The 144,179-nt window shown below is 38.5% G+C and overlaps 1 protein-coding gene across 1 annotated transcript; it reads right to left on the bottom strand.

Annotated features, from left to right (window-relative positions):
- Positions 1 to 10,071: 10,071 nt before the first annotated feature.
- SNX2 (sorting nexin 2) lies at positions 10,072 to 89,643 on the bottom strand. Its single transcript, XM_010590414.3, has 15 exons — positions 89,490 to 89,643; positions 57,695 to 57,809; positions 52,980 to 53,143; positions 50,406 to 50,472; positions 50,220 to 50,263; positions 49,046 to 49,187; positions 39,073 to 39,151; positions 25,020 to 25,095; positions 24,003 to 24,116; positions 23,654 to 23,747; positions 22,096 to 22,301; positions 13,077 to 13,220; positions 11,753 to 11,833; positions 11,556 to 11,627; positions 10,072 to 10,237 (listed from the first exon to the last, which is right to left on the bottom strand). Exons 1-15 carry the CDS (start codon positions 89,595 to 89,597, stop codon positions 10,187 to 10,189), a joined length of 1,557 nt encoding a protein of 518 aa, XP_010588716.1. The 5' UTR covers positions 89,598 to 89,643; the 3' UTR covers positions 10,072 to 10,186.
- Between the last annotated feature and the right edge of the window lie 54,536 nt (positions 89,644 to 144,179).

The following is a 144,179-nucleotide window of genomic DNA, read 5'->3' on the forward strand; positions in this document are numbered from 1 at the left end:
AATCTTAGGCCAGCAGTGGCAAAGCTGGAAACCAATGTGATGTACTCTGTACAACACTCAGTAGGCTCAGCAACAGGAAAAATGTACCTTTAGAATGAATGTAAAACAAAACCAAACCTATTGCCATTGAGTCAATTCCAACTCATAGCCACCCTATAGGACAGAGTAGAACTGCCCCATGGAGTTTCCAAGGAGTGCCTGGTGGATTCAAACTGTCAACTCTTTGGTTAGCAGCTGTAGCACTTAATCACTACACCACCAGGGTTTCCAGAATGAAGGTAGTTAGCCAAAATAAAGAGGATTGGGTGAAAACTGGGGAGGAGGAAGTTCCCCTAATCCTCTACCCCTGCAGAATTCTGGACGTTTCCTCTGGATTGAGAGTTGACTGGCCCAGCTGAAGGCATGGATACTTTTACCAAAAATAGTTGGGGGCAGGGGATAGAGGACTATATACACACTGAATGATGAATGCGGAAACCCACAGCAAATTCCCAGAGACTCCCAGGCAGGAAACAGGAAAAGTACTCTCTGGGGAATCTGACCAGCTGAAGAGGACAAACCTAAAGATTCCAAAATTGGAAGTCCTCTATACACAGTATATACACAGTGAGATCACTCTTTGGTGAAGCTCAAATTTGACTTCATTCAGAGCTTCCATTCAGCTTTCAATTCTGATTGCTAATCATAAGCAGACATCCAAGGATTAACATATCTGAAGAAAGGATCTAAAGAGAGCTCAAAATAGAAAAAGATCTTTGGAGGAAACAGAAACAAGAAAGAAAGAGAGGGCTCTAAGGAAAACAATTGGAATGGCTCCTGACATGAATGGCCTTGTGGAAAAACGCACTGAGAAACTACAGGAAGACATGGGGAATATTAGAAATAGATTAAAAAAAAAAAAACCACCAGATGAAAGATCGAGGTATGTTTTATCCCGGGGGAGCAGGGGGAGCAGGGGAGGAGGAAGAGCCGTCTAGTAAGGTTACTGAAAACAAGGAAAGTCTGAGAAACTGTCACAGCCAAGCGAAGCCTAAGATAACATGATTTATAAATATAATGTGGTTCTCTGGATGGGATCCTGGAACAGAAAAAGGACATTAGGTAAAAACTAAGGAAATCTGAGTGAAGTATGGGCTTCAGTTAATAATAATGTGTCAGTATCAGTTCATTAATTGTAACAAATGTACTATACTAATATAAGATTTAATATAGGGGAAATTGGGTGCAGGGTATATGAGAATTCTATAAGCACTACCTTTGCAATTTTTCTGTAAATCTAAAACTAGCATTTAGAAATTGGGAACAGGTGGGGCATAAATATGTTAGCCTTTTCAATGCTAGTTGAGTTTCTTCAACTATGTGTACATATTAATTTGATGAAATAAACATTAATTAAAAAATCAGAAGATTGAGGTAAATTTTTATGTACTGACATGCAAAAAAGGAGCCCAGGAGATGCAGTGGTTAAGCACTCATCTGCTAACCAAAAGGTCCAGCAGCAACTTCGAGGGAGAAACATGTGGCAGTTCGTTTCCATGAAGATTACAGTCTTACAAACCCTCTAAGGCAGTTCTGTCCTGTAAGGGTTGCTATAAGTCGCAATTGACTCTATGGCAATGGGTAGAAAATGCTAGGCAGTTGTTTGCCGTGTTGGTTATTCTTTAAAAAAAAAAAAAGGGGTGCCAAGATGACAAATTAGTGTCATCACCTCTGAGTCTTAGGTTCCCTACTCTGGCCACTTAATCCTTTCTCTCTTATGCCCTCATTGCCAGAAAATCTGTTATTACACCTCATCATCATGTCTGAATCTCCTGATTTGTGCCTGTTACTTTTCTCGTCTTTATTTCTCCCAATCCAAACTTACTCTTTGAATCTTTATTTCAACACCTCTTCCTCCTTGACCTTCTCTCACACCCATCAACAATCCCCAATCCTGAATGAATCCAACAATCTGTTTCAGGTCCTGCTTGAGAAAAAAAAAAAAAAATTTGTTTTCTCAAGGCTATAAACACTTCCTTTGGTTGACTTCATTATAAATTTATGGTTTCCAAACTCATTTGAAAATCGGTATTCATCAGTAGCCCTCTTACTCATCTCAATTTCTTTTTTCTAAACTTGTTAGCCTTTTTTGGCCTTCCTGCTGACATCACTCCCTGACAATAGCTTAATTTCCTACTTCACCAACAAAGTAAAAGCTTTCAGAATTGAACTCAATACAACTTTTCTTTTTCATCTCCAAATATACACAACCTCCCCTTTCCTTTTGTTCAAGGGAAGAAACATCACCATTTCTAAGGCTCTTGCCATCTACCTGACTTCTTTCCTCCATTAGGTGAGTCACTGATTTTACCCAGGATTTTGTCCTCAACATTCTGATCTCATTCCATTTGTTCTCTGAGAATGCCTTCATTAATAACCATAGTTTTAATCACCATTTTTAGGTTGATAATGCCCCAATTTCAATATCCACTCCTAAATTCACCTGTTTCATATATGCCTGTGTTGGATGCCCCCAAGAATTCTTCATTTTCCCTCAAGCCTACACCTCCTCTAGCATCCCAGTTAATTGTAGCAGCAGTGTTCTAAGCCATCAAAGTCAGAAATCTGAACATCGCCCTAGACAACTTTCTTGTCCTTTCCTGATACCCAGTTGCTTCAGTGCCTGACACATAGTCAAGGCTGAACAAATACTTATTGAATGAATAAATGAAAGATTGAAATGTACCCATTTTTATCTCCTTTTCTCTAAGCTGTCTCCTCTCTTACTTTCATGGCAGTGGTTCAGGTCCTCGCTATCTCTTGGCTGGATTATTGCCATCATGGTCAATTGTTCTCATGATGTTTTTATTCTCCAACTTTTCTCTTCACCTCTAGTTCCCCTTACTCTGCAACACGCGTGGGTCACTTACTCGTGTTGGTGCATGAAAAGAATACTCTTTTCATAAGAAACTGCCACATTTCTATCTCACCCTTCATTCCTTCATCCCCAGGCTTCAAAGTCTCCAGCTTATTTCCTGACTACACCCATCTAACTTCAGTAAACTTGTCTACCTTGGTACTGGGGTTAGTTCTAACTTTCCACTTCTGATTCCCAGCTCCAACTCCAGCCCCAGGGCTCCAAGAACAAGGTCTCAGGGGCAGACTCTGTTCTGGGAGGAACACTTCAAGTAAGCGCATTTAGATCTTAGTTAAGTAAACACCTATTGTTTTGAAGATCCAAAAACTGGTAAAATAATCAAAATGTAGGTGCTTTGTTCAGGCTGAGATGTTAAATATTCAGTAAAAATTTATTTGGTGTATAACTAAAACAAAGTACAAAAACAAAAAACTAAACCTGTTGCCATTAAGTGGGTTATGACTCATGGCGACCCCATGTGTTCCAGAGTAGAACTGCTCCATAGGGTTTTCTTGGGTGTAATCTTTACGGAAGCAGATCACCAGGCCTTTCTCCTGATGGGTGGGTTCAAATAACTAACCCTTAGGTTAGCAGCTGAGCACAAACTGGTAGCTAGTATTTATTAAACACTTGCTATTGCTAGGGAATTCACATCTGTTATCTTCATCCTCTTAAAGAACACATGAACAGGTGCTATTATCACTTTCCATTTTACAGATATGGAAATAAGCTTTAGAGAAGTTGCTCAAGTTAAATAAGTTGTAGGTTCTTGAGCCAGGATTCAGGCTGCATAACTCTGTTCTTAATTGTTCCATTACGCTCCTTCTTGGCTGAACCATCCTAGGTTCTAAAAGAAATTCAAGGGCAAAATAATTCCTCAAGAAGCATACAGACTAGTTAAGGCAGTAAGCCCAGGCAACTATAATGCAAGATTGACATCCCAAAGTACAATGTGAAAGATGCAAACTACAAGGGTAAATCAAAAAGTATTGCCACAAAATCATATAAACCTTTATTAAACAAAAATATCGAAATGGGAAGCTGTTGTTTCTCAACATATGCTCCATCCAGGTCTACACTTCTGAAGGTAGTGTTTCCATCCTTTCAAACCTTCCCCAGGAAATCCTGGTGGTGTAGTCGTTAAGAGCTACAGCTTCTAACCAAAAGCTTGGCAGTTCAATTCCTCCAGGCACTCCTTGGAAACCGTATGGGACGGTTCCACTCTGGCTTATAGGTTGCTGTGAGTCAATCAACTTGATAGCAACGAGTTAAGCCTTCCCTGAAGAATTCTGCACTCTTCTATTTACATCACGTCAAAGAGTTTTGGCATCCTCCAGGGACTCAAATGGTCTTTTTTGAGCTTTGGGAACAAAAAGAAGTCTGAAGGGACTAGACCAAAGCTGTAAGGTGGATGGGGTAAGGTTTCCCAACGAAATTCTTGTAGGACAGTCCTGCTATCCTGAAAGAACGAGCAGGTGCATTGTCATGATGGGAAAAAATTCCTCGGCACAACTTACCTCGACTTTTTCTAATGAGGTTTCAATTTTCTTAAAACTTCTTCATGATAAGGCCCTGTGATCATCCTGTATCCTTTGAGAAAACCTATCAAGATTACCCCTTTGAAATCCCCAAAACAATCGCCATAACCTTCTGAGCGGTCTTCTCTCTCTTGGCTCATCTTTGAGGTCTTCCCAACTTCCTTAAAATGCTTGATTCATCTAAAAACTGTTTTATGTGGGGCAGCATTTCCATAAACTTGTTGCAAAGCTTCAACGATTTGGGAAGATGTTCTCTTGAACTTTGTTAAAAATTTAGTTATTAACCCTGACCTCAAAATCGTTTTATTCCATGGCACAAGGAGTATCCTTTCTTTTGAAAGCATCCTAATAAGATTAAGTGTATTACTGAGTTTGTATACAGCCATCCACTGATCGCAGAGACATGTTTTACACATTTTGTTTGAAATAAACCTGTCCATGTATGAACTGGAACCCTAGCAGCAATACTTTCTGATTTAACGTCATATTAATAAGGCCCTATTGAGAGATCGAGAGATTTCTTCCTTTCTCCTGGCTAGGGTAACTAAAGTGATATGTTGACTTTAAATTTGACATGAGTTTAGAGGATGGGTAGAATTTGAAAATTTGCTGTTAAAGGGAAATATAGCTCAAAGGGCATCACCAATAAAAACACTGAGTCAGGAAGGCACAGAGCATGTTCAGGGAAGGGTCTCATCTGATTAAAGCAAAAGGTTGGTGAAGGCGAGGGGTAAGAATTAAGATAGGAAAAGTAGTTCGAGACCAGATTCTGGAGCATCTTGACCTTATTTGTACTCTGTAGGGAACCTATTAAGATTTCTGCACAGGGTTAGACTATGATAAGAGTTCTTTAGGAAGATTAATTTAGCAGTAGGTTGTAGGGCTAACAGAGTAAGAAGAAACTGTATATTTCATAGCAGACAAATGGTTCTGTTAGTCACAAGGGAAATGAGAAAAAAGATTTCAAACTTTCAGTAGAATCAGTTACCAAGATATTAGCAATGTTAGCTGTGAAACATAAGCATTTGGCTTTATGTCTCAGTTACACAAGGCTGGGAAACACTTCAAAATGAAATTTAGAAACTTGAGTTTGGTTAAAAAACCTACTGTCATGCATGCACACACACAAGTACACACCCATACATACATATATAGTGAGAACATTAGAAATAAGGATACAGAAAATAAGGTACAGGTTAAAATCAAGGTAACTCGAGACGAGTACAGAGCAATCAGCAATTTATTATTTACTGAAATTTTGTCTGATTTTAGTTTCTATTAAACAGTTACATAGAAATTTAAAACAGAACCCTTCCCCCTGCCCCAGGTATTCCCTTAAAACTGCTTACTCCATTACCTGGCCTTGTTAAAAAAGATAATTTTTTGTATATTAACAAGTGGGCAGCTTCACCTTGATTAGCTTTTATTACAAAGTTTCAATTTGACCCAATTAAGAAAAATTATTAATCTTTAGAGAATTAAAGACAAGAAAAAAGAAAATGATCATTTTTAATTTCTTCATATGCATCAAAAAATTAGACTGGAAGCCACAACTTCCCTTTTTCCACAATCTTCTAATCTTAGTAGCTCCTGAAGCAAGAGTTTCAACAAATACATTCTCTTTATCACAAAGTACTTCCTATATGTTGATTAGAACAAGAATCTTGAAAAGCTTCTTATACCAATCACGCATTTTCAGTGAAGAATATTCACACACAGTATCACAGATTTGAGGAAAAATCTGTCATGATGATTTAAGTTCTGGATCTGCTTATTTATCTGTAAAATGTAGAGGTGTTGCTACAGTCTCTAAGTTTCCTTCTGACAATACAGTGCTATAATTCTATCTGTAGTGTTGAGCACCTACTACTTGCAAAGTGCTATGCTACAAAGTCTTGCACCTAAACTGTAACTGTCCTTCAGGGCAACATCTAGAAGTTTCTTACTCAGCTTCTAACTTTTCATTGGGCTCTGCGCAGCAAATAACGAACGAGCTGTTTGACTTACTCTGCATTCCCATTTCCACGGTCCAATTTTTATCTGCTAGCAACATGTGAAGATTGAGTATATGAAATATGATCAGCCGGAACTGTGATGAGAGTGTAAAATACACACTGGATTTTGAAGACTCAGTATGAAAAATATAAAATATCTCAGTATTTTGGATCGACTGGATTAATTTCATATTTTTACTTTTGAAATTTTGGCTATAAAAGATTTAAAATTGTATATGTGGTTCATGTTATATTTCCATTGGTCTAAATTCTAAGTACCTCATCCACAGATTAACCATGACCTCTCCTATTGGTGACCACAAAGGCAAAATAATCAGCAATTGTTCACATCACTCTTCTTTTATTCCTTTTCTTGCTATTTCAGTGTCTAGCCAACCATTTGTCTTCATTATTACTTCACTAGGAGGATTAGGAATGATACTTATTTTATTCTGCATTTTAGATAAGGATGATGATGATTCCACTCGTCTTTTTTCAGAACTTTGAGACAGAGACCATGTTACCCACAGAGATATCCTAACACCCATTTCCTGACTAGTGAATACAGAAATGCCTCCGAAGTTCCAAGTCAGTGCTTGACCCTCCTTTTCTCAGATGTTGCCTTCCCTCTTCACTACCAGTGATGCCCCTTCCTTTAAAATACAGCAACTTTTGATCATTTTATCTATAGTTACTGTGATTGAATTTCTGCTGTCTCCCTGACTCAGGTTAATCACATGACTGACCACAAGGGGAGCTACACAAGTGATGCAGCCATTAGCTTTACTAACTAGTCACATGCTTTATTTAAGACAGAAAAATGGAAGCCTTTATAATTTCCTTAGACAGCAAGAAGCATTTTTTGAAGGAATATAACCTCCCTTCCCTAGGTACTCATCCAACTTCTTCCCTTAAATAAACCTGATTTTGACTCGTGAAAAGGTTTATGTTTAAAAACCATTTATGCAACTATATAGGATTTGGAAACCTTTACTAAATCTGAATAATAATAAAAGTTTAAGGAATAGCAACAGTGAAACAAATATTTTGAGACTAGTATAAACATATATGTATAAAACAAGCTGAATATTTGAAAATAGTTAAGCAAAAAAAAAAAAAATACAACCAAGAAAACTTACTCTTGTATGTGTAAGAAATTGTATTTTTACATACCTTTTGCTCTAGCCTTATTTTACTTTAATAGGCCTTTGATTAGAATTCTAATTCCCCATTACCCCACTGCCATCGAGTCGATTCTGACTCATAGTGATCCTATACAGTACAGTATTAATAAGATATTTATATTGAAGTTTGACATTTTAAATAAAATATTTTAAAGTAGAAAGGCACTTTAGGAGTATTATGCCCTTGTTTTATGAAGACATTAAAGTGGTATGCCCAAACTCACACAGCTACTAAGTGATAGAACCAAGACTTGAACACATGAATACTGGCCAAGTTTAGCTTATTCCACTATATTATGCTCTTTTATTCCTTTAACTTTCACCTGGTTAAATAAAAGAACTATTTATATCCTGACCTATAGAACTGAAAGATTATGTTAGCAGCACTATTAATGAGTTTGTTGTTCTATTTATTTGGAATGAAAGCATTTTAGTAATATAAACAAAAAAAATCCGCTGCCATCGAGTCGATTCCAACTCATAGCGACCCTATAGGACAGAGCAGAACTGCCCCATAGGGTTTCCAAGGAGTGCCTGGTGGATTCAAACTGCCAACCTTTTGGTTAGCAGCTGTAGCTCTTAACTGGCACGACACCAGCGTTTCTAAATATGAACAGGAGACGTAAGACTGATGGGTGAATTTATTCATCTCTAGGGGAGAATGCTGAAATAATTAAATCTTGTTAATGTTCACAGGTAACATATTTCGTATAATTTACTTGAAATTTCTCTCTTTAATAGAGGTGGGTAAGAGGAATGGGGTCTGGTCAGTTACTTTTGTTAAGCTTGATCGAAACAGGAAATATTTATTACTCTATCTGGAGATACTGAATGTGTCAAATGAATATACCACAGCTGAATGGAAGATTTGGGTTTGAATATTAACTTATTAACTATACCTTTGGAAGTAATATAACTATGGGTATACTATGGATATAATACTAGGGCATCATTCTAACTGAACTTTATCCCTGGTAAGTCTATTTTTTGCTCAATATTAATGGGGCAATAAGATAGCATCTGATATATATTGGTATGAACTACTCATTTCTGAAAAGTGTTTAAGTTATTCAAGTAGAAGCAACAATAGAACACTGTGCTATTTTTGCTTCAGTTTCTTCTTTGCAAAAGAGCAAACATTGTTCTGCATCTTCCTGGGTTGTTTTCCTTTTCAATTCATCAAGTCTTTATTATTAATCTATTATGTGTCAGAGACTCTGCTAGGCGCTAGGAGTATAAATACAAGTAACATCTATAGTAGACTTAAAATTTCAATTGAAATCAGTGGAAGTAACCACATGGTTAAGATACTCTTAAGATATTAACTGTAGCCAATAAATTGCTAGAGAAGACTCAGTTACACATATTATCTTATTCCTCTGGAAGGGACATATGGTTGTCATGCTTGAGAAGAGGGGTACCTTTAAGAATAAGTTTTATAAAATGAAAATAACTCTGATGCCAGGCACAGCTTAAATTTTCATCAGCATTAAGGTTTAGATAACAGCCATCTAAACAAGACAGATAATGGGTGAGAATGTTGCCAAAAACAAATTTCATTTTACTTCCAATTTGTTTTGGGTTATCCTTGGTTATTTATCAAATCACGGTGCATTTTAGCATGGTACCATTCTTTGTCAATTATGGCCACAGAGAGTCTACTTTTACTTTCAAACAAAAGACAAAGTAAGAAAAGACAAAGAATGAACTGAGTAACTGAGTATATGTGAAGTCTTGGAGTCTGAAGATAACAACTGAAGATGAGCAAAATCCATGAGACTTGTAAAAAAAAAGCACAAAAATAATTTTTTTCCTTCTGAATTCTTAAATTGGGCACTTCTAATAACAGATAAAAATCAAGCAAAGATAATGACTCTCTTCTTTACCCAGGACAAGAGCATTCACAAGAGTTGAAACAAGAGATAAATGTTCTTTGGTTTATGATGGTTTCATAAGAAAATGTAAGCTTCATTTAGTCATTTAATCATTTAAAAGGTCAGCTCTTTCTGTCAATTAAAATAATCAGGGAATCACAGCATTACCTATATATATCTAGGAAAAATTCCTTATTATTAAAAATGCTTTAAAAAGGTTCCTAACGATTACATACCCAAATAATCTGTTACTAAAGCTTCATAAGGAATATCATTTTATTACTATAATCACAAAATCATAATTTCTGTACAGGAATGTATAAGTGAACATTAGTCAATGCACTGATAATTCACTTCATAAGGATCAGATAAACATACTACAGGAACATACTGTGAAGGAAAAAAAATATTGTAAAAGTTTCTGGCCTTGTAGTGCACTTTTTAGTGCAAGTATTTAAGACACAATAGTGTTCAATTCAGCAAACTATTGCAGAATGTCATGCCACAGTCCACTTAATTCAAAGAGGGTCAGGACATGCAGCTTGTAATAAAATGTCAGAGTATATATATATATAAAAAACCACATTTAATTCATAAAATATATAGTGGTTTATTTAGATGGTTTTAAATGATTTCATTGTGGAATTCAGCATAATTAGAACAAACATCCAAGGTCATCTTAACAGGAATCATCTTCTTGCTAGGCAATGGCTTTGGCTTCAGGTAGAAATGCCTCCCAGTATTTTATCAGCTGTGGATGACAATAAAAATATATCGTCATTACCTTTTTGTCACTCACATGTATGTATCCTGTATATTTTTAAAAATCTATACAAATAGCTAAAAATGATTAACATTTACTAATGTCTAGTTTTTAAGGGGATCACTTCAAGTTCTTTATCTGAAGTCAGTCAGTAAAATTTACTTAAGAATTATGACTCCTGGCTGGTATCAGTTTTTGATGTAAATTATAAGCACAAAAGAAATAAACTTTAGTTTTTTTTTTTAAATGCATAGTTGTATATATAGAGTCTGTCACCAAATAAGATTACCTGAAATAATACAACTGTGATCACCTACTCCAATATAAAGTGATATCATCTTCTAAGTCAGAAAATATTCACATTTTATGTTATTGCTGGCCTTGAATGGGGGAAAGTAGAAAATACTGGGCAAGAAAGGGAAAAGGAACTGGCAAGAATTAACTGCTAGTCTCCCGGACAGTCCAGAGAATAGATTAAAGCATAAACCAAGGTTATGTGTAAAACAAAACAACAGGCTCATATGACTTATTTTCATATTTAAAAAATCTAACTTTATGAACTGTTTAAACAAAAACTAAATATCATCTGAAGACATAAATGTCATCACCTAATTAAAAAATATAATCTATTATATTTTACATGAACGAGTTTTTTGATGCACTTATTTTAAAACTGGAAGACACTGAATGACTATTTAGGACATTAATTTGATAAATTATTCAAATTTATGTTAAAAAATACAGGTGAAAAAAATCCCAACTATTATATTGCTGCAGACTTTTATTTAATGTAACATTAGAACTCATGGTCTTCTCTAGTTAAGGAGACAAATGCCTCCTGTGGCTTGGCGAAAGCCCAAACACAACCACTACAAAAAAAAAAAAAAAAAATACAATTTTTTTTTTATACTTAAAAAACAAAACAAAACAAAATTTCATTTTAAGTTCTATCTATATGGAACAAAAGAACTTGCTATAAGAATTTACTCAAACAGGTCTGATCAACAAGGAAATAAAACTAGAAAAGTAGAGAAAGGTTAAAGTTGTCCAGAAGGTTTCTCACAGCTTGAACTTCGGAAAAATTTATCTGTCTAGTGTTTGGAAGTGGTAGAGGCAAAAAGGACCTGGGATAGTTTTCACTATGTTGACTATGTTTTCTTCTTTGCTGTCATTGGCTTTCTCTATTCCATTTCTTTTCCTTCTTAGAGTTTAAAATCCCGTTTCATTAATCATCTTCTTGAAAACAAAAAAGTATACCAAAAATGAATTCTAGAGGAAGTCTGTAAGTTACACAAAATTAGCTTACCTGTTGTTGTGTTTGTACTAATGATTCTAAGTACTTGATAATAACAGTTTTAAAATCTTTCACTCGTTCTTTCTGTTAAATAAAGTACAATATATGAAAACATGTCCATTAGTAGAAAACTAGATTCAATTTTATCCCCAAATTGCCACAAAATATGACCATGTTGTTAGGAAAAATGCAAAAACTATTATACATGCCTCAAATCTTCCCACTTCTTTTCGAATCGTTTTAGAGATCTGTTCAAAATCTCTTTCTCCTTGTTGCACTTTGGCCTCCCACTAATAAAAACAAACAAAAATGCACAAATATTTCATTCTTGTCTGAGAAAAAATTCTAGTACTAGCTGTCATGACCACTTATTTCTAGTAAAGTTTAACATAATGTCTGAAAACCCTGAGAAAGCCCAATGTCGGCAAAGTCCAACTTAGCATCACCCAAACTTGTACCTAACTTTCTGGTGGTAGAAATGGGTGTCAACTTGATAATTCATTCTTATTAATATTTCACTGCCATATTTACTCAAGATCAGAATATTTCATAACTTGATGAACCACAATGTCCACAGCTTAATTAAATGTAAATAAGATAGAGGAAAATATATTCGATATGAAACTCATTATCAAGTAATTTGGTAGAGTTACAGTGCGCAATTTCCTCATTTCTTTTTTCATCATTAATTATTTAAGACTATGTCAGCAATATCCTGTTAATTTCAAGAATACATGTTCATCACAATTTATATGCTCATGGAAACACTTTAAATTAGGAAAATTATATGACAAATATTTTAAAAACATTTTTGTAATGGTAAAATGATCAGATTTACTAAAAAAAAAAACAAAAAACGTGGAATTATGGTCTACTCCCATTGGTAAACATTAAATTCAGTACAGAAACAACAAAATATTGTGATTAGTGATCAATGGAAACAACTAAAATAAAATAACTGAAGATTTAAGCAATGAAAATGGTATTTTCCCACTATGTAACCAAAACACTGGTACATACTCTGCAAAGAGCAGGTACATTTATTTTTAGTAACATAAAGGTTAGCCTACCTCTTCAATTTCCTTATTGAAGCATGGCAAAAAAAGTGTATAAATTATAATAAACTTATACAAGTTTAAAATACCATATATAAGACATATATATGGGGGATAATGTTGCCTGGATGGCTAAATGTGGGATAAGGCTATCTCTAAAACTATTTTTAGACACAAAATAAGTAATTACTTGAAATCAAATTAACTATCTCAAAAGAAATGTGTACTTATTAAGACAAAGGTTTATTTTAGATCTTTTCCTTGTCTGCTTCTTTATGCATTACATAATCACGTGGAGGTCACAAAGGACTCTGGAAACTTCAATGATGATAAAAATGTTAAAGTAATTCTAACACAGTCATAAAAATATGGAAAAATAGCTAAGTGTTGAATGGTTCAGAAAAAAATCTATGAAAAATTATGCATATATGAATGACTCATGAAAAACTTAAGTGATCAAGTATTTAACATTAATCACCTCTCTTATTTCATTCTTAGCTTGCTGTATTTTATCTGGTTTGTTAGCAACCATCATTTTTGCCTCAGTTTCACGTTTTTTGAGCAAAGTAATTTGAGCATCTTCCCATTTCTGCCAGCACTTCATTCGATGATCAAACACACCCTGTAAGTGAATAATATAATGCTATTAAGTAAAAGTAACATGTGAAATGCTTTCATAAGGCTAGGAGTGCTGTAATATTGAAAACATAAAACCAACATTTAAATGCTATTCTAATATACATACCAACATACTGAATATAAACATGTCAATATAAAAAACAATTCCATATTCATTGCATAAAAACAAAAAACCTTGTATCTGGATGAAAATGAGAGTTCAGAGTCAAGAAAAAAAACTATTAACAAAATCCATTTCACTTGCCTTTAGAGTTTTAAATGTGGCTTGTAATAAGATTTCTAAGATATTTTTATACTTTGAAAAAAAGATTAACAGAAAAATGCTGGTAGCATATCTACGTTTGAAGATTTCCTATGGAACAACAGCAAAAGTAGATTTGAGTGTTAAAAATATGTTAGAGATGAGAAAGGAAAATGAGAAGACTCATAAGATAACAGAAGTAAAGTTAAGTAAAAAGTGTAATGGAAGAGAAGAAATTACCAATAGCAAATAAAGGAAAGGAGAAGGAATTAAAAAATAGAGGTATAACAAAATGAAAAATGAGACAGTCCTACGAGGAAAAGGGCAAGAACAATATGTAGATACGCACTATGCAGAACTAATGAAGAAACGGACAAACGACTCTAACAGAACAATTCACCAAGTCTACCATTTCTCTCAAGTGGTCTGGCGGAGCAAGTGAAAGGAGGCAGAAAATGAAATATAGGCATGAGAATAATTAGAAGTCTCAGGAAAGAACTGACAGATAAGATGGGAGAATCCAATGATAATTCCTGTCCTACCTTGACTTTGGGGATACATTAATACTATTTTAGTATTTACTAATCAAATAAATGAAACATGTTAATAAATCAGGTAGAACAGAAAACATTAAACCATAAAACGATTTTAATTTCTTCCAAATAAAACACTTTGAGGATCAAGAAGCAGTAAATACATGTTTCTATAAGGACCTTCTAAAGAGAAATATGTACGTAGTATATTGTAAGAAACAATGCAGGATTTGGAATAAATCAACTTTGGATTCTAATACTAGTTTTATCACTGTATGATATTGGGTAAACTTATTTCATTTCTCTAAGCCATAATTCCCCCATATGTAAACAGGGAGAAATGATACTTTGTAGATGAGAAATAACATGAAATGTATATAGCACAAATAATTTAATTTAGTGGATGCTGGATGACACAAATCTTTTGCAGCTGGCTGCTAACCTAAAGGCTGGAGGGTCGAACCCACCTAGTGGCTCAGTGGAAGAAAAGCCCTGGTGATTTGCTTCCTAAAGATTACAGCCAAGAAAACCCTATGGAGTAGTTCTCCTCTGTAACACATGGGGTTGCCATGAGTCAAGGGGCCGACTCAATGGCAGCTAATAACAAAAAACATTATGGATTATTTCTAAGTACCACATATATATAAATTTAGTTGATTAATTCTAGATTTCTATTAAAATGTAAATAATAATTTTGTTATATAAAAAAATAACAATTGAACCACACGTATACAATACACCATATTTCCAAAACATATGCAACAGCATTAAAAAACCCAATCAACCAGAAACCAAAGTATTTTTTTCCCAAAGAGGTTGTATACATCTTAAATTAAAAAATGCTCTCTTGATGAGTTCTATGAAATTTGAAAGAATATATAATTTATGACCTCTTCCATTTTTATACTGGTAATACTTTATATTGCTCTCTAAATCCTTTAAAACTCAATCTCTAGAGAAACAGGGCCATATTAGCTCTTAATTTGTAAACTCCTGTTTAGTAACAATTTGTTTACTTAAAACATATACCAATAAAGGGCAAAAGTTACCCAAAAGCCCTTTAATTTCAGTATTTAAGTTCTTCTTAATATGTATCAGCTGATTTTTCATTAATATGCTGAATCTAAACTAATTTGGTCCCTGCACAATTTATTATCTCACAATATTCCAGAACCATCTCATATTTATTGTATACAGATGTAGGAGGTATGGTAAGGGCCAGACTAAGTCAGGTTATTTAACAAAAAAAAAATCAACTCTATACGAATCAACTTTTTACTACCCTTGCAACACAAAAATAGAAAAAAAAAAAAGGAATCAGAACAGTATTTAAACTCCTAACAAGACTATTAAATCAAGTAAATCCAAAGTTCATGCTTCCCCTTATGTGAAGATGCTAATCCATACCAGTGAGAGGTTTACACTGCTCATCCACTTAGGTCCTTCATCCACTGCCTAAAATTTATGGTACACATTTGTATACAAGTTGCTCTAAGATGAAATTGCAGTTACGGAACAGTTTTCTGAGCCTGGCAGGAAATTTAACCCTGTATCTTTGATTTCATTAATACCATATTCTAATTCAATGAATCTGGAACTATGCTGCCCAGCTTCCTAGGATTTTGAAGGGAATGCTACAATAGTTAGAGCTAAGCAATGAAACCGGTAAACTCCTTGAGGAAACCATTTGTTGATTTTTTAAAAAATTGTTTGATATATTTTATAAATTGGGATTCCTGGTGAGAATTCTTGTATGAAAAGTTCTAGTGCTACTAACGGGAGCCCTGGCTGTGCAAAGATTAAACACTCAGCTGCTAACTGAAAGGCTGGTGGTTTGAACACACTCAGTGGCTCTGCAGGCGAAAGACCTGGCGATCTACCTCCATGAAGATTACAGCCTAGGAAGCCCTATGGGATAGTTCCTCTCTGTCCCACAGGGTCGCTATGAGTCAGAATAGAGGCACACGAAACAAGCGTTCAGAACACTGAATACCATTGTAGTCAATGACTGGCACTACTCCAGTGGTTCACAGAAGGCCATTACATAAGAAGGCATATAAAGGGTTGACCACCCAACAGATGTTAGCTTACAGCATTAGCCAAAACGTGGAGTCCTAGATAGATGTCAGATGACACGTACTGTAAAAAAGAGAAAACATGAGTTTTCTGGATATAAGCCCAGGTTTAGGCACTACTTTGAAATGGGTTAAATGTACCTCTTTCTTTCAGGCCCTAATTCCTGATGTTCTTAGGTCCCTACTTTGGCTCTATACTCTAACCCCCAAAGTACTACAAGTTCCAAAATTACCATCAGAAAAGTATTCTCAATATGAATAAAACAAAGGCTCATTAGTATTAAACAGCTATTAGAAATAGGTAAGATAAAAACACAGAAGAAAGCTGGGCAAAGGAGATAAAACAGTTCATTCATAGAAAGAGATGCAAATGGCTTATCATTTTAAAAGATGCCTGCTCCTTAAATCCACATTAAGGATATTAAAACTTATACACAACAATATCTTCATCATTGGTTGGGAGAAGAAGGAACTCATATGTCAGTGGAGCATAAAGAAATATGATCTCTTTACACAGTAATTTACCAATGTTCATTGAAATTTAAAATACATATACCCTTTGGCTAGCAATTCTACTTCTAGGACTTCTATACTCAAAGACTTATCAAGATACTGGATATTCTTTAAGATTAGACTGGTTAAATAATTCAAGGTATAAATACACATACATACACTATATGATGAAAGAAAATTAGTTTCATATACATGGATAATTCTGTAAAGAGCCACAAAGAAGCTAACTTGACTGACGAGAGAGAGACTAGAGGCCTTAAGCAGAAGGAAAATTTACTTTTTTGGGCTTTGGGCTGTTAAATTATTATGTACATGTATTACTTTTTCAAAAAACAAATAAATTAGCTTAAGACAAGGAGCCTGGGTAGCACAATGAATAAGTATTCAGACGCTAACTGAAAGCTTGGCAGTTCGAACTCACCCAGCGGCTCTTCGGGAGAAAGACCTGATGACCTGCTTCTGTAAAGATTACAGCCTGGCAAACCCTATGAGGCAGTTCTACTCTGTCACATGGGGTCACTGTAAGTTGAAAATTGACTTGATGTACCTAACAACAGTTTAAAACAAAAAACCTAACAAAAACCTCACAAAAATTACTTATCAGCCACTTCCATAATTTCTCGTTATGACTTGACCATAGCTCTTTAATCCTCTTTTAGTCACTGAATCACTAATTCAGCATTTCCCAAAGTGTGTCCCACAAATGTTAACAGACATTAGTGGAAAAGGATTCTGTTCATATGAATTTGGGAGCCTCTGAATTAAACAGTCAAATGACTTAATTTTTTTTTAAACCCTAGACAGTTCCGAGCATTCTCAATCTCTAAGACAGAGATATTATATATATTATTTCATAAACTTAGCTGCCTGTGGTACATCTTGGTGCCAGTATTCTATAGAGAAAAAAACACATGTCAGGAAATAGGGATATAACTGTAGTAGTAGGCAACATAAAAATACAGTGAAAAGATTTTGACAATACGAGGGAAGCTGTTTTTGAGGGACCCACACCCATTACACAGGCAGGCCATCCCTGCCAGGCAGTGTTCTCCCAGGTTAGCACTTCTTAGCAGAGACTCCTTCCCATAAACACTTCCCAGCTTCCCTTTTTAAACTTAACAGATTTTTAAAAAGTGTCATATATTTTTGGGGGTCATATTTTTAAGACATCTTTTACACTTGCAGGAGCTCTGGAATGAAGTAAGAGTAGGTGGGGTAGAAACAGGAATCACCACCCATGAGCTGGATTTCCAAATATCACAAGTTGCCTTACATAATGAACTATATTCTCGTACCTACTATCTTTACTACCATCTTTAAATTACTGAAAAGAAAAATTAGCCACCACAGAATATAAAAATTTAAAACGAATATAACAGTATATAAGAGTTGGTAAACTGGTAAATTTACCAAACCTAAGAAAGCACCATTCTTTGGTAATAACTGCCACCGTTAGCATGAGGACAGAATCTTCAATAAATATGCACTGTATTGATGTTCTAATTGTAGGTGAATACTAATTTGATCAAGACTTTAGCTGAAAATTTTGTATAAGAAGTCAAGGAACAAGCTCTCTAACTTTATGTTTGAATTCAAGGTAAAAGGTTAAATACTCAGTTCTCCTCCTACCCCATAATAATGAATATTCAAAAAATTATTTGAAAACACCGTAATATTTTAAAGAATATTCTGAAACGTGATAGATTAAATATACTCGGTTCAGTTTAACTGCCTGGCTATTGGTGATATCTGTAAAATACAAATTTTCATTAGTTAACAGAATTACTTTCTCAATTATTCAGAAACTGAAGACTACCTGGGGTTAAGTATTAGCATTGCTGTTGTTGTTAGGTGCCGTCCAGTCAGTTCTGACTCATAGCAACCCTATATGAAACAGAACGAAACACTGCCCGGTCCTGCGCCATCCTTACAATCGTTATGCTTGAGCTCATTGTTGCAGCCACTGCGTCAATCAACCTCATTAAGGGTCTTCCTCTTTTCTGCTGACCCTGTACTTTGCCAAGCATGATGTCTTTCTCCAGGGACTGATCCCTCCTGACAACATGTCCAAAGTATGTAAGACACAGTCTCGCCATCCTTGCCTAAGGAGCATTCTGGCCACACTTCTTCCAAGACAGATTTGTTCATTCTTTTATTCTATATTCTTCACCAACACCACAATTCAAGGCGTCAATCCTTCTTCGGTCTTCCTTATTCACTGTCGAGCTTTCACATGCATATGATGTGACTGAAAATACCATGGCTTGGGACAGGCGCACCTTAGTCTTCAGGGTGACATCTTAGCTCTTCAACACTTTAAAGAGGTCCTTTGCAGCAGATTTGCCCAATGCAATGTGTCTTTTGATTTCTTGACTGCTGCTTCCATGGCTTTGATTGTGGATCCAAGTAAAATCAAATCCTTGACAACTTCAATCTTTTCTCCGTTTATCATGATGTTGCTCATGGGTCCAGTTGTGAGGATTTTTGTTTTCTTTATGTGGAGGTGTAATCCATACTGAAGGCTCTGGTCTTTGATCTTCATTAGTAAGTGCTTCAAGTCCTCTTCACTTTCAGCAAGCAAGGTTGTGTCATCTGCATAACAGGTTGTTAATGAGTCTTCCTCCAACCTTGGTGCCCCATTCTTCTTCATATAGTCCAGCTTCTCGTATTGTATGTTCAGTATACAGATTAAATAGGTATGGTGAAAGAATACAACCCTGATGCACACCTTTCCTGACTTTAAACCAATCAGTATCCCCTTGTTCTGTCCGAACAACCGCCTCTTGATCTATGTAAATGCTCCTCATGAGCACAAGTGTTCTGGAATTCCCACTCTTCGCAGTGTTATCCACAATTTGTTATGATCCACACAGTCGAATGCCTTTGCATAGTCAATAAAACACAGGTAAACATCCTTCTGGTATTCTCTGCTTTCAGCCAGGGTCCATCTGACATTAGCAATGATATCCCTGGTTCCACGTCCTCTTCTGAAACCAGCCTGAATTTCTGGCAGTTCCCTGTCAGTATACTGCTGCAGCCGTTTTTGAATGATCTTCAGCAAAATTTTGCTTGTGTGTGATATTAATGATATTGTTCTATAATTTCCACATTCGGTTGGATCACCTGTCTTGGCAATAGACATAAATATGGATCTCTTCCAGTCAGCTGGCCAGGAAGCTGTCTTCCATATTTCTTGGCATAGACGAGTGAGCACCTCCAGCGCTGCATCTGTTTGTTGAAACACTTCAATTGATATTCCATCAGTTCCTGGAGCCTCGTTTTTCACCAATGCCTTCAGAGTAGTTTGGACTTCTTCCTTCAGTACCATCGGTTCTTGATCATATGCTACCTCTTGAAATGGTTGAATATCGACTAATTCTTTTTGGTATAATGACTCTGTGTATTCCTTCCATCTTCTTTTGATGCTTCCTGCGTCGTTTAAAATTTTCCCCATGGAATCCTTCACTATTACAACTCGAGGCCTGAAATTTTTCTTCAGTTCTTTCAGCTTAAGAAACGCCGAGCATGCTCTTCCCTTTTGGTTTTCCATCTCCAGCTCTTTGCACATGTCATTATAATACTTTACTTTGTCTTCTCGAGAGCCCTGAAATCTTCTGTTCAGTTCTTTTACGTCATCAATTCTTCCTTTTGCTTTAGCTGCTCGACGCTCAAGAGCAAGTTTCAGAGTCTTCTCTGACATCCATCTTGGTCTTTTCTTTCTTTCCTGTCTTTTCAGTGATCTCTTGCTTTCTTCATGGATGATGTCCTTGATGTCATTCCACAACTCGTCTGGTCTTCGGTCACTAGTGTTCAATGTGTCAAATCTGTTCTTGAGATGGCCTCTAAATTCAGATGGGGTATACTCAAGGTCATATTTTGGCTCTCGTGGACTTGCTCTGATTTTCTTCAGTTTCAGGTTGAACTTGCATATGAGCAATTGATGGTCTGTTCCACAGTCAGCCCCTGGCCTTGTTCTGACTGATGATATGGAGCTTTTCCATCGTCTCTTTCCACAGATGTAGTCAATTTGATTTCTGTGTGTTCCATCTGGCGAGGTCCATGTGTAGAGTCGCCATTTATGTTGGTGAAAGAAGGTATCTGTCAGTTTGTCATACTGTGGAGGCTTCTGTGCTGCTGTGATGCTGGAAGCTATGCCACTGGTATTCAGATACCAGCAGGGTCACCCACAGAGGAAAGGTTTCAGCTGAGCTTCCAGACTAAGACAGACTAGGAAGAAGGACCCGGCAGTCTACTTCTGAAAAACATTAGCCAGTGAACACCTTATGAATAGCCGCGGAACACTGTCAGATATAGTGCTGGAAGATGAGCCCCCCAGGTTGGAAGGCACTCAAAAGATGACTGGGGAAGAGTTGCCTCCTCAAAGTAGAGTCGACCTTAATGATGTGGATGGAGTAAGGCTTTCGGGACCTTCATTTGCTCATGTGGCATGACTCAAAATGAGAAGAAACAGCTGCAAACATCCATTAATAATCGGAACCTGGGATGTACGAAGTATGAATCTAGGAAAATTGGAAATCGACAAAAATGAAATGGAACGCATGAACATCGATATCCTAGGCATCAGTGAGCTGAAACAGACTGGTATTGGCCATTTTGAATCGGACAATCACATAGTCTACTATGCTGGGAATGACAACTTGAAGACGAATGGTGTTGCATTCATCATCAAAAAGAACGTTTCAAGATCTATCCTGAAGTACAACGCTGTCAGTGATAGGATAATATCCATACGCCTACAAGGAAGACCAGTTAATAAGACTATTATTCAAATTTACGCACCAACCACTAGGGCCAAAGATGAAGAAATAGAAGGTTTTTATCAGCTGCTGCAGTCTGAAATTGACCGAACATGCAATCAAGATGCATTGATAACGACTGGCGATTGGAATGGGAAAGTTGGAAACAAAGAAGAAGGATCAGTAGTTGGAAAACGTGGCCTTGGTGATAGAAACAATACCGGAGTATTAGCATTAGATACCCCAATTTATAATTTAATCTAGTCCCATCTTATCAATAAATACATTGTATGTACACATTAGAATATTTGATTATAGTCCAAATTCACGCTAAAGTCACCACTAAACATAGTCACTACAATAATTAGCTCTGGTTTTGTCCTGCTTCTTGTTACAGTCAGCATTATTAATGACAACATAGTCCAGTGGGTACTTTCAGTTGGTGCTACAATGAGTGAACAAATGCTGTTTGTTGCAAACTTTTATATGCAAGATTAAAAGTAAATGTTTAATATTTTTCATCTTATTTGGCATTCCTTAGACATCTTAATTTTGTCTATTGTATTGTCCAAGTCATAGGGGAAGAAATACTAAACTATTAATACTCATCTTGAAGCCAGTTTATATGTGGTAGCACAATATGGAATGTACACATTTAAATATGCGCCTAACAGGAAACCAAATTCTTCCTAATGCAAACCATTGTAGTGAAAAAGAAAGACTGCAAAATAGGGCTTACTTTCACTGCAGCAATAAGACGAATGTAGTCACTAAGTAGTTCTGAAAACATATAGAAGTCAGCAAAAGCTTGTTCTTGATGTAACTGGTCTATCTTCTCCTCAACCTCAGCAAGTTGTGACAAAGCTCTAGATAAAGCAGTATGATCCTCAGAATTACCTAACATGGCAGCACTTTTAGCAAAAGCAGCTGTGTTGGCTGAAAGTTCTGAAATAAAAAGTATTCATTTTTAGTGTTCATTAGTAAAGTAAAGTAAAAAAAAAAAAAAGCATTGATTTTCTACTTCTAAATTTTATCTATTCACAAATAATATTTTAAAATAATTAATAACCATAACTGTAAGCACTCAAAAAATTACCCAAAATTATGAAGAACCACTGCCCATATTTCCAGAGGCAGAATTATGCTTAAATAATTTAGAATAATAATCTGCCTCCCCTTTCTCTCCAAAAGTGCTCGCTCTTTTCTCTGTCCATTCGTAAAAAAGATAAGAAATGTATTTTTAATTATAGAGAGCACTGGGGACACTCAACAATTAATTTATACCACATACTTTGGTCTTTAAACATTTGTCAGTGAAGACAATGTCCATAGTTTTTAAGGACAAAACTAACAGGAGAAAGGAAAGGTAAAATTGTATAAACAATTCCAATAAATCTTATTCTTTTTTCTTTGTTGTACAACAATGCTCAGTAGAGTATTAAAATTTCAAAAACCATTTTTGGACATAACCATTACAGATATTCTAAACACAGAAAAACATATTTACAGACTAGCAATGGTCAATGACTAACAACCACATTGCCTGGGAGTTGCTCTGCATTATATAAAGTTCTTGAAAAGAACCATAAAGTCCATTCCCTAAGAGATATAACTCATATGCCAAAGCTGTTAAAAAATACAACAGTAAATGCACTAGTAGGTTTCTGTGATTATTTTAAGAAAATGCATTTCTTACAATGGCACATATCAAATTTATTTATTAAATATTTTAGAAAGCTGACATTAAAAGCCTAACTTGTATTCTTTGAAGAAAAAGAAAGGACGAAACCACTATGGTTTAATAAAATTACAACTCAAAATTTCTATGAACTTAGACAAACCCAGATTTTCAAATATCCCCATGTTGAAAAATAAATATTTCAAAGGATTTTCCATGAAATACAGGCAGATCAAATAGATATTTTCAACAAAATCTTCAAATACCAGTTTTAAAATCTCAAATTTTTAATTATAATCAAAGTTACTAATAAGATATCTTTATTCATTGAATTGTAAATACATTTAACAAAGAGTTAATCAAGTGAACAACAGTTTTAATTCAGAGTTCAAGACACGCTTTTATAAGCTCAGGATTTTTCTACTTCTAAACTGGAAGCTAGGTTAAAACAGAACAAAAAAATTTAAATAACAGTTCAAACAGAAAAACATTCCCTTTAGTTATTGTTTTCTGTCTTCCATAATAACCTCAGAATATTCATTTTAATACAACTTAAATGAAATATTTTAATTAGCTTTATGGTAAAAAAAAAAACACATAAATAACAAGGCAAACAAACCTTTTCGATGACAGACCAAGGCTTCAACGCTGGCATGAAGTTTCTTAAGTTGCTGATCCAGATTCTCAAATTGCTGCTGCTTTTCTTCAAACCACTAAGAAAAAAATGAAAAATGGAGCTAATTTAGCAAGAACAAACCACTGTAAATTAGGTTACCAATAGCAAGCTACATTCCTTGTTTTAAAACAACAAATTAACCGTGTATAACCATGGTAGTCAACTGATGTGGCTGAGAAAACTAAATTCAATAAGCAAATTAATATCCTATTTTCTACTTGTACAGCTTTAAAATGCAATTGTTGGGCTCATTAATTCATCTCATTATTCAAGTCGAAAAATCAGTTCTTACTGCATCCGATTCATTCATCTTGATTGTCATTTTGTTGACAGCGTCGGCGGCCTTGTTCACCATCCTCAATATTCCTGCTCCACTCAGGGCTTGTGTATTAACTGCTCTAGGCAGCTGGAATTGAATGACAAATAAGGGCAAACAAACCGGTTAAAAGCCTGGAGGTTTAACTAGGCACAAAAGGGACCCTCTTCCTCAGGTTAAAAAAAAAAAAGGGAAGAAAAGGAGGTTGTATTTTCTTCACTCTCATACATTTCAATAGTAGGACCTAATTTCTCAAATGTACTACTTGTACATTCTCAAAGGAAAACTTAAAAAATACACTTTCCATTTGCTTCTCTTCTGCACGTTTACATTTAGATGGAACAAACACCCTGTTTGTCAAAGTATATTAAGAAATCGTCAAGCACCTTAACACTGGCCACCTGTTTCCTAGCACAAATAAACTGTTCATAAGGAAAGAAAAAGGAATCTTGAGAAAAATCTCTTTATGCTGTTAGGATTATATGGTTGAGTACTTTTAAAATTCTAAGACTCAAATAAAAAATAAAATTAAATAAATAAATGCAAACAGTAGCAATTAGAAATCTATACGTGCCAAACATCCCAAATACAAAGAGTAGCACTATTATAAGTTAATTTAGGCTCTTTCAAGTAAAAAAACCTTAATAAGGATATTAGAAAATATATACAAAAATACATCCAACTACCTCTAAAATGAGATCTGAATAGCTTATTTCAACACAATGCCTAAGCAACAACTTAGGGTATTGAAAGTCTGACTACACATAAATCACTCTCTTAAATCTTCTTTTAAATTTTCAAGAAAGGGGCTGATCATTCTGCAAATATCAGTGCAAAGATATTTTGCTAGTAATTTAGTTAAGTTACTATAAGCCCTAAGTTAAAAAAAAAAGTTCATTAATTATTTGCTGAATATCTAAACTTATACAAATTATTATACTGATGAAAAGAATGAGAATATTTACATATAAACATTTAAAGTAGAAATAATACCTCAGAACTTTCCAAGAACTGCCTTAAATCAGGATCCTGTAGTAAAGTTGGATGCCTTACTGTTCGTTGAAGATACCTAGATTTAAGAATAAAATTGCTTCTTTATTTATCAGTAGCATTCTGTTAAATCTTATTGCAAAAGATTAAGAAGCTAGGTAAAAAAGGTATCTTAGTTTACCTCCTATCAGTCTGTCTTTGCTGTATTTAGAATTTTAGAGCAATTAAATATTAAAAAGCTTTGTGTCCATCTTTTGAAAATTGATGTTATCCCTCACTGCTTGTGTTTTTGGTTTCACAATTATATAAAAAAAGAGATGGTGGGGATGAAAGGATGGGAGTGGCTAAATAAATTTATCACTGCAAAGTGTTAGAGTTGTAAAAAGGTGTATGAGCTTGTCCAGTAATTTTATCTTTGAGTAATATCAAAATGTTTCCAGTTATTACTTCAGAGTCCTATGATGTATATCACTATACATTCCAGTTAACTTTTTTCAATCTTACTGTTACAAAAATGGGAGGAAACCTACCAATTTTTTTCCATGTTGGCAGATTTAAATTATCACCATCGGCTTTGGTCTTTATTAGACAAGGACTAAATTTTCTTCAATATTTTTGTTTTAAATAAATGTATTCCTTACTGAAATAATGCATCACATAAAATACAAATGAAAAAGTAAAGGAAAACGCCACTATTAAATCACTATTTGCCCAACTTCAGTCATTTTCCTTTACTAGAAAAGCTCACATTTCTGTTGTCCATAATAAATTATCAGTCACCCTTCCATAAAAGGGAAAAAAAGGCCAACTATTAGATGATTCTTGATTACTTATCTAATCCCAGTTTAAAAATGCTGTCTTTTCCTAGATTAATGATTACATACAGTAACATTTCAAATATGTTAGTTTACCTCACTGTTAATATTATCTTTATTCTCTTTCTCTAGAATAAATGTAGTAATTTCTTCTATCTTTTTACAAGGTAGGCTTTAAATATGCCTGAAATTTAAGCATATCAGATATGCCTAACATTAATAAAGTTTCTGAAAAACAGTGATAATCTTCTCTAAAGTCAAATTCTATGCACTGATCAAAATGACTATTTTATCGATGTTTAAACGTTAACTTCCGTTCTTCAGTATTTAAATAAAACACATACCATATTAAGCTTCATTTTAAATCAGTAGCCCATGTAAGACGCCATTATAATAGAAATAGATCGTTTAATAGGTACGGGCATACAGTCCACATTGTGGTTTAAAAAACATTTGCTATGGGCGGTGGTTATACACATGATTAATATAATTGATATCACTAAAGTGTATACCTGAAAAAATGCTGAATTGGCAAATGTGTTACACATGGTTTTAAAACGAAAAAATTAAAAAATAAATTACTGCCTATATTATCAAAGCAATAAAAGAGATGCAGCAGGAACACTACTCCTGCAAGTTTAAGAAATGCTGGTATTTTCCGAGTGGAATTTTACTTACAATTTTAACACTGAAATTCTCCCAATACTATTAGGTAAGTTACTGAGCTGCTTAGACTGCTACTGCTTGAAGACATTTTGTGGAACTTGTTCATCTCAGTGTTCACAATAGCTAGTAAATAGCAGGCACTCAGACATTTGTAAAATAAACAAGCAGGAAGGAATATGTAAATCCAACCTTCAAGAAACAGTCTAGTATTTCGAACTGAAATATCAGTTATAAAACAACTTTCCAAAGTGGGCTCTGCAGAATACTAGTCCTTACACTCAAAAAAGTTTGAAATACACTACATACACATCCTTTTCTTCAAGATTTATAATGCACAGCAGCATACCACATATTAATATCCTGAGGAATCAATTTTGGGAAATGACTGTTGAGAAAAACAAAGTAAAACTTTCCTTTCTCCTAAGAGTTACAGGGAAGTAAAAAGCAACCAACTATTTAAAAAAAAAAAAAAAAAAAGGTATTAAGCTTATATAATGTTAAAGTTAAGAACAGAAACATTAAATGGATCTTAGAATAATGAATATCTAATTTTTTTTTTTAATAAATATATACCGATTCAGAATTAGGGTCAGAGAAGTTTGTAGAAATATATAGAAAAGATACAGAACAAAAACAGGAAAAGAATATAGGAAGAAGAAAAGAGGTATGGGGAGAAACAGAAATACAGAAGGAAGACAGAAAGATACAATGAGATTGATGCAAAGTATTCTACCCAACAGGAGGTGGTCAACGGTTGTTCTTCAGCTTCACTCTAGAGAAAGGTTACTGATAGATTTAGTCATGTGGGGCTTTTAAGTTCCTATCTAAGTACCTAAAATACAACAAAATAAAGCAGGTTATATAAAATGATTAAGAGAACAAAGTTAAAAATAATTATCTTGCTTGGAACTCTGACACACATGATAACAATGACAGAATAAAAAAGCAGAAGGCCTGGGTCTTTGATATTAATTTGTTCATTTAACAAATATTTATTGAGCACTTACTAGGTTTCAGGTACTGTTCTGTGTACTTTGGAATGTATCAGTGGACAAAAATGACCAAGATCCCTTTTCTCTTGTGGGGAGCTTATATTTTAGTAACAGAAGGCAGACAATAAACTATAAAAATAATAAACATAAATTATATAGTATGTGACAAGCTGAGAAGTGCTGTGGAAAAGAAGGAAGGATAGAACAGTAGGATAAATGGGATCAAGTGTGTGAGATGTGCTTGGTGGTAATTCAAACAGATGGGTCAAAATAAAAACTCATTGCTGTCAAGTCGATTCCAACTCATAGTGACCCAATAGGACAGAGTAGAACTGCCCCACAGGTGTTTCCAAGGAGTGGCTGGTAGATTCAAACTACTGACCTTTTGGTTAGCAGCCAAGCTCTTAACCACTACGCCACCAAGTCAGAATAGGCACCACTGAAAAGGTGATATTTGAACATTTGAACTTGAAAGAGGTAAGGGAGTTAGCCAGGTAGGCATCAGGGAACAAAGAATTCTAGGCAGAGAGAAGAGACAATAAAAAGAATGTAAGGTAGGAAGGAACATGCCTGGGATATTTGAGGAGCAGGAAAAAGGTCAGTGTGGCTAGAGTAGAGTGATCGAGGATTAAAAAAAAAAAACTTTTTTTTTTATGATCAAGGATTATATGAGATCAAATAGGTATCAGAGGTGGGTGGTGCAAGGTCATGTAAGGTCTTGTAGGTCGTTATAAAGACTTCAGGCTTTTATTCTGAGTGAAATGGGGAGTGATGATCTGACTTAGGTTTTAAAAGGATCACTCTAGTTACTGTGTTAAAAACAGAGCAAAGGTGCATGGATGGAAGAAGGGCCACTTAGCAGGCTACTAGAGTTAAGGCATTTGGATCAGGAAAAAAAAAAAAAGCCAGACCTGTTGCCATCAAATCAATTCTGACTCATAGTGACCCTATAGGACAGAGCAGACTGCCCCATAGTTTCCAAGAAGTGCCTGGTTGATTCGAACTGCTGACCTTTTGGTTAGCAGCCATAGCAATTAACCACTACACCACCAGGTTTTCCATTTGGACTAGAGCAGTCAGCAAACCGAAAAAACCAAACCCACTGCTGTTGAGTCAATTCCGGCTCATACCGACCCCATAAGACAAGGTAAAGTTGCCCAGTAGAGTTTCCAAGGAGTGCCTGGTAGATTTGAACTGCTGACCTTTTGGCTAGCTGCCATAGCTCTTAACCTCTATGCTACCAGGGTAGTCAATAGATGGTGATAGGATTTCTTGATAATTAGATAATCCCAAAAGGCTGTTATCTACCTCCAAACTTCTTGAAAGAGTTGGTTAATTTATCTACATTATCTGCTTAGGCCTTGTCAGGTGGGCTTTTAGGTGCTTTAAATAAACATAATCTTAACAGATATACTTCAACTTTAGAGATAAGGAAGAATGCACTGAAGTTAAGTAACTTGGTGATGGTCACACAGATAGTGTGTAGTAAGAGTGAGGCTTGAACTGACAACTGATTCTAAATCTTGTATTCCTGTACACTGTTATTATCAGGCTATACTGAATTTCTCAGCTTATATTTACAGAAGAGTGTCCTCACACGTAAAATAAAGTCAACAGGACCTTAAGGTAAGACGTGAAACGCTCTCAAGAAAATCAAACGTGCCATCTTACATCTTAGGGATACTCAATAGGTAGTCTCTGCTTACTTTACTAAGTGTGGCACAGGAGAGCTCTTGAGTACGTTACCACTCCCTTTCTCTTTCTAGGTTTTAATACCAGGCGTTTATCCTTTCCCTTTAAGACGGTCATCTGGATTCTCTAAGTTGAACAAATCAATAAATATGTAAATGATTACCATAGTATTGATAAAGTAATACAAACAGAAACACTTTCCTGACCAGGCTAGGTACCCCAAAAGAACTGTATGTCTGCACTAATGTTTAAATTTTTAGAAATGTCATAGGAAAACCACTTTAGAAAAGTCTGTTATAGGAAAGGTTAAGGAAAATGCGATTTTAAAATCTTATACAGATTCAAAAATAAATGTGCAAAAGTGGCTGGGACAGGGGAATTAGGAGAATTAGGATTACGGTCAAATCATTCCAGTTCCTTTGCTTGTATGCTTTCACATATATACTTTCCTTTGTCATTTTTTCTAATGCAAAAATGAACATTTCCTCACACTGTTCTTTTTTTCACTACTGCAAATTTCACTGAGGTAGCATTTAACAAGTAACATTTTTCTGTAAAGAAATTATCTTCACACACTAGTCAAGTTTCAGCATTTCTGTAAAACTTTCTTCTATGTTTCATACTGCATAAAGGTATGGTTAAATAAACCCGTTGCTGTCCAGTCGATTTCAACCCATAGCGACCCTACAGGACAGAGTAGAACCGCCCCACAGGGCTTCCAAGAGCAGCTGGCGTTTTTGAACTGCCAACTTTTTGGTTAGCAGCCTAGCTCTTAACCACTGTGTCACCAGGGCTCCTTAGTACTATAAAATGCAGTTAAGTTAGATGAAAGGTGAATGAAGAATCAAATTATGTGCCTTTGGTACAATAAATCTTCATTAAGTTACTTATCAAGCGTGCCATCCGAAATAGTTCAAATTTACTCATAGAAAAATAGGACCTGAAAGGTCTCTCAAAGGATTATGTTTATACTTTGAGAAAGGACTAAGTAAAATCAAGGCACAGCATTATCTACCTTTACTCTTAAAAATATTATCTATGGCCTCTCTCACAACAGAATCAATTCTAATGCCTAACCTAAACTTCTTTTGATGTAATTTAAATTCTTCTCTAGAGTAATTGCTGATTCTCACATCCATAATCCCATCTCTTATGTCTTCTATAATTTTAGATTTTAAAATACATGCTCTTTTGCTTTTTATCTGCAAATTGTTCAAAACTAACTTTACTGTGGCATTTTCTTAAAAATTAAAAAATTTACTATCATAAACCAGAAATTAAGTTGTCTTAAAAATTGTTCTTAAAAATAATTTACACCCCAGAGATACATATACCATTCTCTAAAACCTGTCGTACCCATCTCAACCACCAATTTTAAGCCAAAAATCAAAACAAAACAAAATCTATGAAACTAGAAAGTATTTCAAGCCTAGGTAACACCCACTCTATGAACAGACTATGTTCTAAAAGTTGGGCTTTAAAATAGTTTCAAATTCTGTTTTCTCACATTTTTAGCTTAGCAAGGAAGAAGTAAACATTAAGATTCTTGGAATGGAATTCCTCCTACTTCCCTTCTAGTCTGCCGCAATGAAAGCAAGTCTTCAAAGGTATAGGAGACGTGTAAAGTCAAGTATTGTAAGATAAGTACAGCATACACATTAGCCTTTAAGTATACAGTTAGTCAACTGAAGCAAGGGCTAATACTTTTGTATACTTTGGTTAAAATCAATTATACAAAAACAGGGGAGGGGACAAACCCACATTCTTCATGGTATTTAACGATGTTCTTACCAAGTGATAACTCAAAAGGAAAAATTTAGATGAACTATAATTTTTTTTTATATATAATTAGTCAAATTATCCAACAGGATACACAGATATGGTATAACTTCCTAAGAACCTAATAATAACAAAGAGGTATTTTTATACCTAGTCCCTGGGTGGTACAAATGGTTAAGTGTTCAGCTGCTAACCAAAAGGCTAACTGAAAGATTGGTGGTTCAAGTCTACCCAGAGGTGCTCTGAAACAAAGGGCTGCAATCTACTTCCCAAAAATCTGCCATTAAAAACCCTATGGACGGCGAAGCCAAGATGGCGGACTAGGCAGACACTACCTCGGATCCCTCTTACAACAAAGACACAGAAAAACAAGTGAATCGATCACATACATAACAATCTACGAACCCTGAACAACAAACACAGATTTAGAGACGGAGAACGAACTAATATGGGGAAGCAGCGATTGTTTCCAGAGCCTGGAGCCAGTGTACCAGTCAGGTACGGCACAAGCACAGAGAGCGGCTGCACCCTCCTGAACTAACCCCGGGAGGGGGACCAGCCGGTTCCACGGACAAGTCCCCGGGAGGCAGTGACTGGTCTTGGAGCAGAAAGAGCAGCGTCCGAGCCGGGGAACCGTCCCGCAGGGATTTGGACTGGACGCAGGTACGGCATAAACACGGACAGTTGCTCCACCCCCCTGAACTAACCCCGGGAAGGGGACCAGCCGGGTCGCGTGGGTGGCGTGGGACTCAGCCGGTAGGAGAAGTCCCTGGGAGGGAGCGACTGGTATTGGAGCGGGGAGAACAGCGTCCCAGCCTGGACACTCAGTCACGGCACAAGCACGGGGACCTGCTCCGCCCATCTGAACTAACCCCGGGAGGAGGCCCAACTGGTTCTCGGGGGCGGCACGGCCACGCGACTGGAGGGACGAGGAGTCCCCGGGAGGCAGCAACTGATATTGGAGTTGAGAGTGCACCGTCCCAGTAGGGGAGCCTTGACGCTGGGCGTGGGGCTGGAAGCGGAGGATCTGACCGTGACTCCAGCGGGCCAGAGCCCCCGGGGGCAATCTCCACACAGCCAGCACACATAGGCGACGCGCCCCCCGGGAGTCTCAGATATGATACTCATTCCAAGCAAGACGAGCAACTCTGGCTATATTCTGAGGTGCTACTCTCCTATCTCTCTGTTCCCTCCCCCACCCTCCCCAGGCGGCTTCATTAACATCTGAATAGCCTGAGCCAGAGGGAGAACTCTGATAGGGATCTGACTGCATTTTTTTTTAGCGGATTTTCTGGAAAAACTAGTTTCCCAGTGATGGCTCGGAGACAACAATCCATATCAAACCACTTAAAGAAGCAGACCATGACAGCTTCTCCAACCCCCCAAACAAAAGAATCAAAATCTTTCCCAAATGAAGATACAATCTTGGAATTATCAGATACAGAATATAAAAAACTAATTTACAGAATGCTTAATGATATCACAAATGAAATTAGGATAACTGCAGAAAAAGCCAAGGAACACACTGATAAAACTGTTGAAGAACTCAAAAAGATTATTCAAGAACATACTGGAAAAATTAATAAGTTGCAAGAATCCATAGAGAGACAACATGTAGAAATCCAAAAGATTAACAATAAAATAACAGAATTAGACAACGCACTAGGAAGTCAGAGGAGCAGACTCAAGCAATTAGAATGCAGACTGGGACATCTGGAGGACCAGGGAATCGACACCAACATAGCTGAAAAAAAATCAGAGAAAAGAATTAAAAAAAACGAAGAAACCCTAAGAATTATGTGGGACTCTATCAAGAAGGATAACCTGCGGGTGATTGGAGTCCCAGAACAGGGAGGGGGGACAGAAAACACAGAGAAAATAGTTGAAGAACTCCTGACACAAAACTTCTCTGACATCATGAAAGACGAAAGGATAGCTATCCAAGATGCTCATCGAACCCCATTTAAGACTGATCCAAAAAGAAAAACACCAAGACATATTGTCATCAAACTCACCAAAACCAAAGATAAACAGAAAATTTTAAAAGCAGTCAGGGAGAAAAGAAAGGTTTCCTTCAAGGGAGAATCAATAAGAATATGTTCTGACTACTCAGCACAAACCATGCAGGCAAGAAGGGAATGGGACGACATATACAGAACACTGAAGGAGAAAAACTGCCAGCCAAGGATCATATATCCAGCAAAACTCTCTCTGAAATATGAAGGCGAAATTAAGATATTTACAGACAAACACAAGTTTAGAGAATTTGCAAAAACCAAACCAAAGCTACAAGAAATACTAAAGGATATTGTTTGGTCAGAAAACCAATAATATCAGATATCAGCACAACACAAGGTCACAAAACAGAACGTCCTGATATCAACTCAAATAGGGAAATCACAAAAACAAACAAATTAAGATTAATTAAAAAAAAAAAATACACATAACAGGGAATCATGGAAGGCAATAGGTAAAAGATCACAATAATCAAAAAGAGGGACTAAATACAGGAGGCATTGGACTGCCAGATGGAGAGTGATACAAGGCGATATAGAACAATACAAGTTAGGTTTTTACTTAGAAAAATAGGGGTAAATAATAAGGTAACCACAAAAAGGTATAACAACTCTGTAACTCAAGATAAAAACCAAGAAAAACGTAACGACTCAACTAACATAAAGTCAAGCACTATGAAAATGAGGATCTCACAATTTACTAAGAAAAACACCTCAGCACAAAAAAGTATGTGGAAAAATGAAATTGTCAACAACACACATAAAAAGGCATCAAAATGACAGCACTAAAAACTTATTTATCTATAATTACGCTGAATGTAAATGGACTAAATGCACCAATAAAGAGACAGAGAGTCACGGACTGGATAAAGAAACACGATCCATCTATATGCTGCCTACAAGAGACACACCTTAGACTTAGAGACACAAACAAACTAAAACTCAAAGGATGGAAAAAAATATATCAAGCAAACAATAAGCAAAAAAGAAGAGGAGTGGCAATATTAATTTCTGACAAAATAGACCTTAAACTTAAATCCACCACAAAGGATAAAGAAGGACACTATATAATGATAAAAGGGACAATTGATCAGGAAGACATAACCATATTAAATATTTATGCACCCAATGACAGGGCTGCAAGATACATAAATCAAATTTTAACAGAATTGAAAAGCGAGATAGATACCTCCACAATTATAGTAGGAGACTTCAGCACACCACTTTCGGAGAAGGACAGGACATCCAGTAAGAAGCTCAACAGAGACACGGAAGATCTAATTACAACAATCAACCAACTTGACCTCATTGACTTATACAGAACTCTCCACCCAACTGCTGCAAAATATACTTTTTTTTCTAGCGCACATGGAACATTCTCTAGAATAGACCACATATTAGGTCATAAAACAAACCTTTGCAGAGTCCAAAACATCGAAATATTACAAAGCATCTTCTCAGACCACAAGGCAATAAAACTAGAGATCAATAACAGAAAAACTAGGGAAAAGAAATCAAATACTTGGAAAATGAACAATACCCTCCTGAAAAAAGACTGGGTTATAGAAGACATCAAGGAGGGAATAAGGAAATTCATAAAAAGCAATGAGAATGAAAATACTTCCTATCAAAACCTCTGGGACACAGCAAAAGCAGTGCTCAGAGGCCAATTTATATCAATAAATGCACACATACAAAAAGAAGAAAGAGCCAAAATCAGAGAACTGTCCCGACAACTTGAACAAATAGAAACTGAGCAACAAAAGAATCCATCAGGCACCAGAAGAAAACAAATAATAAAAATTAGAGCTGAACTAAATGAATTAGAGAACAGAAAAACAATCGAAAGAATTAACAAAGCCAAAAGCTGGTTCTTTGAAAAAATTAACAAAATTGATAAACCATTGGCTAGACTGACTAAAGAAATACAGGAAAGGAAACAAATAACCCGAATAAGAAATGAGAAGGAACACATCACAACAGAACCAAATGAAATTAAAAGAATCATTTCAGATTATTATGAAAAATTGTACTCTAACAAATTTGAAAACCTAGAAGAAATGGATGAATTCCTGGAAAAACACTACCTACCTAAACTAACACATTCAGAAGTAGAACAACTAAATAGACCCATAACAAAAAAAGAGATTGAAACGGTAATCAAAAAACTCCCAACAAAAAAAAAGCCCTGGCCCGGATGGCTTCACTGCAGAGTTCTACCAAACTTTCAGAGAAGAGTTAACACCACTACTACTAAAGGTATTCCAAAGCATAGAAAATGACGGAATACTACCCAACTCATTCTATGAAGCCACCATCTCCCTGATACCAAAACCAGGTAAAGACATTACAAAAAAAGAAAATTATAGACCTATATCCCTCATGAACATGGATGCAAAAATCCTCAACAAAATTCTAGCCAATAGAATCCAACAACACATCAAAAAAATAATTCACCCTGATCAAGTGGGATTTATACCAGGTATGCAAGGCTGGTTTAATATCAGAAAAACCATTAATGTAATCCATCACATAAATAAAACAAAAGACAAAAACCACATGATCTTATCAATTGATGCAGAAAAGGCATTTGACAAAGTCCAACACCCATTTATGATAAAAACTCTTACCAAATAGGAACTGAAGGAAAATTCCTCAACATACTAAAGGGCATCTATGCAAAGCCAACAGCCAATATCACTCTAAATGGAGAGAACCTGAAAGCATTTCCCTTGAGAACGGGAACCAGGCAAGGATGCCCTTTATCACCGCTCTTATTCAACATCGTGTTGGAAGTCTTAGCCAGGGCAATTAGGCTAGACAAAGAAATAATAGGTATCCGGATTGGCAAGGAAGAAGTAAAGTTATCACTATTTGCAGATGACATGATTATATACACAGAAAACCCTAAGGAATCCTCCAGAAAACTACTGAAACTAATAGAAGAGTTTGGCAGAGTCTCAGGTTATAAAATAAACATACAAAAATCACTTGGATTCCTCTACATCAACAAAGAGAACACCGAAGAGGAAATAACCAAATCAATACCATTCACAGGAGCCCCCAAGAAGATAAGATACTTAGGAATAAATCTTACCAAGGATGTAAAAGACCTATACAAAGAAAACTACAAAGCTCTACTACAAGAAATTCAAAAGGACATACTTAAGTGGAAAAACATACCCTGCTCATGGATAGGAAGACTTAACATAGTAAAAATGTCTATTCTACCAAAAGCCATCTATACATTTAACGCACTTCCGATCCAAATTCCAATGTCATATTTTAAGGGGATAGAGAAACAAATCACCAATTTCATATGGAAGGGAAAGAACCCCCGGATAAGCAAAGCACTACTGAAAAAGAAGAAGAAAGTGGGAGGCCTCACCTTACCTGACTTCAGAACCTATTATACAGCCACAGTAGTCAAAACAGCCTGGTATTGGTACAACAACAGACACATAGACCAATGGAACAGAATTGAGAACCCAGACATAGATCCATCCACGTATGAGCAGCTGATATTTGACAAAGGACCAGTGTCAATTAACTGGGGAAAAGATAGCCTTTTTAACAAATGGTGCTGGCATAACTGGATATCCATTTGCAAAAAAATGAAACAGGACCCATACCTCACACCATGCACAAAAACTAACTCCAAGTGGATCAAAGACCTAAACATAAACACTAAAACGATAAAGATCATGGAAGAAAAAATTGGGACAACCCTAGGAGCCCTAATACAAGGTATAAACAGAATACAAAACATTACCAAAAATGATGAAGAGAAACCCGATAACTGGGAGCTCCTAAAAATCAAACACCTATGCTCATCTAAAGACTTCTCCAAAAGAGTAAAAAGACCACCTACAGACTGGGAAAGAATTTTCAGCTATGACATCTCCGACCAGCGCCTGATCTCTAAAATCTACATGATTCTGTCAAAACTCAACCACAAAAAGACAAACAACCCAATCAAGAAGTGGGCAAAGGATATGAACACACATTTCACTAAAGAAGATATTCAGGCAGCCAACAGATACATGAGAAAATGCTCTCGATCATTAGCCATTAGAGAAATGCAAATTAAAACTACGATGAGATTCCATCTCACACCAGCAAGGCTGGCATTAATCCAAAAAACACAAAATAATAAATGTTGGAGAGGCTGCGGAGAGATTGGAACTCTCATACACTGCTGGTGGGAATGTCAAATGGTACAACCACTTTGGAAATCTATCTGGCGTTATCTTGAACAGTTAGAAATAAAACTACCATACAACCCAGAAATCCCACTCCTAGGAATATACCCTAGAGATACAAGAGCCTTCACACAAACAGATATATGCACACCCATGTTTACTGCAGCTCTGTTTACAATAGCAAAAAGTTGGAAGCAACCAAGGTGTCCATCAACGGATGAATGGGTAAATAAATTGTGGTATATTCTCACAATGCAATACTATGCATCGATAAAGAACAGTGACGAATCTCTGAAACATTTCATAACATGGAGGAACCTGGAAGGCATTATGCTGAGCGAAATGAGTCAGAGGCAAAAGGACAAATATTGTATAAGACCACTATTATGAGATCTTGAGAAATAGTAAACCTGAGAAGAACACATACTTTTGTGGTTACGAGGCGGGGAGGGAGGGAGGGTGGGAGAGGGTTTTTTATTGATTAATCAGTAGATAAGAACTGCTTTAGGTGAAGGGAAAGACAACACTCAATACCTGGAAGGTCAGCTCAATTGGACTGGACCAAAAGCAAAGAAGTTTCCGGGATAAACTGAATACTTCAAAGGTCAGCAGAGGAAGTGCGGGGGTCTGGGGAACATGGTTTGCGGGGACTTCTAAGTCAATTGGCAAAATAATTCTATTATGAAATCATTCTGCATCCCACTTTGAAATGTGGCGTCTGGGGTCTTAAATGCTAACAAGCGGCCATCTAAGATGCATCCATTGGTCTCAACCCACCTGGAGCAAAGGAAAATGAAGAACACCAAGGTCACACGACAACTAAGAGCCCAAGAGACAGAAAGGGCCACATGAACCAGAGACCTACATCATCCTGAGACCAGAAGAACTAGTTGGTGCCCGGCCACAATTGATGACTGCCCTGACAGGGAGCACAGCAGAGGACCCCTGAGGGAGCAGGAGATCAGTGGGATACAGACCCCAAATTCTCATAAAAAGACCAAACCTAATGGTCTGACTGAGACTGGAGGAATCCGGGCGGCCATGCTCCCCAGACCTTCAGTTGACACAGGACAGGAACCATCCCCGAAGACAACTCATCAGACATGAAAGGGACTGGTCAGCGGGTGGGAGAGAGACGCTGATGAAGAGTGAGCTAATTATATCAGGTGGACACTTGAGATTGTGTTGGCAACTCTTGTCTGGAGGGGGGATGGGAGGATAGAGAGAGAGGGAAGCCGGCAAAATTGTCAAGAAAGGAGAGACTGAAAGGGCTGACTCAAGAGGCGGAGAGCAAGTGGGAGTAGGGAGTGAGATGTATGTAAACTTATATGTGACAGACTGATTGGATTTGTAAACGTTCACTTGAAGCTTAATAAAAGTTATTAAAAAAAAAAAAAAGAAAAAAACCCTATGGAGCAGAGTTTGACTCTGACTCATGTAGGGTCACCATGAGTTGGAACTGACTCAACAGCAACTGGTTATTATTGGTTATTTTTATCAAAATATTTTTATCAACCCTTTCCCCCTTTACAACATTTATGTTTTCCTTTTGCACATCTGGCAGTTTCTTACTTCTCTTGCTAACTACAGCTCTGATATAGCAACTCTATTCCCAAATAGTTCACAACCTTATATTCTTATTTGTACTACACGATACAAAACAGGTGTTATTTTGTTAGAGACATGACTAATGAGAATTAATAACAACAGAACAAGTACACAGCAGGGTGTTGCTGAAAGAAGCAAATTTCTTTATAAGTTTAAGGCATTCTCAGTAAGAGCTAACAAGTGATACTTTGAAAAAAAATTAATCACTGAAATTTAACTGTCATATAATTAGATTTATATTACTTAAGTAAAAACTAAGAGTAATAAAGTATATTGTCTAGAATTACCTTTCAAGAGCTGCTCTTCGTTTTTCTACGAATTCAGTAGACGATGAATCTTCTTTACCCACTTTGACCTTGGTCATGCCTTTGAAAAAATTCAATGATATTCATTATTCTATATTATTGTGAACCAGCCTTTTATAATTCTTTCTGCATAACTTAAAATAACTTTAAATTTAAACCTGACAAAAACAAAAGCTCCTAAATTGTAACTAGTATCTTAAGGGATTAAAACTTACATGATATACTAACATCTCTACTTGGTAAATGCTTAGGAAAGAACAGATAAAGCTGTGTTTATAGTTTTCTGACCCACAACGGTTCCTTTACGTAAAAGCATAAACCAAAACCAAATCTGTTGCTGCTGAATCAATTCCGACTCATTGTGACCCTGTAGGACAGAGTAGAACTGGCCCACAGGGTTTCCCAGGCTGAATTCTTTATGGAATCAGACTGCCACATTTTTCTCTCTCAAGCTGGTGGTAGATTCAAACTGACAACTTTTTGGTTACCTAGTGCTTAACCAATTCTCATCTATTGTAGATTTAACTCCTGGTAAATTAAAATGTGTTTGTATCGCAATATGCATACTATAATTTCAAATCAACATTTTTAAGCTCAACTAACATTTTTATTTCTTATGAGCAACAATTAAGGTTTTCTTTTACTACAGGGTCTAGATGAAATATAACCAGAATGCTCCCTAGAAGCAAGGATGGCAAGACTGCATCTTACATATTCTGGACATGTTGTCAGGAGGGATCAGTCCCTGGAGAAGGACATCATGCTTGGCAAAGTACAGGGTCAGTGGAAAAGAGGAAGACCTTCAACGAGGAGAAATGATACAGTGGCTGCAACAATGGGCTCAAGCATAACAACGATTTTAAGGATGGCACAGGACCGGGAAGTGTTTCGTTCTGTTGTACATGGGGTCGCTATGAGTCAGAACCAATTTGACAGCACCTAACAACAATGGGGTCTGGAAAAACAGAAATAAGTATAACTCATAGATTTGCTTAATGTTTTCCCTGCTGCAGATTTTAAGAACATGTTCTTTTTAACTTATCCTTACTGGTTTTATTATAGTTAAAATAACCAGCTCTTTCGCAGGCATTTAGAACATAATTTTAGAATTAAAAATATAAAAATCATGCTGATCATTTCTGTATTGGCAATTCCAATTTTAATACTAACATATGAATGAGATTGCAGATTGTTCTGTTCTTTTTTCTAGTTCTTCCTTTCAAAAATAAATTCTGAAGAAAGAAGTACTGATACATGCTACATCATGGAAGAACCCTGAAAACATTATGCTGAGTAAAAGAAGCCTGTCAGAAAGGATCACACATGATCCATGATATATGATTCTACTTACATGAAATGTCTAGAAAGTAAGAAAATGGCTGCCTAGGACTAGGAGGTATGGAGAGATTGTGGGGGAGGAGTGATGGCTAAGGGATTGTTATGGACTGAATTATGTCCCCCCAAAAAATGTGTATCAACTTGGCTAGGCCATGATTCCCAGTATTCTGTGGTTGTTCACCATTTTATGATCTGATTATCCTATGCGTTGTAAATCCTAACCTAACCCATGTTAACGAGGCAAGGTTAGGTTATGTTAAAGAGGATTAAAGCTGGACACCCTGACTCAGGTCACAGCCCTTATCCTAAGCAAAGTGAGTTTCCCAGGGGTGTGGCCTGCATCACCTTTTATCTTACAACAGATAAAAGGAGACAGAAACAAGCAGAGAGACACCTCATACCACCAAGAAAGAAAAGCCAGGACAGGAGCATGTCCTTTGGACCCCAGGTCCCTGTACTGAGAAGCTCCTAGACCAGGGGAAGATTGATGACAAAGAACTTCCCCCTAGAACTGACAGAGAGAAAGCATTCCCTAGAGCTGGCCCCCGAATTTGGACTTCTAGACTGTGAGAGAATAAATTTGTTTGTTAAAGCCATCCACTTGTGGTATTTCTACTGTAACAACAAAAAAAAACTCAAACCTGTTGCTGACTCATAGCCATCCTATAGGACAGATTAGAACTGCCCCATAGGGTTTCCAAGGAGCGGCTGATGGATTTGAACTGCCAACCTTTTGGTTAACAGGTGAGCTTTTAACCACTGTGCCACCTGGGCTCAGGACTAGATAACTGAGACGGGGTACTGGGTTTCTCTTGGGGGCAATGAAAGTGCTCTAAAATTGATTGTGGTGATGGATGCACAACTCTGTGAATACATTAAAAGCCGTTATACAATTTAAATGGAAAATTTTACAGCATATGAATTATATTTCAATAAAGCTGTTTTAAAAATGGATATGTAAAGCAAATGTAAAACCATGCAATTATTCTTCAGGTTGGTATATTTAGTGAGTAATTAACATATATCACCAATTAATGTTTTCGTCAACATAATTCCTTTGAAAATACAATGGTTTGAAAAGGAAAACCCAGACTCCTAAAATTACCTCCTCTGATTAGACTACTAGAATTGGAAATGTTATTCTATATATTCTGCTTCCCTGAAATCATCTTAATCACCATATAGCTCTTTCCTTATTCTGTCTTCACTGAAGTCAAGAGTCTTCTGGAAGTATTCATTATGGGCCGCTGTGGGGAAAAAAAAATAACTAACCCTAACCAATTAACTCTTATAAGTTTTCAACTCTGTTGTTGCTCTTTTCTAACAGTTTACAGCCATACCTCATTTAATTGCACTACACTTTACTGTGCTCTACAGACATGGCACTTTTTTTACAAATCAAAAGTCTGTGGCAACCTTGAGTCGAGCTAATCTATCAGCACCATTTTTCCAACAGCATGTGCTCACTTCCTGTCTCTATGTCACGTTTTGGTAATTCTTACAATATTTCAAACCTTTTCATTATTATTATATTTGTTATAGTGACCTGTGATCAGTGATCTTTGATGTTACCATTATAAATGTTTTAGGTGCCACGAACCACGTCCATATAAGATGGTGAAATTAATCAGTAAATGTTGCATGTGTTTTGACTGCTCCATCAACTGGCCATTTCTCCATCTCCTCAGGCCTCCCTATTTCCTGAGACGGGACAATATTGAAATTAGGACAAGTGTTCAGGTGAAAGGAAGTCACTAGTCTTTCCAAAACTAAAAATGATTAAGCTTAGCAAGGAAGGCATGTCAAAAGCCGAGATAGGCCAAAAGCTAGGCCTCCTGCACCAGTTTGCCAAGTTGTGAACGCAAAGGAAAAGTTCTTGAATGAAATTAAAAGTGTTACTCCAGTGAACACAGGAATGATAAGAAAGAGAAATGACCTTATTGCTGATATGGAGAAAAGTTTTAGTTGTCTGGAGAGATCAAACCAGCCAGAACATTCCCTTAAGCCAAAGCCTAATCTAGAGCAAGGCCCTAACTCTCTTCAATTCTGTGAGGCTGAGAGAAGTGAGGAAGCTGCAGAAGCAAAGTGTGAACTTAGCAGAGGTTGGTTCATGAGGTTTAAGGAAAGCAGCCGTCTCCATAACATAAAGTGCAAGGTGAAGCAGTAAGTGCTGATGCAGAAGCTGCAGCAAGTCATCCAGAAGATCTAGCTGAGATAACTGATGAGCGGGCTACACTAAGCAACAGATTTTCAATGCAGACAAACAGCCTTCCATTGGAAAAGCTGCCGCCTAGGACTTTTATAGCTAGAGAGGAGATATTAACGCCTGGCTTCAAAACAGCTTCAAAGGACAGGCTGACTCTCTTGTCAGGGGCTAGTGCAGTTGAAGCCAATGCACATTTACCATCCTGAAAACCCTAGGGTCCTTAAGAATTATGGTAAATCTACTCTGCCTGTGCTCTATAAATGGAACAACAAAGCCTGGATGACAGCACATCTGTTTACGACATGGTTTACTAAATATTTTAAGCCCATTATTGAGACCTACTGCTCAGAAAAAAAAGATTCCTATTAAAATATTACTGCTCATTGACAAGGCACCTGGTCACCCAAGAGTTCTGATGGAGAGGTACAAGGAGGTTAATATTGTTTTCATGCTGCTAACACAACATCCACTCTGCAGCCCATGGATTAAGGAGTAATTTTGACTTTCAAGTCTTATTCTTTAAGAGATACACTTCATAAAGCTATAGCTGCCAGAGATAGTGATTCTTTTGATGGTTATGGGCAAAGTAAATTGAAAATCTTCTGGAAAGGATTCGCCATTCTAGATGCCATTAAGGACATTCATAATTCATGGGAGGAGGTCAAAGTATCAACATTAACAGGAGTTTGGAAGAAGGTGATTCCAACCCTCATGGATGACTTTGAGGGGTTTAAGACTTCAGTGGAGGAAGTAACTGCAGAGGTAGTGGAAACAACAAGAAAACCAGAATTAAAAGTGGAGCCTGAAGATGTGAATGAATTGCTGCTATCTCATGATAAAATTTTAACAGACGAAGGGTTACTTCTTACCACTTTCTTGAGATGGAATCTACTCTGAGTGAAAATGCTGTGGGCGTTGCTGAAATGACACAAAGGACTTGGAATGTTATATAAACAGTCAATAAAGCAAGGCCAGGGTTTGAGAGGACTGACTCTAATTTTGAAAGAAGTTCTACTGTAGGTCAAATGCTATCAAACAGCATTGCATGCCACAAAGAAATCTTTCAGGAACAGAAGAATCCATCAATGGGGCAAAGTTCACTGTTATCTTATTTTAGGAAATTGCCACAGCCACCCCAATCTTCAGCAACCACCACCCTGATCAGTCAACAGCCATCAACATCCAGCCAAGGCCTTCCACCACTAAAAAGATTACAACTGGCTGATGGGTCACATGATGGTTAGTATGTTTTGGCAACAAAGTATTTTTTATTAAGGTATGTATGTTGTTTTTATAGACATAATGCTATTACATACTTAATAGACTACCAAAGCAAACCTGTTTCTGTCAAGTTGATTCTAACTCATAGCAACTACAGTATAGCATAAACCATAAATTTTATGTGGACTGGGAAACCAAAATATTTGTGAAAGTCACTTTATTGTGGTGGTCTGGAATCAAACCCCAAATATATCTGAGGTATGTCTGTACATGAAATAGTGTCTCTAAGTCAACCAAAGCCCTATAAAAGTGGCAACATTTATGTGCTTCTGAAAAGAGTCCTCTTCCTTTAGTGGGAAGTTACAGCTTCCCAGCAAAGGGAAAATGTTACTACTCTTATTCCACCACCCTGCTGTAAGTGTTCATTACTTGAAAAGCACTATGTCATTAAAACGGACTCTCACTTTTTAAATTTTTTGTAGAAATGTATCCATTTTTATTTAAAAATTTTTTTATGAACATAACTAAACAGCAAGTTAGGTCAAAAAGTGAAGAATGTCATCCTTGAACACTGTGCTCTTTAAAAAAATTATCTATATAAGACCAATGGACAACAGTTACTCTAAAGCACGGATGAGAAGGTGGGGTGGGGAGTAGGCAGTCAGACTAAGTTAATGGGAGTGAAACAACTAGAATAGAAATGAGAATGTTGACACAATGTGAAGAATGTAACCAATGACACAAACATTATGTGTAGAGACTGCTGCATGGGAACCTGTTTTGCTGTATTTTCACCAAAAATATTTCTTAAAAAATGTATAAATAATGTGTAATTTTTAAGTGATTGCTGTTGTCACTGGTTGGATACCAGGGGGTTCAGAAATCAATTTGTTACCCACTTTTAATAACTGTTCAAGATTTTATAGCGCATTAGAGAAATGCAAATCAAAACTACAATGAGATACCATCTCACCCCAACAAGGCCAGCATTAATTCAAAAAACACAAAATAATAATTGCTGGAGAGGTTGTGGAGAGACTGGAATACTTATATACTGCTGGTGGGAATGTAACATGGTACAACCACTTTGGAAATCGATTTGGCACTTCCTTAAAAAGCAAGAAATAGAATTACCATACGATCCAGCAATCCCACTCCTTGCAATATATCCTAGAGAAATAAGAGCTGTCGCACAAATATATATGCACACTCATGTTCATTGCAGCACTGTTCACGATAGCAAAAAGATGGAAACAACCTAGATGCCCATCAATGGATGAATGCATAAACAAATTATGGTATATTCACACAATGGAATACTACGCAATGATAAAGAACAATGATGAATCTGTGAAACATCTCATAACATGGATGAACCTGGAAGGCACCATGCTGAGTGAAATTAGTTGTAAAAGGACAAATATTGTATAAGACCACTATTATAAGGACTCAAGAAAAGGTTTAAACACAGAAGAAAACATTCTTTGATGGTTAGGAGGGTGGGGAGGGAGGTAAAGGGGTATTCACCAATTAGATAATAGATAAGAATTATCCTAGGTGAAGGAAAGGACAACACACAATACAGGGGAAGTCAGCACAATTGGACTAAACCAAAAGCTAGTAAGTTTCCTGAACACAACCAAACACTCTGAGGGACAGAGTAGCAGGGGCAGGGGTCTGGGAATCATGGTTTCAGGGGATATCTAGGTCAACTGGCATAACAAAGTTTATTAAGAAAATATTTTGCATCCCACTTTGGTAAGTGCATCTGGGGTCTTAAAAGTTAGCGAGCAGTCATCTAATATACATCAACTGGTTCCCACAGGGAGCAAAGGAGAATGAAGAACACCAAAGACACAAGGAAAATACTGGCCCAAGAGACAGAAAGGGCCACATAAACCAGAGACTCCAATAGCGTGAGACCAGAAGAACTAGATGATGCCTGGCTACCACTAATGACCACCCTGACAAGGAACACAACAGAGTTCCTAATGGAGCAGGAGAAAAGTAGGGTACAGAACTCAAATTCTAGTAAAAAAGACCAGACTTAATGGTCTGACTGAAACTGGAAGAACCCTGGAAGACATGGCCCCTGGACTTTCTGTTAGCCCAGAACTGAAACCATTCCCGAAGCCAACTCTTAGACAAAGATCAGACTGGACTATAGGACATAAAATGATATTTGTGAAGAGAGTGCTTCTTAGCTCAAGTAGATACACTAGACTAAATGGGCAGCTCCTGTCCAGAGGCGAAATGAGAAGGCAGAAAGGGGACAGGTGCTTGTTGAGTGGACACAGGAAACTCGGGGTGGAAAGGAGGAGTATGCTGTCACATTACAGGGAGAGCACCTAGGATTACGTAACAATGTGTGTATAAAGTTTTGTATAAGAAACTAACATGAACTGTAAACTTTCACTTAAAGCACAATAAAAAAGACAAAAAAAAAGGTTTTATGGCACATATTTTGAGGAACTTTGAGTTACTTCAAACTTCATCTTACTATTCTGATCACACTGTTTATATACATATGTACTTCTATATTATGTACATTTTTCCAATTGCCTCAATCCTTTTTGGAATGAAGTGGCATACAAATAATTTTAAAACAATTTAAATGTATATTGACAGATAATTCCACAAACATATACCATTATTTTTAAAGACTGAAATGTTTTCTATTTTATGTGAAAAATAAAAACAAACCATAATCATACTAAAAGGAGGCAGAATAGAATAATGGTAATAAGAGTGAGATAGCCTGCATTCAAAACTCAGCTCTGCCACTTAATAGCTGTAATACTTGGGGCATGTTATGTAACTTCGGTGAACCTTAGTTTCCTTCCCTATTAAGTAAGAACAATGATAAATTAATATCATAAAGTTGTTAGGAGGACTGAATGAGAGAATCCAGGTAAAGTACTCAGCACAGTAAGCACTCAATGAATGTTAGTTATGCCTATAATTTAACTGACAGTCTTATAATTGGCTACCCAGTCATGTATCTGGATAACAGGACTGTGCCACTGTCTCTTTTTAACCTGTGAAGGCTATAAGAATCAGTAAGAGGGAAGAACTCACTTAGGATTTAGTTTCTTATTTCTATTTTAAAATTATATGTGCTGTTTGCTATATGGAGACTCTGGTGGTATAGTGGTTAAGAGTTCTGCTGCTAACCAAAAGGCTGGCAGTGCAAACCTATCAGGTGCTCCTTGGAAACCCTACGGGGCAGTTCTACTCTGTCATATTGGGTCGCTATGAGTCGGAATCCACTTGATGGCAATGGGTTCGGATTTTTTTGGTTTTTATTTACTACGTTGCAATAATCTGTCAAAGGTTTAAGACTCAGACAAAAAATTAGATGGAAACACAATGAACTTGACCGTGAGAATATAGTTCTTATTAAATATTTTTTGGTTAATGTGTCAGGACTAGGCTAGCATGCGTCTAGCCACCAAAATGAGAATAATAATTGATTGCTTTTCCTCTTTCAGTATATAAAAACAGAGGTACGATATAAAGTCACAGAAAGAGGTAAACAGAAGGGTAAGGTCCCTATATAGACAGTAGAATGCCAAAAGATACCCACATAATTGTTTAGAAAAGAGAGAAATAAGATTACTAGCTAGACTGGCAGTTTTCCAAGTGTGGTCTGGGATACAGTGAGGAATACCCATTGCTGTTGAGTCAATTCCGACACACAGCAACCCTACAGGACCAGGTAGAACTGCCAACCTTTTGGTTAGCATCCATGCTCTTAACTACTACACCACCAGGGCTCCTTCATAACAATACTAAATATTATGTCTTTTTTTTTGTGTGTGTGCTTTAAGTGAAAGTTTACAAATCAAGTCAGTCTCTCATACAAAAACTTTATATACACCTTGCTACATCCTCCCAATTGCTCTCCCCCAATGAGACAGCCTGCTCCCTCCCTTCACTCTCTCTCTCTTTACGTGTCCATTTCGCCAGCTGTCTTTTTTTTTTTTTACTGTCATTCTCTCATGAGTGTTAAGTGGAATTTTAGAAAGGTTATATGATGTGTTATATCACAACAGACTGAGTGCTGAAGCAGATAAGAGAGCACAGCTATCTCCTATTAAGCCAGAAATTAAGAGATTTACAAAATTGTAAAGAAAAAAAAAAGCCACTTATCAAATTTTTTCACAAAAATTGTTTCCTTTTACAAAAATTATTTAAAGCATGTAAGGAATCCTTAGAACAAAAAGTTTGAGAACTACTCAACTAAATTTTGAATTAAGAATATAACAAATTTACCAATAAAATTGCTTTTTAAACCAAATGTTTAAAAAGTAAAAATTCATTTTAAACATATTTCCAGAATAATACTTTTAAGTAAAACGAAAAATAAAGGTTAAAAACCCATGGCTGAAAAAAAAAATTCTACAAAATTGTTAAGAGATGATATGTCTTTTAATGATTTTCTTCCTGTTTTGTAATTTCCTGCATTTTCTCAACTAAACTGTTATTACTTGTATGAGTAGAAAAATTTTTTTAATTTAAATTGAGTTAAGAAATAAACTGAGTTTAAAACAGTTCTTATATTAGTGAGGTTAGACCAAATCTTCTTTTTGGATGATGTGTAACCAAGGGCCAAACATCTCCATCCATCAGAAAAATGTGTTATATTAAGTATCCTCTAAGTAAGACTCAGGAGCCCAAGGGGTGCAATGGTTAAGCAACTGGCTGCTAGCAGAAAAGTTGATTTGAACCCACCTGGTGGGTCCAAGGGAGAAAAGACCTGGGGATCTGCTCCCATAAAGCTTACATCCTAGGAAACCTTATGGGGCAGTTCTACCCTGTCCCTAGGTTTGATATGAGTCAGAATCGATTCAACAACACAAAACAAGAAGTATGACTCAGTAAAATGGCACTCTAATGACCTTAAGTGGTGAAAGTTTCTGGTTGTTTTCAATTTGGCAAATTTTGATCCAATAGTTAACATCATTATATTATATACATCAAAATCCTCAGGTGTTAGAAATAAAACTACCAGCTATATGCTCTTCAACCAGTGAATGATTATCACAAATAGAATATTTCAATTCAGTATCTCCCTCAGACTTTATCAGATGCAATGATTGTGAATGATTATGGAATCCACAAACCTATACAGTTAAAACCGAACTAATAGCAGTAACAAAAACTATTTTTTTTAAGATTCATACTTACCTACTATACTCTTTTCTGGAGCTGGCGGCACAATATAACCAATATGTAAATACTTGCTTGCCAATTTGCTATGCAAGCCAAGAAAGTCACTGAATCTTCTTTTAACTGAAAATTCACTCTTACTGAACATGGAAAGGGAAGTCTATGAATGAAGAAGACGTATTTCAAATTTTGATTATTAAGTAATTATTTAGAAGTTAATATCACACCTAACTGTGAACACACTGGTCTACTTTGCAAAAGAATGCAGAGCAGCTAATATATACAGATTTCTAACAATTAAAAAAACAGAACTTAAGAGTTTTTTTTTTTAACAGAAACTTAAGAGGATATAAATACTTGGTTTATTCTATCCTTGACTCATCTCATCCACTCATATTTATGGTAATGATTCTTAAATCTTTATCTCTTGCCCAGTTCATCTTCCAGTCTTTAGTCCTATATATCCAAATGCCTCCACTTAAATCTCACTGGCATCTCAAACTCACCATATTTTCTCCTACTTTAATACAACACTCATAAGAAAAGCACTCGTCTATTATGTTCTACTATATCCCTGTGCTGGGAACAGGGACTGACCCCGTGGGAGGAGTTCAATAAATATCTGTTAGAGGAATTAACAAAATACCATCCCCATCTGTATTGTGTTTTCTCCTGTACTGCCTTTCTTCACAGTACTCCCACAGTCAGGCAGTTCCTCTAGTTAGTAACCTAGGTGTGCCCCTCCTTTCTCACCCCTTACATCCAAGTCCCATTGATTCTACCTCCTAAATAACTCAAGAAACCATATATTTCACTCAGCCCCAGAACCATTTCCTTAAACTATTACTTCTCACAGCCGTGACTTGCTACAACAGACTCTCACTTTTAAAGTTTAAAGGGCTACAAGCCTTTAATAACTGCAATGGTCTAAGTAGAAACCCTGACCTCTACTTTGCCTCTCCTAATTCATACCGAGGCTAGAAAAATCATTCGAAAACAAAAATCTAATTGTGCCACAACACACTCTCGTTTGAAACTCTTTAATGGCTCTCCATCATGCTCAGGAAGAAGCTCAAACTCCTTAATGTGGCTGTTCATGACTGACAACAATTCCAACACACACCACTTGCAGATCCTGGAAAGCACGATGGTTTCTTGACTTTTGGCTTTCACGTCAGCAAAGAAGGCTCACCTTTGTTGTTACTCTATACGCCATGTAAGCATTCATGCCGTCACCTATAAGCAAAGTCAAACATTATTAAAAATCACGAGTTTAAAAATAAAAAGTGCCATTTTAATACTGTAATGATGCATTTAGCAAACAAAAACAAGAAAATCAATTATCTAAAAAGAAAATAAAAAATAAGTACTGACTCACCAACTTTCTCTGGATCTGATACACCAATTTCTATGTCAAAAATATCTCCATTTGCTGCTTCTTCAATCTAGAAGAGGTAATTTTTTTTTTTTTTTAGTATTAAAATACTTCAATTTATGTTACAGTCGTAACACTAATAACTGCTATCATCTATCTTCTATGAGGGTCATATCACATCAAATAATTTGAAAAAGCCACTCAGCACTCATTTCTGAAAAACAATAAGAGCTTTCCCATTTTCTAACTGTGTTAAAAAAAAAAAGCACAAAGACAGTGGAAAAAGGATTATTTATTTATAGAAGTGACAGACAATTGTTCTTATAACACCTCAGACACAAGAAAAAAGTTTTAGTTTTCTTTTTGAACACTGTGGATTTTTTATATTCTATATACTCAATCTCCAGATTCAGATTTTTGAAATAATTCTTATTTTAAATATTTGCTTTTCAAAGTTGTATCACTTCTCTTTAATAACCAGGAGGTAGCCATTACTTTTACCACTACAATCCCAGACACCTACAGAAATTACATATTATATTTAAAGCAACTTTATCACTATTTCTCCAACCTACCTAATAAACACATTTTCTCTTTCAAATCAATTGTAGTATTATAAAGCTCACTGAAAAAAACAGTAAATGGGAAAAAAGATAATCCTGAGACTACACAGAAGTTACCTTTTAATGATTATAAATAAGTAATCCAAATGGCAGCTCTGCAAGAAACCTTTGTTATTCTCAAGAAGAAAACTCAAAGATTGTCTTGCAAGTTTTTCAAAGGAAAATTAATAGCCTAAAACTATCTAAAGAAAAGTGAATTTTTCTAACCATATATTTTTTAATGGGTTTCCTCTTGCACACATTTTTAAAGAGAAAATCTTAGAATTGCTACATGCATACAGAAAAGTATATAAGTGAGCTCAATAAACTTTCAATGTAAGTTGAAATAAACATAACATAAGGTGAACATATGTTAAACAAGAACCTGTATCAAGAAACAAACACCATCATTACCTCAGAAGGCCCTCTCATGCTTCCCCTCCAGCCACAGCTCATCCTCCAACCCAACAAAGTAACCACTATGCTGACTTTGTTGTTATTGTGTGTCATGGAGTTGATTCCAATACACAGTGACCCTGTAGGACAAAATACATGCCCCATAGGATCATCTAGGCTGTAATCTTTCTGGGAGCAGATCACGAGGTTTTTTCTCCTGAAGAGTAGCTGGAAGGTTTGAACCACCGACCTTTGGTTAGCAGCCAAGTGCTTAACCACTGTACCACCATGACTTCTAATACTGTACATTAGTGTTATCTGTTTTTAAAGTTCATGAAATGGAATTATCCAGGAAATGCTCTTTTACGTCTGGTTTCTTTCCCTTGAAGAAAGTATCCTCTGATCATCCCTTGTGTTTTAGTTTTAGTTTTTTTAATCATGGTTATTTTAATGATTTATTTCTATATAAGTGGCTTTTAAACATATAGTTTTCCCATTTACTCTAATTTCCATACCATGAATTCACCTTATTAAAAACTGATATTTGTGTATCAATGTTCACTGCAGCCTATTCACATAGTCAAGAGGTGGAAACAACCTAAATGTCCACTGACAGATGAATGAATAAGCAAAATGTGGTATATACACATAATGGAATATTATTCAACCATAAAGAGAAATATTAAGTTCTGATACATGCTACAATATGGATTAACCTTGAAAACATTAAGCTGAGTGAAGTAAGCCAGACATCAAAGGACAAATATTGTATGACCCCACTTATATGAACTATGTAAAACACCCATTCCCATCAAGTCGATTCTGACTCATGTCCCACAGGACACAGTAGAATTGCCCCATATGGTTTCCAACGAGCACCTGGTGGATGTGAACTGCTGACCTTTTGGTTAGTAGCCGCTGCTCTTAACCACTATGCCACCAGGGTTTCCATAAACTATGTAGAACAGGTAAATGCACAGAGACAGAAAGTAAATTAGTGGTTACTAGGGGCTGGGCAAGGGGGGAATGTGGAGTTGTTACTTAATGGGTGCAGTTTCTTTTTGGGATAATGAAAAAGTTTTTGAAATAAGTAGTGGTGATGACTGCACAACACTGCAAATATAATTAACGTCACTGAGTTGTACACTTAAAAACGGTTAAAATGACAAACTTTATATCCCATACATTTTAGCATAATAAGAAAAAACAGTAAACAACCTTTATGTACTTTATCAAATGAAATCACTCAAATACCACTTTATTGTGATTAACAGTTTTCAAAGTGCTTTCATACATCGTCTTATTTGACCATCATAAGAACTCAGAGAGCCACAAGTTACCATGTTAAGGTAACAAATGACAAACTTCTTGACTTAAAAAGAAGTGATATACCCAAGGTCACTGGGTTAAAGAGTCGTGGAGATAAAATTAGAAGCCAACTCCTTTAGTTCCACATTCTTTTCCTAAAATATCTGAAAGGCCTTAATTAGGAATAACGTTAATTAGGAAGGGATGTTGGGAAGGAAACAAAAGACTTGTTATTTATACATTAATTTAGAGTAAAAACATTATCACATACCTCCTCTCTGGATCTATCAAAGATCACAGGAGCAGATATACTCTTTGATTCAATTCTGGGTGCAATGAGTGTGGTAGGAGTGACAGGGGTGACTGCAGGAGAAGGTTCTGAAGAGAGGATGGGTTCCCTTTCTGGACTGTCCAAAGAAACTTCTTCTGTGGCTTCTAGACATAAATTAAACAAGTTAGTTAAGGACAGTGGCAACAAACCCACAAAATTCTATATAGCAGTTAATGAATTATGAAAAATATTTTGTATACTACCCACAAATACACAAAGTAACCGTTACAAAGTAATTTTATGAATCCTTCCTTAGTTATTTATCATAACTTTGAAACCAACAATGACTTTGTTGGTTTTAAGAAGAATTCCATTAAGTTGGCTTAATTATCTATACTACTGATAGGGATAAGGCTAGGAAAAAAGCCAATGATGTGGATAATTCCGCATTCATTTGTGTTTGTATGTTACATATCTTATACTTGTGGTAACTTACCTTCCAAATCTTTTATTCGGGCTTACATTATTATTATTTTACACAGATGAACACAAATTTTAGGGCAGATGGCTATCCAAAATTATCCCAACTGGTGTAATAATCTGTTATGGATAATCCACAAAGTTAGTAATCTAAAGCGATTAACTGCCAAAGATTACTGAGTATTATATTGAATACTAGTTGAATTGACTAATATGACATAAAGAAAATATATGTTTAGGTTTTAATTTAAAATGCTCTCATTCACTTGAAAAATCAAAATTAAACACATTTAAAATCAAACCATACCAATAAATTGAGTGTCTACGAGCTATGTAACATTGTGCTAAGTGCAATGGAGAAACACAAAGAAATGTAAAGTATCATACCTGCCCTTGAGGAGCTTATAATCTAGTTGGGAAAACAAGACATAAGCATGTGGAATGTTAAATAATAATAAAAGACATAAATAATAGCCAAGAGAATAAAAAATGAATGTTACAAGACATTTAACTGCTATATGAACTACAGAATAAACTATAATTTAAGTTCAGATAGGAGATAATACTTTAGACTGGGGAAAATCAGGAATAGTTTACAAAACTGATCTGAGGAGATTTGGATGGGGTGAGGGATTCCGTGAAAATGGAACAACAAGCAAAAAGCAGAGCCAGGAAGGTGAAAACTACAATCAATGACAATAATGTAAACCACAGTTCTGGTTTGTAGAACTGATTCCAGGTAAAGAACGGCAGGAATGCGAGGGAAGCACAGAATCAGGCCAGTGGTTTCTAACCTGAGGTTCTTAGGTTCCTAGAGGTTTGGGGAGGTAGTAGTGGTAGTAGTGAGCCATTTTCATACTTCAAAAAATATAGTAATAACAGCATATATACCTCCAATAAAGTTGTACAGGTCAACATTTTATCAAGTTATTCTTACTGGTTACCTTGTGTTGAAGAGAATCCTCACTTAGCACAGATCTCTTATAGTTATGTATTATAAAATTAACCAAAATCTTTCAAACTATAGTAATCAGAGGAAATGCAACAGGTTACAGATGTTGAAAATAGACTACAGACGACCCTATATAATAAACTAAAAGCTTATGTGCAACTTCTGGCTCTTAAGATTGCTGGTATTTATTTTATTTTTTAAAGATATAAAGTCAACATGAGAAAGTAAAAAGAAACAATATCTCAAAGCTAGGAGGTATGAGGTCTTTAATCTACAAACAATAAGCAGAATAACTAGCATAAAAACAAGCAGCAAACAAACAAAAAAAAACAAAGAGAATCTAAAAGGGGACTGGTACTAGCAACGGAGCCATAGACAACTGCGAAATAGATAATGAATTTATGGCGGTATCAGTACAGATAAAGTTGTTTTAACTTTTCAATCTCACTTTACTTCAATGACACCATGTTTTATGTTCTTTGTACTGACTCTTGACAGGCTGCTTCATAAACAGTAGGAGACCTCAAAACCAGAAAAGCTAACTATGATCTAAGTAGCTAACATGGAAGGGAAAACAGGAAATAAATGGACAGTTAGGTTCCAACTCATAGTGCCCCTGGTGGCACAATAGTTAAGTGCTCAGCTGCTAACCAGTGGCTCTGCAGGAGAAAAGACTTGGTGATCTGCTGCCATAAAGGTTACAGCCTAGGAAACCCTATGGGGCAGTTCTACTTTGTCCTATAGGGTTGCTATGAGGTTCAACATACTGCTATATAATTTTGCCTTAAACTTTTTTCTCAAGGTTTCTTTTAGCATAGGTGAACTAGCATACTAAAATTAATAAGCTTTAATTTAAATCAGACCTAACGGTTAAGGAAGATGCCCTATAAGTACCACGATTAACTTTTCCTTGGAAACCACAGCTTGAGGACAAGCAGCCATTAATTATGTCAATGTTAACTAAATAATATTTCATTTACAGGACAGATGCCATGGGATTTTTAAAACAAGAGAATATTTATTAAATTTGCAATTGGCATTTGCTTAACAGCATATGTGAAATAAGCTAGTTACTCTGGCAGAAACAAGTTCTCCTCAAAGTCTAGGATAATTTTATTTCTGGCAATTTGTTCACTGTCACTTAGTATGTACAGTACTTTTGGAAACTATGTATCAAATGGTGGATGAGAGGGGCTCCGTAGTTAATCGCATCTGGTGAATACTCTAAATTGTAAATCGTCTGTCATACTTGAACTTATTCTGGCATCACTTCTGACATACAGTACTTGGAATCCTATCCAAAACACATTAACATATGTACCAATATAGTCGTGCTCTCTAAGGCTTTAGAATCAAAATGGCTAGGTCACTGAAGCAGTATCTATATTCTATGCTCTGACAGAGGACAAATCACTAAGTACATGTTCCCATCACTGGACAACAGCTTTTACCACCCATACTCCTCCACAGAAGCAGAAACGGTATACCTGCTAAAATGTGTTATAAGGAAGATACAAACGAAAAAAATCAAACCCGTTGCTGTAGAGTCGATTCCAACTCATAGCAACCCTATGGAACTGCTCCATAGGATTTCCAAGAAGTGGCTGGTGGATTTGAACGGCTAACCTCTTGGTTAGCAGCCATAGCTCTTATCTACTGTGCCTCCAGGGCTCCAAAAGATACAAGTGTAGTGTTAATTCACTTACACAAAAATAATTAGAGTACGTTTTAGGTCGCCTAATGATGTTATTATGAAATGCAGCTGACATTAACGTAAAAGATAAATTGTAGGTTAACAAAGGAAAGAGATGGCTGTTTATTATTCTCTAGTCACTGTTTATTTTTTTAAAAAACAAACACTGACATGGACCACATTTTAATCACAATATTTAGCACAGAATTCTAGGTAAACTAAAAGACTAATTATTTTCCTAAGCTAAGTGGGCAAAAATCACTGCATACTCCACTTGACTAACTGTATGACCAGCTGTGCACACAGTAAAACAACCCTCTTTCTTTACACACACACACACACACACACACACACTCTCTCTCTCTCTCTCTCTTCAGGTGTTAATAGAATTCTGGCTGCCAGGTGAAAAAGTCTTTAATAAAATGGATAATCCAAAACTTCTATATATGCTTCTATACTATTAGAGGAATACATAACAATTTTAGATGGTACCTGCTTAGTAGAGAAAGGATTTATGTCATCTCAGATTAAAACACAAATGCCAGAAAACAATTTTTTAAGGGCTGCCTGGAAAGAAAAGTCCACAGAAGGGAACAAGGAGCATTACAACTCTGGTTAACTGAGATTTGTCTCTAGGTTGTTAGGTAGCTTAAAAAAGAAAAGAAAAAAAGGAAACATTTTAGGTATTTGGTATATTTTCAATTTTCTGACATGATAAAATAAATAAATTTATTTGTGGCGGCAATGTTTCATAGAACTAATCAAACAGAAAGGTATCATGGAGCTTTGTGATGGGGAATTTTATCGTCAAGCGTATTTGTACAAAAAATGCAGAAATACTATTCAGAAATACAGTTTGAATACTGAACCACTATAAAAACCAGTTCAGGTAAGATGTCAAATACACAAAGACTTATTGTTTTATTTTTTCTGTCATTAATTCTAAGAGGTATTTACTTCTTAATATCAAAACAATAAGTTGTCTCTAAATTTTAACCTTAAAAGTAGACAACTGTTTTTGGAGAGTCCAATATACACATATAAAGTTCACCCAACCCATTTTAAAGTTAGGATGTACTATATCACATTTTTCTCCCTTATCAAAAACAAACTTTTCAAGCATCAATTTACTCACCTAAAAGTCAATCAAAATAGAATAAGTGGTAAACACTACAGCATTTTCGTTAAAAAACAGATTTTGAACACATACAGAATATTAATGAAAGTGATTTTTAAATCTACAGTTTAATTTTGCTTTGTAATTTATGTAATATAAAGAATACAATCTCTGATATTTCTCAAAGAATGACTGTCACACCGTTGTTTTTGAGTCCAAGTTGTAAAAAAAAATAATCAAATTATAATATGTAATTTATTTCCAAATACCTAAAAGCCTAAAACCAGAAAGGGATTCCATTTCTTGTTCTTCTCAACAGTCAACATTTTTTGTAAGTGATTTAGTTGTTAACAAGAAGAGCTACCATTAATACCTTACATAAGATTTCAAATTTGCTTTAGAGGATATTTTTTATCTAACGTGATACATACTACAACTGGCTATTATTAAAAACCAAAGATATTCACAATTACCTGCAAAAAGATCTTCTCTGTCATCATCTAGCACTTCTGTGGGTTTTGGACCATTGGAATTTGTACTAATATCTTCTGCAGGAAGACTAGCTGGTTCTGGAGATGATGGACTTGACTGTTAAATAACAACAACAGTTGGTAAAGAATTGGCATGTTTATCATTGTAACTATATCCTTACACACTACAGAAAAAGAACATTCTCTTGACAAGAACAAAGTACATGAACAGCTACTTATATTTCCCACTCTGAGGACCCACTACCCATCTGTTAGTTTGTCATACTGGGATGGCTTGTATACTGCTATGATTCTGGAGGCTAGGCCATCGGTTTTTCAAAAATACCAGCAAGGTCACCCATGGTAGACAGGTTTTAGCAGAGCTTCCAGACTAAGAAAAGCCTGGCAATCTACTCATGAAATTTAGCCAATGAAAACCTTATGGTTCACAACAGAACACTGTTCACTTGCTTGCTTTCAACACAAGATCAGGAGGGATCAGTTGCTAAAGGAGTACCTCATGTGTGGTGAAGCAGAGAGCCAAGCTGGGAGTGCGAGACCCTCAGTGAGATAAAATGGTACAATAGCCACATCAATGGATTCAAACATGCTGGCAACCATGAGGATGACACAGGAACGGGCAAGGATTCGTTCTGTTGTACGTAAGGTTGCCATGAGTCAGAACAGACCTGATAGCAACTAATAACAGTACCTTCTACAGCGTGAGCACATTTCTTTAGAGCTTTCAAAAACAGTTTCAAATTCTTAACTGAAAATTTAAAGAAGAGCCTTTCTTTTCTCTCTGGAACTCATTTTTACAGACCCAACCTCTCACGAAGGTGGGCCTCCAATAAACTTACCAATTTCACTTCAAAGAATTTAAGAACGATTAAGCTTATACATTACTTCTTCTGGAAGATATTTCTGATAACCTCAAGCTCGCTTCTAGCTAAGTCTGCATAGGTGCCTGGCCTAGACGGTCCCACAAAATATCCACTTCTGTCATAATTTCTCTTACCCTATATTATAATTATCTGCTTACAGGCTATTAAGGCCTACAAGGAAAGAGGAGTACCTTGTATACTACTTTTTACTCAATGCCTTGCATCAAGTACTCAATGAGTGTCTGTTAATTGAATTCTAAGAAAATAACTATGGATATGCCAAAGATTGAGCCACAAGTTTGTTAATCAGATAATATGAAAAGCTGGAAACAGCCCGTTCATCCACATAAAAATTTAGCAGAGTGGCATTTATTGACCCAGAAAGATGCTTAGAAGCCATTATATGAAAAAGTAGGTACCTAGCACACATGATCCAATTTTTTTATAAAAAGGCTTACCAATATTCATTAAAAATAAATGTTTTGTTCTCCTCACCCTCCTAGAAACTAAGACATACTTGTGTAGACTAAGATACAGCCACTAAGATCCCACATATAACCTATACATTCAGCTTCATTTTAAACAAAGGTTCCTATCTCTGAACTCCCAAACGTTTCCAGGGAATCGGAAGCTCTGCATTCTAGTTCTGGCCTCACACTAACCAACTTCTCTGCTGGTTACATAATGCATCTTCTTGGGTACCAATTTTTACCAGTTTTTATAAAATAACGGGTGCATCAGCTAATTGTTAATACTCTTTTTACCTATCCAATTTATTATTTTATAATTTCTAAGTCTAGAGAGCTAACCTGATTTCCTTTTGAATTTCCAAAACTTACCTGACACTAACTCTGAAACAAAAACTAATTTTGAAAGAAACAGAACCACAAGTAGCAAAAATTTTAAATGTAATTTTAAAAACAGTAAACAATTTGTTGCCGTTAATTTAATCCATACATGAATGAGTTTCTTTTGGGTGTTTTGTTAGAGTACCTACGCCACTGCACCAAAGGGACATTCAGTGAAAACAATTCCACAGGGACCAAAATACAGTCTAGATTAACACTATGATTTGATTTAAGTCAAGAGTTGTACTACCTAAAATTAGTCTCTAGCTACATGTGGCTTCTGAATGCTTTAAATGTGCCTAGCCTACATTGAAATCTGCTATAAAAGTAAAATACAGGCTAAATTTTGAAGACTTAGTAAAAAAAAAAAAAAAAGTAAATATATTAACAATTTTATATTGATTACATATTGAAAGAACATTTTAGATATACTGAATTATATTACTAAAATCAATTTTACCTGTATCGTTAAAACCAAAAACCCTCTGCTGTCGAGTCGATTCCGACTCATAGCGGCCCTATAGGACAGAGCAGAACTGCTCCGTAGAGTTTCCAAGCAGTGCCTGGCGGATTAGAACTGCAAACCTCTTGGTTAACAGCCATAGCACTTCACCACTACGCCACCAGGGTTTCCCCTATATCTCTATATTCTTTTAAGTGTGACTACAGAAAGTTGAAAATTAAATTTAAATTATACTAGATAGAACTTGTCTAGAAGTAAATTTTATTGTATTTTAGGAATAAAGGAAAAGTAAAACTCCATGAAATTCTCTTACTTCTTTCAACAGATTTTTAATAGCTACTGGGTGGCAGCAAATTCAAAGGCCTACTCTCTAAAAAGCACCTAAATTTCACCATTTGATATGTGATCTGTTAAATATGGATCTAAAGGAGTCCCAGTGGCACAATGGTTAGAAGCCTGGCCACTCCATGGGAGAAAGACATGGCAGTCTGCTTCCGCATTACCGCCTAGGAAACTCTATGGGACAGTTCTACTCTGCCCTATAGGGTTGCTATGAGTCGGAATCTACCCAACGGCACAAATCCACAACAATATACATTTACAAACAACTGTGTATAACAGGCTATAGTGGAAGAACCAGAAATATTTCAATCTGATCACAAGAAAATATACAAATCCAAATTGAGGGACATTCTACGAAATAACTGGCTAGCACCTTTCAAAAGCATCCAAGTCATGAGAGACAGACAAAAAACCCATCACAGGGAAAGGAAAAAAAAAATACAATGAAATGCAATATGGGATTCTGGATTGGATCCTGGACAAGAAAAACCACGTTAGTGGGAAAACTGGTGAAATTTGAATACGGTCTACAGACAGATTTGTTAATAGTAATATCCTGATTTTGACAAATGCTTTATTGTTGTATAACATGTTAACTAGGTAAAGGTATACAAGAACTCGATATAATATTTTTGTAACTTTTTTGTAAGTCTAAAATCATTTCAAAATAAAAAGTTCAAAAAAAATTTTAAGTGAACATACAGTTGTTTTAAGTTAAATGTTTAAGGTACATATATATGTATAAGCTGCTGTCCAGTGGATTCTGACTCATAGCAACCCTATACGACAACAGAGTAGAACTGCCCCATAGGTTTTCCAAGGAGTGGCTAGTGGATTCGAATGACCATGCCACCAGGGCGAAGTCCTTTCAGCACACTGACGACCACCGCTAAGGCATGAAGCTCGTTCGAGGTGCTTAAAGCAAAAGCAGGACCAGAGACTAATCGAGAGTAGTGCTAGCTCTGGGTGGTTCAAGTGCTTCAAACATTTTTTGATGCATCATGTGAAAGTGAGTGGTGAGTCTGGGAGTGCTGATGTGAAGGCAGAAGAAAAATCTGTTGAAACCTTAAACTAATTGCAGATGGAGGTTATCTGCCCAGCAAATTTTTAACATGGATGAAACATCCTTATTCTGGAAGTGAATTCCTGAAAGGGTCTTCATCCATAAATTGTCAAGTCAATGCCAGGCTTTAAAGCTTCTGAAGACAGTGACAGTGTTGTTAAGAGGCAATCTTGTACATAATATGGCGTTTGCACAACGTCTGTTATGGATTGAACTGTGTCCCCCCAAAATGCGTGTCAACTCAGCTAGGCCATGACTCCCAGTACCGTGTAGTTGTCTATGATTTTGTGATACGATTTTCCTATGTGTTGTAAATCCTACCTCTATGATCTTAATGAGGCAGGATTAGAGTCAGTTATGTTAATAAGGCAGGACTCAATTTACAGGATTAAGTTGTATTTTGAGTCAATGTCTTTTGAAATATAAAAGAGAAGCAAGCAGAGATGAGAGGGACATCCTACCACCAAGAAAGCAGAGCTGGGAGCAGAGTGTGTCCTTTGGACCTGGGGTCCCTGTGCTGAGAAGCTCCTAGACCAGGAGAAGACTGATGACAAGGACCTTCCCCCAGAGCCAACTGAGACAAAGCATTCCCCTGGAGCAGACACCCTGAATTTGGACTTCTAGCCTCCTAGACTGGGAGAGGATAAATTTTTCTTTGATAAAGCCATCCACTTGAGGTATTTCTGTTATAGCAGAGCACTAGCTATCTAGAGCACTAGATAGCTAAGACAATGTCCAAATTACAGTGTCCTATTTCACAGAATGTATTCTGGATGTTAAGAAACACATGATGGTGTATGTTTTGTCACTGAACTCTTAAACTTCTTCAGAGTAGAGACATGGCTTTTCATCTTTGTATCTACAGGCTAAAAAAAAAAAAAAAAACCAAACCCGTTGCCGTTGAGTCAATTCAGACTCATAGCAACCCTATATATACTAGATGGTATATACTGCCTGGTGAAGTAAGGTATCATTGTTTATATTTCAAGGTAAGCTCAAAGAAATTTTATTGTCAAAAAACGTTATTTGGTTTATTAGTTAATCTTGACTGATGGCAAATGAATATGAAGTACCTCCTTTAGCTGTGCTGTTTATGGATTAATTGGTGAAAGATGGTATGAATAACAACCAAAGTAGATTTCTGGATTATTTAGGGTAGGTTTGTTTTTCTATTGACTATTGTTCCTGTGTTAGTATTTGTGATCTGACTATGATTAATTGCATGTTTTTTTTTTTTTTAATTGTTCTTTAGGTGAAAGTTTACAGCTTAAGTTAGTTTCTCACAAATTTATACATTTATTACTATGTGACCCTAGTTGCTATCCTTATCATGTGACAGCACACTCCCCCTTTCCACACCAAATTTCCTGTGTCCATTCAACCAGCTCTTATCCCTTTCTGCTTGTTCATCTTGCCTCCAGATAGGAGCTGCCCATTTAGTCTTGTGTATCTATTTGAACTAAGAAGCACACTCTTCATAAGTATTACTTTATGTTTCATACTCCAGTCTAATCTTTGTCTGAAGAGTTGATTTCGGGAACAGTTTTAGTTTTGGGTTAACAGAGCGCCTGGGGCCATGTTTTCTGGGGTTCCTCTGGTCTCAGTCAGACCATTAAGTCTGGTCTTTTTACGTGAATTTGAGTTCTGCACCCCACTTTTCTCCTGCTCTGTCAGGGACTCTCTGCTGTGCTCCCTGTCAGGGTGGTCACTGGTGGCAGCCAGGCATCATCGAGTTCTTCTGGTCTCAGGCTGATGGAGTCTCTCGTTTCTGTAGCCCTTTTTGTCTCTTGGGCTAATATTTTCCTCGTGTCTTTGGTGTTCTTCACTCTCCTTTGCTCCAGGTGGGTTGGGACCAATTGATGCATCTTAGATGGCCGCTCGCTACCTTTTAAGACCCCAGACACCACTCACCAAAGTGGGAAGCAGAACATTTTCTTAATAAACTTTATTATGCCAATTGACCTTTTAGTCCCCTGAAACCATGGCCCCCAGAACCCTGCTCCTGCTACTCTGTCCCTCAAAGTGTTTGGTTGTGTTCAGGAAACTTATTAGCTTTTGGTTTAGTCCACTTGTGCTGACTTCCCCATGTTGTAGGTTGTCCTTCTATTCACCTAATTCTTATCTACTATCTAGTTAGTCAATTCCCCTCTTACTCCGTCCCTACCCTCCTAACCGTCAAAGAATGTTTTCTTCTGTGTGTAGCCCTTTTATTGAGTTCTTATAATAATAGTCTCATACAATATTTATCCTTTTGTGATTGACTAGTTTCACTCAGCATAATGCCTTCCAGATTCATCCATGCTGTGAGATGTTTTGTGGATTCACCGTTGTTCTTTATCATTGCATGGTATTCCATTGTGTGAACATATCGCAATTTGTTTATCCATTCCTCCACTGATGGGCACCTAGGTTTCCTTTTTTTTTTTTTATTAACTTTTATTGAGCTTCAAGTGAACGTTTACAAATCAAGTCAGACTGTCACATATAAGTTTACATACACCTTACTCCGTACTCCCACTTGCTCTCCCCCTAATGAGTCAGCCCTTCCAGTCTCTCCTTTCGTGACAATTTTGCCAGCTTCCAACTCTCTCTATCCTCCCATCCCCCCTCCAGACAGGAGATGCCAACACAGTCTCAAGTGACCACTTGATATAATTAGCTCACTATTCATCAGCATCTCTCTCCCAACCGCTGACCAGTCCCTTTCATGCCTGATGAGTTGTCTTCGGGGATGGTTCCTGTCCTGTGCCAGCAGAAGGTCTGGGGACCATGGCCGCCGGGATTCCTCTAGTCTCAGTCAGACCATTAAGTATGGTCTTTTTATGAGAATTTGGGGTCTGCATCCCACTGATCTCCTGCTCCCTCAGGGGTTCTCTGTTGTGCTGCCTGTCAGGGCAGTCGTCGATTGCAGCCGGGCACCAACTAGTTCTTCTGGTCTCAGGATGATGTAGGTCTCTGGTTCATGTGGCCCTTTCTGTCTCTTGGGCTCTTAGTTGTCGTGTGACCTTGGTGTTCTTCATTTTCCTTTGCTCCAGGTGGGTTGAGACCAATTGCTGCATCTTAGATGGCCGCTTGTTACATTTAAGACCTCAGACGCCCCATTTCAAAGTGGGATGCAGAATGATTTCATAACAGAATTATTTTGCCAATTGACTTAGAAGTCCCCTCAAACCATGGTCCCCAAACCCCCGCCCTTGCTCCGCTGACCTTTGAAGCATTCAGTTTATCCCAGAAACTTCTTTGCTTTTGGTCCAGTCCAGTTGAGCTGACCTTCCGTGTATTGAGTATTGTCCTTCCCTTCACCTAAAGTAGTTCTTATCTACTAATTAATCAGTAAAAAACCCTCTCCCACCCTCTCTCCCTCCCCGCCTCGTAACCACAAAAGTATGTGTTCTTCTCAGTTTATACTATTTCTCAAGATCTTATAATAGTGGTCTTATACAATATTTGTCCTTTTGCCTCTGAATAATTTCACTCAGCATAATGCCTTCCAGGTTCCTCCATGTTATGAAATGTTTCAGAGATTCGTCACTGTTCTTTATCGATGCGTAGTATTCCATTGTGTGAATATACCACAATTTATTTAACCATTCATCCGTTGATGGACACCTTGGTTGCTTCCAGCTTTTTGCTATTGTAAACAGAGCTGCAATAAACACGGGTGTGCATATATCTGTTTGTGTGAAGGCTCTTATTTCTCTAGGGTATATTCCGAGGAGTGGGATTTCTGGGTTGTATGGTAGTTCTATTTCTAACTGTTTAAGATAACGCCAGATAGATTTCCAAAGTGGTTGTACCATTTTACATTCCCACCAGCAGTGTATAAGAGTTCCAATCTCTCTGCAGCTTCTCCAACATTTATTATTTTGTGTTTTTTGGATTAATGCCAGCCTTGTTGGAGTGAGATGGAACCTCATCATGGTTTTAATTTGCATCTCTCTAATGGCTAATGATCGAGAGCATTTTCTCATGTATCTGTTAGCTGCCTGAATATCTTCTTTAGTGAAGTATGTGTTCATATCCTTTGCCCACTTCTTGATTGGGTTGTTTGTCTTTTTGTGGTTGAGTTTTGACAGAATCATGTAGATTTTAGAGATCAGGCGTTGGTCGGAGATGTCATAGCTGAAAATTCTTTCCCAGTCTGTAGGTGGTCTTTTTACTCTTTTGGTGAAGTCTTTAGATGAGCATAGGTGTTTGATTTTTAGGAGCTCCCAGTTATCTGGTTTCTCTTTGTCATTTTTGGTAATGTTTTGTATTCTGTTTATGCCTTATATTAGGGCTCCTAAGGTTGTCCCTATTTTTTCTTCCATGATCTTTATCGTTTTAGTCTTTCTGTTTAGGTCTTTGATCCACTTGGAGTTAGTTTTTGTGCTTGGTGTGAGGTATGGGTCCTGTTTCATTCTTTTGCAAATGGATATCCAGTTATGCCAGCACCATTTGTTAAAAAGACTATCTTTTCCCCAATTAACTGACTCTGAGCGTTTGTCAAATATCAGCTGCTCATATGTGGATGGATTTACATCTGGGTTCTCAACTCTGTTCCACTGGTCTATGTGCCTGTTGTTGTACCAATACCAGGCTGTTCTGAGTACTGTGGCTGTATAATAGGTTCTGAAATCAGGTAGAGTGAGGCCTCCCACTTTCTTCTTCTTTTTCAGTAATGCTTTGCTTATCCAAGGCTTCTTTCCGTTCCATATGAAGTTGGTGATTTGTTTCTCTATCACCTTAAAAAATGACATTGGAATTTGGATCGGAAGTGCATTGTATGTATAGATGACTTTTGGTAAAATAGACATTTTTACTATGTTAAGTCTTTCTATCCATGGGCATGGTATGTTTTTCCACTTAAGTACGTCCTTTTTAATTTCTTATAGTAGAGCTTTGTAGTTTTCTTTGTATAGGTCTTTTACATCCTTGGTAAGATTTATTCCTAAGTATTTTATCTTCTTGGGGGCTACTGTGAATGGTCTTGATTTGGTTATTTCCTCTTCGATATTCTTTTTGTTGATGTAGAGGAATCCAAGTGATTTTTGCATGTTTATCTTATAACCTGAGACTCTGCCAAACTCTTCTATTAGTTTCAGTAGTTTTCTGGTGGATTCGTTGTAGGTTTCCTTCTTTTTGCTACCGTGAACAGTGCTGCAATGAACATGGATGTGCATGTATCCATTTGTGTGAGGGCTCTTATTTCTCTAGGATATATTCCAAGGAGTGGGATTGCTGGATCCTTTTTAAGGAAGTGCCAAATCGATTTTCAAAGTGGCTGTAAAAACCATTTTACACTCCCACCAACAGTGTTTAAGTGTCCCAGTCTCTCTACAACCTCTCCAACATTTATGATATTGTGTTTTTTGGATTAATGCTAGCCTTGTTGGGGTGAAGTGGTATCTCATGGTATTTTTGATTTGCATTTCTCTAATGGCTAATGATGGTGAGCATTTCCTCACATATTGTTAGCTGCCTTGAATATGTTTTCTTAACATTCATAAACGAATACTGAAATTTAGATAGTTATAGGCAGAATACTGAACTTTAGTAAACTGTGCCTATGTTGGGGGCAGGGAGAAGTAAGGAGTGGAGTAAAGCATTGTCATATTGGTCTCACTTGCTTAGAAAAGGTTTTCGGTAAGACTGAAATGTTTAGGTGTTTGGTAAAGTAATGGACAGAGAGGAGAGAGAAGAATAGCTCACGTGGGATGAACATGAACAAAGCCACTCAGGCAGGAATGGCAGTTGTTTAATGGGTGACATATTATATTGGTAAGGGTTTTGGTTGTAAACAACATAAACTGACTTGCTCATTTAAGAACAAAAAGAGTATGTTACAAAAACATCAGGGAGCTCACAGAATTGGTGAGAAACTTGGAGAATAAGGCACAAAAATCAAGTGAGGTGGTCAAGATCCTGCCATATGAATAATCTGCTCATGTATGCCACTGCTGGTATTGCTATCTCTGGACCCTTGCTTCTGCACTTCTGTCATTCCTGGACACTTGCCTCTCCTATGAATAGTCTCTTGCTAATCCTGCTCTGCTGTCTACTATCTATCTTGAAAGCCCCCAAAATAAGAAAGGTGTTTGGATGCTGGTGATCAAAATGGCAAATAACCACTACACATTTCTTAACTGAGCTAAGGTGGGGTGAGGTATGGCAGTAATGAGACAAAATATTGGTCAAGTGATTGTTGATTAGAACAATGAGCCAGAGGAATGATCAGTAAAGGACCAACTGAGTTCTTTCTTGAATAATTCAGATTACCATGGCAGCTGTTTTCCCTCTGTCTCTCTATCGTAGTAAATACATACGTAACAAAACATTTGACATTTCAACAATCTTCACATACACAGCTCAGTGTATGGCAGTTGTTTTTTGAGATGGAATGGCGTGTGGATAAAGAAGGTTTCACAGAGGTCTCTTCTACGTATTTCAGACATGGTGGTGGGGTGGTGGTGTTGTATGCCATCAAGTTGGCTTCAACTCATAGTGACCCTACGTACAACAGAATGAAACACTGCCCAGTTCTGTGCCATCCTCACAACTGCTGTTATGCTTGAGCCCATCACTGCAGCCACTGTGTCAATCTATCTCGTTGAGGGCATTCCTCTTTTTCGCTGACCCTCTATCTTACCAAGCACTTCCTTCTCTAGGGACTGATCCTTCCTGATGACACGCCCAAAGTATGTGAGATGAAGTCTCATCATCCTTGCCTCTGAGGAGACATGGTGTGGGAAGGAGACATGGTGCAGTAAGGCTCAAACAGTGGCCACAGAGACAGAAAGAAAGTAGTGATAACATGAAGCAAGAAGTTTTTTTGTATTTATGACACCATTTAAAACAACGTGAAAAACTCACTGCATGTAAAAGAGAAATTCATTTTAACGATCACAAAAACGTATAAAACTTAGAAACACACAGAATTCAAGATACAACCAAATCAGCGTGTGATAGCCAGCCTCCAAAATGGCTCCCAATGATCCCTGCTTCCAAGTATTCATACCCTTGCATAGGACCCTCCCACACTGTATCAGACAGAGGCTGGTCTGTGTGACCAAGAGCATAGAGCAGAAATGATGGTAAGTCACTTTTGAGATCAGGTTATAAAAGACTGTGGCTTCCATCTTGGGTAGTCTCTTGCTTGCCCCCTCTCTCTTTCTCTGATCACTCACTCTGGGAGAAACCAGGTGCCAAATCCTGAGCAGTCCTATGGAAAGGCCCATGTAGCAAGGAACTGAAGGTTCCTCTCAGTAGCCAAATGAGTGAGCTTAGAAGTGGATCCTCTTCAGCCTTCAGATCACTACAGCCCTGGCTGACATCTTGATTGCAACCATATCAGAGACCTTGAGTCAGAATGCCCAGCAAAACTGCTTCTAGATTTCCAACACTCGGTCACTGTATGAGATTATTTTAAGTTGCTAAATTTTGGAGTAATTTGTTACAAAGCAATAGATAACTAAAATATGTAGTAAGCCCACTGTAGTCTTTCTCACCTGGTGATTACAAAGGAAACCAATAGACAAAATAAAGAAAGCCCAGAAAACATAGCTAATTCTAAAGGGAAAAGACAATCAACAGTTAACGATCACGGGCTAAGCCAAATGTTAGAAGCATTAGCCAAACAACTTTTAAAAGCTCTCCTAACTACGCTCTATGAGGTAAAAGTAAATAAACTGGAACTGAATGAAAAGACACAAGTACCCAGCAAAGAAACAAAAGCTATAAAAAACAAATGAAAATTTTAGAACTGAAAAAAAAAAAAAAATTAACTGAACTTAAAACTTTATTCGGTGGGCTCAGTAACAGAATGGAGATGAAAAAGTGCAAGTTGAAAATAAATCAACAGAAAGTATTCAATCTCAATAAAAGAAAAAAAAAGTTGGGGTGGGGCGGGGGGAGAACAAAGCACCAAGAGACCTGCAGGACTACAGCAAAAAGTCTAACATTTATGTTATTGGAATCCCAGGAGAGATGGAAGACTGCTGAAGAAATATTTAAAGAAACAAAGGCTGAAACTTCTCAAATTTGATGGAAGACATGTATTTATAGATATGCACTTGAGGAGAAATCAGTATCTTTAATAAATGTACATTTTCCCCCCACATCATTACCTAGTAGTGTACAGATTATTTTTTATTACAAATTCCAACTCAATCACCAAAAAGGATAAACTCAAAGAAGAGTATACTAAAAATCAAAGACAGAGAAAAAGCAAACATGACAGCATCTAGAAAAAAACAAACTATTTATAGAGGAACACTAACTTGAAAGACTGAATATTTTTCATTAGAAACCACAAAGCCTTCACAACAGCAAAAAGATGGAAAAAACCCAAGTGCCCATCGATGGATTAATGAATAAACAACTTGTGCTACATACATACAATGGAATACTGCACAACTATAAAGGAAACCCTGGTGGCGTAGTGGTTAAGAGCTACGGCTACTAACCAAAGGGTCAGCAGTTCGAATCCACCAGGCGCTCCTTGGAAACTCTATGGGGCAGTTCTATTCTGGCCTATAGGGTCGCTATGAGTCGGAATCGACTCAACGGCACTGTTTTTTTTTTTTGTATAAAGAATAATGTGTCCACAAAACTTGGATGAATCTGGAGGGCATTAAGCTGAGCGAAATAAATTAATCACAAAAAGACAAATATTGTATGGTCCCACTAATACAAAAAAGTCAAGAATAGGTATACACACAGAGTAAAGTTCTTTGATGGTTACCAGGGATGGGAGGAGGAATTTCTTTCCAGACATTAGACACTTGCTACTTTTGGTGATGGGAAAAGTAAGACCAAATATGGGTGTAGTCAGCACAACCTGACCAAGGTAAATAAGGACACTAAGAAGTATGCGAGAAGAAGAGAATTTTGGTAAATGTGGCAACATATATGATTTTGCAATCACAGTAAAAACCACCAAAAAAAAAAATGTGTGTGGTTACGTAGGTAAATATGGATGCATATATGCGTATGGAAAGGCATACGCAAGTAAACATACATGCATGTACAGGGTTATCCGTAGGCATACATCCATAAATGTTAGTGTGTGCTACATCTTTATCCACATACATAACAAACCACATGGAGGCACAGTTATGGGCTTCCTAGATATAGCCAAACAACTCATGGAATTGGTTTACTGGGTTAAAAGGCTTTGCACCATAGTCTCAGGGGACAACTCAGTCAACTGGCATAACATAGTTTCACAAAGATAATGTTCTACACCCAAGTTTGGTTGAGTACTGTCTGGGGTCTTAAAAGCTTACAAGCAGCCATCTAAGATACAACTATTCGTCTGTAATTCTATGGAGCAAAAGAGAATGAAGGAAATCAAAGGCTCAAAAAAGAAACTAGTCCATGGGACTAACAGCCCACACGAACCACAGCCTCTTCTAACCTGAGACCAGAAGAGCTAGATGTTGCCCAGCTATCACTGTCTACCAACTATTAACCGTCCTGACCAGCGACATAATAGTAGGTGCCAAACATAATGGGAGAAAAACTTAAATTCCTAAAAAAGGCCAGACCTACCAGATCAACAGAGACTAGGGGAACCCCCGAGACTGTCGACCTTAAGATAGCCTTTGAACTTGGAATTGAACCTATTTCTGCAGGTCACTTTTCAGTCAAATAACAGATTGGCTTATAAGCCGTATCAACCATGAGTAATGTGCTCCCTTAAACAATTAACTTTGTGAGACCCAACGGTCAACATTTACCCATAAGCAAAGATGAGAAGGCAAGGACAAGAAGGGAAGCTACATTGATGGAAACAGAACAAACAATGAGAATAATAATGAGAATGCTGACACACTAAAAATTGTTAAAGAGGGACCCAACCTTCTGTGTAAACTTTCACCTAAGACACTGTAAAATACTACCAAAAAAAAAAAAAAAACCCAAAACAAAGAAAGAAAGAAGCCACAAAGGTTAGAAAACAGTAGAAGAACACACTGAAAGTGCTGAAAGAAAAGAGCTATTGACTCAAAAATCTACAAACAGCAAAAGTATTCCTCAAGGAGTTGGGGACTATGGTCTCAGGGAACATCTAGCTCAACTCACATAACATAGTTTATAAAGTAAATGTTCTACATCCTACTTTGGTGAGTGAGTAGCATCCGGGGTCTTAAAAGCTTGTGGGTGGCTATCTAAGATGCTCCAGTGGTCTCACCCCGTCGGGAGCCAGAGAGAATGAAAAAAAATAAAAAACACAAGTGAAAGATTAGTCCAATGGAGCACAATTACCAAAAACTCGACCAGATCGAGTCCAGCACAACTAGATGGTGCCCGGCTACCACCAACCACCTCTCTGACAGGGATCACAAAAGAGCTGGAGAAAAATGTAAGAATTCTAATTCACACACACATACAAAAAGACCAGACTTACTGGTCTGATAGAGACTGGAGAAATCCTGAGAGTATGCCCCCCAGACACCCTTTTAACTCAGTACTGAAGTCACTCCTCAGGTTCACCCTTCAGTCAAAGATTAGACAGGCCTATAAAACAAAATCAGACTAAACAGAAAAGAGAACCCAAGGTCAAGAAAGGGAGAGTGTTGCTATGTCCTGGGATTGGCAACCAATGTCATATAACAATATATGTATTGTTTAATGAGAAACTAATTTGCTGTGCAAATTTTCATCAAAAGTACAATTAAAAAAAAGAAAAGTATCCCTTAGGAATGAGGTAAAATAAAGAGGTTCAGATGACATACAAGTAAGAAAATTTATCACCAACACATCTGCTCAAAGAAAACTACCAATAGAAGTTCTTTATGCTAAAAAGAAATGATACAGGAGGGAAACTTGGATGAAAAAAGAGCAAGAGAAGTGGTAAGCATCTAAGTAATTAAAAGTAACCACTGTCTCTCTCACGTTTTTTAAAACAAATATTCAAAGCAAAAGTTGTAATACAGTATGTAGCTGTAATATATGTGAACTATATACTGTCTATAACTTAGCTTTATCATAACTGAATGTTCATATCATGCTAATATCGCCAATACTTATAGTTCTCTGACACCAAAAGCAGAGCAAGAAAATCTAGCATGTTTATATAACAAAAACTACTCTTTCGTCTTACAGTTCAGATCAGAGGAGTGCAGTATGGGATGGGAAAGGTGTGATCAGTGGACAATTCTAGTAACAGCTGTCGAGGAAACTCACTAAAGTCTGTCAGGACCCAATTATCTGCCCTTGCCTTTTCATTCCTCTTCTCTTCCAGGATCCCAGGAAGTAGAAGATCTCTTTTTCAGAGCATGGAAAGGAAACACTGGGGAGTGGCCATGGTGGAAGGGGAGCACTGATGGCTTCTCTGCCCGGGGCACAGGTTCTAGTGGGCTGGAGCAACAGTTCAAGATATGCATTTGAGGTGGCGGGGCCAAGATGGCAGAGTAGTCAGATGCTTCTGGTGATCCCTCTTACAACAAAGACCCGAAAAGACAAGTGAAACGATTGTATATACGACAAGCTAGGAGCCCTGAATATCACAGGAAAAGTTTGGAAATCAGACTGAGCAGAAGGAGGAGGGAGAGACAGTTCAGAAGCAGTGAGGAGTTGCAGAGGAGTTGCCGGACCTGACTCAGCAGGAATCCACACCCCTCCGGCACATTCCCCTGTAGCAACCATAGCACCACAGGGGTGGGGCAGCATTCAGGATACCTTTTCCTCAGGGAGAAACAGGAGGCCACACAGTCTACTCACACCTCCGAAACCAAAGAACAGCACTCTAATTACCCGCCTCAGCCCTTCCCCCTCAGTCCCCAAGCTGGACTCACTGGCTGTCAATTTCCCTGGGCCTGAGATAGGATCTGCTGTATGCCCTGAGCCATTTTCCCAGCCTTGGAGAAAGAACAAATTAACAATTGGGGGAAATGATAATCTGCCAGCTCCACTAAGCTAGGGAGCTCAGGACTGAAGCAGCTCCCATCCAGGCACAAACGGTCCAAAGACTTTGAATACCTTTCACCCCTGCATGGACCTGTGCAGGCCCATTTCAGTAGATTAGGCCCTTGATGGCAGAATACAACGGTGCATATGCTTGGGATTTGACTGCAACTGTTTCAGCTGCAGGGTGGACAGGTGGGTTTTTGATGTTTGACACCACTTTCCCTATTAAATAGAGTCCTCACCTACCCACATCAGGGGCCTGAGGACTGGTGGCTCCACCCAAGTCACCTAGCCATCGTGACAAGGGTCTAAGGATAAGTGGTGCCTCCTAGTCATTACAATCAAAAGCACTGGGTGCCCATGGTCCAATTGCAGAACCCACCCATCTATACGCTCTAGGGAACAGTGATGTGCTTTCCTCAGAGGCACTCGGGGGACAGTTGTCAGCTCCCTGCCTTGTTTCAAACGTGACCGACCCCCTGCTGCAACCAGATACCTGTGCCCACAAAACAACCCCTGTCCCTCTAAGACTGTAGGGCAGAGCCTCTGCCACACACTTGATGACCAATTACCTGGACACCTGAGCTAAATCCTCAAAAGAAAAGTGAATGGACTCCTAGGCTTTTACCTGGTAACAGCTCTAGCCATCTGGTGACAGGACGTTAGAGCTTCAAAGGTGAAAATAATCAAGCTAGCTCACTCAAGCACCCTATCTGGGCATATCAAAACAAAACAATGTAAGAAGCTACGATACAGTAAGCAAACATAAGATCAATTAATACAATGATTTACAGATGGCAAGGAGACAACAGTCAGTATCAAATCACATAAGGAAGCAGGCCATGATCACTTCAACAAGCTCTCAAAACAAGGAATCAAAGAATTTTCCAGATGAAGATGTCTTCCTGGAATTACCAGATGCAGAATACAAAAGATTAATATACAGAACACTCCAAGAGATCAAGAAGGAGATAAGACAAAATGAAGAACAAGCCAAGTAACACAAAGATAGAGCAACTGAAGAAATTAAAAAGATTTTTCAGAACATAATGAAAAATTTAATAGGCTGCAAGAATGCACAGAGAGACAGCAATCAGAAATTCAGAGATTAACAATAAAACTACAGAATTAGACGACTCAACAGAAAGTCAGAGGAGAATTGAGGGAATGGAAGGCAGAATTAATAAGACTGAAGATAAAACACTTGGCACCAATATATTTGAAGAAAAATCAGATAAAAGAATTAAAAAAAAAAAATGAAGAAACCCTAAGAATCATGTGGGACTCTATCAAGAGAAATAACCTACAACTGATTGGAGTACCAGAATAGGGAGGGATAACAGAAAATACAGAGAGAATTGCTGAAGATTTTTTGGCAGAAAACTTACCTGATATTGTGAAAGATGAGAAGATATCTATCCAAGACACTCATCAAACCCCACACAAGGTAGATCTCAAAAGAAAGTCACAACGACATATCATAGTCAAAACTGCCAAAGCCAAAGCCAAAGAGAATTTTAAGAGCAGCCAGGGATAATTGAAAAGTCACCTACAAAGGAGAGTCGGTAAGAATAAGCTCAGGCTACCTGGCAGAAAACATGCAAGCAAGAAGGCAATGGGATGACTTACATAAAGCACTGAAGAAAAAAAACTGCCAGCTGAAAATCATATATCCAACAGAACTGTCTCTCAAATATGAAGGCAAATTAGGACATTCCCGATAAACAGAAATTTAGGGAATTTGTAAAAAACCAAACTAAAACGATAATATTAAAGGGAGTTCTCTCTTTAGACAAAACAGTAATATCAGGTATCAACCCAGGACTAGAACACTGGACAGAGCAACCAGATGTCAACCCAGATAGGGAAATCACAAAAATAAATCAAGTTAAAAAAAAAACCAATTAAAACAGGGAAATAGCAATGCCATTACGTAAAAGAAGACAACATTAACACAGTAAAGAGGGACTAAGAAATGCAGTCATATATATTTCCTATGGAGAGGAAGTCAAGGCAATATAAATAACAGGTTTAAACTGAGAAAAATAGGAGTAAATATTAAGGTAACCACAAAGGAGACTAACAATCCTACTCATCAAAATAAAACACAAGAAAAAAATATTCAGCAAAAACAGAATCAACAACAATGAATAAGAGGAAAAGACAATATATAAAGATAAACTACTCTGCACAAAAAATTAAATGAGAAAAAGAAACTGCCAAGAACACACACACACAAAAAAAACACATCAAAACGACAGCACTAAACTCATACCTATCCATAACTACACAGAATGTAAATGCATTAAATGCACCAATAAAGAGACAGAAAGTGGCAGAATGGATTAAAAAAATATGATCTGTCTATATGCTGCCTACAAGAGACACACCTTAGACTTAAAGACACAAACTAAAACTCAAAGGATAGGAAAAAATATATATTAAGCAAATAACAATCAAAAAACAGCAGGAGTGGCAATATTAATTTGACAAAATAGATTTTAAAGTTAAACCCACCATAAAGGATAAGGAAGGACTATATAATGATTAAAGAGACAATATGCCAGCAGGATATAACCATATTAAATATTTACACACCCAATGACAGGGCTTCAAGATACGTAAAACAAATTCTACAAGCACTGAAAAGTGAGACAGCTCCACCCACAATAATAGGAGGAGGCTTCAACACACCACTTTCGGTGAAGGACAGAACATCCAGAAACAAGCTCAATAAAGACACAGAAGATTTAAATGCCACAATCAAACTTGACCTCACAGACATATACAGAACACTCCACCCAACAGCAGACAAGTATACTTTCTTATGCAACGCACAAGAACATTCTCTAGAATAGACCATGTTTTAGGTCATAAAGCAAGCCTTAAAAGAATCCAAAACATCAAAATATTACAAAGCATCTTCTCTGACCATAAAGCCACAAAAGTAGAAATCAATAACAGAAAAAGCAGGGAAAAGAAATCAAATCCTTGGAAACTGAGCAATACCCTGATCAAAAACGACTGGGTTATAGAAGACATTAATGAGGGAATAAGGAAATTCATAGAGTCCAATGAGAATGAAAACACTTCCTATCAGAACCTTTGGGACACATGAAAGTAGTTCAGAGATCAATTTACAGCAATAAATGCACACATCCAAAAAAGGGCTAAAATAAAAGAATTATCCCTACAAACTGAACAAATAGGAAGAGAGTAACAAAGGAAACCCTCAGGCACCAGAAGAAAGCAAATAATAAAAATTAGGGCAGAATTAAATGAAATGGAGAGCAGAAAAACAACTGAAAGAATTAACAAGACCAAAAGCTGGTTCTCTGAAAAAATTAACAAAATTGATAAACCATTTGCCAAACTGACAAAAATAAAAAAAACAAAAACAGGAGAGGAAGCAAATAACCCAAATAAGAAATGAGATGAGCGATACCACAACAGACCCAAATGAACTTAAAAGAATCATATCAGATTAGTATGAAAAATTACTCTAACAAATTTGAAAGCCTAGAAGAAATGGATGAATTTCTACAAACACAGTGCCTACCTAAACTAACACAAACAGAGGCAGAACAACTAAATAAACCCGTAACAAAAGAAGAGATTGAAAAAGTAATTTAAAAACTCCCAACAAAAAAAAAAGCCCTGGCCTGAAGACTTCAATGGAGAGTTCTACCCAACTTTCAGAGAAGAGTTAACACCACTACTACTAAAGGTATTTCAGTGCATAGAAAAGGATGGAATACTCCCAAACTCATTCTATGAAGCCAGCATATCCCTGAAACCAAAACCAGGTAAGGACCACACACAGACAGACAAAAGTTACAGACCTATATCCCTTATGAACTTAGATGCAAAAATGCTCAACAAAATTCTAGCCATTAGAATTCAACAATACATCAAAAAAATAATTCACCATGACCAAGTAGGATTCATACTAGGCATGCAGGGATGGTTCAACATTAGAAAAACAATCAATGTAATCCATCATATAAATAAAAGAAAAGAAGCACATGATCTTATCCATGGATGCAGAAAAGGCATTTGACAAAGTTTAACACCCATTCATGAGAGAAACTCTCAGCAAAATTAAGAGTAGAATAAAATTCCTCAACATAATAAAGGGCATTTACACAAAGCCAACAGCAAACACCACCCTAAATGGAGAGAGTACGAAAGCATTACCCTTGAGAAGGGGAACCAGACAAGGATGCCCTTTATCACCATTCTTATTCAACATTGTGCTGGAGGTCCTAGCCAAAGCAATTAGACTAGGTAAAGAAATAAAGCGCATCCAGATAGGTAAGGAAGAAGTAAAAGTATCTCTTTGCAGATGACATAACCTTATACTCAGAAAACCCTAAGGAATTCTCAACTACTGAAACTAATAGAAGAGTTGAGCAGAGTTATCAGGATACAAGATAAACACAAAAATCAGTCTGATTCCTCTACACCAACAAACAGAATGTTGAAGAGGAAATCACCAAATCAATACCATTTACAGTAGCCCCCAAGAAGATAAAATACTTCGGAGTAAATCTAACTAGTGATGTAAAAGACCTATACAAAGGAAACTGTAAGACACTACTGCAAGAAACCAAAAGAGACCTACATAAGTGGAAAAACATACCCTGCTCACGGACAGGAAGACTTAAAAATGTCTAGTCTACCAAAAGCGATCTATGGATATGATGCAATTATACAAATTCCAACGACATTTTTTAATGAGATGAAGAAACACAACACCAACAACATACGGAAGGGAAAGAGACTCCATACAAGTAAAGCATTACTGAAAAAGAAGAACAAAGTAGGAGGCCTCACACTACCTGATTTTAGAACCTATTATACTGCCACTGTACTCAAAACAGCCCCATACTGGTATAACAACAGACATCCAGACCAGTGGAACAGAATTGGGAATCCAGAGATGAACTCATCCACACAGGATAGGCTGGTATCTGACAAAGGCCCAAAGTGAGTTAAATGGGGAAAAGACAATCTCTTTAGCCAGAATTAATGGTCTGACTGAGACTAGAGGGATCCTGGTGCTCATCGTCCTCAGACCTTCTGTCAGCCCAAGACAGGAACCATTCTCAAAGCCAACTCTTCAGACAGGGATTGGAATGGACTACAAGACAAAAAATGATACTGGTGAGGACTGGGCTTCTTGGGTGAAGTAGACACATGAGACTATCCGGGCAGCTCCTGTCTGGAGGGGAGATGTGAAGGCCGAGGGGGACAGAAGCTGGCTGAATGGACATGGCAACACAGGGTGGAGGGAAGGAATGTGCTGTCTCATTAGGGGGAGAGTAACTAGGAGTATATAGCAAGGTGTATATAAGGTTTTGTATGAGACACTGATTTGATTTGTAAACTTTCACTTCAAGCACAATAAAAATTAAAAAAAAAAAAGACAGTCTTTAATAAATGGTGCTGGCACAATTGGATGTCCATCTGCAAAAAAATGAAACAAGACACATACCTCAAACCATGCACAAAAACTAACTCAAAATGGATCAAAGACCTAAACAGAAAAACCTAAAAGAATAAAGATCATGGAAGAAAAAATAGGAACAATGCTAGGAGCCCTAATACATGGCATAAACAGTATATAAAACATTATTAACACTGCACAAACACCAGAAGAGAAACTATACAACTAGGAGTTCCTAAAAATCAAATACCTACACTCATCCAAAGGCTTCACCAAAAAAGGAAAAAGTTACCTACAGACTGGGAAAAAGTTTTTAGCTATGACATTTACAATCCACATCTGATCTCTAAAATCTACATGCTACTGCAAAAACTGAACAACAAAAAGATAAATAACCCAATTAAAAAATGGGCAAAGGAATCCCACTTTGAGTGGCAGGTGTCTCGGGTTTCAAACGCTAGCAAGCAGTCATCTAAGATGCATCAATTGGTCTCAAACCACCTGGAGCAAAGGAGAATGAAGAACACCAAAGATACAAGGAAATTATGAGCCCAAGAGACAGAAACGGCCAAATAAAACAAAAACTGTATCAGCCTAAGACCAGAAGAACTAGATGGTGCTCTGCTACAACTGATGACTGTCCTGACAGTGAACACAACAGAGAATCCCTAACGGAGCAGGAGAACAGTGGGATGCAGACCTCAAATTCTTGTAAAAAGACCAGACTTAATGGTCTGACTGAGACTTGAGGGACCCTGGAGACCATGGTCCCCATACCTTCTATTGGCTCAAGACTGGAATCATTCCCAAAGCCAACTACTCAGACAGGGGTTGGACTGGACTACGGGATAGAAAATGATACTGGTGAGGAGTAAGCTTCTTGGCTCGAGTAGACACATGAGACTATGTAGGCAGCTCCTCGTCTGGAGGGAAGATGAGAAGACAAAGGGGGACAGAAGCCAGCTAAATGGACACAGAGAATACAGGATGGAGAAAAAGGGTGTACTGTCTGATTAGGAGGAGAGTAACTAGGAGTACATAGCAAGGTGTATATACAGTTTTATATGAGAGGCTGACCTCATTTGTAAACTTGCATGTAAAGCACATTCATAAAAAAAAAATATGCATTTGAGGAGATATTAGTATCCTTAATAAAAGTATATTCTTTTTTCCCTCTACATCATCACCTAGGAGTGTGCTGATTATTTTTTATAACAAATTTCAAGGTTGTTGCTAGTATTTCTTCAATTAAAAAGTGGCGCTCTGGATTCCAACAAAGATCAAAGAAGCACAGTACAGCCCCTCTCTCCCACTGATTAACATTAAAAACTATGGATATACCATGAAACATTTCATAACATGAAGAATCTGGAAGACATTATGCTGAGCAAAATTAGTTGCAAAAGGACAAATATTGTATAAAACCAGTATTTTAAGAGCTGCAGAAATAGTTTAAAGAGAGAAGAAAATATTCTTTGATGGTTATTGGAGGGGGGAGGGAGGGAGGGAGGGAGAGGAGTTTTCACTGATTAGATAGTAGATAAGTTTCAATTTAGGTGAAGGGGAAGACAACACACAACACAGGAGAGGGCAACACAACTGGACTAAACCAAAAGCAAAGAAGTTTCCTGAACAAACTGAACACTTCGAAGGCCAGTGTAGCAGGGGCAGGGGTTTGGGGACCATGGTTTCAGGGGACATCTAAGTCAATTGGCATAATAAAATCTATTAAGAAAACATTCTGCATTCCACTTTGGAGAGTGGCGTCTGGGGTCTTAAGCGCTAGCAAGCGGCCATCTAAGATGTATCAATTGGTCTCAACCCACCTAGAGCAAGGAAGAATGAAGAACACCAAAGGCACAAGGTAATTATGAGGCTAAGAGACAGAAAGGACCTCATAAACCAGAGACTACATCATCCTGAAACCAGAAGAACTAGATGGTGCCCAGCCACACCGATGAGTGCCCTGACAGGGAACACAACAGAGAATCCCTGAGGGAGCAGGAGAGCAGTGGGATGCAAACTCTAAATTCTCATAAAAAGACCAGACTTAAAAGTCTGACTGGGACTAAAAGGACCCCGGGGGTCATGGTTCCCAGACCTTCAGTTAGCCTAAGACAGGAACCATTTGCAAAGCCAACTCTTCAGACAGGGATCAGACTGGAATATGGGACGGCAAATGATACTGGTGAAGCAGGGGCTTCTTGGACCAAGTAGACACATAAGGCTCTTTTGGCATCTCCTGTCCAGAGGGGAGATGAGAAGGTAGAGGGGGCCAGAAGCTGTCCAAATGGACGAGAGAAAGTGCAGGGAAGGACTGTCCTGTCTCATTGGGGGAGAGCAATTAGGAGTGTATAGCAAGGTATGTACAAATTTTTGTATGACAGACTGACTTGATTTGTAAACTTTCACTTAAAGTACAATAAAAATTAGTTACAAAAAATACTATAGATACACTATAAAAGGCAATAACCTAAAAGTAAATAATAGGCAGACTGGGGAGATAGCCAAAACCTGAACAATGACCCTTACAAGTGGATTCCGACCCATGGCCACCCATGTGCTGTAGAACAGGACTATGCTCCATAGAGTTTTTAAGGCTATGATCTTTCAGAATGAGGCCGCCAGGCCTTTCTTCCGAGGTGCTGCTAGGTTGGTTTGAACTACCAACCTTTGGGTTAATAGTGGAGCACTTAGCTGTTTGTACCACCTAAGAACTCCCATTCCAATTAAAATCTCAGTAGAATTTTTCACAGAACTCAACAAGTTGATTCTAAAATTATATACAAAGGCAAACTAGAATAGTCAAAATACTTTCGAAAAGTACAAGGTTAGAGGACTCACTCTACCTGATTTCAAGACTTAGCTACAGTTAATGAAGACAGTATAGAACTGGCAGAAGAACAGACAATAGATCAATGAAACAGAATAGAGGCCAGAAATAGACCCACACACATATGGTCAACTGTTTTTTGACAAAGTTGCAAAGGCAATCAGTCATGGATTGAACTGTGTCCCCCAAAAATATGTCAACGTGGCTGGGCCATGAGTCCTAGTATTGTGTGATTATCCACCATTTTCTGTGATTTCCCTGTGTGTTGTAAATCCTATCACTACGATGAAATGAGATGGATTAGTGACAATTATATTGATGAGATATAAAAAATCAGATAGTGTCTTAAGCCAATCTCTTTGGGATATAAAAGACAGCAACAAGCAGAGAGACAGGGGAACCTCAAAACACCAAGAAAGCAGCGTCAGAAGCAGAGGGCATTCTTTGCACCTGATGTTCTTGCACTCAGATGCTCCCAGGCCAAGAGAAGACTGAGGGTAAGTATCTTCCTCCAGAGCCAACAGAGAGGGAAAGCCTTCCCCTGGAGCTGGCACCCTGAATTTGGACTTCTGGCCTACAGGACTGTGAGAGAATAAACTTCTCTTTGTTAAAGCCATTCACTTGTGGTATTACCGCTACAGCAGTACTAGATGACTAAGACATAATCCAATGGTAGAAGGGCTAGTCTTTCAACAAATGGTGTGGGAATAACTGAACATCTATATGCAAAAAAATCAATCTTAACCAATACTCATATATTATACAAAAACGAACTCAAAATGAATCATAGGCCTAAATGTAAACCTAAAACTATAAAGCTTCTAGAAGAAAATATGAGCAAAAGCTTTGCGACTCTGGGTTAGCCCAGTGGTTAAGAGCTCAGCTGTTAACGAAAATGCTAGCAGTCTGAACCCACTAGCTACTCCTTGGAAACCCTATGGGGTAGTTCTACTCTGTCTTACAGGGTCACTATGAGTCAGAATCAACATGACAACAATGGCTAAGTGAACTTTATTACATGTAACTTTAACCTCAATTTTAAAAATATCAAAGTGGAAAAATTTCATAGGGAAGTGAGCATCTGCAAAACTGACATTAAAGTCAAATTTCATTTTCTTTAAGAAAAAACTGTGCACACAAAAAAAGTTGAGCATCTCTCCCTCAAGCAACTTTACAGAATATTTTTTTTACAGTCATTAAAAGTAATTCTAAAATTCTTAAATTTAATGGTTTCAAAGGTAAGTTAATTAGAGTTGTACCTCTTCATAAATCTCTTTCTAGCAATTTTCCATGCTTGTTGCTTTTAAATACCTGGTTATAAAATGTTTTTTCTCTGAAACACATAATTAAATTTCCAAAAAATTAATAGATTTAGCTAGTGGCATACCTGAACATTATAATATAAAATTAAGGGAACAAGTTATACACTGTTACTATCTGTTGCACTGGGGCAATAGATAAACTTGTTTTCAGTTCTTTACCAAAAGGGGCTCTTGTCTTACTCCACTTACTCTCCCTTGATGTTGTCACCCACTGCCAATGTTTCAAAGATCATCTCTACGCCATACAATCATGCCTGTCTTCTATGCTACTTCTGACCACGTGCACGTTTTAATTACACATATATCTCTGGGCACTGTAGGTATCTGTTTACACGACTGTATTTATCACATTGTCTTCTGTTAGTCATACACTCCATGAGGGTAAGGGCTAGGTTTTTACACAGAGCTTAGTTCAACATTATTATTCAATAAATTTATGATGACACTTACTCCCAAATGTATATCCCTAGCAGCATTTCTAGTTGATGTTATCTTCATTGGTGTAACTTATCCTCAGACAAAATAACCTTTCATTCCTTCCCCTAAGAAAGGACTAACTTTTAATGTTATCACATCAATTTCCTTTTCTTAATTATTTGCACTGCCCTTCTTGAGGACTTTAATTTTGGACTGTTAAAATTTAGTCTGCATTTCATCAAACCTGCCAACAGTACCTCCCACTCAAATTCACCTCTCAGACTGCTATACATTAATCTTCCTAGGTGACCATGTGACTGTCATGCAAATCTTCCTGACTAAATAATAAATTTCAAAGTCCTTCATAATCTCATTACATAGTAAACCTGTTACACATCCTATATTCAGCCATGCAGAACTACTTATCGTTTCCTAAACATGAAAGCTGAATGATGAATAAGGAAGACTGAAGACTTGATGCTTTCGAATTATGTTGACAAAGAATACTGAATATATCATGGGCTGCCAGAAAAACGAATAAATTTGTCTTGGAAGAAGTACAGCCAGAAGGTTCTTTAGAAGCGAGGATGGCGAGGCTTTGTCTCACATATTTTGGGCGTGTTATCAGGAGGAACCAGCCCCTGGAGATGAACATCATGCTTGGTAAAATAGAGGGTTAGCAAAAAAGAGGAAGACTGTCAATGAGATGGAGTGACACAGTGGCTGCAACAATGGGCTCAAACATAGCCATGACTGTGAGGATGGCACAGGACTGGGCAGTGTTTCATCCTGTTGTGCACAGGGTCACTATGAGTCGGACCCTACTAGACAGCACCTAACACCACCACCCTAGAATACGGACAGAACCTTATAGGCTCCCTTGCCATTCTCTCCTTTGAAATGTCATCCTACCCTTCAAGGTCTCTCTATAGCTCCAAGAGGACCCTCCATGGGCTTTTAACAGTCAAACAGAATCATTTACTGCTCATCTATGAGTCAGGAACCTTGACAGGAACTAGAATCTCCTTCTTTTGTTCCACTGGTACTTTATGTGTTTTCAGATCATATAATCACAGTTTGTGTGTATTAAAAGAGTCCTCTTTCTTCTCCACTGGAGAGTTTCTGTCCTCCAAGAATTGCAGTATTTTGCTGATCTTTGCATTCCTGTTATCACCTGAACAGTACAGCAGAGAATAAACAGTCAAGCATTCACTGAAGTCAACCAAGCACTGTTATCTGAGGACTTACAGCAAGAGGTTATATGACGGGAAAGGAACTAAGACCTGTTCATCTCCCATCTGGAAACTCCATTTTAAATGCGCTACAAACACAATCTTATGACAGTGCTGGTGAAACTATGGTCCTCATCTTAACTTTGGCTGGCCCTTAAATATGTGGTTAGTAAAAGAACCAGTTATAAACCCATACATCGAAGGTTAGCTGATTTTTGACATGGGTGCCAAAACCATTCAATGGGAAAATAGCCTTTAGAACAAATGGTGTTGAAACAACGGAATATCTACGTACAAAAAAAATGAATCTTAACCCATACCTCATATCTTATATAAATATGAACTCAAAATGAATCATACCCCTGGGATATGGGATAACTGGACATCCATATACAAAAGAATAAAGTTGACCTTTATCTCACACCATATAACAAATTAATTCAAAATGGATCAAAGATAACAACAGAAGAAAAAATAAACTGGACTTTCATCATAACTTAAAACCTTTTTGCTTCAAAAAAAAGTGAAAAGAACTCACAGAATGGGAGAAAATGTCTGTGAATCATATATCTGATAAAGGACCTATATCTAGATTATATAAAGCGCTCTTATAACTCAATTAGTAAAAAGACAAATAACCCAATTAAAAAATGGGCAAAGGATCTGAATAGACATTGCTCCAAGGAAGAAATCTAAATGGCCAATACATCATTAGTTGTCAGGGAAATGTAAATCATAACCAAAATGAGATACCACTTCACTCCCACTATGGTAACTACAATCAAAAAGTTAGATAATAACAAGTGTTGTCAAGGGTATGGAGAAATCAGGACACTTACACGCTGCTGGCAGGAATGTAAAATGGTGTAGCCACTTTACAAAACTGTCTGGCTGTTCCTCAAACCATTAAACTAGAGTTACAATATGATCCAGCAATTCCATATATATATATATACATACACACACACATATATATACGTATACACATACATATATATATCCAAGAGAAATAAAAACATATCCACAGAAAAACTTCTTGTACACAATGTTTAAATCTGCATTATTCATAACTGCCAAAGATGGAAACAACTCAAATGTTCATCAAGGACCAAATGGATAAACAAAATGTGATATAGCCACACAATGGATTATTATTTGGCCATAAAAAGGAATGAACTACTCATATATATACTACATGAGTGAACATGAATCAATCTTGAATACATGCTAAGTGAAAGAAACCAGTCACAACAGACTACATCTAATTCCATTCACCGATAGGAGCCTTGGTGGCACAGTAGATAAGAGTTCAGCTGCTAACCAAACAGTAGGCAGTTCAAATCTACCAACTGCTCCTTGGAAACCCTATGCGACAGTTCTACTCTGTCCTATAGGGTCACTATAAGTTGGAATTGGCTTGACGGCAATGACTTTTATTCATATATAAGTCCACACCCACTGCTGTCAAGTCAATTCTGACATACGTCCAGAATAGGGAAATCTATAGAGAAAGATTCATGATTCCTTAGGGATGGGGGGGGGTTGAAGGGCAGCATGAGAAATATAGGGTGATAGATAAAGGGTACAGGGTTTCTTTCTGAGGTGATGAAAATGTTCTAAAATTGACTGTAGTGATGACTGCACATATCTGTGAATATACTAAAAGCCACTGAATTACACACTTGAAACAGGTGAATTGTATGGTATGTGAATTATATCTCAGTAAAGCATAAAAAAAAAGTGTATAAAAGGAAATTTCCTGATTTTTTTTCAGTGTGCTGTCTGCTATTCCAGGCTGTTTCTGGGCAAGCACCTTTATGATTAATGGTTGTTTCATTTAAAGAAAAAGCAGTATTCATAAATAATTTACAGTCTTACCTCTGAGGATATCAAAAAAACAAACTTTCGCCAGATTCCTACCCCCTCATTCCCTTCCCTATACTGGTAGTCCACTCTAGTTTCTTATTTAATAATCACAACAGTAGGGTTCTGAAATATGTTTCATTTACTGAATACCTCTTGATATGCCTGTTCTTAATTTTAAAAAGAAAGGAGTTTAATATTGGGTTAAAAAACATACACATTAATTAAACATACATGTAAACTATGTTGTGTAGGCGCTGCAAGCTTAACAATGAAGCCATTCAACTGTCTATAATTTGAGTTTCACTTACGTAGACTTCAATCGCTTTTTTCCCCAAATCAAATACCCTCAGACAAAAATACGTACATGATTGATATAACTTAAAAACTCTGCTTTTCTTTAATTAAAAGAAAAATTATATTTCTTAATTTCAATTAGGTAATAACTATTTAAAGCAGATAACCTGAATCAGAATTATCTAGGGTCTTGCAACTCAAAGTGTTCTCTGTGGACCAAAAGCGTTGCCACGGAGTCTGATTCCGACCCATTGTATGCACAGGAGAATCGCTGTGACCTTTCAGAAGCAGATCACTAGGTCTGTTTTCAGAGGCACCTCCGGTTGGGTTCAAACTGCTAACCTTCAGGCTAGCAGTTGAATGTGCTTAACCATCTGTACCACCCAGGGACTCCCACCCAGGGACTCCCACTACATCAGGAGAGTTTGTTAAAAATACACAATCTTGGGCTCCACCCTAACCCTACAGAATCAGAATTTGGACCTCAACAAGATCCCTAGGTCATTTACGTGCACACTCAAGTTTGAAAACCACTGATCTAGAGAGCTTATTAGAAGCGCAGATTCCAGCAAAGCACAAGCACCTGCATTTTCAACAAGCATTCTATGGATTCTGCAGCACGCCAAAGTTTGAAAAGCCGCGTTTAAAAAGAAGTGGAGAAATGGAGCCGTTTTTGGTATACCGAGAGACACTGCTGTATGTCCTTTCCCAAACAGAAAAAAAAGTTCTGAATTTGCAAATCTCAGTTACACTCGCTTCTTAAAATTAATAACCTGAATGAGGCCATGAAAATAGGAGGTGTAGATGAACAATCAAAAACAACTTTATTTACCACTTTCACAGTGCGTTGACCAAGTCAAATTTAAAGTATTTATAATCAAACTTCTGCAGACTTTTACTGAAAAAAATCAAATACCATACTTTTCAAAAAAGCCCCATTCACACTGAAAAAACAAACTACGGTTATGCAGGTTAACACGTGTTCCTCTTATTCAACTCTAAAAGACCTCAAACAGAAAGCTTAGTGTTCACAGTATTCTAGTGTACCAAAACCAAACCCGTTGTCATCAGGTTGATTCCAACTCACAGTGACCCTACAGGACAGAGCAGAATCGCCCCACAGGGTTTCCAAGGAATGGCTGGTGGATTCGAACTACCAACTTTTGATTAGCAGCCAAGCTCTTAACCGCTGGACCACCTACTAGTTCAATCAAATTTGCTCCAATCCTTGCTGATGAAACCGTTTGCATCTCCCAAAGGGAATACAGATTTTTAGAACCCTTTTTTTTTTTTTTTTAGAGACACTAACTTTCAATACAGGTAGCTATACAGTATATATAAAGAACTAAATGGATACTAACCACAAGAAATACATTCTGCTAGATAGTTTTTACTAATTCTTAGATGTTGGTTTTGACAATGCAGCAAACATTAACTAAATCCAAATGTTCAAGATTCTGTGAGAAACACAAAGGTGATCAAGGCACTACCCCTGGCCCCAAGAAGCCTATCTGAGGGGTGGTGGGATTTGGAAGGAAACCTGTACATAGGACTACCAGAATGTGCTCAGTGCCGAAAACGGTTCCGGGAAGTTCCCAGCTACCAGTTAACTGAATTTCAGCCAACAGATATTTTACAGTAATTTCCTACGGATTTGGTCCAGAGTTTAGCAAACCAAGAAAGCTTACTAATAAAGCACTTTATAAGGAGGTACAGTCCAAGGTAAACAACCCTCTGGGAAATTTGCTTACATTTTAATACACATACAGTAAGTAACAATTACTGTGAGGACAGTGCGCTCTCATCGAATGCAGTTCAAAAGTGAAATAAATATACAAAAAAAAAAAAAAAAAACCTAAATTAATCCGTTCCCGTCGAGTCGATTCCAACTCATTACAGCAACACTATAGGGCAGGGTAGAACTGCCCCATAGGGTTTCCAAGAAGCGGTTGGTGGATTCGAACTGAGGCTTTTTTCGGTTAGCAGCCATAGCTCCTAAGGTCTAACACAGTGAGGTTCATAGAGGGTGCTTCCTTTGACAAAAACAGGAACACTCATTTTGAGAGATCGCTGACCATGCGAGAAGAGAGGAAAAGGGGGTGGGGATCTGTTTTTATTTCTCCCTGGTAACATACAAAAAAAAAAAAAAACCCCAAGTTTCCAGGAATACGCTCTCCTTCAACTTTATATTTTAAAAACACCATGGCCCCTATAAAGTCTAGGATCTAAAGAAGATGCAAATGGGCAAATACATTTACCTACTTAATAGTCCACAACAGAGGCACCTCCCTTAAGGGGAACTAGCAGTCCTATAGGGTTGCTATGAGTCGACTCGACGGCACTGGGTACTGGGTTAGCAGTCCATGAAGGGCCAAGACTGTGAAAAGTGCATCTATACGCTCTCTACAGATCCTTGGCCATTCAGCGCTCACTTTATTCCTCTCTCCTTTCGGGGGCACCCCCTCCCATGGGAAGGGAAAAGCAAGCACGTCTCCAAAGTGCTGCAGAGGCCCCCGAGGTGCAAGGTGAGGTTTGCTGGGACCCGGGGCAAGATCTCTGCCTGGAAGGAGGTGCAGTGCAAGTGACACAAGAAAGGCCCCTGAGCGGGGAAAGGGCGCTGCGATACAGTCTGGTCCCGGCAGCTCAGAGGATTAGGTCGGGCCCCCCCCCAACCCCCACCCACAGGCTGTTCTCCTGAGGAGGAGTCCTCGCCGTCCCATTCAGCTCCAGCCCACTGACAGGTACCCAACGTGAGGCCCGCGTCACAGGTGTCGCCCGACCAGGTCCGTGCAAACCCGGGGGGTGGGGAGAGACGTCAGGGGAGGGGAAAGGCAACTAAGGGGGGATACACGCGGCAACGGCGGAGCTCAGCACCCACGGTGACGCGCAGTCTCACCTCCAGGGTGGAGACAGTGCTAGTGAACAGGTCCTCTCCGTCGTCCAGCTCTTCAAAGTCCGTGGGCTTCCCGTCCCCCAGCGGAGGAGGCTCCCTCTCCGCCGCCATCTTCGCTAGTCCAGAAGACTGCGCGAGCTGGGCCTCGCGGGCCTGTCACGTGAGCACGCAAGGCTGGCTCGCGCGCGGCCGGCCGGCTCCGCACCTCCCGGACCCGCCTCTCACGGCCCCTCCCAGCCGCGCTGAGCCCCGCCCCGTCCTCGTGACGGTGCCCGCCCCGACCGCGCCGCGCTCGGCCCCGCCCCTTCGCTTTACCTCCACGGTAGACCTCGGTGTCTGGTTCAAGGTCTGTTAAAGTAGGCGGCCCGGGTGGAGCTTCTTTCCTACCGCCAACTTGCCGTACGGACTTTTGTGGGAGAATCTTGCACTTTTATCACCACATCACCTTAGCAGGACTAGGCCAAGCGATTTCTCTTGGCACCAGCAGTTTTAAGATCTCTTTTAGGCAGTGGAGGAGCTTGAGGACCAACAGTTTTGGGGCTTGGGTTATACGTAGCTTGAGGTCAGGGTTGAGTATTTGTGGAAGAAAGTTACATACTCTCTTTCAAGTCTCTCCAGCTCTTCAAATAGAACTTTATGTATTGATAGAAATGTTCTATATCTGCGGTGTCCAGTGCAGTAGTCACTGGCCATGTGTGGCCGCTGAGCAGTCGAAATGTGGCTGGTGTGACTGAGGCACTAAGTTTTTAATTTTAATTAAGTTTAAAAAGCTACATGTGGTGAATGGCTACGTATTGGACAGTGCAGTTTAAAAGAACCCTGAATAATTTGTTGTCTGAGGTTTGCTCTGATTTCATACTGAAACACGTGTTTTTCCTCAATAAGGGTCAGAGAGCCTAGGTAAGCAACAATTAGGAAAACCAGCTGATGACTGGTAAGAGCACTGTGGGAAGGTCCCTTGAAGACGTTGAGCTCCAATAATCACTGCACAGCATTATTGTCAACATGAAATAAAATATGTTAAAGTACTACAAAAGCTAGAAATTGCTATTTATGTTCTTGAAAAAATAAAAGTGGGCATGCAAATAGCAACCTGGGGTTATAATTGTGCTGAAGGTAAAAAAGAAAAAGCCTCACAGGACTTTTTACAAACTGAGTACGAACTGTCAGCCTTCTTTCTCTGGACTGGGAGCTTTACTGTCTAGTGCAGAACTGCCTCAGCCTCTTTGGAATTAATTAAAAAAAAAAAAAAGGATTGGAGCAGAAAGTTTCTCTCTTTGCTAGGATTTCTTGAATCCTTAAATTTTTAAGTTTCTATGATTATTATAATCAAGAAGCATCATTGCAAGTAATGTAAAACCAAAAACCAAACCCATTGTCGTTGATTTGATTGTGACTCAGAACACTATAGGATAGAATAGAACTGCCCTATAGGGTTTCCAAGGCTGTAACCTTTACCGGAAGGAGCCCTGGTAGCTGATTTAGAAAATAATATTGGAATCATTATTCCCTGTTCTTGAGCACAGAGAATATGAGTCAGCTGGAGCTGGTTTCACAGGAGCTCACAAGGACTCACAAGGACACATCAACTGGGCCCTGAGGTGTAAAGACAATAGCTAGGTTAATCTTGGAAAATATCTTTTAGGAAACCTTTCACATAAGCCAATCAACCAGAATACAAAAGACGTTCCACTCTTATTTTTTTCTATTAGCATTTAGTGAGTAGAAAATTTTTGGACCAATGAAGACCTTCCTGACTATCATTACTGAAACCTGTACCAATGATTGTTAAGAAAGACTATTCAAAATGTAGGATCACAGTTTCTAGCCAATCTGTGAAAAGGTGAAGCTTTCAATGGTTTTGCTCATTTGTAACGTTAATATATACTGATGGTTCTATAATGTTTATTGGACTTGGACAGACACGGCTGTGGCAGCATGTTTGTCCGTTTTCCCACTTTTGTCTATTCTGTAACATTTCCTTGGATTTGGGCAGACATTAGCTCTGGCAGTATGCTGTCCACTTCCCACTTTTGACTTTTTGAATATATGCCAAATAAAACTTTCTTTTTGCTTTACTCTGTGACTTTTTTTTCCCTACAACATAGTCCAGTGGTTAAGCCCTCAGCTGCTAATTGAAGGGTCTGTGGCTTGAACCCCCTAGCAGCTCTGTGGGAGAAAGCTGTGGCAGTCTGTTTCTAAAGATTTATAGCCTCGGAAACCCTGTGGGACAGTTCTACTTTGTCCTATAGGGTCTCTGTGAGTCCAACTCGATGGCAATTTTTTGAAAAAATATTTACAGAAGCAGACTGCCACATCTTTCTCCCTTGGAGCAGCTGGTGGGTTTGAACTGCTGACCTTTTAGTAGCAGTTGAGCATTTAACCATTGCAGCCACCAGGGCTCCTTGCAAGTATGTACACCATGGCTAAAATGTTTGAGTGAGTTTGATGCATGTTCCCATCACTGTTGTTTTCTAGAACCGCTGCTGTCTGCCTGCCTGGAAGAGCTGGCTGTAGAGGCACCTTCCCTGGCCTACTTGCCGTCACCTATGGACAATCTGGAGTCTGTCACTGGTTGGCAATTTTGACCTATTATGAAAGCTCACAACTTGGCTTGAGGTGTCTCTTTTCAATATCATTAATTTTTACCTGTACCTCTGTTTACCACTTACTACTTTCTGTCTTACGCTATGGTTATTTATATTCCCAGCTTATCTTTTTTAGTGAACATCTAAATCAGTTGGAATATAGGTCTTGCTGCTAATAATGGAGACTCACATGAACAGTGGCTTGACAAATGTGGAATTTTAATTATCCCTCATGTAGGACCAGGGCTGATACGAAGTTTCCATGAAATCATCCAGGGTGTTGCTCTGCCCTCCATAGGATGTAGTCTCTTCCTCATGGTCAAAGTTGGCTCAAAGAAAGGGATATAAAAGGAAATGGAGCAATATCCCCTTCCCTTTAAGGACACAGTTCCAGAAATTGTACATACTCCTTCTGTTCACATCCCATTGACCAAGTCATTAGTCCTTTGGCCATACCTAGCTACAAGAGAGACCAGGATATCTACTTGTTATCCTCCCACCCACCCTACTCCAAAAATTCCCTGGAAGAAGGGAGACAACGGCAGGAGTGGGAGGGAACCAGCGGCCTGTACTATAACATCCATTTACTCTTTGCATACCTGGATTTACTTCCGGGTGACCACTCCTCTCCCACCCTCAGTTGTAAATCTGCTTCAACTCAGAAATGGAGTATGTGACCTAAGCCAAACCAAACACAGCATTGACTCCTTTAGCTCTAGTGATTGTTGGATCAGGAATGCTTGCATTTCACCCTATTAGCAATTTCGGTCGTCTCTTCTTTTCTTACTCAGCCTAAATTTTATGAGCCAGCATCGCAAGAATTGTCTTGTTTTTCTCAGCTTTTCTTTTTTCTTGGCTCATAGCTTCTGTTCCATTTTCTCTGAAATCTCAAACATAATCACAAACTTCTCTAATCCTTTTCCCAGATTGATGAGAGCATTTAAAAAATAAGCCCCAGCGTCAGATTGAACACACTATAAATCCATGATCTCTAACTCCACGTATATTCTCCACACTGCCTAGAAAGCATTATTTCTTTTCTAACTTTTCAAGTATTCTTTCCAGAAAGGGAGTCTAAAAATTCGTTTTCTCCCCAAGTTTCTGTCCTACCATCTCTTGTTCCTCATTTTCATCAAATGACTCAGCCTCCTTGTTCAGCGACAAAATACAATCTGCTGAATGAATCCTTCCAAGTATGACTGAAATTTCTTCTCTCTGTGCTGCCATGATTTGCTGTGCATCCTTCTCGAACACATTTTGTACTGTGATCATGGCTACTTTTATATCACCCCAATGGACTAGAAGATTGTTAAGCTCAGGGACCATTTCTTATTTGACTTTGAATCCTAAGTAGCCCTGTTACTCGTTATCTATTGCTGTGAAACAAATTATCTCTAAGCTTAGTGACTTAAAACCACAAATATTTATTATCAGGAATCCAGGTGCAATTCCGCTGAGTGCCCCTGACTCAGAGTCTCTGACAATGCTGCCATTGAATTATCAATCAAGGCTGCAGTTATCTCAAGACTCAACTGTGGGAGAACCTGCTTGCATTGTCACTCATGTGGCTGCTGGCTAGCCTGAAGTCCTTGCTGGTTCTTGGCTGGGGGCATCAGTTCTTACCATATGGGTTTTTCTATAAGGCACTTTTACTCACAACATAGTAGCTTGCTTCCTCCAGAGTGAGGGCTGAGAAAACAGTGAGAGAGAACCAAGAATGAATGATAGAGAGTGAACAAGATGGAAGTCAGAGTCTTTTGTAACCTAATCTCAGAAGTGACATCTCATCATTTTTGCTGTATTCTATTCATTAGATGCCTATATTCAAGGGAAGGAATTATAAAAGGGTGTGAATAACAAGAGGGATCATTGGGGGCCATTTTAGAGGCTGCCTACCGAAAGCCCCCATGGTGTTTAACACTCAACAAAGTAGACACCCTATTAATACTCTTAATGAATAAATGAAGCTCAGGAAAGAAGGCTTAATGGAAGACATAGATTTGGTATTTGAAGCCACTGGCACATGACAGCACCGAAGTAAAGTCTGGAAAGCATAACCCCAAGGAACATTTAAGAAACAGGCAACAGAAGGGTACCATAAGGGAAGCTGAAAAAAGGCAGTCAAAAGTAATTTAGGAGAGCTACAAAGAAACTAAAAGGACAAAGAAGAGAATTTTTGTCATTAACAAAATGGGTAGATTAATAAAATAACCAAAAATGGTGAATAGTTAATCAATACAAAAAACGGATATGGCAAGTACAGATTATTCTTTCAAGGAATAGAAATGGAAGGAGTCACAAAACAGATTAGTAACTTGCTAAAGACAAAGGATTATGGTTTTTTTGTTTTTTTTTTTTAAGGTTGTCGTTGTTGTTAGTTGCCATTGAGCCATTGTGACTCATGGTAACCCCATGTGTACAGAGTAGAACTGCTCCACAGGGTTATCAGAGCTGTGACCTTTCGGAAGCAGGTTGCCAGGCCTGTCTTCTGAGGCCACTCTTGATGCATTTGAACGCCAACCTTTAGGCTGGTAGTCAAGTGCTTAACTATTCGTGCCCCGCAGGGACTCCTATTTAAGGTTAGAAATGTTTGGTTTATAACTTTAATATATTCTTTCACTGCCTAATATTTTGATGGGGAATATGAACTTTTATTTTTAATCCCCAATCTGTAGATGCATGCCAATTTGCATATGGATTTTTTTATTGTGGTAAATATATAGGTTACAAAACATTTTCCATTTCAGCAATCTTTACATGTGCCACCGTGTATTTTAATTTTTTTTTACATGTGTAGTTTAGTTATATAAATATCATTGTGCTGTTCAGACATCACCATTCCTGAAATTTTCCATCACCCTAAAGAGAAGGTCAGTGTCCCCTAAGTATTTATTTTAATGGGAGAGATTTGAAGGAGGAGCCCTGGTGGCACAATGATTAGAGCACTTGGTTGTCAACCGAAAGATTGGTGGTTTGAACCCATGAGTGGCTCTGTGGGAAAGAGACCTGGTGATCTGCTCCTATAAAGACTACAGTCTAGGAAACCCTATGGGGCAGCTCTACTCTGTCAAAAGAAAGTAAAAGGTTGAAAATACTGTATTAATAAGAAAAACCAAGCCCATTGCTGTTGAGTCAATTCTGACTCATGGTGACTGTACAGGACAGAGTAGAACTGCCCATAGGGTTTCCAAGGCTTTAAATCTTTAAGAAGCAAACTGCCAAATCTTTCTCCCATAGAGTTGGTAGTGGGTTCCATCTACCAACCTTTTGGTTAGTAGCTGAGCACTTACCCACTGCACAATCAAAAAGATGAGATCTGGAAGTATATGGGCAATAATGGAATAAAAAAAAAAAGTGGAGAGATTTGCCCTAAAAAAGAGAAGGGATACTTCTTCCTCTAAGCATAAAAAGATGGGAAGGAGAATTTGTCTTAGCTATTTCTGTATAACAAACCATTCCAAGACTTTGTGGTTAAAAACAACAGTCATTGTTATTTCTCGTGATTCTACAGTTAGGCAGTTCTACTGATCTGGACCAGGTTTGACTAATCTTGTTTTAGAGCTTGCTCATGCATCTGTGGTCAGCTGACATATTGCCTGGGGCTGGCTGGACTTGGATGATTTTGGCTAGGACAGCTCAGCTCCGCTCCATGGGCTCTTATCCTCTAGGAGGCTAGCCTGGGCTTCTTTTCCAGGCCATGGCAGGATTCCAAAAATGAAGGTGGAAACAGGCAAGTACGTTTTCAAGCTTTAGCAGAAGGAAGTCACATGGCCAAGAATGGGAATGGACTACAAAACTCCAGAGTACAGGGCGTGGAAAAAGGGAGGCCATTAATTGAGGAATTAATGCAATCAGTTTAGCACAGGGTGGATGCAATTATAGACTTATTTGTAAATATATGGACAGGAAATGGAAAATGTCCATACCCAACAGCAGTGTTCTCCCCCCACCTCCTTCCCCCCCTCCCCGCCAGCAGGGGGGAAAGAAAGATTAAGAGAAAAGAGGTCAGTAACAGGGTAGGTGGCATGAGGAGATCAGAGTGTTTTCGGTAGATCTTGTGATGAATTGGAGACAGCATTCGCCAGGGACATAACATCGATTGACAAGTGGCACTGGAGGCTTAAATAAAGTAGAAACCATACATTTTTGGTGACAATAATCCCTGCAATTCTGTGATTTTTCTTCAGCAGCTCAGCAGATTAGGCACAGGAATGGAGGTAGATGATTGGTTTGATATCTTGGTAAAGGGACAAGGGTGTAAGGATATTGAGGTCCCTCAACAGAGAGAAGTGACTAGAAATCTGTGACATTCTAATCATAAGGAGGCATGGCAGGTAGGATGTATCTCAAAGAAGTAGGGTTTTTTTTTTTTCTTAAGGGTATTAAAAAGTGATGCCATAAAAGTGGCATTTGGAATCCAAGATGAATTATATTTTTGGTGAAAAGCAAAGTATCGGTCAAGGCAAGGATGCCAAGGGAACCTTCTGGGAAGAGAGTAATTATCTTAGTTATCTAAAACAAACAAACAAAAAAGCCAAACCCATTGCCTGTGGATTCCTACTCATAGCAGCCCTATAGGACTGAGTAGAACTGCCATATAGGGTTTCTAGGGAGCACCTGGTAGATTTGAACTGCCAACTTTTGGGCTAGCAGCTGAATGCTTAACCAGGGTTTCCTTAGTTACCTGGTGGTGCTATAACAGAAATACTACAAGTGGGTGGCTTTAACAAACAGAAATTGATTTTCTCATAGTTTAGGAGGCTAGAAGTCTGAATTCAGAGTGCCGGCTCTAGGGGAAGTCTTTCTCTCTCTGTCAGCTCTGGAGAAAGATCCTTGCCTCTTCTAAGCTTCTGCTTCTGGGCAGTCTTCAGGTGGCTTGCCATCTCTCTTCCCCCATGTCTTCTCGCCTAATCTGCTCTTTTTTTATCTCTTGTAAGAGACTGACTCAAGTTACGCCCTGCCCTAATCCTGCTTCATTAACATAACAGAAAACTCATTCCCAAATGGTGTTATAACCACAGGCATAGAGGTTAGGATTTACAACACATATTTTTGGGGGATACAATTCAATCCATAAGAGTGATGATGTGAGGACAAGTGTTTGCTTGGTGAAAGGGTAAAGATGGATGGAAAGGTGTGGAAGAGAGGGAAGGGCACATGCCAGGGAGAGCCTCGGGAGCTCTCATCCTTGAACACAGCTTCTGTGAGTGAAGTGGCATAAAGGGTATGATCTTCTTGGGAATTATATTGAGAAAAGCAATTAGTTGGCTGCTTAAATGAGTATGATCTGCTATCATAAAATGAAAATACTTAGGCTTTTTATTAAAAGATGAATGAAGGACTTTATATTCTTTAAGAAAGGAAAGAAGAAGAATAAAGAGAGAGAAATAAAAAAGATTCAGTCATAGTGTTCTCTTCATCACAAGCAATAAATAAAAACAAATGAGCTCTGTTTACAATAGCAAAAAGTTGGAAGCAACCAAGGTGTCCATCAACGGATGAATGGGTAAATAAATTGTGGTATATTCACACAATGGAATACTATGCATCGATAAAGAACAGTGACGAATCTGTGAAACATTTCATAACATGGAGGAACCTGGAAGGCATTATGCTGAGCGAAATTAGTCAGAGGCAAAAGGACAAATATTGTATAAGACCACTATTATAAGATCTTGAGAAATAGTAAACCTGAGAAGAACACATACTTTTGTGGTTACGAGGGGGGGAGGGAGGGAGGGTGGGAGAGGGTTTTTTATTGATTAATCAGTAGATAAGAACTGCTTTAGGTGAAGGGAAAGACAACACTCAATACATGGAAGGTCAGCTCAATTGGACTGGACCAAAAGCAAAGAAGTTTCCAGGATAAAATGAATGCTTCAAAGGTCAGCGGAGCAAGGGCAGGGGTCTGGGGAACATGGTTTGCGGGGACTTCTAAGTCAATTGGCAAAATAATTCTATTATGAAATCATTCTGCATCCCACTTTGAAATGTGGCGTCTGGGGTCTTAAATGCTAACAAGCGGCCATCTAAGATGCATCCATTGGTCTCAACCCACCTGGAGCAAAGGAAAATGAAGAACACCAAGGCCACACGACAACTAAGAGCCCAAGAGACAGAAAGGGCCACATGAACCAGAGACCTACATCATCCTGAGACCAGAAGAACTAGTTGGTGCCCGGCCACAATTGATGACTGCCCTGACAGGGAGCACAGCAGAGGACCCCTGAGGGAGCAGGAGATCAGTGGGATACAGACCCCAAATTCTCATAAAAAGACCAAACTTAATGGTCTGACTGAGACTAGAGGAATCCGGGCGGCCATGCTCCCCAGACCTTCTGCTGGCACAGGACAGGAACCATCCCCGAAGACAACTCATCAGACATGAAAGGGACTGGTCAGCGGGTGGGAGAGAGACGCTGATGAAGAGTGAGCTAATTATATCAGGTGGACACTTGAGATTGTGTTGGCAACTCTTGTCTGGAGGGGGGATGGGAGGATAGAGAGAGAGGGAAGCCGGCAAAATTGTCAAGAAAGGAGAGACTGAAAGGGCTGACTCAAGAAGGGGAGAGCAAGTGGGAGTAGGGAGTGAGATGTATGTAAACTTATATGTGACAGACTGATTGGATTTGTAAACATTCACTTGAAGCTCAATAAAAGTTAATAAAAAAAAAAAAAATGAGTTTAATGACTATTTAAGTGTTAGCAGTCCCCTAAGCAGGGATACTACTAATAGCTGTGAAATGGCTATAGAGTTGTGACCCTCTATACCTGCGTGGAAGCAATAACCCACAGACTACAAAGGCCTTTCAAAATGACTGTCTCTTCATTTTTCTTGAACATCAGAAAGGGGGACATGAATAGCACAGCAACTTAAACTAAAAATCCGTATTGTTCCCCCCAATCTTTTTTTCCCCTCATATTGAAAACTGCTCCTGTGCCTCTCCCACTCCTAAATGCTCCCTGAGAAAACAAAACAAGACACAAACACTTCACCCCATGTTTGGAGCTGTGACATTCTGAGTCATGTTTTCCTGCTGCCTATCTGCTCCTCACCTCCCCTGCCAGAAGTGTCCGTAAGCCCATTACTAAAGCTATGGTGGATTCATGAGTTTATGCCCTGTGCAGTCACACAGAGCCCTATACTTAGAAAGGCTCCATGCTTGGTTTAATGCTCTGCTGCAGTCATCTTGATATTCACAATTTTTGAACAAGGCCCCCCACATTTTCATTTTATACTGGGCCCCACAAATTTTGTAGCTGGTCTCAACTCCAGTCTGCCAGTTGTTATGGCACTAGAGGCTCCAGTGACTCATGCCCCTTGGGCATGGAAGAGTAGTTTGTGTTCCACTCTCACTACTTTCCCAAGAGAAATGACCCACAGCTCTCACCTCTCTGGGGGAAGCCATGGTGAATGTTGTAGACACATATTAATTTTTGTCCCATCACACATCCTTTTGAGGACATTAACAAGTTCAGACAGACATTATGACGTGTGTATGTATATAATTAACTTTACAAGAATTGGCACAAGTAAAGAAAGGCTTAAAGCAATTTTTCAGGCAAAGAATTAAGAAAGAATATTTAATATTTTAAAGAGATGCATTTTATGAATACAGAATTCTGATGGTGATTTACTTGAGAAATGGAATGGCAACCATCACACATTGAGGAATGACCCAAGGAAATAAAATACAATGTTGGGGATCAGCTAAAGAAACAGAACTGAAAACAAAGTAAGATACAGGCAGTCCCAGACTTATGACCTGTTGGAGTTAGGATGAATGGCTCTTACGAACATCCTTTTTTTTTGTACATCTTGTTGATAGTTATATGTACTACATACAGTGTGGCAGCACGTAATTTGCTGATGTTATCATTCTCATGCCAACCCCCAAAGACAAATAAAGATCAGATTTATAAAAATACTGATAATAAAAGGCAATAATAATGAAAAAAAAAAAAGTTCTACTTAGAACAGACTTAGAACAGAGTTGTCAGAGCGGAATCCTGTAGTAAATCAGGGATTACCTGTACAGCAAAACTAAATATAGTTACTGCAACCTCTTTTTTTTTTTTCAATTCTGGTCATGAACCTTGTCTCTTACATCAAAGACTTCATTGTTCCACTGAAACATTATATCTTTCTGTCCTTCATCGCCTTTGACATGGTGCCTTGCACATTGTAGTCTTCAAATGATGTGTGTTGTCTGAAAATAATAAATCTAAAAAAGAAACAAAGCCAATTCTTCTAGATCAAGGACAACAAATGTCCAGCCTGTGGGCATGCAGATGGGTCTGATTTGTTCCACACCATTAAATTTGTTTTTTATAATTAGCTGGTGTCTTAGTTGTCTAGTGCTGCTGAAACAGAAATACCACAAGTGGATGGCTTTAACAAAGAGAAGTTTATTCTCTCACAGTCTAGTAGGCCAGAAGTCCAAATTCAGGATGTCAGCTCCAGGAGAAGGCTCTGTCGGCTCTGGAGAAAGGTCCTTGTCATCAATCTTTCCCTGGACTAGGAGTTTCTCAGCACAGGGACCCTGGGTCCAAAGAACACCTTCTTCTCCTGGCACAACTTTCTTGGTGGTATGAGGGTCCCCTGTCTCTCTGCTTGCTTTTCTCTTTTTTATCGCAAAAGGGATTGATTTAAAACAATCTAATCTTGTAGATTGAATGCTGCCTCATTAACATAACTGCCTCTAATCCTGCCTCATTAACGTCATAGAAGCAGGATATAAACACAAAGGAAAATCACATCAGATGACAAAATCGTAGACAATCACACAACACTGGGAATCATGGTCCAGCCAAGTTGACACACATTTGGTGGGGGGACACAACTCAATCCATGACAGTTGGCAATATTGAGAAAAAAAATCAGGAAATTTCACATAAAAGTCCAGATTTCTGGCTTCTTTCTAAATATGAAAGATCTGGCAACATATAGCCTAGGTCTCTGTATGGTAACATCTGTCTGCCTCTGTGGGTCTCTGTTCTCCAGTCCTCTCTGGTCCCCAAATCACCTTCTTGGTCCCCCCGACATGAATGCAATTTTCCCCTCCTGTGGCAGAGACTGCCAGTTAATCCCCTAAATCCATCTTCACTCCCATTCTTGCTTAATAATAAGCACTCAAATTTAAGTGAGATCATGGCTACCCTGAATAAAGAGAACTTTTCCTGGCCTCCCCGATAGCGAGATGTGATCATGTCACTAAGTTCTTGCCACTCATTTAATGTGTAAACAGAAGTAGTATATTGCAACTTCTGGGAAATTGTCTTAAAAGGAGGAGTCATGCCCTTTCCCCAGCTGAAGCAGGCTGAAATTCACATGTAACTGTTGGAGCTCCGGCAGCCATGTAGGACCATAAGGTGAACTTGGGACTGGTGTAGCAATAAAGGAGAGGGAGCCTGAGTCCCTGTCTCTGAGAATCTGACACATTGGCTCTAGTCTAGGCTTTTACATGAGACAGGAGCAAATTTCTATCTTGTTTAAGCCACCATTGTTCGGTGATTTCTGTCACATGCAGTCAAACCTAATCCTAAATAATACAACCACAAATCACTTTGGAGAATCAGGATTCATATTCTTTATCATAAAACCCACAAAAAAAAAAAAAAAGCAAACCTGTTGCCATTGAGTCAATTCCTACTCAGAGTAGAACTGCCCCATAGGGTTTCCAAGGTTGTAATCTTTATGGAAGCAGATTACCATATCTTTTTTCGGAGGAGCGGCTGGTGGGTTCACACCTTGACCTTTCTGTTAGTAGCCGAGCAAGTGCTTAACCACTGTAGCACCAGGGCTCCTTTTCTTTATCGTAACCGATAATATTGAAAAGTAAATACTATGACCAATCCTAGTCAGGTTTTATTCATTGGAAAGAAGGATATATGCAGTAGATCCCATAGTTTGGGGGAAGTAGCTGCATAATTCATGAGTGCAAATTGGTTAGGGCTCCTCTCTCTCTGTTAATATTGTGTGGTGGTGATGGATGCAGGCTTTGTGGTTTCTTAATATATTTGTGCCTCAATCTCCTACCCATAAAAAAAGAGGAAGATAGTAACTTCCTTAATGGCTTCTTGGGTAGATTAGATGAGATAATGAACATAGCCAAATAAAAGAATTTCAGTCCTTAAATTTTGGCCAGATGAGACAGAATGGTGGCCTGCAGGTAGTAAGACATTATGGGCTAAAGAGGCACACTTGGTTTCTCACTCTGTTCTTCCTGCTTCACTAAAAAAAAGGGGAAGTAATTGTAAAAGGGTTTTCGGCTGACTGTGAAAGAGCTCAGTATGTTGTATTTCAAGCCAAGATATGTATGATCTATATAAAGTTCAGACTAGTAAAGGATCTCAGATTTTACTATTTTTATGTTGTTGTTGTTGTTAGGTGCTGTCGAGTTGGTTCCGACTCATAGCCACCCTGTGTACAACAGAACAAAACACTGCCTGGTCCTGCACCATCCTCACAATCATCATTATGTTTGAGCCCATTGTTGTAGTCACTGTGTCATTTCATCTCGTTGAAGGTCTTCCTCTTTTTGGCTGACACTTAAATCATCTCTAAAAGCTGTGAATCTGATGACATTGGAATGGGAATTATATTTCCTTTCAAAGCACCATTATTATACAAATTCATTCGCAAAAAAGCTCTGATATTACCTAGAAACTTAATTCCTGATGTTTGTGTTAGCTCCTAGTTGGAACAGGGCTCAAGAAATAAGAACAACGCACATACAGAACATAGACATTTCTCTTTCTATAAATAGAACAATTTCCATACATTTGCATAACATAATTTTTTGGAAACCAATGTGCCAGCAAACTAGAATCAGACAACTCCATTTAGTAGAGTTTATACAAAATTAAAATTTTTTCCCCCTACGTCTATATCTAACCCTTTTCTAAATCAATCTCTGAAAAAACCTAAAACTTTAAAAATATCTTTAGTTGAAAGTAAATATAGGGCTTAGAAAAAATAAAGACGATTATGTCATTTTAAGAAAGTATTTTTAAAATGGTTTTATCTTGACAAATAGAGTATAAATGGATAATATTTGCATAAATGGAAAAAGAATCTTATACATAGAGCCAATATATTATTTCCATAGAGATACAGTGTGATATTTTTGTTCTTTATGCATAGAGTCCATAGTGAGGATGTCTTATTCTTCAACGCATTTTTATATTAAAGTCATTTTACCAATGAAGAAGCTGTCTTAATATATCATTCTGTTGTTGCCCTCCACATTTAAAGGAATATGCTGATTAAATAACCTTAAACTTTCTTCTTTATATTTAATTATGATACAATGCTTAATGAATAAATTCTACAAAATAGCCCTAAAATAATCTGAGAAACCATATTGTAATTGGTAGGGATTATACTAATAATTTTTTCCCAAAACATTAAAAAAAAAAAAAAAACAACTATCAAGATGCAGCTGTGAGGATATCCTTTTTTTAAAGTTGTCAGTTTGTTTCTGTAGGATAATTGTTTTTCTAGAATAACCCCTGTGGATGAGGCCAGGATCCTCCAGGTGAATAACAATTATGATGAGGCTATCTTTGAATCTATCTTTCTCTCCCTTAAAGTATTTGAAGCCATAGCCTTTAAATGTAGAACAGGCTGATGGAACTTGATTAAATATAGCAGCTTAAGTTTAAAATGTTAGAGTGTGATTGACTTTTGAATCCATGTTTTAAAAAAGACTTGGTGAGTTGGAGTTGCTTTTACCTGACAGCTCCTCCCTGAATGCCTGACTTCCCTTCATGTGACTGGGCAGCCCTACTCCTATTTCCTGCCCTTGTCAATAAAGGACTACATGCTGATAGCCCAGTGGAAGGGAGGGCCCTATGGCCATCTCGCTGGGACAGCATAATGCAATAAAGATCACCCAGTTCATGCTGCCAGTGTCACAGCCACCTGCTAATACCTGCTGACCTGTCTGTTGGAACAAGGGCAAACTCAATTACCCTGAAGACTTGTTTTTGTAGGAATGTCTCCACTTACCTATCTCCTCCTTTTGCCTGGAGTGGTGAGAGAAACTAACTCCTAATCTCCCTCTAGGCTAAAGATTCTCCTCTTTCTCCCCCTTTGAGTCGTAAGAGTAGGAGGAGATGACAATCAAGTCAGGTAATGCTTTTTTTCCCACACTCAGTGGAACAGTGTCAACTTATCTAGAACAAGGATTCTCAATCTTTAGTGTACATCAGAATCCCCTGGAGGACTTGATAAAATGCAGACTTCTGACCTCCACCTCCCAGCATTTCTGATCCAAAAGGATTAGGTAGGGCCAAGAGAATTTGCTTTTTTAAAATGCTATTTATAATGGTGATGATACTGGTGAAGGTGAGGATCCTGTTACCATCAAGTAGGTTCCCACTCATAGTGACCCTATAGACAGAGTAGAACTGCCCCATAGTGTTCCCAGGGAGTGGCTGGTGGATTCAAACTGCTGACTCTTTGGTTAGCAGCTGAATTGGTTAAACCCCTGTGCCACCAGGGGACTGGAGGTGGGAGCAGAGGGAAGTAGAGAAATCCCTCTTTGAGAACTACAGATTTAGGGATACACACACAAAAAAAGAGCCCAGTTTTTAGCTCTGCTTCTAGAACTAGAGAGTTCTTTAACACAGTGTTATTTCTTTGGTTATTTTAAACTCTTTCATGGACCATGGGATACATATGCCCGGATTACATTTTTCTGCCCTTGGAGGTGTATTGGCACGCATTTGAGCCGTTTCAGTACATTCTGGTGTCATGGCAGACACTGGTTCAACTGCCTAAAAAAACAAGGAAGTTGGTCTGAGCCACATTTGAATGTCGAGAGCCATTCGTATGAGGGGATGCTTCCCGGAGGAGTCATTGTGTGAAACTGTTGTGTTTTGGCTTCTATACAGCAAGATAAGGCTTGCAAGTTATGTTTACTATCTTCTTTGTGTTATTGGGAACGTATGGTTCTCGGCGTCCAAAAATACTCAAGTAAATGAATTATTTTGGGGGTAAAAGCAGCTTGCAATGCACTTTCTGGGCCACGGAACTGATATGCCCAATGATTGTGATGTGCTTCATGGAATATGGTACCGATATGGTCCACTCTAAATCAAACCAATAACGATTTTGTGCTGCAAGTGCAATGTTTATTTAGTATTTTGTGTTTATTTTTGCAAAGTTAAGTAACATATTTTATAGCTCAAGTATAACCAGGAAGTGTAATGCGCCAAAGAACTGATATGTCTTGCATGTGTGATGTGCTTCATGGAACATGGGACTGAAACGCCCTGCTTGCAATTTGTACCCCATTTTTTCAAGCAATAAAAAAACTCCCAACAAACAATGATTCAGCATCCATTCCATTAGTGAAAAAACATGCCATCACCAAAAATTAAAAAAAAAAAAAATTCACCCATGAAAATGTTAAGTACCTGTCTTAGTTATCTAGTGCTGCTATAGCAGAAATACTACAAGTGGATGGCTTTAACAAAGAGAAGTTTATTCTGTAAAGTTTGTTGTTGTTTTAGGTGCTGTCAAGACTCTTCCGACTCATAGTGACCCTATGTACAACAGAATGAAGCATAACAATGTCATTTTGTTTGTTGTCATAATATACACTGTATAGATTCTTACTGTGTTATTCAAATAGGTGTTTCTTATGGATTGAATGACCAGAGACCATGGAAAAGTTCAATATCATCAGTCCGCACAAGGCAAGGGGCCAACTGTGGAACAGGCCATTAATTGCCCATATGCAAGTTCAAGTCGAAACTGAAGAAAATTAGAACAAGCCAAATTACGACCTTGGGTATATCCCACCTGAATTTAGAGACCATCTCAAGAATAGATTTGACGCATTGAACACTAATGACCAAAGATCAGATGAGTCGTGTAATGATATCAAGGACATCCTATGTGAGGAAAGCAAGGGGTCATTAAAGAGACAGGAAAAAAAGAAAAGACCAAAATGTATGTCAGAAGGGACTTTGAAAGTCGCTCTCAATCGTCGAGTAGGTAAAGCCAAAGGAAGAAATGATGAAGTCAAAGCGCTGAACAGAAGATTTCAAAGGGTGGCTCGAGAAGACAAAATAAAGTATTTTAACGATGTGCAAAGAGCTAGAGATAGAAAACCAATATTGAAGGATTCTATGGGGAAAATATTAAATGACACAGGAAGCATCAAAAGAAGATGGAAGTAATACACAGAGTCACCATACCAAAAAGAATTGGTCGACATTGAACCATTTCAGGAGGTAGCATATGATCAGGGACAGAAGGTACTGAAGGAAGAGGTCCAAGCTGCACTGAAGGCATCAGCAAAAAACAAGGCTCCGGGAATTGATGGAATACCAATTGAGATGTTCTAACAAAGGAATGCAGTGCTGGAAATGCTCACTCGTCTATGTGAAGAAGTTTGGAAGACAGCAGCTACCTGGCCAACCGATTGGAAGAGATCCATATTTATGCCTATTCCCGAAAGAGGTGACTCAACTGAATGCAGAAATTATTGAACAACATCATTAATACCACACACAAGTAAAATTTTGCTCGAGATCGTTCAAAAACGGCTGCAGCAGTATATTGACAGGGAACTGCCAGAAATTCAAGGCGGATTCAGAAGAGGACGTGGAATGAGGGATATCATTGATGATGTCAGACGGCTCCTGGCTGAAAGCAGAGAATACCAGAATGATGTTTACCTGTGTTTTATTGACTCTGCAAAGACATTTGACTGTGTGGATCATAACAAATTACGGATAACATCATGGAGAATGGGCATTTCAGAACACTTAATTGTGCTCATGAGGAACCTGTACATAGACAAAGAGGCAGTTGTTCTAACAGAACAAGGGAATACTGCATGGTTTAAAGTCAGGAAAGGTGTGCATCTGGGTTGTAGTCCTCATACGTACACAATCTGTATGCTGAGCAAATAATATGAGAAGCCAAACTATATGAAGAAGAACAGGGCATCAGGATTGGAGGAAGACTCATTAACAACCCGCGTTATGCAGATGACACCACCTTGCTTGCTGAAAGTGAAGAGGACTTGAAGCACTCACTGATGAAGATCAAAGACCACAGCCTTCAGTATGGACTACACCTCAACCTAAAGAAAACAAAAATCCTTACAACTGGACCAATAAGCAACATCATGATAAATGGAGAAAAGATTGAAGTCGTCAAGGATTTCATTTTACTTGGATGCACATTCAACACCCATGGAAGGAGCAGTCAAGAAATCAAAAGACACATTGCATTCGGTAAATCTGCTGCAAAAGACCTCCTTAAAGTGTTGAAGAGCAAAGATGTCACCTTGAAGACTAAGGTGCGCCTGACCCAAGCCAAGCCATGGTGTTTTCAATAGCCTCATATGCATTTGAAAACTGGACAATGAATAAGGAAGAATGAAGAAAACTGATGCCTTTGAATTGTGGTGTTGTCAAAGAATGTTGAATATACCATGGACTGCCAAAAGAATGAACACATCTGTCTTGCAAGAAGTACATCCAGAATACTCCTTAGAAGCAAGGATGGCGAGACTATATCTCACAAACTTTGACATGTTATCAGGAGGGATCAGTCCCTGGAGAAAGACATCATGCTTGATAGAGGGTCAGCAAAAATGAAGAAGACCCCCAATGAGATGGATTGACATAGAGACTGCAACAATGGGCTCAAGCATAACAATGATTGTTAGGATGGTGCATAACCCGGCAGTGTTTTGTTCCATTGTGCATAGGGTCACTATGAGTTGGAACTGACTCAAGGGCTCCTAAAAACAACATGGGCTGAATTGTGTCCCCCCAAAATATGTGTCAACTTGGCTAGGTCATGATTCCCAGTATTCTGTGGTTGTCTGCCATTTTGTGATGTTGTTGTTGTTGCTAGGTGCCATCAAGTTGGTTCTGACTCATAGTGACCCTATGTACCACAGAACAAAACACTTCCCGGTCTTGCACCATGTTCACAATCATTATGCTTGAGCCCAATGTTGCAGTCACTGTGTCAATCCATTTCTTCGAGGGTCTTCCTCTTTTTCTCTGATCCTCTGCTTTACCAAGCATGATGTCCTTCTCCAGGGACTGATCGCTCCTGACAACATGCCCAAAGTATGTAAGATGCAGTCTCGCCATCCTTGGTTCTAAGGAACATTCTGGAGACTTTTTGAGACAGATAGGGTTAACTGTGCTGGCAGGTGAACAAAAGAGGTGTTAAGAGATTACCAGCTAGAAGTTGGGAAACAGGAACCTATCCCTGTCAACATGAGATAAGATTGAAACAACCCATGAATTACTCCTTCTTAGTGTTTTTCTAGTCCCCTCCTCCTTTACAGGCACAGAAGAACAAAGTGTGACTGCTGTTTAATCTTCCTTAGGCCTCCGAAGATGATGATGTAATGCCGAAGATCAAGTGCGCTTGCGCTATATCCCATAATAAGTGATGCCAAGGGCTGCCGAGAGGACTCCACCTTGAATATCAGCAGGTTCCATCTTAGATTCCAGAAGCATACGCAACCTAATTAGCATACACCACCATTCTGAGAGGTATCCTCCCCTTGAAAGAAGCCCACTAAATATTCATCACTCTGTTGTTTCCACCGAACCCATATAAGCCCTAGCCTTACTTCTCTTTTCCAGTCAGTCTTTTGGAGAAGCTTAGATCCCCACTGACTCCTTTTGCTTGACTCAAGCAAAATAAAGCTTGCTGAAGATAAAGTTTGTCTTTCGCATGTATTCTTACTCGGGAAAAGACAACGACTCTTTGTGTCAGACTGGCGATTGGTAACAAGTGGAGGGCCAAATTATTAACATTCAGGCCAGAAGTAAGCTGACACCAGTTGATCTCAGTAAAGGGGGAAGGCAGAGTTTGGTCAATCATGTTAAGATTAGCCAATGGCTGATCTTATATATTTCTCCCTCCTCTTCTCTTTGTGGAGCCCTGGTGTTGTAGTGGTTAAGATCTCCTCTGTTAACCAAAAAGTTGGCAGTTCAAATTCACCATCCACTCCTTGGAAACTCTATGGGGCAGTTCTACCCTGTCCTATCGGTTGCTATGAGTCAGAATCGACTTTAGGTGGAGGAGAAACATTTCTCTCACTGTAACAGAAAGAAAGGAGATATGCAGATACAAGTAGATTGTAAAGGGTTTCCTGGTGACTTGAAAGCATAGTCAGATTTCCCTTGCCCGAAGCAACTTCAAAGAAAAAAATGGCGGCAGTGGCTTGGATGGAATTTTATGGATAAACCTAATCAAGAGCCTGGGAGTTATAAATAAACTACAAAAAAAAAAAAAGTGTGTCCTACTCAAACCTGGAGATTAAGCTGGATTTTAAAGTAAGCATTTATTTAGGAATTTAGGATGAGTGAAGCATCTAATGGTATCTAGGGGTTCACATATTTACATATTGCTATGTATTCATGTATAACATTTAAAAATAATTCTATTTTAAAATAATGCTTCATAATTTTAATGAATTTGTGTTAAAATCCCAATTAAATAGAAAAGCATGCTATGTATTTTTACTCAGTTAAGCACTAGTGTGAGAAATGCCAGTTCCCTGTTCTAGTTCTAACTCCACCCTGTTTGTTCTAAGTAAATGTCATTTGTAAATTGCTTTGTCCCTTCTCAGAAAACAAGGCATTACGCCTCTCCTTACTAACAAGCAACTCAAAAAATTGCTCCAGTCCCTTCTCAGCGGGAATTGAAGCCCCAAGCACTTTGGTTGTGTTGTTGGCTGTCAGTCTTGTTATAAGGCCCCATAAGTACTTCCAGGGAGAAGGCAGGGGGATTGCTTGGCCTATATTTGCCTAGGACTCTACAGCCCTTGTGTTCCTTCTTCACTTTTCCATAAAGAGGAAACTCACCTTGAACCCCCACTAGCCAGTGTTTTGTGTCATTTCCTGCCCGCCATTTCCTGAACACTGGGCCCTGATTTACCTACTCCACAGTTTGTTTTTCAACTGACTTTACTCTATGAGAAGCCCTGGTGGCACAGTGGTTAAATCCCTTGGCAGCTAACCAAAAGGTTGGCAGTTGAAACCTACCAGCCACTCCACAGAAGAAAGACATAGCAGTCTGCTTCCATAAAGATTTACGTCCTTGAAACCCTATGAGGCAGGTCTACTGTGGCCTATAGGGTTGTTATTAGTAGGAATCAACTTGATTGCAGTGGGTTTTTGGGGTTTATTCTATGACCTTCCACCATTCCCACTGCAAACCCCTGAAGCTCTGCCTCTTTTCTGATTACTGAAGTTTTTTGGTCAGACCCTCCCCCCCTGCCCTTCCATTAGCTTCCCTCTTACCTTTCTGCCTTGTGATCTCTCCAACCACTCCCAAATACTAAAGGACATTTTGCTGAATGCATCATGAGGTTGTGCCTAAATTGCAGGCCCTTTAGGAAATAAGCCCTGGGACATAAACTTAGAAAGTCAAACCTGCAAAGGAGAGTAAAAACTTGATAAACATGAGACCAAGGAAGTGTCATACCAGAAACAGAAGCCACTGTGGATCAGTGTTGACCAGGGAATCTATTCAAATGTATTGAGAACAGTGCAGTGACACATGAGATAAACAATCTTGACTTGCATCAGAAATAAAGATTAAAATATTTACATTTATATAAAACTCATGATTTAAGTTAATGTTTAAGTGACAAGTGGAAATTTCCAGCTGACTGAGGAAAGTCTGCAACAATAAAATGTACTCACCTGCTTGTGTAACATCCTGTATGCTATGTGAATTCTTTCCGTAGATAACCCACAGAGTTTCCAAGGAGCGCCTGGTGGATAACATCTATATTACTTGTTTATTTGACTTTATAATGACTAGTTTTCAAGTGTAAAATGTGAGAGAACTCCTCACATGACTAAAAAGTCTGAACAGTATATTCTTTAATGCCATTAGATCTGTCACATGCAACAAAAAAAATTCAAAACCAACCAACAGGTATTAATACAAAAAGTAGAACTGGTTTCTTTTTATATATACACCAGCCCTTAAGTAAACAAACTTGTTTATTCTCGAACAAAATATTTATTTTTGACATGAAGAAAGGTTGAAAATACCATGATAAATCATTATAATACATATAGTTAATTTTAAATGATATCACCCGTTGCTGTCGGTCGAGTCGCTTCTGACTCATAGCGACCCTATAGGACAGAGTAGAACTGACCCATAGAGTTTCCAAGCAACTCCTGGTGAATTTGAACCGCTGACCTTTTGGTTAGCAGCTGTAGCACTTAACCACTATGCCACCAGAGTTTCCTTAAATGATGTAGATGTAACCAAATATAAATGGCTATTATGAGTTCTATGGATTGACACGGTGGCTGCCAACAAAGGGCTCAAACATATCAAAGACTCCGAGGATGGCCCAGGGCCAGACAATCTTTCCTTCTGTTATATATAAGGTTGCTATGAGTCAGTGCTTACTAGATACAGCAACGAACAACCGTGTAGTAGGTACTTGGGATAAGCCAAAAAATACAATACATAGTTCTTGCCCTTAAGGAATTTATAACATGTGAAGATTTAAATGGAAGTAGGAAAATGTTGGAAGTGCTGGGAAGTCAGCTTAATGAGATAAGGGCTTCTCTAGGAAGGTTTTGGGTGGAGGAAGTGGTAGTGGTGGAGTTGGGGGAGGGGCATAGTGGCCTTAGGAGTGACAGAGGGGAGAATGATGGACAGAAACTTGTATTAGCAGTAAAAAGTACTAGATAAGTAGGCAAAAGCAAGTTAATATGTATTTATCTGAGAGTCACAAGGATCCCTGGTGGCCTAGTGGTTAAAGCACTCAGCTGCCAACCCAGAGGTCAGCAGTTGGATCTCACCAGCCCGTCCATGGGAGAAAGATGTGGCAGTCTGCTTCCCTAAAGATTACAGCCTTGGAAACCCTATGGGGCAGTTCTACTCTGTCCTATAGGGTTGCTATGAGTTGGAATTGACTCCGGGCAGTAGGTGGGTAAGAGTCTCAAGGCCCAGAGGTTTATATCTAGGTAAGAACAGAAATTTTGAAAGATCCCAAAGGTCGAGTTATAAGGCCAAAGAAAAGGAACAGCCTTTCTGTGTCATTCTCCAGTATCCAGAGAATGTCACTACTTCATTAAATTCTGTAACCAATTAGATATTAGAGGTACAACTATGACTGATAAGGTTATTCAATCAGAATTGTATAATTGAGACAGATAGGGTTAACTGTGCTAGCGGAAGAAAAGAGCTGTTAAAAGATCACCATCTAGAAGTTGGGTAAGCAGGAACCACACCCTATCAAATGAGATAAGGTTGAAACAACCTGTGAATTACTATCTCCTTAGGGTTTTTCTAGTCCCTTCCTGCTTTACAGGCTCTGCATGCACAGAAGAACAAACTGTGACTGCTCTTTAACCTTCCTTAGCCGTCTGAAGATGGTGATATAGTGCCAAAGATCAGTGCGCTTGCACTATATCCTATAATAAGTGATGCCAAGGGCTGCTGAGAGGACTCCATCTTGAATATCACTGGGCTCCATCTTGGATTCCATCCTGGGAAGTACCCACTCCCCAAAAGAAGCCCACTAAATGTTCATTATTGTCTCCACTGAACCCATATAAGCCCTAGCCTTGCTTCCCTTTTTGAGTCAGCCTTTTGGAGAGGCTTAGTCCCCCGCTGACTCCTTTTGTTTGACTCAAGCAAAATAAAGCTTGCTGAAGATAAAGTTTGTCTTTCACGTGTATTCTTGCTCGGGGCGGGGGGGAAACAAGGACACTTTGTGTCAGATTGGCCATTGGTAACATGATTAGGTTGATGGTATTATTTTGGAGTAAAAAAGTTAAGTGCAAGTTTTAGTTAGCAGTCATTTTCCTACAGCATCTCTTGTGGGAAAAAGGAATGGCAAATGGAAACTTTAGCCATCAATATACATACTTCTAAGTAGACCTCTTGTGGAGCATGAAGAAAGGGTAGCAAAATCTTCCTAGATGTTCTCAGTCAAGGAGTAACTGCTGCCTTCTATTCATTGGTTATTGTGTTCCCCTTCACAGATGGAGCTTGGAGTTTGACTCTAACTCGTGTTTTTTCTGCTCCTCGCATACTCCTACTAAAGTTTGAGGAGAGAAGGTTGGAGTGATGCACCCTAATATCCTATTTGCAGTACAAGGCAACTTTCTCTCTTTTAAGGTCAGGGTCAGGGAAAAGTGTCCCATATATGAATATTCTGTAATTGTCCTCACATTCCAGGTTCTTGACCTTGTCAAATTAAATCTGACCTCTTAAGTTGGTGGTTAAGAGCTTGGCTGCTAACAAAAAGTTTGGTAGTTTGAATCCACCAGCCTCTCCTTGGAAACCCACGGGGCAATTTTGCTGTGTCCTGTGGGGTGGCTATGAGTCAGAACCGACTCGACAGCAATGGGTTTGGTTTGGCTTTTGGTTCTCAAGTTGGCAAGGTCAGTATGTGCTTCCAAGGTTGTTCTAGAAGGGGATGACAGTGTGGCGAAAGCACCCAGATATTTGCCAATATCGGTCTACCAATGACATACAGGTGGTCCCCAGATCATGAACAAGTTCTGTTCCTAAGTTTGTCTAAATTGAATTGTACGTAAACCAGAATAGTTAGGTATGGTTTACATCTAACGTCAGTCAAATGTTTGTCTTATTATATATCATATAGTGTACTATGTTTAAAACATTAAAGAAACACTTCCAGATACACTAAAACATCTTTAACATAATACACTAATAATAATGTTTTGAAGTGTGTTACAAAGTGGTGCTACTTGCGGTTTGTTATTACCAACTGTTGTTTGTAGTTCTCCACAGTTAAAGGGATACTCACAGGGCAAACATTACCCAAAATACTCAGGAGATTCTGTTCTGTAAAATCTTTGAGACCAATTAGATACTTCACTGAACTAAAAAATCTACTTTTTACTACTGGGGCTGCGTTTCTCCTGGGTTTTCAACTCTCCCCAGTAGAGGCAGGGAGGGTTGGGAGCACAGGTAGGACGGCGATGGTGCCAGATGGGTCATTCCCCCATCATCCCCTCACCAGACCTGTCAACCTCACACACAACTATGAGGCCTCTGCCTCAGGGCGCAAGGGAGAAAGTGCCGCTCAGGATGTGCTAAGAGCGAGCCCAGGGTCCAAGGGTTGTGTAGGGCCCAATAAGAAGCTTAGGGAAACCCAACTCCAAAGTTCTCCGTGGACCCCCAGAAACCATGTGGACATACAAAGGCCAGGATCTAAGAATGCCTCCCTCTCGCCCCCTCCAGTTGCCAAACGGCCTAGAGCTACTGTAGTAGTGAAATCCCACATGAGTAAGATGGGGAAACAAGCCAAGAGAGGTGCTGTGATGGCCCAGCCTGCACAGCACAAAGGACCCGGCAGGACTAGGTGGTGCTGAACTGCGTAAGGGGGCGCCATGGGGGCCCCGCCACGTGCCCAGAATAGCGCACTGACCAGCTGTACTTGGAGGACAAGTAGAGCCCTGGGCCAGCGTCCAGTCCATTGGCCGCAACCACCTGCAGGCCAGCCATACGGAGTGGGACGGCACTGGTTAGAAGTTGCGGATGGTGCGGCTGGCCCTTTCCCAGCATTGAGAGAGGTGGGTGCATGTGGCTTCTCTGCTGGTTGCTGAGGCAGGGGCTGGATGCACCATGTTGCAGGGGCCAGCCGGCCCACAGCAGCCATCCGCCACAGCAGCCACCCAAGGACCCGCTGCGGCGCTAGCGAAGGCACTAGAAGCACAGCTGGAGCCCGAACAGCCAATGAGTTCATTCCTGATAGGCTTTACAGGATTAGTTTGTAACTATGGGTTGTAGGTAAGTCAGACATTTGTAACCAGGGGACTGCCTGCACTTAATTTCCATCCAGCAGAACTAATCACACGACTCCACCTAGGTGCAGGGAGGCTGGGGAATGCGGTTTCTGGCTAGGCAACCCTTTTCCAAGAAGTCTACCTGATGGAAGAGAAACATAAGAGCTCTTTATGAGGGGCAACTCAGTCTCTGCCACATGCCTCACTTCTTCCTTTCTCTCAGAATCTAGAAAAAAACAAAAAACAAATGTTGCCATCAAGTCCATTCTGACTCATAGCGACCCTATAAGACAGAGTAGAACTGCCCCATGAGGTTTCCAAGGAGTGGCTGGTGGATTCAAACTGCCAACCTTTTGGTTAGCAGCTGAGCTCTTAACCACAGGGCAGGCTCTAGAAGCATTCTGCATACTCTTTCCTGGAAATATCATAAGGCCGTGTGCTAAATTGGGCCTCAGAACAAGATTTAAAATCTTCTTCAATTAATAGTCAATATTTAAAAGTTGGGAGATTCTACATTTAAGAAAATCTACATTTTGGGTTTCTCTCAAAAAAAAAAAAAAAGACTATTTGGCAAATGCTAAGCCTACATTCCTTCATGGCAACAATTGGCTGGAGCTGAATGCTGTCTGCTTTTAAGTTGGCCATGAGTTTTCCAGTTTGCTTTAATCCCCTCTAATAATTCCTGTTAGTCCATCCAGCTAGATTATTCCCTTGGATTAGTTCCGTGGACACTGTTGGCGTTTGAGTTTGTGGTTTTGGAGCAGAAACCTAAATTATGGCCTGTCTTTCCTGGGGCTGTGGGTGGAGAAAGCTTCTTGTTTTGCAGTACTAACTCACTTGGTTTCACATCTGCTTCAGGATAACATAAAAAAAAAAAAAAAAAAAAGGGGGGGAAAATCAAAATGTTCTCAAGTAGACAGTTAATTATTCTGGCACTGTATTTTTAAAAAATGGGCATATTTTACATGAGAGTTGAGATGCAATGTCAAAATGAATCTCCCGTCTTTGCAAGAAACGTCAAGGTCTTGGTTTTCACTGTGCAGCTGAAATGGCTTATTCTGAGGCCCAGAAGAATCTCTCCGGTCCTTGGGGAAAGACTTTTTCATATGAGGTGGGGCAATGTAGAGGATGCTGTGTTCCTTGACAACAGGAAGAAGCAATCAAACTTGTTATTATAGGTCTGCTCAATCTTGTGTGACCTTTTCTTCTCTCTCAGGCAGAATATGTTACTTTTCATGTAATTGTTTATCCACATCCCTTATCTCCAAAGCAGTTGTGGAGCTATGCACATATTCTCTGGACTCATGTCATATCTGTCAGTAGCGGGAATCCCCCACCTAGCAAGCTATAAAATGTTGCCAAAGCTTAACTTGTGGTAAATTTAACTGATGGCTGAGGTTAAGTGTAGGAGTTCCTAACTGCCATTCACATTTTTCACCTCCTCTCGCCAAGCCTTCAGTGACTCCTCTGCAAAGAGCCAGGATCCTTCTGGGTGGGGGTGCTTGCCAAGGATGTGGCAGCCAGGACAGGCCATGATGGTTTGAGTGAACCAGGTCCTGGCAGCCAGGGCACAGTGGCATGAAAGCGCAGCACATCCTTCCTCTTTCACATCCTTTTACTAACAAAACACCTGGGTGAAAGGGAAAATAAAAGTTAATATCTCCATTTCTCCAAAATCTGTTTATATTCACTCAAAGTGCCAAACTAAAATGTCCTGATTTAGATACAAAGTGCTAACGAATCATTATTAAAAATGGGAAATAAGGCTCAATTTTTGAGTCTTCGTAAAGTTTCCTTTTTTTCTGTTAGCCAATGGTTTCACTGACTTCATCAAGCTGATCAATTGTTTGGGGTCACATAAGGTTTTTTTTTTTTGGTCATTGAGTCGATTCTGACTTGTGACAACCCCCTGTGTATACGGTTTGAACTGTGCTCCTTAGGGTTTTTCAGTAGCTGATTTTTCAGAAGTAGATTGCCAGGCCATTCTTTCAGGGTCCCTCTGGGTGGACCTGAACCTCCAACCTTTCAGTTAGTAGCCCAGAGTGTTTTAGCCCAGGGACTCCGTAACCCTACATAAGACACTATTTTAAAATCTTTAAATAAGGTTAAATGAGAGGATAATGAAAGTAAATAACCTTGATGAAAAACTAGAAAAAACATTCTGCTTACTTAAAAAGATCAAAATTCAAAATGTTCAGAGCTATTGAGACAGTTCAAGAGAATTGGTGCTAGAGCGGTAAAAGAATTCGTTTCCCTCCTCAGTCCTAGATATGAGAGGCTGAAAGCTTCTTCTTTCATAAGCATTGGCTGAAAAAAAGGATCTAAAAATTCTTCTCTAGCTGCTGAGATGCTGAGTAGCTGAATGTCACTGTATAAAATTCTACAGCTCAGCACAAATAGGATACTATGTGACTTGGTCTTCCTAGGAACAATATGAGGAAATGACCCATCATTTCTTCTTCTGAGTAGAGTTTTTCTTAAAAAGCACTTAGCTACTTGGCCTCTGCTGCTTAGGGGTTCCCAAGTCCTCTACCCTTTTGGAGTCTCCCTTTCCTTTATCTGAATAACATGGCTGAAGCCCCGTTCTACTCACTGTAGTCCAGAGCCCCCCTCTAATAAGTTCAGAGTATCTGGGGAAGGGGAGTGCCTAGGCTGCCTCTGTGTCAGCTCATATTGAGGACTGCTTCTACAGAGTTTCCTGGCTCCTTATTTCACTCTCTGCTGTCCTAGTTGTCTTACTTCAGTGTCTCAAACATAAAAGTATCAGGCTTCTGCTGAATGATGGGAGACAACATAGGGGAATTACAGCATAGAATATTAGACATTCCTGTCCTAAAATTCCTCAGTTACTTTTGCTATATAAAATTTCTCCTTGTACAACTTTCTCTCCAGGCTCTGTCTATTAGCATTTTGCTAAGCCCCTGCCCCCACTCACTTCTAGGGAACCCCTATCTCCCTCCTCCAGCTGCCAGTAAGCCACCAATAGCCAATTCCCTTGATATAGTTGTAGTTAGTTGCTATCGAGTGAGCTCTGATTCATGGCAACTTCATGTATAAAAGAACAAAACATTGCCTGGTTTTTTGCTATCCTCACGATTGTTGGTATTTTCAAGCCATTGTTATGGCCACTGTGTATTTTGAGTACCTTCCAACCTGGGAGGTTCATCTTCCAGTACTACATCAGTCAATATTCTGTTGTGAGCCATTAGATTTTCCTTGGCTAGTTTTCAGAACTAGATCGCTAGGCCTTTCTTCCTAGTCTGTTTTAGTCTGGAAGGTCTGCTGAAACGTTTACCATGGGTGACCCTACTGGAATTTGCAATACCAGTGGCATAGCTTACAGCATCACAGCAATGTGCAAGCTATCACAGTAAAACAAACAACAGATGGGTGGTAGTATCTTGATACAATGTCTACAAAATAGGGTTTAGCTTGTCAACATTTCTTCTCCTGAGTAGAGTTTTTCTTAAAAAGCACCTAGTTACGTCCTACTTTAACTCTGCTGCCTGGGGGTTCCCAAGTACTCTACCCTTCTAGAGTTTCCATTTCCTTTATGTGAATAACAGGGCTGAAGCCCCATCCCACTCACTGCAGTTCAGAGCCCCCCTCTAATAAGTTCAGAGTATCTGGGGGAGGGGAGTGCCTAGGCTGCCTCTGTGTCAGCTCATACTGAGGTCTGCTTCTACAGAGTTTCCTGGCTCCTTATTTCACTCTGCCATCCTAGTTGTCTTACTTTGATGTCTCAGACATGAAAGTATCAGACTTGTGCTTGTGAGTATCAAATATTAGCTTGTGAGAAAATTTGTTTTGGATGTCTCTGGTTCTAGATCGCAAACCGTGGCCAAAATCTCTTGTCGGTGCATATTCATCTAGCTGATAACATATTCCCACAAATTTCTAAAGAAAGCAACCTCAAATTATGTTTGCATAGCATCATTTTTCAGTAGTGCAGGTATATTTTTAGCTCTGAGATGATTTGGATAAATGCAGAAATGATGAAGTAAATCAAATCTATAGTATTAATGCATTTTTTGTTAAGGAATAATCTTATTTAGGTATTTTAATGTTTAAGATAATTTGGCCTATTAGAGGGGACCAATGATGCTAATTTAAAGTATTTGAATAATTGTTTTATACTTATGATTTTAAGTTAAAGTCTTACTACATCTATAAAAGAGTATTAAGGTAATTCATCTTACGTATAAATATAACTTGTTGGATTTGTGAGAATTACTGGTGGTGGTGAAAATTTTATAAAATTGGTTGTGGTGATGGTTGCACAACTGTGTAAATATATTAGAAGCCGTTGACTTACGTATTTCAAAGGGTGAATTGTATGGTATGTGAACTATATCTCAGTAAAACTATTTAAAAAAAAAGAATTACTTGAGTGTTTAGGAAACTGTGTGAATCAATTGAAATACTTGAAAATAAAAGAAAATACAATACATATAAATTCAGTTTAAAAATATTTAATGGCATTAGATTAACCAAATTGTAAAAGCACCCTTAAAAATGACTGTTAAATTTGGCTGAGTATAATGGAATAGTAGGATTTTTAAATTATAATTAAAAACTTAAGGCAAAAGTAGGTTTTTAAAATTTTCCTTTAACAAATTGAATAGCTATGAAAAGTAGAATACCTCATGTATGCTTACGATTTACTTATGGAGTGAAGAGGATGAGATTTACATTATGCTGTTTGTCACTACAATATAAATTAACAGTCTTGGGATCACTGTATACTGGATTAACAAAAATATCAGCAAAAGTGGGATCGAAAAATCTGGTAGTTCTGTATTTATAGACAAACCTTTAACTAGATCCTACAGCACTGACCAATTATAGGTTACAGGCTAGAAGGTGATAAAATACCAACCTAATGCTTTTTCTTTATTGTAAAATAGATAAAGAAAAGTACCTACCTGCCAGGCTTGTTGGAGGATTAGTAAAATAGTACATGTAAAGTACTGGTATAGAGTACTTAGGTACTGGTATAGAGAAGATGCTGAATAAATGTTAGCTATTATTTTTTTTATTATTATTTTTATTATTATTAGATGGTCATTAACATAACATCCTGGGTAAATGCATAGAAATTTGATGTTGTTGTTAATTTTGACCATTCAGCATGAGTCCCCTTCCCGAGTCTTCATTTCCTTTGTGAGGAGTTACCTACTCCTCAAAGTGTAGCAAGTACCCTTGGGGGAACTGTATGTATATCAAGGTTCCTGTCTTCCCGTAGCCAGAGGGCAGGCAAGTAATCCCTGGGGGGCAGAGTTCTCACAAGCCAGACTGACTAGATCCCCATCCCCACCCACTTCTGGGGCATTTGATTCTTTTTTTTCCCTTGTAAAGCTGAGTCTTGTTTATTATTTATAGTAGGGACAAAATAATTTTCTCTGTTATGATATGGGCCAGAGTGGTAATGGAGATTCATAGAAAACAAATCTCCTCCCTGAAATCATACCTTGTAGTACAGCATATATAAACCCAAAAATCCGCTGCTGTCCAGTCGATTCAAGCTCATAGTGACCCTATAGGGCAGAGCTGAACTACCCCATAGGGTTTCCAACACTGTAAATCTTTATGGAAGCAGACTGCCATATCTTTCTCCCCTGGAGCAGCTGGTGGTTTCAAGCGCTTAACCATCGTACCACCAGGGCTCCTTAGAGCATACATTCAACTTCTTAATTTTGGATGGAATACTCGAAAATTGTGTAGGACAAAGGGCTATGTTTCTCTTTGCAGACTGCCCTGCTCATGGCAGGATATCTGCAACCCTGGTTCCTGCCTATACATGCCAGTACCAAAAAAATGCCATTGTCGTCAAGTCGATTCAAGCTTACATTGACCCTATAGGACAGAGTAGAAATGCCCCGTAGCGTTTCCAAGGAATGCCTGGTGGATTCCAACTGTCGACTTTTGTTTATCAGCCAAACTCTTAAGCACTGCACCACCAGGGCTCCCGAATGCTCCTTTAATGATTGTGACAATCAAAAATACTTCTACAAATTTTCAAAACTCCATTCTGACTGGGGACATTCCCATTGAAAATCACTGTTCTGTTATTTCTTTTTAAAATTCGTCATCAAGTCCTATCAAACTCTACTGTCAAAAGGAATCCTGGGGCATTTGATTCTTTTGAGTGAAGTGATGTAAGAATGGAAAAGATTTTCTCATCCACACCATGGGCTGTGTGAGTCTCCAGTCAAGCATTTGGTGGTAAGCCTGGTGCCACAGTCAGTCAGCAGGGCCAATTGTCAGGCAGATAAGCAGGATGGAGCACAGGGGATAGTGAGGACAAGGTGGAACGTGCCGGGCATGTCTGGGTCTGTCTGTTACTGTATTTGACAGTTTTCTGACTATGTCTGACAGTCTCCCTGACAGCGGTCATTGCTGCTCTCTCTGCCTTCCAAATCTCAAACAAGTTCTTCTTTGCCCAACTCTAGCTTGGAACAATACAGGGAAGAGAATTTTGGGAAAGAGAATTCCCAAATGAATCAAGTTGACAACTGTACATTCCAGCACAGTTTTTTTGAAAATAAATGGAAATTATGTACATGAACATACCAGTCCATGACCTGGCCCAGAGCTGTGTTTAGTAAGAGCTCATTTATTCATCATATTGTTCATAAGTCAAAGTGAAATATGCTAATAGTCATTGGTTATAACCATTTTAAACATGTGAACCACTGACACACATTTTGTCAGAGTGAATAGTGTTGCTGGTTTGCTGTTTCTCTTTCTCTGAACACATTTGGAAGTTGCTGATGTGGCTTATGATAAGAACACTGTTAATTTGGTTAAATAGAAAAAAACAACACAGATAAATTGTACATTTCTTGTATTTAGATTTATTTTCACTAACCTTGAAATTGTACCTTTAGTTTAAAAAATAATAATGATCTTTTTTTCTCATTTTCATATCACACTTCTGATTTGTATGTATTAGCTCGAGACCTTTTTCCTATGAAACACTTCCTTAAATCTAATTTTTTTCATTTAGCTTTCCAGAAGAGATCTTATTATTTATTAATCTATGCCAATTTAATACCTGTGTTCTTCTTCCTTGTACTTTTCTTACAAAAGAGGTAGCTTATTAGCTTTTGTATAAAAATCTCAGTACCAAAAAAAAAAAAAAACCAAACCCAGTGCCGTCGAGTCGATTCCGACTTGTAGCGACCCTATAGGACAGAGTAGAACTGCCCCATAGAGTTTCCAAGGAGCACCTGGCGGATTCAAATTGCTGTCCCTTTGGTCAGCAGGCAATAGCACTTAACCACTACACCACCAGGGTTTCCAAAACCTCAGTAGTTGTAATTATTTCAGAAGGGTCCTAACAGAAAACGAGGAGTGCTGTTCTGAGTTTTTTAAGAGAATTTAATGAAGGGACTATTTACAGAGATGTAGGCAGGGCAAAGGGAGCCAACAAGGAAAGTTGAGGCACCCAGGGACTAACAACAATTGAAGGCTATTACTGGTCTTAGCCCTGAAGGGACCAGCAGAGGAAATGATATTGCCAGAAACTGGTGGGTGCTGAGCCAAGCAAGAGGGGTTGTCCAGTAGTAGCTATAGTTATAAAGGGCACAGCCACCGCCAAAACCGCACACTGAAGCAGTGCAAAAGTGAGGGAAAAAATACTCCACCTCCCTGTCACCCCCCATGATCTCCTGCCAGTGCCTCTCTTTGGCTGAACCCTATTTCCTTCCAGAGGACAAGGGGTTCTGGGTGACACAATCTGTAGGGGCAGCTCCCCTGGGGAGCAGAGGACCCACACGTGTAATCTGACAGTGAAGGGAGTTAATGCCAGGGTGTTTACGTATGAGAGTTAAGCGGGTTCCTGTGGGCATGCCCTGGGGCAGCATCAGACAAACTCTAATAGAAGGAACAAGAGGAACTTGAAGGAGGCTGAGGCAAGCCATTGTAGCTGTGTGAAGCTGGTGGAAGCCTTTGTGGACTTGGCCACTGCAGCTCTGGCAGGAGTAAGAGGTAAGGCCAGAGACTAGGAAGTGGTGCACGGGAGGTGTGTGATAAGTTCTTCAGCGGCACTGACCATAAATTGTGGTCTGTCTTCCCAATTAGATTACTGTAGGTTGCATGAGTGAAGGGATCATTTATTTATTAGCATATACCCCGTTTGTCCTTTTCAGATATTTTACACTGAGTGAAAACCACAAATAACCTGAAAAAATACTTTTCGCTATTAGAATACTTTTAGCCGACACCCCATAAAACCATTATTAGTAGATCAGTAGTCAATTAGCAGGGCATACAAATGTATTGTGCTTTATCTCCAGTTATTAAAGTGTTTATAAACCCCTGCAGCAGAAAGGAAAAACAAACAAAACAAAACGATGGATTGAATTTCTCCACAACTGATAATTGAAAGTTATCTTTATATGATTTTTATGTAAGCCAGTTTTGTTTCATGTATTCATTACTCCAGTAAATTTTATGGAACAGTTTTTAGTTTTGAGGTAATGTACTAGCTACGGTGCAGTATAAAGTGATCCCTCAGATGTGGTTCTTGATTGGAGGAATGTATAGCTTTGTGAGAGAGCTAGCTATCAGGGGCCCACCAATGACTAGTAAAAGGCAACAAATGAGAGGAACCTCCCTGGTGATTAATAATAGTGCCATTGGTGCTCAGAGGGGGAGGATAATCTTGGCAGAATTTTTCAGGAAATAAAAACACCTTCACTATTACTGGGCATTATAAGTAGTAATTTTTTTCTCTTATTTTCAAAAGACAATCTCACTGTTATTTGGTTCATCCCATACCCTTTCTTATTGTGCAGTGCACTCCTTGATTGACTTTGATGTGGCCTAAAGGAAACCCTGGTGGGTTAGTGGTTAAGTGCTACAGCTGCTAACCAAAAGGTCGGCAGTTCGAATCCACCAGGCGCTCCTTGGGAACTCTATGGGGCAGTTCTACTCTGTCCTATAGGGTTACTATGAGTCGGAATCGACTCGACAGCAACAGGTAATGAAGCCAGAGGTCTCATTTTAACGTGTCCCACATATGTTTCCCTTAAAAGGACTGTTTATTTGTGGGTGGTGGGATTACAAGAGACTTCCTATGATTTCCAAAATTTCTGCTGTTCTTTTTATACCCCCAAAATCCAGATCCATTGCCGTCCAATCCATTCAGATTCATAGTGACCCTAGGACAGAGTAGAGCTGCCCTATAGGGTTTCGAAGGAGTGCCTGGTGGATTCAAACTGCTGACCTTTTGGTTAGCAGCCGAATTCTTAACCACTACGCCATCAGAGTTTCCATTCTATAGTCATGTGTTGTTTTCCCTACACATGAAGTCCACAGTCAGATAAGTCTGAATTTCTGCCTTAGCAATTAATTCTCTTTTGAGATGGCTGGAAAGATCTTAAGGAAAAACCCAGACTAGTTTTGCTCTCAGGTTTTGTAAGCAACGTGTGACATGCTTCAAAAGCATCTCAATAAAATGTCAAGTAATTTGAGAGCTATTTCAAGTTGCTTGTTTCTTTTCTTCTGTGACCACAGTGACTTGCTCATAATAAGAACTTAATAAATGTTTCTTGAAACGATAAATTAGGGCATTTTATTATTTGTTATTGTTTTGTTTCGGCTGATTAAACTGTTCTTTTTAGTTTTATTTTCTAAGGAGGTGTCTTAGGCTGGGCTCTCTAGAGGAACAAAACCAGTGAAGTGTATATATAAATATACATAGAGAGATTTATTTCAAGGAAATGGCTCACACAATTGTGGAGGTTGCTGAGTCCCAAATCCGTGGGTTAGGCAGCAGGCTGGAGGCTTCTCCTGATTCACGTGTTTGCAGGGGCTGATGATCCCCAAATCTGCAGATCAGCTGGCAGGCTGCTGGCTCATTGGGTTGTGGTAGCTGGTGAATCCAAAATCTGTAGGTCAGGTGGCAGGCTGCTGGCTCCCACCCCAAGAATCAGAAGGTAGAGGATGACAAGACAAATGCAGGAATGAGAGAGAGTGTGCTGTGAGCTTTGCCAGAACATCCATATATATCGGATGCAGGCCATGCCCCCAAGGAACCTCCCCCTCTAACTGATTGGCTGCTCACAGCAGATCACAAAATGGAGGATGATTACATAATGTCTGCCAAACCACTGAGAATAATGGCCTAGCTGAAATGACATGTAACATTAACCATCACAGGAGGGATGCCACCTGGTATGGAGAAGGAGCGCTAGGCTCCTGAGGGTGGGCTTTGGAAGAGGAATGGTAGACTCTGGCATTTTCCACAGGGCATGCTGGTAATCTATTCTCTCTCTGGGGGAGAATAACAAGACTGAGAGAATTTGATTCAGAGCAGAGATGACTGACAGCCTGGAGCTGCCGGTTTTTTAGTTCCATATGGTGTTCACCCCAAGGCCATATTTTCCCCAGGCCTACCCCAGCGCATGGGTTGCTGACTGGGCAAGGGTGCAAGATGTGGTCCATTCTTGCTCCTGGACTCCGCACCAGCCTGGCTGAGTCTCTCAGAGCTGCTCTGCAGTCTAAGGCTTTTCCTGTGCAATTCTCCTTCCTTCTTGCTCCCCTTCATAGGTGTCAGTCAGATCAGCATCCTGGTCTGAATGCTCCTCTTGTTTATACCTGTCCCCTCCCACTTTATCTTCCATGGAAATTTCCCCCCATAAATCTCTTGCACATCTAATCCTGTCTTGGTGGCTGTTTCTTGGAGGGCTCTAGCTGACCAATAACCCTGGTAGAAAAAAAAAAATAGAGCAGCAGTGAATGGAGAAAATGGAGATGCATAGTTAAGCCTCTCACCTCCTGTAGATTTCTTTTGCATTGAGACTGAGCACCTGTACTGGTAGCTTTGGATAAATGGAACTATAAAGGGGAGGGTGAAGAAGTGGGGTTGACACCAATAGTGTGATGGTAAATATTTAACAGTCAGCTCAGTGGGTGCAGGGGAAGGAAGACCTGATTTGTAACATTTGCTCGGGTACGCATTCCCATAAAAGTCAAGTTCAAACTACCAGCATGGCGTCACTGAACACAGAGTTGCTGGAAGAAATGCACATGATCATCTCTAGCTATCTGGAGTGAGCTGGCTCCAGTGTACCAGGGGTGGCTTTTATCTTACAAATGCTTTTCAAGCACATTACCTAAAAGCCTTAACAATAGGACAATAGTTAAGTAAGTTCTAGCCCATTCCTTTCACAGAATGTTATGTAGTTATTTACATTATGACTTTTTTAAAATTTTAATAATACTTTATTGTGTTTTCAGTAGAAGCTTACACAGCAAATAAGTTCCCATTTCACAATTACTACACAGATTTTTCAGTGACATTGGTTATATTTCTCACAATGTATCAACATTTGCATTAATTCTGTTATAGATGTTCTGTTTCCAGTAATCTAGCTTCCTTGCTTCCTTGCCTTCTTGCCTTTGCTTTTGAGTAAATGTTGACCATTTGGTCTCATAGAGATGATTTTTAAAAGGGACACAGTACTCATGGATGATACTGTTTATTTTACAAGCAAATCTGTTATTTAGCTAGAAGATGACTTCATGAAATAGTTTTGGTTCAAGGTTGAAAGACTATCTCAGGGCTCTAGTTCAGGAAGTCCTCCAGTCTCAACTCGTCCAGTAAGTCTGGATTTTTTAAGAATTTGAGTTCTGTTCCACATTTTTCTCCCATTCTGTCAGGATCCATCTATTCTGGCCCTGCTCAGAATGGTTGTTAGTGGTAGCAGGGCATTCTCTGGTTCTTCTGGTCTTTGGTTTCATTCTTTCTCTTTTTCTCCAGATAAACGTAGAGTCGGGACTGATAGCAGTATCTTAGGTGGCCACTGGCAAGATCCCAGACACTACTCACCAAACTAGGTTGTAGAACATAACTTTTATGAACTATGTTATACCAATTGACCGAGTTGTCCCACGAGACTATGGTTCTTAGCCTTCAAATTCAGAAAACCAATCTTGTGAGGTGTTTGGCTATGTCTAAGAGGTATCTGTAACTGTACCCCCTCTGAGGTTTGTTATATGAATACACATTCTTGCACCCACGTACATGCTTATGTATATATATAGTTACATGTATATGTGCACACATATGTACACACACATATATACCCATACTCATATCGCATATATTCATACATATGTAACCACACACACATTTTTTGGTTGTTGGTGGTTATGTCACATTATGTTTTGAAGACTTTTTAATGAAAAGGAAAATGCCCATATGTCAAATGAATGTCCTACACAAAAGCATAGATGGGAAAATATACTAAAATGTTCATCATGATTCATTCTGGGTTGTGAAATTATGGCGGATTTAAATTTTCTTCTTTTTACTTATTTGCATTTTCCCGGTTTTGTACAATGAGCTTGTGTTAATCTTAAGAGGAAGAAAAAAGTTTTTAAACCATATGCACCAAAATAAAATAAGTTAATAAAATAAAACAAAATAAATTTGCTGCTTGGGGTTTTTGTTTGTGGTGGTTGTTTGCCAAACATTGAAGGGTACAAATATTCCTCTGACTATAGTTTTACTCCTGTTTCTTAACTGTGTATGTGCAATTATTTTCTGGTAGTAATTTTAATAAAAACATTATAATTAGAGTTTTGATAGTTCCAAAATATTTAAAGGAATTTTTTTTATTTCTAATGTTGAGTTTGCCATTTTAAAATTAAACTTTACTTTTGTTATGTTGGAGTAAATGAATATGACTCAAATGAATCATTTTTCTGAGTTTATTTTGGTTTTATTTGTGGCCTAATATTTGATTGATACTTCAAAAGTTGCCATAATAATTCAAAACAAATGCATATTTTATATTCAAGCTACACAGCTTTAGACATATATAATATACATTAAAACATATTATTTATTATTTTGAAATTTACTATAGTAATAGATATTTAGACAGAGGTATATTTTAAAAGTTCCACTATGGTTGTATTTTTCCTTTTATATGTTTACCTCGTAATTATTATCAATGCATCTTATTGCATGTTTGATCAATTTCAGACTATAGAAGTTGGTAAAAATCTTCAATTTCTTCATCTCGGGCCTTAGTGGTTGGTGCATGTATATTTGGTGCATTAACTGGTCTTCCTTGTGGGCATATGGATATTATCCTATCACTGACAGTGTCGTACTTCAGAATAAATGTTGAAATGTTCTTTTTGGCGATGAATGCAATGCCATTCTTCAAGTTGTCATTCCCAGCATAGTAGACCGTGTGATTTCCTGACTCAAAATGGCCAACACCTGCCCATTTCAACTCACTAATGCCTAAGGTATTGATGTTTATTCGTTCCATTTCATTTTTGACGACTTCCAAGTTTCCTAGATGCACACTTTGTACATTCCATGTTCCAATTATTAATGGATATTTGCAGCTGTTTCTTCAAATTTTGAGTCATGCCACATCAGCAAATGAAGGTCTTGAAAGCTTGACTCCATCTACTCATTAAGGTCAACTCTACTTTGAGGAAGAAGTTCTTCCTCAGTGGTCTTTTGAGTGCCTTCCAACCTGAGGGGCTCATCTTCTTTCACTATATCAGACAATGTTCCACTGCTATTCATAAGGTTTTCCCTGGCCAGTTTTTTTAGAAGTAGACTGCTAAGTCCTTCTCCCTAGTCTGCCTTAGTCTGGAAGCTCAGCTGACACCTGTCTACCCAGAGTGACCCTGCTGATATTTGAAATACTGGTGGAAAAGCTTCCAGTATCACAGCAACATCCAACATACCATAGTATGAAAAACTGACAGACACATGGTGATCAAACATGCAATCAAGCTGCATTGATAATTACTGGTGCTTGGAATACGAAAGTTGGAAACAGAAGAATTCATAGTAGGAAAATATGACCTTGGTGATAGAAATGATGCTGGAGGGCACATGATAGAATTTTGCAAGACCAACGACTTCTTCATTACAAATACCTTTTTTCAACAATATAAACGGCGATTATACACGTGGACCTCACCAGTTGGAAGACACAGAAATCAACGACACCTGTGGAAAGAGACAATGGAAAAACTCAGTATCATCAGTCAGAACGAGGCCAGGGGCCGACTGTGAAACAGACTGTCAGTTGCTCTTATGCAAGTTCAAGTTAAAACTGAAGAAAATTAGAACAAGTCCACGAGAGTCAAAATACAACCTTGAGTATATACCACCTGAATTTAGAGACCATCTCAAGAATAGATTTGATGCATCGAACATTAATGACAGAAGACTAGATGAGCTGCGGAATGACATCAAGGACATCATACACAAAGAAAGCAAGAAGTCATTAAAAAGACAGGAAAAAGAGAAAAAGCTGTAATGGATGTCAGAAGAGATTATGAAAGTTGCTCTTTAAAGTAGAATAGCTAAAGTGAGGGCACCCTGGTGGCGCAGTGTTTAAGAGCTATGGCTGCAAACCAAAAGCTCAGCGGTTCAGATCCACCAGGTGCTCCTTGGAAACTCTATGGGGCAGCTTCACTCTTTCCTATAGGGCCACTATGAGTCGAAATCCACTCGACAGCAGTGATTTTGGTTTTTTTTCAGCGAAAGTGAAAGGAAGTAAAAGAACTGAATGGAAGATTTCAAAGGGCAGTTTAAGAAGACAAAGTAAATTATTATGATGAAATGTGCAAAGACCTGGAGTTAGAAAACCAAAAGAGAGGAACATGCTCAGCATTTCTCAAGCTGAAAAAATTGAAAAAAGAAAAAAAATTCAAGCCTCAAGTTGCAATATTGAAGGATTCTATGGGGAAAATATATATATATTTTTTTTAATGGGGAAAATATTAGATGACACAGGAAGCATCAAACGAAGATTGAAGGAATACGCAGAGTTACTGTACCAAAAGAACTGGTCGACATTCTGCCATTTCAGGAGGTAGCATATGATTAAGAATAGATGGTACTGAAGGAAGAAGTCAAAGCTGCGCTGAAGACAATGCTGAAAAACAAGGCTCCAGGAACTGATGGAATACCAGTAGAGATATTTCAACAAACAGATGCAGCACTGGAAGTGCTCATTTGTCTATGCCAAGAAATTTGAAAGACAGTTACCTGGGCAACTGACTGGAAGAGGTTCATGTTTTACCCATTCCAAAGCAAGGTGATTCAACCGAATGTGGAAATTATCGAACAATGTCATTAATATACAAAATAAAATTTTGCTGAAGATCATTAAAAAGCGGTCACAGCAGTACAATGACAGGGAACTGCCAGAAATTCAAGCCAGATTCAGAAAAGGACGTGAAACAAGGGATATCATTGCTGATGTGAGAAGCATCATGGCTGAAAACAGAATACTGGAAAGATGCTTAAAAATAAAAGATGCTTACCTATGTTTTATTGACAATGCAAAGGCATTTGACTGTGTGGATCATAATAAATTATGACTGTGTGGAGCATAATTAATTACAGTTTTCCCCAACTGTTTGGAGATTTGGGTTCACTGGTCATCTCTATACTTGATATGCTCTGTTTTATTCCCTCTGAATCCCTATTCCTTCAGTGTGCATGGGTGAGGGGTAGGGTATGCTGAGAAGCAGACGAGGCTATTTGTTTTCAGAGGTGGCCCCCAGCGAGTGCTGTCTCCTGGTATTCATGCCCTTGACTTCCCCTCCCACATATAATCTCGCCTGGCCCATGACCCTCTTAAATCAATAGAATTTGGTGGAAGTGACACTGGGCCAGTTCTGAGCCTAAGCTTAAGAAGGCCTACTGGTTTCTACTTTTGTGCTCTTGGAAACCACCGCCCGCAAAAAAACAAAACAAAACAAAAACCATTGCCTTTACTTATACATGAGCTTCAGGAGCACAGGGATTTTTATGTTTGTTCACGGCTCTGTGTCTACTGCCCAGAGAGTGCCTGGTGCATAGCAGGGCTTCTCTAAGCATTTGAAAAGACAAACAAATTATGTAGCATTCTGGTGAGTGTTTTTAATAGACCTGTGATTATGATTTTTTTGTTTGTTTGTTTTTTGTCTGCCTGTTACCGGCAAGTTGATTCTGATTCATAGCGACCCTATAAGACAGAGTAGAAATGCCCCATCGGGTTTCCAAGGAGCAGCTGGTAGATTCAAACTGCCAGCCTTTTGGTTAGGAGCTGAGCTCTTAACCACTGTGCCACCAGGGCTTCTGGAAACCCCCAAGGCATCATATAGGAAGTCTAGCTGCCCTGATGGAGAGACTACATGGAGAGGCCATTTGGAGGAGAACTAAGAGAGGGAGAGAAATGCCCAATTGTCTTAGCATCGCTGCTGAGTTCAGCCCTCCAAATTTCACCAGATATGTGAGTGAGTCATCCTGGAAGTTCCAGCCCCAGCAATCTTCTGACTACAAATGGATGATTCTGCAATATCAACAAGAAAACTGCCTCTCTGAACCCAGTGCAACCAAGGAATCGTGTTGTTTAAGCCCGTAAGTTTTAGAGTGGTGTGTTATAGAGCAGTGGATAACTGAAACATCAGGGTATATAGCAATCATCTTCTGGATGGGGGTCCTCCTGGGTATCCCCAGGTGCCCAGGAACCCTGCACTCAAAACCCATTGCTGTCGAGTCAATTCCAACTCATAGTGACCCTATAGTACAGAGTAGAACTGCCTTATACACTTTCTAAGGAGCCGCCAAGTGGATTCGAACTGCCGACCTTTTGGTTAGCAGCCATAGCACTTGACCTTGCACCCAAGCACCCACTATTCTGGCCTGGGAGCAAATACCTTAAAAGGGCAGGGGTATTTCTAACCCAGCAGAAGGAACCGTGATAGTCCAGTGGTTAAAGCAATCGACTGCTAACCAAAATGTCAGTAGTTTGAAACCACCAGTGGCTCTGAGGGAGAAAGGTGTGGCATTCTGCTTCCATAGAGATTTATAGCCTCGGAAACCCTCTCAGTCGGAATTGACTTCATGGCAGTGGGCTTGGATTTTTGGTTAGACATCATCTCCAGCCACTCACTCTGATGGTTACTGTAGAGGCTAATGTTTCCTCTGTAATTTGTGTTGTTTGCCTCTGAGGTTAGTGATTGAGAACCACATCCACCTTTCTGAGTAGTTTTCTGGCACGTATTTCAGGATGAATACACTTCTAATTTTATACAGTCTGGTCTCTTTCTTAAGGAGCCCCGGTGGCTCAGTGTTTAAGCGCTCGGTTGCTAACCAACAGGTCGACAGTTCAAACCCACCAGCTGCTTCGAGGAAGAAAGGTGTGTCAGTCTGCTTCGGTAAAGGTGTACAGCCTTGGAAACTTTACGGAGCAGCTGTACTCTGACCTATAGGGTCTCTATGAGTGAGAATCAACTCGATGGCAGTGCGTTTGGTTTTGGTTTGACTATCTCTCTTAAAGAGAATTGTAAATCCTTGATTTCACTAATACCAATTAATCTTGTTTTCCAGTGTTCTTACAGATTTATTATTTTCTGTATATGTAATTCACAGGAGCCCTGGTGATGCTGTGGTTAAGCACTTGTCTGTTAACCAAAAGGTCAGTGGTTCAAACCCACCAGCCCGTCCGTGGGAAAAAGATATGGCAGTCTGCTTCTGTGAAGATTTACGGCCTTGGAAACCCTATGGGGCAGCTCTACTCTGTCCTACAGTGTTGCTATGAGTCAAAGTCAAATTGACTTGAGGGCAGTGAGTATGTATGTGGGTACACATAATTCTGCTCTTTTTGAAAATATTAAACTTAATCTGCTTTCTTGATGCAGTTCCATTTAGCCATTTAAATTTTTCCCTGAGTTTTGTGATCTAATTCATTGATTTTCTGCCATATTCAATTTGCTGTTAACTGCCTGTATTTGTAGGCAAAATAACATTAGTGGTTAAAAGACCAGACTCTGGAGTCAGACTACTTTGGGTTGAATCTAGCATGTAGCACTTACAAGGGGTGCATCTTGACAAGATATTTAACTTCTCTCAAGCTCATTTTATACAAGCTCAGCTTGAGGAGAAAATAGAGAATATAGCAACGACTTTATATAGGGTTGTTGAAAGGGTTAAGTGGATAATATGTGTAACATGTTTAGGGCAGTAATTGGCATATGCGGCACACTTAATAAATGGCTGATGATATTACAGTGACACTTTGAATTCAGCAAAGGTGAGTTCAATTTCTCCCTTCTTTATCAAGTGAATATATGGTCAGATGAAAACAGAAGAGTGCGTGTGGGGGACCTTGCTCCAAATCATACCACACATGGAAAGTTATTGTTAACACTTTGATGTTATTCGTATTCATGCATAGCAAAAGGTTTTTATAGCTTTCTCACTGCTTTATAGCCTGCTTTTTCCTTCAGTGTTCTAACACGAATATTTTCACAAATAAGTATTCCACACAATTATGCTTAATGGTTACACAATATTCTAAACAATAATTAAGCAGCATGATTATTTTTAATTATTACCTATACAGATGCATAATGATTCTCTCGTCACCATGCCCCTGAGTTTGGACATTTAGGGCATGTCCAATCTTCCCCTTTTACATACTACTATGGTTTATGGTGAATACCCACTTTATGAACATGTTTGTGCATGTATTTGGCTATTTTTTTTCAGGATAAATTTCTAGAAACTAGGTTGTTCTGTCAAAACTATCTAAAACTAATTTTGGATATTTTCAAGTTGTTACCTGTTTTCAAAATACCTTTGCTACGAGGTGTAAGAAGCCCTGGTGGCACAGTGGTTATCTTATTAGTAAGAGCAATGTACTGTACCTGTACTGTACCTGTTGCCATTGAGTTGATTCCGTCTCATAGAGACCCTATAGGACAGAGTAGAACTGCCCCATAGAGTTTCCAAGGAGCATCTGGTGGGTTTGAACCGCAGATCTTTTGGTTAGCAGCCATAGCTCCTAACCACTACACCACCAGGGTTTTCAATAGCAACGTAAGCCCCATGAAAACCAAAAAAGAAAAAAAAAAAAATGCCACCAGGGTTCCCCAAGCCCCATGAGGCAGAGATTTTTGTCAGTTTTGTTCACAATTGTATCCTAAATGCCTAGAGTCGTATCTGGCACATAGTAATCACTCACTACTTTTTTATTTTGTGAATGAAAAAAATGCTTTCAGTGAAGGAAATAAAAAAAAATGTTGTGAGTGCATATCAGTATGAACTAAGATCAGTGAAGTGATTTTGAAGACCTCTGCTAACAACACAGAATTTTATTGAAGAAAAAAAGCAACAATAATTTTGTTTTTTGCTTTAGGAGGACCGCAACTTTAATTATTTCAGAAACGTCCTCTTAACAGGGTAATAAACAATGCTAAAAATTTAATTGTAACGAACATACTTATTATAATTCAAGATTCAGGAAATTTATGTTTTTGTATAGCAAATGCTGTTGACTATATAACAGCCATTCCTCCTTCTTCCATCTTTATAAAATCCTCATTTTGTTTAGGTGTTCTTCCACTTGGCCATGTACTTTGGGGCCGTGCCTAGGACAGGTGTATGAGTGATATAAATCTGATTAGCCTGAGCCTTTCATGGTGTTCTCATCTCCATTGTCAGTGATTGGTTTAGGGATGGGCATGTGACACATTTTTGGCCAATGAGACTTGAGGAGAAGTCTGCTGTTTGTGTGCCTGTGAGGGATGGCTTCTGGGAAAGTTTTTCTTGAGCTTAAAAAGAGACTCAGAGAAGACAAAATCTTTTTATTTTTTCCCCCATCCCTGAAAAATATATTCATGCCTAGAATTGTCTGTGAGGAGAGTTAGTCTGAGAATGAAGTTGATGTGTTGAGGAGACAGAACACAAAGATGGAAAGAATTAGGGTCCTTGAAAATATCATTGAGCTGCTGAATTTACCAACGCTGAATCGACCCTACCATATGACTTCTTACCATTTGAGATAGTCAGTTTTCCTTAGTGTTTCAGCTAATTAAGATAATGTTTTCTGTTCATACAGCTGGAAACATTCTGATCAATAAGTACCATAGGCATCATCCAAAACATTTTGGAGCCTTTGCAGTAGCCATGTATGTAGTACATTTACACTCATCTGATAATTCTTAGGGCGTGGGCTTAAATGAGAAAGAAGGTATATAGCTACTTATTTAGTATATATGGCATGTAGTTGGCTAAAACATTTATAAAAAACTTATGACATACTAAACATCAGCCTCAGCTTTGGGAACCCAAAGGTAGAACATAGCCCTTTTCATTAGGAGGAAAGCGTGATTTATTTCACAATAATTTTGATTTTTATCATATGTTTCCAGGAATAAGAAAAAAAAAAAAAAGCTTTGTTTAATGTCTGTTTATGCTGTTTCTTTCCTTTTAAAATATCTTTAAAGAATCATAAGGAAATTATGCTCTTTTAAAAACCCTAGAAAGAGAACTAAAAACATATGCGAAAAGGCTCAGGGACAAATCCTTATTTATGAAAACTGCAATGCGCATATATGTATTTTATGCAGTTCTATGTTTGAAAGGACCAAAGAAGCATATTATTTTGTATTCACAGCTCATCCCACTAGAGAAGTACACTTGTAAATTAATGTTCTAATAAATTTTTAGCACATATTTTATTAGAAGAGTGAAATATTATAATTTTTGGCATCTAATCAATAAGGTAGGCATTTAGTTTTACTACTTTCTGGGTTATTAGGCTGTTGAGTGAAAGCAATATAGCTAGTTAAAGGAGGTATCCATTTAATAAAAGGCATGAAGAATGCTAATTAGTCTTTAAGATATATGGCATGTTCCTAGTTGCCCTGTCTGAATTCCTCAGGTTGACATTTAAAAAATTAAGTCCGAAAGTTCTCAGACACCTTTCTCTCTCCTTTATTGATCTTCCTTTATATCTGTCACTGATCGACATTGAAACACAACACATAAATCACGCATATAAAGTTACAAGGCTAAAAAGAGTAACATAACAAGTAATAAGATAAACTAGGGAGACCCTGGTTAAAACCCTTTTTATATGAAGGAGTCGTTTTCCAGTGGACTTGGCTGTACTGTGAGGTCCGGCCCATTGAATTCATGCCCCATAACACTTTACCATGAGGCCTGCTTCCACTAGGACCTGAGTATTTTATTGCCCTGAGAATTCAATGCACCATTCCTGGACCTCTCACCTAGGGGACTGTCTTGGCATCTTCAGGTCAGCATACCAACTGACCAAAAAGATTTCAGAGGTCTTTGAGGGTCTTACTCTTTGATCTTGCTTCTGACAGGTCACACATGACTCTTAAAGAAGATTCTTGCCTTTCAGTCTGGTTCCTTTTCCTTCAGAGATAACCTCCTCATGAGTTATTGCAGTCACTATAGGAAAACTGTGATCTCTTCCACAGATGTGACTGAGATCTACCTCACATTCTCCTTTTGAAAGGTTAGTAGACCTTGCAGGTATATATTATGCGCATACTAGGTACAATCAAGTAATTGGTGAAAGGTGGTCTGGAGGATAAAAAGAGAAGTAGAAGACCCAGTTCCTTCTTCCAGTGGGTGTGCTGGATAGCTTCCATATGCCATTCCAGTGTCACTCCACATTCTTCTCCAATCTGCTGCCTGCTCCAGGAAGCTGACTGGTAGGGATTCCATCAAGGAGTTCTAGTGGTTTCTGGCTTCTGTTTGGGGTCAGCCAAGGGGGAATCCTGGCAGAAAATTAGGGGGAAGGAGGGGAGTGAGATAAAGGTATTTATGACTCTAGTGACCTTCCTGGAATGTTACCTTGGGCTGGCTGTTTACAGGAGGCCCAGTCTCTACAGTTCTTTCCTTCTGGATCTGGTAACCTCTCCTCCCTCTGTTATCTAGGGTGGCAACAGCCCTACATAGACCCAAATTCCTGGACTGTCTCTTTTGGTTCATCGACACCTGTGCAAACCTGTCTAACAAGTTCTTGTAAATTATCCCAATGTGTGTGTACTATTTGTTTTGTGTTAGGACCCTGACTATTACAGTGGACATGTAGGACATATATACAAAGATTCATAAGGAGATAAATTGTGTTACAGATAAGTCAGTATAATAGGATTCTATAAACAGGAGCAATTCATGCTATTGTTGGGTGATAGAGCAATTTTTTAGAGGGGGTGCTTGAACAACGTGCAGGAGAAAATGCAGCACTGAGCTCTATCATTGTCTTGTTTGAGCACAGGTCTCCACTTCCTGTGCACATATGTTGAAAAAAGAATGAAAGATAAGACAGTGTTAAAGAGAGTTATCAGTAACAGCCAAACATTTATCAAGTACCTAATTTAATGTGAGAAATCTGGTGATAAATGTTCCTTTTTACATCAGCCAACTCCTGTTTTCACTATTCTGTACACTACCTGAACGGGTACTGAAAGGTGCTACAAAACATCTTTTTACTCCTTTGCTATTTTCTATAAACTTGTTTCCTGTTCCTAATGAATGGGGATTGGGAATAAGTTATAGCCCATTAGTTCTTTAACTGACTCACTGTTTCAGAGGATATGAATTCATCACCTACACCTTTAACTCTCACTTGCTTCAGTTAGAAAATCTTTTTGTAATTGTCCTGTAAACAAAAAGGAGCCCTGATGATGTGGTGGGTAAGAGTTTGGCTGCTAACCAAAAGGTCAGCAGTTTGAATCTACCAGCCTGCTTGGAAACCCTATGGGGCAGTTCTACTCCGTCCTGTAGGGTCGCTCTGAGTTGGAATCGACTTGACAGTAATGGGCAGACAAAAAACAAAACAAAACAAAAAATCATAGTTATAGATCTATTAAAAATGCTCACCAAGACCAGTACAACTAGATGATGCCCAGCTACCACCAGTGACCATCCTGACAGGGAACACAACAGAGAATCTATGATGGAGCAGGAGAAAAGTGGGCTTCAGAACTCAAATTCTAGTAAAAAAGACCAGACTTAATGGTCTAACTGAGACTGGAGGGACCCCGGACGACACGGCCCCAAGACTGTCTGTTAGCCCAGAACTGAAATCATTCCTGAACCCAACTCTTCAGACAAAAATTAGACTGGACTGTAAGACATAAAATGGTACTTGTGAAGAGTGAATACATGAGACTAAATGGGCAGCTTCTGTCCGGAGGTGAGATGAGAAGTCAGGAAGGGACAGGAGCTGGTTGAACAGACACGGGAAATCTGGGGTGAAAAGGAGGAGTATGCTGTCACATGATAGGGAGAACAACGAGGGTCACATAACAATGTGTGTATAAATTTTTGTATGAGAAACTAGTTTGAACTGTAAACTTTCACTTAAAGCATAAAAAAAAAAAAAAAAAGCTCACCAGAATGCTAACAGAATTTGTTTGTCCTTTCAAATACTTACAGAAGGCCTGCTACGCACCAGGCACTCTCTGGTCAGTAGACACAGCACCATGAACAAACATAAAAATTCCTGTGCTCCTGATGCTACATTTAAGTGGAGGTGGGGGGAGAGACTAAGAGTAAACAAAATAAATAAGTAAAATATAAAGAATGTTAGTGTCATGGAGACAAATAACACCAGGAGGAGGCTAGTGAGTGCTGGAACAGAGAGTGTGATGTTAGACTAAGTGATCTTGGAAAGTGTGGTGACTTTGTAATGTGTAACCTGACTAGGCTAAATTATGTTTCCTTTCCCTATATATTTTTTGTGTAGTGTTTGGAGGAAAGAAGTGAAGCAGCATTCATCTTGTTTTTTTACACTTGGCAGGTCAGGGCAGGGTAGATGTTATTGTAGCTCTGGCACATTGTAGCTTATCTGCTGACTCACTCATTAATGTGGGGCAATAGGATCTGCTGGCTCACTCATTAACGCAGGGCAGTGGGCAAGCCTGCAACTGCTCTACTGTCCCTTGGATTCTCCTTCAGGATCTTCAACTCCTGCACAAGGTGTATGTATAGCTCCGAGAAAAAGGGTGTCGGCTTCTTGTATAGGAAGCCCACGTCATCAAAGTTGGAGGCAGTGAGAACTGATAATAGGTTCCAGGATGTCCTGGAGTGTTCCAGCTTGTGCTTGCTCTCCTCAACTTTACATCCACCTTTCCTTCCTGCTCCCTGACCTGTGGACTTCAAGCTCTAGCATGAGATGCAAAGAAAACAAGCCAAATCCTTGTAACAAATCTGTCTGTCTGTGTGCCTACCAATCTATTTATTTACCCATCTAATTGCTAGTAATTCTGCTTCTGTGATTGAACTTTGTATGAAACAGAAAGCCTAACTAAAAAGGATTTCTGAGCAAAGATCTAAAGGAGGCGAGGGAGTCATCTATGCAGATAGACACCCATGGTAAGAGCATTTTAAGTAAAGGCCCTAAAGTGGGCATATGCCTGGTGTGGTTGAGGAACAGCAAGGAAGCCAGCGGGGTGAGGTCAGAATAAGGGTGGGGAAGAGGAGTGGGAGATAAGTTCACAGAGGTAAAGGCAGAGGTGGGGGAAAATGCTAGACTGCGTGGGGACTTGTGGGGCCTTTGGGGCCTTGTGGGTGCTTTGGCTTTTACTGGGAAAAGGGTGGGTAGTATTGGAGGATTTTGGGGCAGAGAAGTAACATGATTTGACTAAAATTGAAGCAGGATGCCTCTGGCATCTGTGTGGAGAAAGAACCGTAAGGAGAAAGAATGAATGCAGGGCGACCAGTTAAGAGGCTGTTGCAGGATCAAGGCAAGAGTTGATGGTTTGGAGCAGTTGGAGCATTGGTGGTGATGGGAAGTGTTGGAGTTTGGATATTATTTGAAGATGAGGAAGATCTGGCTGAAGACACACACTTGGAAGACATTACAATGGAATATAAACTGTGGGGCAGACTGAAATTACCTAGGGAGCAGCTATAAACAGAGAACACAAACGAGATCTAAAGGCAGAGCCCAGGGCCACCCAACATTTCGAGCCCAAGAAAGGAGCTAGATGCAGGAGAGGAAGTACCTGTGAAAAGAGGAAGTACCTGTGAGGTAGGAGGAAAACAAGGTGAACGTATTGTCCCAGAACCTGGGGGCAGATCAGCTGTGTCAAATGTGCTGGGTTGTCAAGTAAGCTGTGGACAGAGGCTTGACCATTGGATTTCGTAACATGAAGATTACTGGTGACCCTGACAAGGGCTGTTTCAGTGGTGGTGTGGAGATCAAAGCCTACCTGGCCTGTATTCAAGAGAAAATGGGAGGAGAGGAATTGAAGATAGCAAATCTAGACAATGCTCTTGAGGAGTTTTGCTGTCATCAATATCAATTTATAACTACAGTCAAAAGCATATTTGAAACAGTACCAATCAATTGTATTTTACAGATACTTCCATTAGAGAATCAATGATGACATTTTATTTAATTTTTGTTCATATGTGTACCTTTCCCACCAACCAACCAGCTCTCAGAGAGAAGAATCTGTGTTTTTCTCATCTTTCTATTCTCGCCAAGTGTAATGCAGGCAATAGATGTTTATTGAACAAAAACTATCTTTTATTGACTATTTTCTCTGAGTTAAATGCTTTGTCTGTTTCTATGAACTGCTTGGGAATATTTAAGAGTTCAACTGGGCATGGTTTTCATATGATCACAGCAGTTAAAGAACACATCTGCATACAGGGATTATGCGTAAAGCCTGTCCATTCTTTTATAAATGTTGCTAGTTGCAAATGGGAAGTAGGTTAGTGGCTCTTTTTAAACAATTACATGCTTTTCTGGATCAGAATAAGGGAGTAGAAAAATAGTCAGAGATCAATTCAGAAAGCTAAAGTAGGGATGCTAGATTATGTAATCTTTTTGGAAAGTAGGCTTAGAATTTCTGTAATTATATATTTAACTTATTTTTATTTTGATGCAGCATAAGAAGATGTTTGTATCACTTGCATTTCCAGCAGCTTATTTACTGAATCAAAGGTTTAAACTTTTAAGAAGCGTAAAAAGAGCTGTATTCTGTTGTTAGATCTCTGAAGAACCTAGAAGAAATGCAAATAATTGTTAGATGAGAGACTTAGATGGGACTTTATAAGTAAGATGGATAGAAAACACTGAGGAAACAAAGATTGGAGCGAGGGGAATATCAAGGTATTATAGGGCCAAAGAAATAGAGTGGCTATAATCAATGTAGATATATTTAACACAAAGAAAATATTTGCTACAACTGTGAACATTGCAATGTCATGTATTAGGGATGTCTTAGTTATCTAGTGCTGCTGCAACAGAAATACCACAAGTGGATGACTTTAACAAACAAATTTATTCTCTCACAGTTGAGGACGTTACAAGATTGAATTCAAGGCACCAGCTCTAGGGGAAGACTTTTGGTTCTGGGGGAAGATCCTTGTCTCATTTCAACATCTGTGGGCCTGGCGTTCCTTGGAGATCTCCACTTGTTTTGGCATCAGTATTCCTCTGTGTCTAAGAGGTTCTCAGTGCAGAGACCCTGGGTCCAAAGGCTGTGCTCCACTCCTGGCTCTTCTTTCTTGGTGGTGGTGAGGTCCCTCTCCTCTCACCTTGCTTCTCTCTCATTTTATCTCTTGTGAGATAAAGGGTGTGACTTAAGTAAGGGTGTGACTTAAACAAGGGTAGTGACTTAAGTAAGAATGGTGACTTGAGTCACACCATCTTGTAAGGCTGTGACTCAAGATACACCCCACATGGATCCTGCCTCATTAACGTGTAGAGGTTAGGATTTACGGTACATCCTGGAAATCATGGCTTAGCCAAGGTGACATATATTTTGGGGGAACACAATTCAGTCCATGACAAGGGACAAGAGTTAAAAGTGGAATCATGCAGAACTAGTTTTTTTTTTTTTTTTTGTAATTTATTTTAAAAAAATTGGTGAAAATATACTCAACAAAACACATGCCACTGCAATAATTTCTTCATGCATAATTCAGTAACATTGGTTACATTCTTCAAGATGTACCACCTTTCTCAATGTCCTTTTCTGAATTATTTCACCATCATTAACACAAACTCACTGCACCCTTATTTCTCATCTAACCTTTTGAGTTGCTGTTATCAATTTGATCACATAAACACAATACTTTAAAAGAACATAATGCTCAAGGCAGATATTCTTTTCTAATTAAGCTAAACTATTATTTGGTTTAAACATGACTTTAGGGGATTTTTTGGGTTTAAGCTTTAAAGATTTCTTCAGGACAGTAGTTTTGGGGGGTCAGCCAGCCTCAGTGACTGTAGAACATCTGGATTTCATGAGAATTTGAAATTCTTTCTGCATTTTTCCCTATTTTATCAGGATTCTTCTATAGAATCTTTGATCAAAATATTCCATAATGGTAGCCAGGCACCATCTAGTTTTTCTGGTCTCATGGCACAATACGAATTTTTAATGTGCCTTTGGGTGGTGCAAACAGTTATGACACTTGGCTGCTAACTGAAAGGTTAGAGGTTCGAGTCCATCCAGAGGGACCTCAGAAGAAAGGCCTGGTGATCTACTTCTGCAAATCAGTCCTTGAAAACTCTATGGAGCACAGTTCTACTCTGGCATACGTGAGTCTTCATAACTTGGAATCACTTGACGGCAACTAGTGGTAAGTGGTAGTTTGTTAATATGTAAAACAAAAGGTCAAACAAAAAAATCCTGTAAAACTAAAAAATAGAGCCCTTAGAATGGAATGTGTACGTTATGTCAGGTACATTTAACTTTATTTAATCCTCACAAGAATTCTTTGAGAGAGGTATTATGATTCCCATTTTAGTGAGGTTCATAGAAGTTAAGTAGCTCAGTCAAGGTCACACAGCTAGTAAGTGAAGGAGTCAGGCTTCATGATTACTTCTATTTTATACCAAAGGCCAGGTTCTCAGCCATCCATTTTATTCAAATTCTTCAAACAGTTAATTGGGTTTTTATCATGTGTCAGTTACTTAAATGTATGTAGACGTGATTCAGACCTGTTCCCTGCCCTCAAGGGGTTCATAACCTGAGATGCTGAGGTCCGGACTGGGATATGATAACTTGAAAGCCTGGGCCAAGTGTCGGGGAGCATCTGCCTTAGGCTGGAGGACAAGGAGTCAAGGAGGAAACATCTCCAAGACAGAAATGGAAACCTCAAATAAGTAAGATTTTAAGTGAAAAATGAGAAATGGAATCTGAAGCAATTCTTGTGTATTCTAGAGGATTAGGGTGGGATTGTAACACCCTTACTAAGGTCACATCCCTGATCCAATGTAAAGGGAGCTTCCCCGGGATGTGGCCTGCACCACCTTTTATCTTACAAGAGGTAAAGGGAAAGGGAGGTGAGCAGAGAGGGGGGAACCTCATACCACCAAGAATGAAGCACTGGGAGCAACGTGTCCTTTGGGGGTTCCTGTGCGGAGAAGCTCCTAGTTCAGGACAAGGTCGATGACAAGGACCTTCCTCCAGAGCCAACAAAGAGAAAGCCTTTCCCTAGAGCTGACAGCCTGAATTTGGACTTCTAGCCTACTAGACTGTGAGAGAATAAATTGCTCTTTGTTAAAGCTACCCACTTGTGGTATTTCTGTTATAGCAGCACTGGTTGACTGAGACAAGTGCTATACAAATCACCTGGGGAGCCTGCTAAAATGCAGATTTTGATTCAGTAGGTCTGGTGTGGGGCCTGATATTCTGCATTTCTAATAAGCTTCCAGGTAGTACAGAATCTGCCAGTCCAGGGACCACTTTTGAAATGATGAGGGATTAGACAGCAGTTGCAATGCTCATTTCATTGGGTGCCCCCACTCCTCAGCCTAAAGAGGACACAGATAAAAGCATTGATCTTGCATGGACGCACATAATATAGCTTGCTATGGGGTTAGGAAACAGGGCCTTTTTTGTAAGAAAAACATGTTGTTTGCTCAACTATTCCTTGTTGAACATCGTGGTTTAATTAAATCAGGTTTCATGGTTCTATATAACCCCAAGTGATCACTTGGACAGAATTTTAAATTTCACAACTAATTTGTTTTTTATTTTCATGGAGGCCCAGCTTTTACTTCCTTTATTTGAAATTATTGAGATATCCTTATGTAGAAGGTATAGAAAGAAATTAAAACAAATCCCCAAACAAAAGCATTTATACACAGTGAAGTGTTTTTGCATGTTCCTGAACATTCAGTCATATAATTAACTTTATTTCAGTTATGGAAATGGAATTTTGCTACCTTTCCTTTTTCCTACCCACCACTTCCAATAATAAATCCCACCGAGGCTGACCAACAAGATTGATTCTTTCCGAGCCATGAATAACTAGGAAACTTCATTCTATTTTGGGATAAAATACAAACAGTCAGTAGCAAGATTTTGATAAGACAATTTCTGTGATGATTTGATTCTGGGACTCTCCAGTCCCTTAGACAATGTTTTTTTCCTCTGCGTGATTAATTTAGAGGTGGTTGCTAATGTTTCCATCCAGGAAAAGCCTGAGAAGATACAAACATATTAAACAATCTTCTGAAGTCAACTCTAACTGAGCTCTTTC

Source organism: Loxodonta africana, chromosome 2, assembly GCF_030014295.1.
Source record: "Loxodonta africana isolate mLoxAfr1 chromosome 2, mLoxAfr1.hap2, whole genome shotgun sequence".
NCBI classification, from domain to species: Eukaryota; Metazoa; Chordata; class Mammalia; order Proboscidea; family Elephantidae; genus Loxodonta; species Loxodonta africana.

Bases quoted from the DNA above. Each gene is read 5' to 3' on its own strand.
- SNX2 (XM_010590414.3), bottom strand. From the start codon at position 89,597: ATGGCGGCGGAGAGGGAGCCTCCTCCGCTGGGGGACGGGAAGCCCACG. The intron at 57,810-89,489 runs GTGAGACTGCGC...GTTATTTAACAG, and splicing joins GCACTGTCTCCACCCTGGAG to TCAAGTCCATCATCTCCAGA. The intron at 39,152-49,045 runs GTAAGTATGAAT...ATTTTTTCAAAG, and splicing joins TCCAGAAAAGAGTATAGTAG to GCATGACCAAGGTCAAAGTG.